The 144,179-nt window shown below is 40.1% G+C and overlaps 5 protein-coding genes across 9 annotated transcripts in view; 2 read left to right on the top strand and 3 right to left on the bottom strand.

Annotated features, from left to right (window-relative positions):
* Positions 1-34,546, bottom strand: part of napepld (N-acyl phosphatidylethanolamine phospholipase D) — a 36,357-nt gene extending 1,811 nt beyond the window's left edge. The window contains exons 1-4 of one of the 3 annotated variants that reach the window (XM_078420141.1): positions 34,377-34,546; positions 31,632-31,941; positions 25,107-25,753; positions 17,359-17,473 (exon numbers count right to left, since the gene is read on the bottom strand). In XM_078420141.1, coding sequence (XP_078276267.1) covers positions 17,359-17,473; positions 25,107-25,753; positions 31,632-31,941; positions 34,377-34,546 — 1,242 coding nt within the window. Of the gene's footprint in view, positions 1-17,358; positions 17,474-25,106; positions 25,754-31,631; positions 31,942-33,137; positions 33,224-33,736; positions 33,906-34,376 lie in introns of those variants that run through there. The other 2 variants (XM_078420142.1, XM_078420143.1) reach the window with 2 other exon arrangements.
* Positions 34,547-35,535: 989 nt separating this feature from the next.
* Positions 35,536-46,582, top strand: pmpcb (peptidase, mitochondrial processing subunit beta). 2 transcript variants are annotated; one of them, XM_078419705.1, is made up of 13 exons: positions 35,536-35,667; positions 36,958-37,101; positions 39,101-39,187; positions 40,551-40,680; positions 40,990-41,188; positions 41,267-41,346; positions 43,611-43,723; positions 44,273-44,416; positions 44,973-45,133; positions 45,667-45,752; positions 45,826-45,914; positions 46,330-46,405; positions 46,486-46,582. In XM_078419705.1, exons 1-13 carry the CDS (start codon positions 35,587-35,589, stop codon positions 46,545-46,547), a joined length of 1,452 nt encoding a protein of 483 aa, XP_078275831.1. In that variant the 5' UTR covers positions 35,536-35,586; the 3' UTR covers positions 46,548-46,582. The 2 variants fall into 2 exon arrangements, with proteins under 2 accessions (XP_078275831.1, XP_078275833.1); XM_078419707.1 differs by lacking the exon at positions 35,536-35,667 and adding an exon at positions 36,828-36,848.
* A 2-nt stretch (positions 46,583-46,584) lies between these two features.
* dnajc2 (DnaJ (Hsp40) homolog, subfamily C, member 2) lies at positions 46,585-72,658 on the bottom strand. Of its 2 annotated transcripts, XM_078419703.1 has the most exons (17): positions 72,430-72,651; positions 71,403-71,593; positions 69,857-69,932; positions 68,767-68,865; positions 68,425-68,566; positions 66,771-66,851; positions 60,765-60,830; positions 59,054-59,145; positions 57,754-57,875; positions 56,313-56,462; positions 54,243-54,331; positions 51,529-51,598; positions 49,580-49,755; positions 48,114-48,214; positions 47,744-47,854; positions 46,885-47,039; positions 46,585-46,719 (listed from the first exon to the last, which is right to left on the bottom strand). In XM_078419703.1, exons 1-17 carry the CDS (start codon positions 72,482-72,484, stop codon positions 46,648-46,650), a joined length of 1,848 nt encoding a protein of 615 aa, XP_078275829.1. In that variant the 5' UTR covers positions 72,485-72,651; the 3' UTR covers positions 46,585-46,647. The 2 variants fall into 2 exon arrangements, with proteins under 2 accessions (XP_078275829.1, XP_078275830.1); XM_078419704.1 differs by lacking the exon at positions 47,744-47,854 and having other exon boundaries at positions 72,430-72,658.
* Positions 72,659-75,608: 2,950 nt separating this feature from the next.
* psmc2 (proteasome 26S subunit, ATPase 2) lies at positions 75,609-93,889 on the top strand. The gene is made up of 12 exons (XM_078419702.1): positions 75,609-75,766; positions 77,556-77,593; positions 80,273-80,354; positions 82,074-82,173; positions 84,674-84,805; positions 85,043-85,115; positions 86,326-86,421; positions 87,809-87,973; positions 88,636-88,723; positions 90,160-90,362; positions 91,058-91,154; positions 93,574-93,889. The coding sequence occupies exons 1-12, from the start codon at positions 75,694-75,696 to the stop codon at positions 93,729-93,731; spliced, it is 1,305 nt and encodes a 434-aa protein (XP_078275828.1). The 5' UTR covers positions 75,609-75,693; the 3' UTR covers positions 93,732-93,889.
* A 4,465-nt stretch (positions 93,890-98,354) lies between these two features.
* Positions 98,355-143,719, bottom strand: slc26a5 (solute carrier family 26 member 5). Its single transcript, XM_078419700.1, has 19 exons — positions 143,610-143,719; positions 139,798-140,000; positions 136,928-137,067; positions 134,041-134,151; positions 128,945-129,117; positions 128,462-128,626; positions 127,710-127,862; positions 126,963-127,045; positions 126,180-126,327; positions 121,272-121,385; positions 119,410-119,487; positions 117,148-117,243; positions 113,578-113,684; positions 111,752-111,821; positions 111,546-111,638; positions 108,181-108,288; positions 104,585-104,839; positions 103,139-103,193; positions 98,355-101,061 (listed from the first exon to the last, which is right to left on the bottom strand). Exons 2-19 carry the CDS (start codon positions 139,935-139,937, stop codon positions 100,934-100,936), a joined length of 2,217 nt encoding a protein of 738 aa, XP_078275826.1. The 5' UTR covers positions 139,938-140,000; positions 143,610-143,719; the 3' UTR covers positions 98,355-100,933.
* Positions 143,720-144,179: the final 460 nt, after the last annotated feature.

Below are 144,179 nucleotides of genomic sequence, written 5' to 3'. Positions count from 1 at the left end.
TGTGTTCTTGTTTTGTTAGAATTATTTGATGTCACTAAATCCAACTTCCAAAAAATATTCAATCAAAACTGAGTGCGATTTTACAATACAAAGTATTTCACAATTTTAGCAACAAGTATAATTGGTGTTGCAAAACTTCTAGCTAGCTAGACCTCGGGAACTTGAAAATACATTTTCAGCATTTGATAATCTTAAATATAATAAAGAAAAACACTTATCTTTCTCTTGAATGATTAACGACGAACAAACAAGGACAACACAAACGCAATGCTCGCACTTATTTCGAGTGGGCTTGTATACAAAAACAGGGATGTAATGCTGAGGCTCTATAAGGTGCGAGTCAGGCTGCATTTGGAATATTGTGAGCAATTTTGGACACCATATCTGAGGAAGGATGTGCTGGCTCTGGAGAGGGTCCAGAGGTTTACAAGAAAGATCCCAAGAAGTTGTTCCATACCAGGACATCCGAGATGTCCTCGTTCTTTGGGGAACTCTGATTTCCCCTCTTCCATCATAGACGAGTCCCTCACAAGTGTCTCCTCGGTACCCCACAGCTCCGCTCTTGCTCCCCCTCCCCCTAGTCGCAACATGGACAGAGTCCCCCTTGTCCTTACCTTTCACCCCACCAGCTGTCGCATACAACACATAATCCTCCAACGTTTTCGCCACCTCCAACAGGATCTCGCCACGTCACATCTTCCTATCTCCACCCCTTTCTGCCTTCTGCAAAGACCGTTCCCTCCATAACACCCTGGTTAACTCATCCCTTCCCACCCAAACCACCCCAGGTACCTTCCCCTGCAACTGCTGGAAATGCAACATCTGTCCCTTTTCCTCCTCAACTCTGTGCAGGGATCCTAACAGTCCTTTCAGGTTAGACAGAGGTTCACTTGCGCCTCCTCCAACCTCACCTACTGTATCCATTGTTCAAGGTGTGGACTCTTATACATCGGCGAAACCAAACGTAGACTGGGTGATCGTTTAGCTAAACACCTTCACTCAGTCTGCCTGGACCTACCTGATCTCCCGGTTGCCAAATACTTTGATTCCCCTTCCCACACTGACCTTTCTGTCCGACGGTGTTTGGGCTCGCTCCATTGTCAGAGCGAGCTCAAAAGCAAATTGGAGGAATACCACCTCATATTTTGCTTGGTCAGCTTACAACCCAGTGATATGAATATTGATTTCTCTAGCTTTGCATTCTCCCTCTCTCCATCCCTCCCCCTCCCAAGTTGTCTGGTTGAATCTCATTGTCTGTACTTGTTCTCACCCAGCTAACAATAGACTTTTTCCTTTATCGTTGTACTTTCTGGCATATCTTTCATTCATCTTCTATCTACTAAAACGCTTGTTTGTTTGTTTGTTCCTGAACTACAGCCAAAACGGTACACGATAGTGTGACAATTGTAGGCCCACCTTACTCACCGTCGTCCTTTTGGTGCTAATGGAAGAAGTTTCATTGAAATCGGTGTTATATTTTTAAAGTTTAAATCTATCTCCTAGGGAGGGAGGGGGTGGAGGGAGGGGGGGGGGGGGCGAGGGAGGAGAAGGGGGTTAGAGGGGGATGGAGTGGGGGGAGGGGAGGGTGGGGGGTGGAGGGAGGATGGAGGGAAGGGAGGATGGAGGGGGGGGGGGGAGGGGGGGGGAGAGGGGAGAGTGCTGCACCAATGCAGCAGAGGTTTGGGCCCAACGGGTCCACTTATTGTTCTAAATCTCTCTACATCACCGTCTATATCTCTTGTTTCCTTTTCCCCTGACTCAGTCCGAAGAAGGTTCTCGACCCGAAACATCACCTATTCCTTTTCTACAGAGATGCTGTCTGACCTGCTGAGTTACTCCAGCTTTTTTGTGCGTAATAGTTTGGTTTCTTGGGTCTATGAAGTACTTGTACCTAATACACACATTACTGATTAGTTAAAAAGGTTCATATTTGAATTACTCAGAGGGACACTCAAATGCTTTAAAAAGAACATGGAAATTGTTGATGTTATTTACGTCAAATAATGGGTTAAAGGTCCAGAAGGAGAAAAAGAAGAAAAGGTGAAAATTGATAGCAAGTTTTGAAAATCCTAAAAGGCACAGGCGAGTATATTTTGCTTATGTCAAAGACACATTTCACCTGAGGGTTTTCAAAAGAATTCTGGATTACCACTCTGGTGCCTGGGTAAAAATGCTGTGCGTCACAGAATCAACAGCATGGAAACACCTCCTTCAGCCAACCAAGTCTTTACCAAACACTAAGCACCCATTTATACCAATCCTTTTTATTTTTCACAAATTCCGATCAACTTGCAGATCTTACTTACACTTTGAGGTCCATATACAGTGGCCAATTATCTACTAATCCACATCTTTTGGATGTGGCAGAAACCGTAGCACCAAATGTGAACAAAGGGAAAACATGCAGACCCCACTAAAACAGCACCAGGGGAGCGAAGCTGAAACAAACCTACTAGTTGTAGCATTGTGTTGTCCATACACGAGTGACCTTAGAGCTACCCTGAGGGACTTTAAACTAAAGTAATTAGCATTTATTATCTTATATGTAACTGTTCAAGAACCATTTATAGACTATGAACATCAGTAAAATTTATTGTGTATATAAACTTGCTAAGAAACTCCAAAATTCTGACTGAAACATAATGACAATCATCAGTCTCTGCAGGATGCCCAATGTAACTTACAACTTTGTAAGTGTCCACGGTTGTTACAAGGTCACCTTTGGAACTTCATTTAAGGCAATGATAGGTAACACTTTTTTTTTTTGCAGTAACTCTTCCAATGGCCACTCATCTGAAACAGAACTGCAACTCAGCAGTATGTTGTCGTATAAGCCTCTTGGAATTTCCAAAGCTTGCTGTCACTTTTTTTTGCGCCTATGATTAGGGTTAACATTGCCGTTAACTTTTAGTTTCATGCCAAAATAATCCCTCGATATATTCACATGTAGTTCATATTGCCTAATTACAACCTATTGAATATGAGTAAATTATAGACATCCAGAAGATTATTTTAAGGCATAAACCAGAGACGGCTTTAAATTGCTATTTATGAAGAAGTAATAACCATAAATTAGGTCCAGAGTCAAATTCCATAACATGCACATGCCTTAGTTTTTTTTTTAAACAGCATAGTTTCCATATGTATTCACTTACTGCACTACATCTATTCAGAACTATATTAAAAAATGTTATGGTGCATAATGTTTTGTAGAGCAATAGCCAAAGCCAAGTGATCCCACAATCAATGGATAAGATCAAAGGTCTGCAATCAGTCCTATCATAACTATTATGATGGACAATTTAACAATGACATGAGAAGAAAGAGCTTCCAAAAACATCCCATGCTCAATAATGGCAGGCTCCAGCATGTAAGTGTTACAGACGTGCATGCTGGACTACTGTAGCAATGATATGCTGCAGTTTCTGTTACTGCCACCAATCAGATAGCAGCCTCCATTTTTATCATCATCCCTTTCCCACCTCACCAGAAACTCAATTGCCCGTTTCTCTCCACAGCTGATGCCTGACCCGCTGAGTTTCTCCGGTAATTAGTTCTAGAGTCGAGAATCTGCAGTCTTTTGTGTCTTGGTCACTTCATCTGGACTTCCTCCTAAGATCCCCATTGGGGCATCACAGAGACGCAGCGGTAGAGTTGCTGCCTTACAGCGCCAGAGACGTGGGTTTAATCCTGACTACTGTTGCTGTACGTATTCTTCGTGACCACGTGGGTTTTCCCCGGGGACTCCGGTTTCCTTCCACATTCCAAAGACATACAGGTTTGTAAGTTAATTGGCCACTGTAAAAATTGTAAATTGGCCCTAGTGCATAGGAATCACTGGTTGGCGTGGACTCGGAAGGCTGAAGGGCCTGTTTCCACATTGTATCTCTAAATTAAACTAAAAAATCTCAGAAGCCAGTCTCTAGCCAATTCAATTTGTCCATGTGATTTAAGGAAATCACTGAGCACTGGGTACAGCAAAAGACTTAGCTGCAGACAAAATCCCAACTGAACTCCACATAGGCCCCGAATAAAGCTGTTCTAGAATCAATACAACACTGGTATCCATCTAACTGGGTAATTGCCTAGATATGTCCATTCAAAACAGGCTAAATCAAATCCAGCAAATTAATTACCCCATCACTCTACTCAATTGACAAAATGTAAAATGCCTAGTTTGTGTTTTACCAGAACCACGTGGCTCCAGATTTCATCCCAGCCCAGGGACCAGAGAGCTGAATTCCAGAGATAAGGTTGAGAGGCATCCTTTGACATCAATGTACCATTAGATGATGTGACATCAAGGAGATTAAGCTGAAGTTAATGGACAAGAAGGAAAAGATGCCAATGGCTAGTCATACTTCACACAATGAAAGCTGGTGGAGGTCGTTGGCACAGGAGTTCCTCAGGACAATTTCCCAAGCCCTGCTTTATCAATAACCTTCCTTCCATTAGTGGGAATATTCGCTGATGACTGCACAACATAATCATAATTCCTTAGAAAAATGAAGCCGTCCATACACCAAGACCTAGACAATACCAACACATGTGTCACCAAAGTGCCAGGCATTAACCATGTCCAACAAGAGAGTATCTGGTCTTCTGTCCATGATATTCAATGGCATTACTTTGTTCTAGTTTAACATTTTCAACAGCCCAGAGGTCAGCATTGTTCCGATCAGCCGAGAAAAAAGATCCAACCTATCCATTCTCTCCTTATAGTTAATTCCCTCTAGATGCGGTAACATCCGTGTGTTCTACATTGGTGCAGGAGACAGCACCAATGCAGGCATCAATTTAGCAAGGGGGCTATATGCGGCAGAATTGTGGCACATTACCAACGAAGATAGCCGCAGCTGAGGCCCACGCAAGAGACGGTGGCCACTCATTCGATCTGCAGAAAGTGGTAGGAAGTGAAAGAGAAGTTGTTGAGGATATGGACAGGTTCTGCCAAGCAGATATGAATGTTAATGGAGGGACTGGTTCTTCGTGTTAGCACTAATTCCAGTAAAAGAAAGTAGCCCTATTAACAAACCACCAAATTAGAACCACACAAATGTGTCCACAACAAGATGATTTGGCAAATTTGGCTCAAAGCCTTAGAGTTGCTGTGTAATGGATATACAGCCAGAGAAAAGGAAAATTAGTGTAGAAGGAGAATAATTGAAACTTGTTCAGTAATGTTGAGCCAAAAAATAACTCTATCCCAAACCAATTAAGTGCTCAAATTACCAAAAGATTGCCTGTAAATTTGATTCCTGGTCTCTTTATCAGTGAGCTTCTGTGATCGCTGTTTGAAGGATGTGTTAATAGACAGCTCAAACCACCCTGATCATTGATACTGGATAGCATAGTAATTCCTTGTTTTGCTCATTTCAGCACTCAATTTACTTCTTGGCATAACATCACCAAACATTTTATAATGATTTTCTCTTTGTATTTCACATGTTTACACTAATTGCTTGCCCAACTCTTCCCTGGAGGCGTACATTTAGCTCTACACAGCAATAAAAGTTAACACCAAAATCTCCAATAAACTATTGCTAAACTCGAATAAAGTCCAAAAGTTAGCAATATGCCCAAATATGTAATTCAAACAACACAAACAAAAAAATGCAATATTAAGCACTCAATAAAACTTTAGGATGGCCCCCATACGAATTGGTAAACATTCACCTTTCCCATCAGGAATACCTCAACCTTGCAATCCCCTCTCTGTCTGCCTTTAAGCATTTTGGGCCCGTAACAATACAAGACTCATCAGTCCTCCGCAAACTTAATTATTTAACCCATCGTAGATGTGCATAGGCATCATTTACACTGGCAGAATACTTGGAATGGTTAAACAAGTAAGAAACTGCTTGGGAAAACCTACAGACAAGAGGAGAGGAATTTAAGTTCTAATTAATTTCCAGGCCAACCTTTCAGTAGACAATAGGTGCAGGAATAGGCCATTCGGCCCTTCGAGCCAGCACCGCCATTCAATGTGATCATGGCTGATCATCCACAATCAGTACCCCGTTCCTGCCCACTCCCCCTAACTCCACTATCATTTTGATTACAGTAGTGGTGATGTTGTCAATGGCTTTCACTCATGCTATTGTGGTCAATACAGAAGAGCAACAGAGATCCATGAAAAATGATAAAGAACTGAAGCAGGTTGAAAACAGGGGCTTACAAAATAACTCAATATTTATATTAAGCATGGAAAGGATGTATGGTTAGAATACACTACATGCATTAAATATAGAATTTGTCAAGAGAAAAATAGTTAAACTGGATGGGTTTGGGGGAAATGGAAAGTTCCTGCAAGGAACAAAATCAATATTATCATGAAATACACTGAAATAATGAGGAAATATTACGAAATATTAGGCAAGCTTAATTAAAGGGATGACAAACAAGTTATTTGGTGGAATTGATTAATTAATTAAAACACAGCAATTGGTTTCATTGAAGTAGTTTTGAGTAAAGTGGAGTTGTTGAAATCCCAGCCAACGTATTCTCACTATTTCTTCTTACAAAATCAATCACTTCACTCTCCTAAAATATTTGATCTTGCAAATTGTAATAAAACTGAACTTAGGAAACCACAAATTACTTATTTTTTTAAATATACACATTCCCTATAGCTTTCTAAAGTTGGGGGTGTGGTATAGAGACAAGTCATAAGTATTAAATGGATGTCTCATAGCCAATTTTTGACTCCTTTGGGTGGGACAGAGTCAAAGTTGATTAAAATAAACCTACTACAATTACTGTGCTGAAAAGAAGCTTCATTTGAGGCTGAAAATGGCTTTAAATCCACGAGCTATCTATTTAAACAGAAACCTAAACATTTGCAAACAGGTAATTTTCCAAGCGTTAATTATTATGCTGGACATTCATAGACATGTTTCAAATAAGCAGGTAATGGATAAGAATATATCATGAACAAAACATGATTATGATTCCCTTATTACACAAACTGACAGACATGTGATTTTAAACTGCAGCCTGTAAGAAGGTGGAGTGTAAAGTCAATCTCACACAGATGGAGTCTACCAGCAGGTCACAACCTCTGTTGAAGCACACAGGGCTGGACTTGCACTTTCTACTAACTAAAAAAAATCACTTCCTGAGATTTCTGTTCCCTTTAGGTTGGCAAGTCCAAAGTCACATTTCTCCTCTCCAGAGCAACTACAATTTACATTTAAAACTATTTTCAAAAGCATTTCACGAAATTAGGATTAATCAAACAGAAGTGGATAATGGGTCAGATGACCAAAGAGTTACTTTTTAAGGATCACATTAAAGGAGAAAGGCAGTGAAATGAGGAAGTAATGCCAAAGTTGAGAGTGAAGGCACAGCTATCCATGGAAGGGTGATTCAAATCAGGGATGTGCAAGGCAACAGTACAGGTTTTGGAAGATTGTGGAGCTAGAGGATCCTACAGACATATGGAATGCAAAGATCATGGAGGAATAATCTTCAAAGGCGTCAGGCCTTTCCCAATCTCATTTGTCTATACAACCTTTTAGTCTAAAAGCAGAAAATACCAAAACTATTCAGCAGGTCAGGTAGCATTTGTGAAATGAGAAACCGAGTCAATGTGTTCTCCTCTGCAGTGGAGAAACCAAGTGAGGACCTGCATAAAGATGACTTTGAGTTCCCAGTTGCTCCCATTTTAATTCTTCATCTCACTCTCACTCTGACCTAAATGTCTGTGACCGCCTACATTGTTATACTAATGTCCAACATAAGTTTGAGGAATGAGGACCTCATCTTCCACCTAGGCATTTCGTAGCTTTCCAAATTCAATTTCCCAATTCTGAAAAAGTATCTTCAACCTGAAATGTTAGTTTTTTTTACTCTTTCCACAGATGTACCCAATCTACTGTATTCTTCCAGCATTTCCTGTATTTATTTCAGATTTCCAGAATCTAAAGTTTGTTTTCACTTTGGTTTCTGGTATCTGATATCTGTTTAAAGCTCAGTCTAGTTTGATCTTATCTGCAAATGTTAGAGAACTTTATCTCTATCCCCTCATGTAAGCAAAATGGATGCCACTGTCATTTACATTAACATCTGCTACAACTGAATTATGTAAGAGTTTGAAGCACACCCAAATGGAAGAAATTTAAAATAAAATATGAAGAGAATACAAATATGATGCACGATTGACTAGAAATGTATCATATACATCTGAAGCTGATGAACATTGGCTGTTGTGCAACTTGCTGTTCTCCCCACAATGGTTATTCTTTACCAAGCTAGTTTAAATAGTAAGAGTCTGAAATTATTTGGTTTTCCTGGCGATCTCATTCCATTTCTCCCAACGGATCCCCTAAGAAGCCCTCCACCTACAACCTATAAAGGGTCTGCACCGATAGGAAGCCGACCCAAGACCAGGACTCATACAGTCAAGAATTTGTACAATGCCTGGGCCTCACTGGGAACCTGTTATTGCAGTGGTGTCTGCTACACCCAATTACCTCAGGGCCACCAGATGCCAAAAGGGCCAAGAAAATAGTAGCCAGATTGGCTGATTTGATTGTAGGGATTAACAGCACCAGTGCCAAATAGGGGAACTATTACAGTCATATAGATGTGCCCTATAGAAGGCCCTTTGCCCCCTGAATCTATGCTGACCACCATGCCCATCTATACTACTCCCACTTGCCTGCATTAATTTCATATCCCTCTGTGCCCTGCTCATTCAAGTACCATTCCAGAAAGCCCTCAAGTGCTGTTACCTTTCTTGCTTTCACCAACTGCTCTGGCAGCTCGTTCCAGAAGCCATTACTCTATGTACGAAACATTTACCCCTCAGATTTCTTAAACCTTTCACCTTATACCAATGGTTTCTATTTTTAAGACACCCATACCATGAGAAACAGACCCCTCCACCCTATCTGCATCTCACACAATCTATCATGTCACCTCTCAGCATCCTTTGCCGCAGGGCAAACCATCCAAGCCGGTCCATACTGTCCTTTGCATTCAAACCCTGCATCTTCTCTAGCTTAATCACATCTTTTCTGTTGTGTTCTCTGCCCAAGACTAATTTCTGTCATTCTGTAATAAATGCACACCAGGCGTTCACCTGAAATGGCACTTTTGCCTACTTGGCATACTGTTATTGAGTTATCCTCCCAACAACCTCTGCAGACATAAATACATTTGGAGCTTAAAGCGACAATCTAGTTGTCTCTAATGCAATTACAGCTTAGCAGAATACAAGTCTTCATCATACAAATGCAGGACAGATCAAAAGGAGTTTGGCAATAAGAAGCCCCCTTTTCAAATGATTTTCAGCACAAGCAGATTTGCAACCAGTGCCTTTTATGTTAATGCACAATTTCCTCTCCTGCCCTGACACTTCTCCTTGACCTTCTTTTCTGGCTAATTCAATAACACACTAAAAGAAATTACAAGTATTTCCAAGTAATGCAAAGGTTTGCACCATAGCTGAAGAACAGAGGCAAAAGCTGCTGAGTAAGTGCAAGTTCTATCATTGCACCGCTGATCTGAAACTTGGCGTATGTTAAACGTATGGGTTTGCATTTTGATTTACTTTTCAACAGTGTTAGCTGATAAACATGTCCAATTTATTTTATTCTTATGCAAAAAAATAATATATTGAAAGTAATCTGCAGGATGGAGACGATAAAGAAAAAAAGTTAACTATTTCTATAATGGTTTCCTCTATCTCAGGAAGTCCCAATACAATTTACAGTCAGTTAAGTACTGTTGGTAATGTGTAAGTGTAAACATTTTAAAAATGTATTAGTCTTTTTAAATCTAAAAAACTTCCAGAGGTTTAGAAGCTATTGTCTTTAAATGTTTTTTAGTTCCAGATCAGGGCTGAAATTATGGAATTTCTATTACTGATCAAATGTAATTACAGAATGGATTACAGTACAAATTACAGGATGGATCAGAAATACATTATCTGGCACCACAAAACCTCTCAAATGAGCCTTTTCCTGGAAAACAAATAAATATTAGTAAAGTGGAGTGCATTAATTAAAAGTAAAGATTCATTAATAATACTCAATTTCCTCTAATCATGCACCATGTGACAATCTCATGCCAACATTCTCACGCCACTCCTCATTTTCAAACCACTGAATCGTGCACCACTGTTTGCAGTTTGTCCTGCCCTCTTACTAATGATGCAAGAGGCTGAGAAAATAAATTCTGTATAGTTTAGCTCCTGAAGATAAGAGTAAAGCCTATATCTTTATGGCTTTACCCATAGCTATTAACATCATTAGGTTTTTTTTTGTTGGAAGTCAGCTAATTTCCCCTTTGACTAAACAAACATTTAACTGACAAAAATGCCTTTAAACCCAGAGGATATATCAGTTATAATTACAAACATGTATGCTGACTTGAAAGTTACCGGAAATTGTCTGAAACCACGTGACTGCTTCAAGAACAATATTCCCTCTCGAATAAAAGCTCCGCTTGCCTTTGTATGTTTGAATGAGAGTGAGGCACCACACAGAAAGGTTGCACCACCTTTAGAGACCTGTTCACAGCATCATTCCTCACATAAATTGCTGCTGCTGCAGCTCTCAACAGTGCAGAATGTTCTGTTTTACTTGTAACCCCTTTCGTGTGGGCTCCATTTCCCCTTTCTCTCTCTGCCTTCTTCTATCTTTTATATATCTCTATCAAGAGAGGAGCTGGACAAGAGGAAATGAGACAAAGGGTGGTTTGATTAAAGTGAGCAGGAATGAAAGCACAATGGAGGCAGTTGAACAAGGAATGGAAGTGAAGACAGCAACACCATCTGGAAGAAAGAGTAACTGCTGACAACTGGAGCTGGACCAGAACTCATGGCAGACCAGGGAAAAGGATTAGAGTCCTTCTGGAACTCGGTAAAGGTTGGACATTTCAACAGGACACACCAACAGTTTGTGTTCTGTAAAGTTTTTAATTGCTCTGTGAACTTTACCACAAACATGCCAACTAACAGATATCTCTTTCTCAACTTAACCTTTACCGTTTCACATCATGGTGTAATTGTTTATCTGCCCTGTCATCCTTAACCCAATTTCAATTTCTGTTCACTCATGTCCTCAGTACCTCCCATGGCCTGATCACTTCTCAGATCCACTCTCATCACATCCTACACCACCTACACTATTGATGCACTTTAACCTCTCCCCCCTCCCCCCCAATTAGATTACTGCCTGGGGATAAGGTACGCAGTTCAGGAAATAAATAGGCAATCACCGCGCACAGTCAGAACAGAACCTTCGCAGGTTTTCACGTAACAAACATATTGTGGATGGGGTGGAGTTAATTATAACATCTGGTTGAAAACTTAGTTGTGTGTTTGATGGAGCAGATAGAGTCATAGAGCGGGGAAACAGACCCTTCGTCCAACTTGCCCATGCTGACCAACGTGCACCAACTACACTAGTCCTACCTGCCCATGTTTGGCCCATATCCTTCCAAACCTATCCTATCCACATACCCGTCTAAATGTTTCTTAAACATTGTGATAGTACCATGTCTCACCTACTTTCTCCGGCAGCTCGTTCCATATACGCATCACCCTTTGTATTAAACTTATCCCTCACCTTAAACCTATGTCCTCTGGTCCTTGATTCCCCGGCTCTGGGCAAAAGACACTGTGCATTTACCTGATCTATTCTTCTCATGATTTTGTACACCATTATAAGATCACCCTCATCCTCCTGTGCTCCACAGAATAAAGTCCTCGGCTGCTCAACCTCTCCCTGTAGCTCAGGACCTGGCAACATCCTCGTAAATTTTCTTTGCACCCTTTCCACTTTGACAACATCTTCCCTATAACGTGGTGACCAAAATTGAACACAATACTCTAAATGTAGCCTCGCCAACGTCTTATATAACTGCAACATGACGTCTCAACTTTAATAGTCAAGCTCCCAACCACTACTCTATGATCAATTTAAATTTCTTTATACCCTTTTCCCTCGCAATACCATTGGCTGTTGTTTTTACATGAAAGTTACACAAGAGAGATGAAACTCAGGTATGCAGGCTACTTATCCACAGTTACACTTTCTTGTCCATTCATGCCATACAGCTCTTCCAAAGGTACACAACTGAAAGAAGGTAATCAGATCCATGGCCTTTTATAAATGAAACTCAGTATTCCAGATGACTTGAACCGACCTGCACTACCCTAATCTTACCTCGGCAACAGAACACTAGACCACATATTGGATGAGCATAGATTTGTTTCACAATTATGTTTTACACTAATGTTGTCTTTTTGCACAGTATTTTTCCTTTCACTGCCTTGTAGAATTTATGCATAATTTACAACTTTGTGTTTGTCTGAGTCTACGTGCCTGTTTCTCCTGTGAGCAAGATTTCACTTGTGCACATGACAATAAACCCAACTTGACTTGACAGGACTGTACTTGTCTTTACTGACTCAAATCAGAAGAGGAGGAAGAAAATATCTTGGATCACTGTGCATTGTCACCATTTATTTGCCTGTAAAGGTAACCTGGTTATCGTCATCAGGATAATTTTACCTGGATAATTTTAAATAAATATATATGTGATAACAGTGACTTTGGGAAGAGCACGGTGACTAATATGTTCAGGAAAAACAGCTTTGCTAATACTTTTGGGAAACTTCAGAAAATACACCTGCTGAGTAGATTCAGCTGACTTTGCATAACATACCCCATCGAAAACCTTTGAAGAACACACCCGAGCTAAAACCCTCAGGACATACACACTAGCTATATTTTTAAGGAATTACACCATGGTTAATACATTCATGAAACACGTTCTGCCTGAAAACTTCGGTAACCGCACCCAATTTTTAGGAAATACAACCTAGATCATAGCTTCAGGAAATGCACCACAATTAATGCTATGAACAATCACATTCTGGCTCAAGCCTTCAGGAAGCATAATCTGGGCAATACTTTCGGAAAAGACACCCTAGCTAATATCTTTAACTTCTGATAATAAACTAAACTGAACTAAAACTTGACACCCTAAAGTGTGACAATAAACAAAACTAAAGTGTAATTTAGTGAGAAGCTTTTTTGTTTTTTACCTAATTTTCTTTGTAGAATTTCACCCTGATTAGTACCTGCAGGAACATCGTTTGCCTAATACCTTGAACCGCTATGTAGATACACATCACATCAATGTTATTAATTTCACGAAGCACATCTCATTAATACCTTGGAAACACACATGAGCAAATGCCTTCAGGAAATACCCCCAGAGCAATGCTTCAGGAAACAGACCACAGATAATATTTTCAGGAAAGGAACAGATAATATTTTAAGGAAATCCATCCCAAGTAATAATTTCAAAAAATGAAATATCTCACTGACATCTACATGAAGCACATCCTAGCAAATACCCAAAGCCACCTTCAGAACATGCATCCTGCCTAATATTTTTGTGGAGGTGCCTCCTGGTTAATAACTGCAGGAATATCGTTTGTCTGAAACCTTAACCCACCATGTAGATACACAGAGGAAGTGCAGCCGAGTCAATGCATTCAGACAACTTTGGGAAACAAACACATTCTGATTGAAACCACGAAAGAAAATCACACTGGTTAATATTTTTGGGTAGCACAACACAGCTAATAGCTTCAAACATCTTCTGCCCTGTCCAACATTTTCAGGAAACAAACCCGCGGTAATGTCTTCAGACACCTTAAGGAAGTTTATTCCTATATGTCCAATAGTATCAAGTTTGACTGGATACAATCTGGTTAATACTTTCAGCCACATCCAGGAAACTCACCTTGGTCAATGCATTCAGGAAGTACACCTTGGCTAATACCTTAAGGCAAACTGTTATGGTAAAGGTGTTCCTATACCCACAGGAAACACACCCTGGCTAATAGCTTAAGGAAAATTGTGAAGATAAAGGTATTCATGTACCTTCAGGGAACACACCTTGGCTAATAGGTTTAGGAAACACACCATGCCGGCTAATACTTTCAGGAGTTACATCTTTTGCATTACCTTCAAGAAGTGCATCCTATCAAACATATTTCAGGAAGTCGCCATTGCTAAAACCACTAGGAAACACAACTTTCAGAAATGCACTGCCTAACATCATCGACAAGGTACCGCATGGTAGGATGCTCTGAAAGGTTAGATCACATGGTCTAAGGAGAGGTAGCTGAATGGATAGCAAATTGGCTTCATGGAAGGAAGCAGAGAGTGATGGTGGAAGGTTGCTTCTCGGACTGGAGGCCTGTGACTTGTGGTGTGCCTCAGGGTTCGGTGCTGGGCCCGTTACTGTTTGTCATCTACATTAATGATTTGGATGAGAACATACAGGGCAAGATTAGCAAGTTTGCTGATGATACGAAAGTGAATGGTTTTGCAGATAGTGAAGATAGTTGTGAAAGATTGCAGCAGGATCTGGATCTATTGGCCAGGTGGGCTGAGGAATGGTTGATGGAATTTAATACAGAGAAGTGTGAGGTGTTGCACTTTGGGATTTCTAACAAGGGCAGGACATACACAGTGAATGGTAGGCCCCTGGGTAGTGTTGTGGTGCAGAGGGATCTAGGAGTGCAGGTGCATGGTTCCTTGAAGGTCAAGCTACAGGTAAATAAGGTGGTCAAAAAGGCTTTTGGCACATTGGCCTTCATCGGTCAGAGAATTGAGTATAGAAGTTGGGAGGTCATGTTGCAGTTGTATAAGACGTTGGTGAGACCGCATTTAGAGTATTGTGTTCAGTTCTGGGCACCATGTTACAGAAAAGATATTGTCAAGCTTGAAAGGGTTCACAGAAGATCTATGAGGATGTTGCCATGACTAGAGGATCTGAGTTATAGGGAGAGGTTGAGTAGGCTGTGTCTCTATTCCTTGGAGCATAGGAGGACGAGGGGTGGTCTTATAGAGGTGTATAAAATCATGAGAGGAATAGATCGGGTAGATGCACAGAATCTCATCCGGAGTAGGGGAATCGAGGACCAGAGGATATAGGTTCAAGCTGAAGGGGAAAAGATTTAATAGCAATCCAAAGGGTAACGTTTTCACACAAAGAGTGGTGGGTGTATTGGACAAGCTGCCAGAGAAGGTAGTTGAGGCTGGGACTATCCCTATGTTTAAGAAACAGTTAGACAGGTACATAGATAGGATAGGTTTGGAGGGATATGGACCAAGTGCAGGCAGGTGGGACTAGTGTAGCTGGAATATGTTGGCCAGTGTGTAAAAATGCACTCTGGCTAATAGATCAGGTGCGTTCAAGCAGCACATTTCTGATTAATATCTTCAGAAACAAATCCCAGCTAATACCTTCTTTGAAATTGAGCAGAAAAAAAACTGCAGAGTATGTTTTTAAACAAATTAGTATGTCATTTATTTTAATTTATCCTGAAGGATGAAGTTATACTTTTGATTCTATTTTTTGGGAAAGAATCTTGCAGACAATATTGAAGAAACAGAATATTTTTTTTAAAATTGGGCTAAAGTAGGGAAAGGAAAAGTCCTATTCAAACAGTAATATGATCCACCACAAATCAGTGAATAGGACAACTGGGACATCCAGTTTAAATAACCTTGTTGGTGGCAATGGAAATTTTGCCTGGACTTGTGGTTTATTTATAGGAATTACAAGAAATACACAGTGGCAGCATGACTCAGACAAGGTGCAAATTATGTTGATGTTTCCACATATGAGAAAGCATTTTTAATAATAATGTCTTTTATCTCTGAATTTAATTATAGACCCTAATAATGCTTTTTATTACCCTTGAGATGAAGAATCACATCAACAAGCAATTAAAAAACAAGAGGCGCGAATTAGTGCTGTAAAAGAACTGACTTTCTCAGCAAGTCTGTAACAGATCAAATTTTACGCACACATTACCGTCAATAATAAGGAGAATGTTAACTCACATGTACTTAGCTCACATACAGCATCTAAAAATACTATGGTATTGGAAGGGTTGATTGTGAGGGATGGCAACGGAACATACAGCCCTTTTGTCAATTTCAACACAAAGCCTATATTCCAGAATGGAGTCAACGTGCTTGGGGGAGAGTGGAGGAATGAAAAATTGCCGACAAAAGAGAGTGGTTGGTGATCTGAAATTAGAATTGGAGTAGATTTTTCCTTCCACCTGCCAGCTTAATAACAGTTGGAATTGGGGTTGACCCATTCCTTGTTCCAAACTATTTGGTTAGAAGCATAACCAAATATTCTCACTTATATTACTGTATTATGGGTCCACGTGTCCAAAACTTTTAATATGTCACAGTTATCAAATCTTAAAACTTTTGACTTTCCTTAAATGATGTTGGTAATTTTGTGAGCAACCTGCCATTCATAACGTACCAGACCAAATAGCAAGATTGTCCTGAAATAAGCTCAGTCAAGGCAATGTTTTTTTTTGTGTCAGTAGGCTTATGGGTGTCTCCTCATCTACAAGCAATTTTATATTCTTCAGCCGTAGAGTAGCGTTGAACACCTTGCCATCTTTCCCAGTGGCATTGAGAGAATCCGATGATTCCACTTCTTTAGTTAGGCAACCTCCCTTGTGGCGTGTTCCAGTTGCAGTTCATTTAACATTTTCCTGACCTAGGAAAATGGATTGGGGTGGGAGGGGTTAGGGACCTCTCTCATTCCAACAGTTACTGGATTTCCATCCAGGAGTTTGGACAATTGATCCAGGGAAATGAGTATGAATCATGTCATTGCAGTTGCAGTTGGAGGATTACAATTTATCCAGCATTAAAAAAGCTACTTTGAACGATGATGACCATGAAACTACGGATAGTAAAAATCCATCTATTTCATTTAGCTCATTCTGTTGAGGAAATGTGTTGTCTTTATGTAGTCTGACTAGATATCAATGTCATTGAATACTAACTGCCTCCATTGTTCAGAGGCATTTAGGGATAGATAATAAATAAACTATCAGTGATATTGACTTCCTGTGCATGAATATATAGATTTAAAACACTGCTTCCATTCTCATCCACTTGTATGCATATGCAGAAGTCGAGTCAAATTTCACTTTCCCTCATTGTCTTGTGCCTCGTGGCCAACATTTACCGACTTTCACCCCAATCCCAGCTGAAACTAGCTGTCATCCAATAGTACCCAATAAACCATGTAGTGAGTAATCCCTTTCCTAACGATAAGCACCAGGCAGGATTCAACTGTGATGCACTTCATGGCTATCAGTCCATTGATGTACAATGACCCAGGTTCACATTTAGTTGGTTGGACAAGACATCATAGGCTGCTAGTTATACTTTCCATCTGTGCAGGTAAAGAACATTAAAATCAAAGTACAGGAATACCAAATGTGAAAATTAAGTTTCAACTTTAGAAGCCTACAAAAGAAACTTTGAGCTGCAAACTACTTACCTCATTCGCTAAAGCAAATGTTCCCCAATGTATTCCTACAGACTTCTTTGCTTGAACATCTATGTGGATCCTCACAGCCTCTTCTGGATTCACATGGTTATACTTCATAAACCATCTAGAGTAGAGACCAAGACATGGACTGGTAAACCATGAGCCACAAGTCTAAGAGGAGCAGATGCTGCATGTTTCTCTGCTGAATGACACAATATGTTATGACCCTGCTTCCGCTAGACATACTCTTGATCAATTCAACAGGTATTGCAAAACAGAAACAGGAAGAGTGACTGAGAGATTCAGTATCAGCTTGGTCAGTGCGTACACAAATTATATTACTTTGCTCGGTCTACATTTTTTATTCCAAAAGCTCTATCATTGTAAATAGGCAAAAAGAGGACACCTGGAACATTCAATCAGACTCGTTCTTCCATGAACTGAAAACTGCAGTTAACGCAGTTAATACAAAATAATGATTAATAACAAAGCAAACACGAGAAATGCAATCCACAAAATAACATACATGGTGAATTGAAAAAATGTAGTTGTCATACCTGAAAATGGCACATTTCATACAATTCACTGTTTTTCAAGGGAAGTTGTTGCGAAAGAGGTAAATGGAGCAAGCTGCTATAAAAAACAATTAATTCCCTAAGAAACGGTGACGAAACAAGATTTTTGCCTGGAGTTGTGGTGGATTTCAGTACAATCAATTCTAGAACAGCCATGAAAGCGTTTTAGAACTGCAGAGGAATGACTCGCGCAAGAAGTATGTGGAAACAAGATAAAATGCTGTGAGTAGCTGAAATAGCGATGTGCATAAGGAGGCAGATCCAAGGTGTGACAAAATGACATCCAAGGTGTGACAAAATAACGAGTTGCTTGATTGTTAAGTTAAACCATACAGGAAGACAAGCCTGATCCAGACAAGTACTGGTGCCAGAAAGGATTAAGAGTATAAGTGCAGAGGAACATGTCCGGACATGTCCTAACACGAGGGGCTTTGTTTCAAGGATGCTGGTGATGCAAGAGGTATGGAATCTCCCCCCTAGTATAAGTAAGCACGGCTTTGAATCAAACCTTTGTGTGCGAACACGAGGGACAGTGAGTATGTAGTTCATACTCAGGTTTGCTCTTCCCACACCCACATGCGTGAATAAAAAGGCATTGTTTCAGTCTTAAGGTGTCTAATGTGGTTTGTTGTCTGATAGCGCGGAAAAGTGAACATTAGTGTAGTCGGCACGATCTCACTGGGACCATCTCCGACAACTGAGTAAGCGGCTGTGGTCTGGCCGGGACCTCGAAGGGAGTAATAATGCACTATCGGATCCGTTGAGTCTGAACTCCCGAGCAAGTTCCCAGGAACACCGTGGTCCCTCGTCTGAGGTAGATCTGGTTCCCTGCCGAGAGCCACATAGAAGACAACACCGGGTAAGAAAATTTTATGAATTGGAGAGTATAAATTGTGTAACCAGTCTCAGGGAGGCTGGGGTCTGTGTCTATTTGAGAAGTAAGTTTTATGAATTGGTCAGTTCAAATTGTGTAACTAGTCCCAGGGAGGCTGGGGTCTGTGGTAAATTAGTAGTAATAAGAGGGCTGAAAATGGGATAAGCTCAGTATAAGAGTGACGGTGGAGCTTCAAAACAGCTCCTGTGTTACTTAGACCAGAAAAACGTTAAAGATTAACATAAAAGAGAATAAGGTTCTCAGAATTGACCAACAGAATTGTAAACAATTGGTAATGCAAAAACGGAAACCTAAGCGAAATAACCACGGGGACCCCTTGTCTGGCATATAAAACAGGAGGTTGAGGAACAAAGTCGGGAATGGTGTAGGCTACCTCCCCCATATGCCCCTGGCCACCAGTCCCTAGGAGTATTTTTCATATTTATTTTATTTCATATTTCAGATACAGCGCGGAAACAGGCCTTTTCGGCCCACCAAGTCCGCACGGCCCAGCGATCCCCGCACACTAACACTATCCTACTCACACTAGGGACAATTTTTACATTTACCCAGTCAATTAACCTACATACCTGTACGTCTTTGGAGTGTGGGAGGAAACCGAAGATCTCGGAGAAAACCCACGCAGGTCACGGGGAGAACGTACAAACTCCTTACAGTGCAGCACCCGTAGTCAGGATCGAACCCGAGTCTCCGACGCTGCATTCGCTGTAAAGCAGCAACTCTACCGCTGCGCTACCGCTACTCCTCCACTCAGATCCCATCGGGGGGCTACGGCACCCTCACAGGAAAGGGCACCTCCAGAAGAAGATGATACCGATAGCGACTGGGACGCTGAAACGGAGGACGAAAACGAGTGGAAAGGGCTGAGGCAGAAGAGGAAGGAGGAGCAGTAATTGAATCCATCAGTGGGAGAGTGAAAAAAAAAGGACAAAGGAAATCTGAGGCCGAGACCCAACAGAAAACTAAAAAGACTAAAAAGATAATACAAATGAGAGCAATGCCAAATCCATTGGCCGGAACATATACACTGACTCCCGCTGTGCTTTTGGAGTCGCTCACGATTTCCGCGCCCTCTGGCAACATCGAGGATTTCTTACCTCTTCTAGAACACGGGTCAAGAATGCAACTTATGTGACGCCCTATGTACTGCAAGCCCTAGCCCGCCCGGCCCATCTGGCCATTATTAAGTGCAATGCCCATACGGGCAGTTGCGACTAAGTTTCCCAGGGAAATGCGCTTGCAGACATCATTGCCCGCACAGATATTCCTGAATCTGGTGGTACATGCTTTCAAGCTTATATATCTTCTGCCCAATGGAGAGGAAAGAAGAGGGAATGAATGGTGTGAAAATGTTCCTTGATTTTGTTGGCTGCTTCCCCAAGGCAACATAAAGTGAAGATGGATTCAATGACGGAGGAAGCTCATTTGGATGATGGACTGGAGTGATCCACGATTCTTTGCAATTTCCTGTGGCCTTGGGCAGAGCTGTTTTGCCAAACCAAGCTGTGATGCATCCTGATAGGATGCTTCCACAGTGCATCTAAATATGCCTGTTAGAGACATGCTAAACATCTGAGAATGTAGAGGTATTGGTGTGTGTTCTTGTCCATAGTGGTTGTTCCAGGACAGATTGTTAGTGATATTTGTTAGAGATAGACTGGTGCTCTACTTAATAAAAACATGTACAGTATTTAAAATTACTATATCAGATAATGGTTAAATAAGAGAGGTGGTTTTGGTTTGTTCCTACATTTATCAACATCACTAACAAACTATACATGTTAACGTTGTACCAACATGTTTCTAGTATTTATCATTTCAAATTGCAATCAACATTGCCACTGTTTGTGGCAGATAGTACCAGCAGCACTTTCACTGGCATTGCAGAACACAAATGTTCTCTCCAGATGCAACTCACATTTCTGATAAATCTATTAAAGAGACGGCTGTTTTCACAGTTGAAGTGGCTGCAGGGAAGATCATATATTGTGCTGGATATCTTATCAGTAAAGCAGATTGTAATAGCTTTTCTGATTTATTAAATCCTGTGGGCAACTCCATTAAAAGGAATTTACTGTCACAACTGTTCTGTACTTAGACAGAAAATACATCTGGTTAAGTTTCAACAGTGATGTAGGAATCAGAAACAAAACATATTATGCAACCTGATATGAATACTCGAGCAAGAAAGTGTTGATGTGTAAAACAATAATTCAGCCACAACTGGCAAATTAAGCACAGCTTTTGAAAGAATAGAAGAGCTAAAAACAAATGAGTGCGGGTGACTCACTCGGATAATCCGCAAGATAAGGGAAATATTGTAATGACAGAATTGTAGAGCAGACCTAAATTCACAGCAGTGATGATTTAAGATTATAAACATGGAAAAATTGTTTCCATTGGCTGGCAAATTTGAATCAAGATTAATATTGAAGGGGATGATGAAAGATATTTTTACGCATGCAGTATTAGTATGTGAAAAGCATTTTGGCGAGCAAATAAAATGGATTTATGTGGTGAAAAGCAAAAAAACTGCAGATGCTGAAAAACTGAAATAAAATCAGGAAATGCTCAAAATATTGAGCAGGTCAAACAGTATCCATGGAAAGAAAAACAGCGTTAAAGTTTCAGTTCAACGATCCTTCATCTGAACTGTAAAAGTAAGAAAGCAAGTATATTTTCAGTTGCAGAGAGGTTGAGAATTGGAGAGGACAGAGATTCATTTGATATGGTTGCAGTCAAGGTCATCCACATTTACAAATGCTTTCAGTTCTGTTGAAAATAGGGATATGAATGCTTATTAATCACACTTGATCTGGAGGAGTGTAAATAGAGGAAGATGAATAAGTATAGGAGATAACCTGTCTTTCCTGTTCATGTTATAACTGGCCAATTCTGATGCAAGATTGCCCGCCAATAGCTTTTCTCTCACCACACATCCCATCTGAACTACTGAATATTTACTGAATACAGAGCATTTGCTAATTTGCTAATTTCTGATTTCCAGCAACAACTGTGTTCTAAATCTCACAGCTCCAGTGAGTTTTCTTTTTCCAACTTTCTTTGTCTGAAGGTCCTGACCTGAAACGTTGCCTGTTCATTTCCTCCACAGATGCTGCCTGACCCTTTGAGTAACTCCAGCACTTAGTGTTTTGCTCAAGACTCCAGCATCTGCAGGAAAAACTGAATGAATATTCCTTTCTCTGGGAAAGAGAAGATGAGAAGACACTCCATTGCAAGGGAATCTAACATTAGCAGCCATGTAGAAAATAAATTCAATAAGAACTCAGGAGAAATGTCTTCAATCAAAATCTTGGTCAAATAAGAAACTTTCTTGGCCTGGAGTAGTGGAATTAAAACTGCAGGTAGATCTCAGGGAAGCAAGGAGAGGCTGGTGTGAGTCAGAAACATCAGCTTCGAACTGTTGGACCGACTGGGTTGTTGTTTCTTTAAATTTTACATGAAAACCAAGAGTGATGACAGGAAAACTGATGAAGAATGGAGCACTAAGGGGATCGTAAAGATATCTATTCCATCCTGATGAGCCTCTCGGCCCCTTTAATCCTCCGGTGATATCAACAATAACCTTTTTTGAAAGAAACGTAATTTAAAAAAAAAATTGTTCATTAAAGAAATAAAGAGGAAGGCTGTATTTTGTTGAGTCTATCTCTTTTCTCTCTGTTTTGGCTACATGCAGCACACCCTCTCCCGAGAGAATGGAACTAACATTCCATAATCCAGGCTGGGGCAATCTCAGAAACATGGAATGTAGCACCAGGCCGATGGGACATGCTGTGATTTGTCTCCCTTGTGATGAAGGGAGTTGCCCACATTTGTGACTGGTAGCTTGATGAGTCATGGCTAGCAACTGATTCTAATGTTCTGCTGCTGCATGGTGCAGCCACTCAAATTGTTCAAAAATATTAAAGCTAATGATATTTCCTTGTAATGGCTTGCTTTTTTACAGTCCGTGGTAATGACGGATGTTGAATTTTAAATTATCCAATGTAATGAGAGATTTTGTTGAAAATAATGAATTACTAAAGTGAAATACTTGCATTCCTCAGTACCTAATCACTACCTCCAAGTGCTCTAAAAGTCTTTATAATTTATGATTGCTGTTGTACAGCAAGGAAGATACCAGCCAAATTTCACAGAGCAAGCTCTTACAATCAGCAAGGAGATAAATCAGTTAGTCTCGTCAGCTGGTCAGGGACACTGGACATTTCCCTTGCTCTTCAAGATTACATTAGGTCAGCCCAGTGGCGCAGCAGTAGACTTGCACCCTCACAGCACCGGAGACCCAGGTTCAACCTGACCTTGGGTGCTGTCTGTGTTGAGTTTGCACATTCTCCCTGTGACCACGTGGGTTTCCACTGGGAGCTCCATCTGGTTTCATCCCACATCCCAAAGATATATGGATCTGTTGGTTAATTGACCCCTGTAAATTATCTCTAGTGTGCAGGAAGTGGATGCAAAAGTGGGGATCGATGGTCGGCGTACTCAGAGGGCCGAAGGGCCTGTTTCCATACTATATCTCTAAACGCAACTAAATTAAAATAATGTCAAGGGATTTTTTATGTATAGTTGAGAGGGCAGAGCCAGGAGATAATGTCTGATCTAAAACCGATCATTGCCCGTTATGGACCTCTGCATAACTTGACACTGAGTGAGTGAGTGAGACAGGTTTGCTCCAACAATTCAAAACATCTCCACCTCCATCTCTCAATATTTGAAGTAAGCATCCAAGCAAGGTGTCAGAAGGTCTGCAACACCAGTCTTACTATAAATGCACAGTAGCTCCTCTGGTATATGGGAAGAGAAAAATATTAAAAAGGATGCTCTCAGTACTGTATTCAGCTGCTCAGGTCTCTGCAGTAAGACTATCACAGACCGCAGTGGTATTCAGAGCCTGGATTTTCTGGATTTCATCACATTTACCAAACATCTTAACTTAAAATTACGACCAAACAGTCGTGACTACTCAATGAAGTCTTCAATCTTCTAATGATCCAGGTGTAGACCATTTATCTCCCTCCTAACTCCGACTGACGTGACTCAGGTAGCACTTCTATCAGTTTGATGAGTTTCTCTTCCCGAATACCAGAGCAGCTGTTGTGTATTTATCATTCTACTTCCTACAGACTTTCTGATACATTGGCCCAATGCTCACTCCAAAACGTTAGGTAATCTGCAGTAAGCACTAACAGGGAACTGAATTGTTGTTAAGAGCTCAATTCTGTTTTCATTCCATGTCAATGCATGCAGAGGTCCACATTTACCAACCGACAGTTAATTCTAACCACTAAATCCAAGGGCTACATTTAACTATCTGTCTATCACTTGTGATCATTAAATTGCATTATGTGAATCAACCCAGGGTGTCCAGCTCAGAACGTATCAATTACTTTCAGCCGTATCAACTAAACCATGTAATTTAAAGGTTGGTAACTCCCAGAGTTACCTTCACCCAATGTGGCATCTCATGTATCCCAGGCAGTTGTGGAGATGACAGTGGTGAGGTTTCTCTCATGTATGCTCTTGTGTTCTTTTGTAAAACCCAGGCCATAATGCATGGAGGTTTTCTCTCTCTGGCAAATGCTTCCTGCAAATGATCTACTCACCCTACATGATCAGTCCTGTAGAAAGGAAAGGAATGCTACTGTACTTAGTGAAAACTATTGCCACATTTTGACGTTAATATAGATTTGAGGCAATTTTCCCTTGAAGTAATTTCATAAGTTATTGGGCTGAATCAAATTAATCTACAATTGGAAATTATGGACTCTGCTACAAAAGGAGAATATTATTCTATCCCCCCCACCCCTCCTCCCCCATTAAAGGCCAAAACACACCCAATACATAAATTACAACAAATAAAAAAATCAGACACAAAAGGGTGGAGTAATTCAGCAGGTAAGGCAGCATCTGTGGAGAAAAGGAATAGGTGACATATCGGGTCAAGACCCTTCTTCAGACAGAGTCACCATATCACCTAACCAACAACGGCCCATTGTGTACCACACATTTCCTTGATTATTGTTGTTTTTTGCATATCTTCCATTAATTTCTCCCAAGTACCATCTATATATCTTGTTCCCCTTTCCCCTGACTCTCAGTCTGAAGAAGGGTCCCGACCTGAAATGTCACCTATTCCTTTTCTCCAGAGATACTGCCTGACCCGCTGAATTACTCCACCCTTTTGTGTCTGTCTTCAGTTTAAACCAGCATCTGCAGATCCTCCCTAACATAAACTAAAAGTCAGAAATAGCTGAAGTTGTACTTACCTTGGCTCATAGGCACCAATAGGAAGAGCAGCAAGGTCAAATGGTCCGTATCGTTTCCCTATTTGTTCAAAGGCCACACAATAACCGGTATCTCCAGCAAAAAAAAATCTGTTCCAGGGTCCAAGGACACACCAACTGCCCCACAGTGCTTTGTTGTCATCTGTCACAGTTCGTTTGCTCCAGTGCTGCACAGGTGTAAAAACAAATGTAACCTCATCGTGCCCAGGGACACAGTTTTCTTCCCACCAGTCTAACTCGATAACATTCTCACAGCCGCAATTCTGCATCCAGCCTAAGAGACCCAATGGTACAAACCACCTCAAGTCACTGCCAAATCGCACATTAAGACTAAGCACAGTATTGTAATCCAAATGATCATAATGGTTGTGACTAATAACCACAGCATCTATTTTGGGCAACTGAGCCACTGTACAGGGTGGGTTTCGGAACCGCTTTGGTCCAAAGAACTGCACCGGTGAGGCTCGTTGGCTGAACATGGGATCCGTCAGAAAAGTGAGCCCTTCCATTTCCACCATCAGCGACGCATGTCCCAACCATGTCACTCGGATTCCATTGCCCACATCACCTACCAGTTCTGGGTTTTTGACAAAGTATGGTTCTTTTATTGGCAATCCTACATCAAGTTCCTGGAAGCAAAGAAAATATATTAAAAAAAACAAAATAACCTGTTCTTTCCTGACAAATTGTTGTCATCTGTTCCTGAACAACAGCCAAAATGGTACACGATAGCGCGACAATTTTAGGCCCACCTTGCTCATCGTCGTCCCTTTGGTGCTAATGGAAGAAGTTTCATTGAAATCGGTGTTATATTTTAAAAGTTATTCACATTTTAAAGTTTAAATCTATCTCCTAGGGAGGGAGGGGGGAGGGGGAGAGGGAGGATAATGGGGGTTGAGGGGGGAAGGGGAAGGGGGAAGAGGGGAGCGGGGGAGGGGGGACTTGGTCTAGGGTTTAACTAAACCTTTTATGGAAGAGCAATGCTTTGAAGGCCAACTAAATGGGCCACCTTTACAAAGAGGTAGAACCTTACTTCAGGCCAATGAGGTGCTCATTTTTACCCAATAGTCTTTATGGAAGTTTTATTTTGGTTGGAATTTAGATTTTCCTACTTTCTTATTAAATTAGCAGTTAAATCTAGTTGAAAGAGATATTGGAAGGTAACCAGTGCCCATGAATGGTGCCCAAATAAGGATTAAACAACTTCAAAAGAGAAGTAAATTCTAGAATATTGACATAACTAAAACACAGGAATAGAATGTGTGTGAATTGTGACTTGGGTCAAACCTGGAGATGATGGTCCTCCTTTGATCTTGCTGGTAAAGGAAGCTGGTGGAGGGTGTGGGGGCAGGGTGGATGCGGGAGAAATACTGGACATGTTGCATAATGTATTCTTGTGCCAGAGCCAGAGAGGTCAGATAAACGGGTCCTTTTCAGAATGACAGGCAATGGCGAGTGGAGTGCCGCAAGGCTCGGTGCTGGGGCTGCAACTATTTACAATATATGTTAATGATTTGGATGATGGAATTAGAAGTAACACTAGCAAGTTTGCAGATGACCCAACGCTGGGTGGCAGTGTGAACTGCAAAGAGGATGTTAGGAGGTTGCAGGATGACTTGGACAGGTTGAGTGATTGGGCAGATGCATGGCAGATACACTATAATGTAGATAAATGTGAGGTTATCCACTTCGGCAGCAAAAACAAGGAGGCAGATTATTATCTCAATGGTGTCAGATTAGGTAAAGGGGAAGTGCAACGAGACCTGGGTGTCCTTGTACACCAGTCACCGAAAGTAAGTGTGCTGGTACAGCAGGCAGTGAAGAAAGCTAATGGCATGTTGGCTTTCATAACGAGAGGATTTGAGTATAGGAGAAAAGAGGTCCTTCTGCAGTTGTATAGGGCCCTGGTGAGACCACATTTGAAGAATTGTGTGCAGTTTCGATCTCCTAACTTGAGGAAGGACGTCCTTGCTATTGAGGCAGTGCAGCGTAGGTTCACAAGGTTAATCCCTGGGATGGTGGGACTGTCATATGAGGAAAGATTGGGAAGACTGGGATTGTATTCACTGGAGTTTAGAAGGATGAGAGGGGATCTTATAGAGACGTATAAAATTATAAAAGGACTGGAGAAACTAGATGCAGGAAAAATGTTCCCAATGTTGGGGGTGTCCAGAACCAGGGGCCACAGTCTAAGATTAAAGTAGAGGCATTTAAAACAGAGGTGAGAAGAAACTTTTTCACCCAGAGAGTTGTGAATTTGTGGAATTCTCTGCCACAGGAGGCAGTGGAGGGCAATTCACTGGATGAATTTAAAAGAGAGTTAGATAGAGCTCTAGGAGCTAGTGGAATCAGGGGATATGGGGAGAAGGCAGGCACAGGTTACTGATTGTGGATGATCAGCCATGATCACGATGAATGGTAGTGCTGGTTCGAAGGGCCAAATGGCCTCCACCTGCACTTATTTTCCATGTTTCTATATGGGTCAGTGAGGTAGGTTCTAAACAGAGTCTTAAAGAAAGGAAAGGGAAGTGAAGAGGCAAGGAAGTTTAGACAGAGTAGCTGGAGGCACTGCCAAGAAAATTGATTGCATTTAAATTCTACACAAGTGGATTAGTGTATGTGATTATTGTTTTTAATAACTTTTAAGTATTAGCTATCATTTTTAAACAACAAATTAGCTTCATGTGTAACACAGGGATAGATTTTTCTATTGGATTTGGTGTGAGCTGGCCCCGACATTGTGTACCAGCCAACAGTTCACTGTACTGTTCCGAAGTTGGAGTTATTTATATTAAATGCTTTTTCCAAGAATTTCTGTCAGTGAAGGTATCTAAAGTTTGATATCCTGAGCAGTGGAGGTTTCCCACCATTAAATTAAACTCTCACAGCTCTTTTAAACAACCTGTCATAAACAGAGTTTTTTTTTTTTGCATAAAAATGTTAACTTTCAAAAATTCCCAAGTTTGTCTGAAGTTGGATTATAATTCACTTATCGGTGGTAACTCTTTTAAGATTTTGCTTGCTTTCCTGCACAGAACACACAGAGCTCGTCACCTAATCTTTGGTCTCCGATCTCTCCGTTGTAACTTAATGTGTTCTGGGCAATTTTATCGCTGTCCTGTGCGTTATATTCTAAATTTTCCTCTCTTGTTCCATATTTTCCTTTTCTGTGGTGATGTAGAAGGATATAATGACAAAACAAAGCCAGCATTTTTGCACAGCTTCATGAGAACTAGCTCCCACAAACAGCAACATGATAATAACAAGATAATCTGCTTTTGCAAAAGGTTAAATATTGGCTAAGACAACTGGAGTAACTGGAGTGCCACACGTTTTACGTGTTTACATGCGCGAGGGAGCAGACAGGTCATCTCTTCTGAAAGACAGCACATCTGATCATACTGCAATCCCTCGACACTGTACTAGAGCCTGGGGTTTTACACTCAAATTGCTGGGACAGTATCTGAAACCTTGTGATCCAGAAGCCAGGCAATTGTGCTGTATTTGACAATCTCAAAACAACGGAATTCCTCAGCATTTTGTAATCTCCATTCTTTTTATATTCTACACATTTTTCAAACAGCATTTGCAAAAGCTGGTTGTTACTTTTTTATTTATCTGACATCCCTTTGTCCAGGCGGCATTTTACATTACAAGGCTTCTTAATGAATAAAAATTCGACAATCCCACTTTAACAAATAACATTATGCAGTCTGTCAAGCCAAGCAGCAAGCATTTCTTTACTATTGATCCTTTGGCCTGACGAGTGAAATCGATGAATCATGTTTTAATGATATGGGTGGTGTGTGGTACCTCAAGCTGCAAGGCTTCAATTTAAGAACTAAATGCAGAATGCAGTGGTTACTGGGAAAATACTCATTACTTTCTCCTACTTGTATATTTTAAGCCCAAAATAATCTACATTTAGACACCGGGGCTGCGAAATCAGCAAGAGGCACTTTAATGATCTCAGAAGGCTGTTTACTTTTATGAAAACCATCAGTCTAAACTTATCACAAAATACTGGAGTAACTCAACAGGTCAGGCAGCATCTAGGAGAGAGGGAATGGGTGACGTTTCGGGTCGAGTCCCTTCTTCAGACTGATGTCAATAGACAATAGGTGCAGGAGTAGGCCATTCGGCCCTTCGAGCCAGCACCACCATTCAATGTGATCATGGCTGATCATTCTCAATCAGTACCACGTTCCTGCCTTCTCCCCATACCCCCTGACTCCGCTATCCTTAAGAGCTCTATCTAGCTCTCTCTTGAATGCATTCAGAGAATTGGCCTCCACTGCCTTCTGAGGCAGAGAATTCCACAGATTTACAACTCTCTGACTGAAAAAGTATTTCCTCATCCCCGTTCCAAATGGCCTACCCCTTATTCTTAAACTGTGGCCCCTGGTTCTGGACGCCCCAAACATTGGGAACATGTTTCCTGCCTCTAACATGTCCAACCCCTTAATAATCTTATAGGTTTCGATAAGATCCCCTCTCATCCTTCAAAATTCCAGTGTGTACAAGCCTGGTCACTCCAGTCTTTCAACATATGACAGTCCCGCCATTCCGGTAATTAACCTAGTAAACCTACGCTGCATGCCCTCAATAGCAAGAATATCCTTCATCAAATTTGGAGACCAAAACTGCACACAGTACTCCAGGTGCGGTCTCACTAGGGCCCTGTAAAAGGGCCATGTCAGGGGGTCGGGACAAAGAAAGGATATAGGTGGAGACAGGAAGACAGTGGGAGAACTGGGAAGGGGGAGGGGAAGAGAGGGACAGAGGAACTATCTAAAGTTGGTCGTAGAGTAGGAGGGCAGGAGAAATCACAGAGGGGGAGCAGCGAGAGAGCATGTTGCTAAACTCTCATCGAAGAGAGGAGGAGAACTTCTTCAAAGTAGAAATATCTTGAGGAGAAATTGCAGTGGAGCGGCAAGTAGTGTAGGAAAATAACTGCAGATGCTGGTACAAATCGAAGGTATCACAAAATGCTGGAGTACCTCAGCAGGTCAGGCAACATCTTGGAGAGAGGGAATGGGTGACGTTTAGGGTCGAGACCTTCAGACTGATGTCTGTCGTAGAGTAGGAGGGCAGGAGAAATCACAGAGGGGGATGTCGTAGAGCAGGAGAAATCACAGATGGGGAGTCGTAGAGTAGGAGGGCAGGAGAAATCACAGAGGGGGAGTCGTAAAGTAGGAGGGCAGAAATCACAGAGGGGGATCGTAGAGTAGGAGGGCAGGAGAAATCACAGAGGGGGATCGTTGAGTAGGAGGGCAGGAAAAATCACAGAGGGGGACGTAGAGACATCAGTCTGAAGAAGGGTCTCGACCCGAAATGTCACCCATTCCCTCTCTCCTAGATGCTGCCTGACCTGCTGAGTTACTCCAGCATTTTGTGATACCTTCGATTTGTACCAGCATCTGCAGTTATTTTCCTACAGTCTAAAGTTATGATTTATATATTGTAGGCTTCACATTATTTAGATGAAAAAGTCATTTGCCATTTTACAGCTGTTCACTTACTGAATAAGGAAAGTGTACAGCATGATACAAATCTAAATAGTTATAGTCATAAGGCAACATCTCTGGATAGAAGGAATAGTTCTCCGACCAGTCTGACTGTTCCTCTGATTACATTGTATCTGTCTGCTTTGTTGTCACCTTCTCCTAGCCAACAATGGTCTATTCTACATTTCCTTGATCTGCATCTCTTTTGAAATCTTACACTTCCTTACCTCTGTAACTCCCTGACGCTCAGTCAGAAGAAGAGTCTCGACCCGAAACATCACCCATTCCTTCTATCCAGAGATGCTGCTTGTCCTGCTGAGTTACTCCAGAATTTTGTGTCTATCTTCGGTGTAAACAAGCATCTGCAGTTACTTCCTCTTCTTATCTCCTCCCATGATTAATATTCTCCTTTTCTTTTTATTATCTGTTTAGCAATATTCCTTTAAACTTTCTTCCCTCCTAAACTCAGTTATGTTTACATGTGCATACTTCCTTCTCCAAACATTTCTACTTTATTGAACTCAGACCTCATTTCTATTATGTTCAACTAAAACTCATTTTTCTAGCAACTGTAGAACTGCCTTACTCATTCTTTCCTCCCATGAGCAGTAGGTCTTTAGAACACAACTGATACATCTAATAATCACTGATTGTGAGTTTATGGGAACTGTACTGAAAAAGCAATAACAGTACCACCTCCCACTCTGGGGCACTGTTCTAATCAGACTACTGGACAATCGTGCAGAAAGACAAATATTTTCAAACATATGGTTGGTGATTCACTTATTAAATCAGAAATTATCATGGATAAGTATGCATAGATTTTGTACATTATTAAAGTGCTCTTATTGGCATGGATTGGATGGAGTGCCTGTTTCTGTGTTGTATCTACTTGTTACAAATAATCTCTCATAGAGAATACAATTGTGCTTTCGACTTCAAAGGATTTGTTAAATCCAACAGTTGAAAGCTTATGATTTTCTCCGACTCACTCACTCACCATTTTTGAATTTGGGATGTTTGTGTGGTCCTTTTCCATCACAACAAATTTCAACACTTTGCTGAAAGCAGGAGCATTCCATGTTGGCCACGGATTGATAAATCTGCCATCTTTGCCTTTCTTGGATTTTGTAACATCCTCTTCCAAACGGTAATCCAATCTGAAGCTTTTCCTGGAGGATCGGGATGAAGTGCTCCCTCTCGACTCTCGACTCACATTTCCTGGCCTTTTCTTCACAACTTCCTTGGGATAATGACTCCTGGAATTAGAAACTTGTTCTTCAGTGTTCACTTCCATGCTCCCCTCAGCTCTATAGTCCAGGGTAAATAAGGCAAAGTATATATTAAAAATGGAGTTCATGATCTCGGAGGTTTCTGATAAAAAATATCTGCAAAGGCAAAGCACAAATCCCAGCTTCACACCACTCTCATTATGTTCGCTGATGAATTAATGTTAATTTGTCACTTAGAGATCAGAAAGAGACTTTTACTTTCAGTTAATGACCTTATAATTCCCAATTTTGAGTTCACCATCAATCCACATGGGTTCACGGTTCAAAGAGAACTCTACTCATCCCTCTTGTTACCCCTGCGCTTTCCATTATGTAATCGGCACTTCACGGCCGCAAACTTGTAACTGGTGCTCCACAAACAGCCATACTAAAAGTCATATTTCAACGTTGCCCAAATCATCGCCTTGACGTGAAGGAAGCTTTCTAAATGTGTTATTTTTGGTGGGTGATTACTCCATGTTCTAATTACCCCCTGTTTTTTTGCACCCCGACCCTCAGTGTGACCCGCACCAAGGCAGCCGATGGCACGAGTGGTCTGTCGGCCGTGTATCTATCGCACGTCGCCAATATCAATACTAATCTACGGCCAAAACTGCGGTGTAGATGGCATTGAGGTAACCTTGTTGAACAAACTCTGGCCGTCTTTAAAACAAAACGACGCTCAGAAGCCGAACGATCAATATATGTCTGAAAACCCCCCGGAAAATTCTAGATTTGTTTTCAACAAAGACAAATAATACACTTTAAATTGTCAGCGGCAACATATTCCAAAGCCCGGTGTTCCTTCTTGTGGGGGTCTTCACACCATCCAGTCCCCTAACGAAGCAGTGCCCACGACACTACGCGGTGTACAACGTGAAGCAAAAACAAACATACACATACATATACACACACACACAAACAAACTTTCCAATTGTTCAATCTTAACGTAAGATGATACGCGTCTCCCGGGTCAATTATCGCAGTAAGCGGGTGATCAACAACAATAACATAAAAGTTCACCCCAGAGCCTGGGTGCAGTTTCTGATCTTACGTCGTTGTATCTACGCTACATGGAACTGTTAGCTCCACAAGCAGCAGGACGGAGCACTGGAGGGAAAGGGGAAACATTGTGGATGTTACCGATGTGTTTGTGTTTTGGTACAGACTCTGAGAGGTGGAGGTGGGTGTTGGGGGAGGGGTCAGCCCGGTGTTCTCGCACTTGATCAACTTACTTGCTGCATAGTTTACCTCGCGTGGTTGCAGCCCGCCCGCCCGCGGATGAGGTGACAGAGGAACAAGGCGAAGCTGGGGGGGAGGTTAACCCCTGCCCCGACACGTGATGCGGCGCTGATATCAGCCAGCCAGTCCCACGGGCACATTACTCAAAGATGCTCTGTCGGGGGCACAAAGAGAGATTTCTCCTCCTAAATCCAGCACCCTCCACTAAAATAAACAACCGAGTAGCCCAAATTTAATCGCTGGAATTCGCCGCCGGCCTTTACACCATTGCAGCACCAAGCCATTCGGAGGTTTATTTGAGCTGTGAGGTTCCGCATTTTAACAACTGCATTCAGATGGAATGGGGAAACAAGATTAAAGTTTGCGTTAAGAAAAGCTGTCCGTGTGGAAACTTATACAGGGGTTAATTTTGTTTTGCGATATATTCCTGAAAACGCTCGCGAATATCGAGCTGGATAAAAGCAACAACCTTTCACTTCACTGTACAGACACGGTTACTGTTGAGCATGTTTGATTTGTAGGCAGTTAGCAGCAACCGATTACATGGGAAATGTTAAAAATATAAACAGAGAAAGCCCGGGAGTTTCGTTACCCTGAGTCTCCTGGGGACGCCGGAGCTCCTCCACTCTCTCTGTGCATCGCCTCTATGTTTGGTGAAGTTGGAGAATGGTGACAAGCTGCGCCGCTGCCGTAAAACCAATGGAAATCGAGAGGCTTCGGTTTAGGTAACCAATTTCGGTTCCAATTTGGTAAACAAAATATTCTCTTCAATGATCCCGGTGGCTAGAGCTGTGGTCGGAGGGGGTTCGCTGCCGATTACTTTACTCGGGACAAACCTATATTACAATAATTTCCTTTGTTGAAACTCCGCCCAGACCCGGCACCCAGTGTCAAACCGCAGGGATTAGCACCGGATCCTAGCCTGACGGGGCATAAAAAACAAAGGCCATTGTAGTTTGGATTAACACCAAAAATGTATCCAAAAAGTTCGAACCGTTAAAAAATATATTAAAAACTCTAATTATTCAAGGTTCTGGATCTCCGTTTAACTTCTTGTTCTCCTTAATGATTTTAAGTCCATGCTACTCGATTGCAAAAAGATTGGATAAGGCCGCATGACTAACAAAAAGAATGAGATCATTTATTGAATTAAAAGGCGCCAAACGTATGTTCGGGGCGAGGTTTGGTGCCAACATGAATCAGGGGAATGAGATGAAAGGTTAGAAATTCACCTGGGATAGCAATGGGCGTTTGCCTCCCCCATGCTGGCTCTTGGGTCTGTCTCGCCACACTTCCAGTATCTATGGATCAGCCTCAGCAAATGAACCGCTGCTGCAATGCAAACCGCCGAGAGAGGCCGACAGACCGCCAGAGACGTGGGTCTGGTGCTCTCCGTCACCATTGCTTCTCAGATCCCCAGCATCGATGCGTTAATCCCGTTCCGTCTGGGGTCGAAAGGCAGAATAAACGATGGCAGTTCGCGAAGTTCTCAGAAATAAGTCCCCACGTTACGTGCTTTTGTAGCCATCCGGTAACTGCTGCAAAGAATAAAGACAACCAGCTCCAAACCCGATCACCCCGCCCGGGATTTATATTTTATAAATTACATTGTTAACTTTGCCCAGAGATAAGATTAAAATAATAGACCTGGCTAACTTCCGTGATGTGCTTTTGAGATTCTCCGAAAGTCTACTGGTTAGGAAGAGGTCTTTAAAATAAGATATATAAAAACCTCAAGATTTGCACCATGTCTCTGCTAAAAAAAACTGTTTTCAAAATCTCCTTCAGAAAATTATTTTCTTGAATGTGATACTACACGATTCTATTCCGATACATTTTTGTTGATAATCTAGTTTCTACATAAAATATAATTTATATTGAGAATGATTTAATTTGGAATTTGCAAAGTACTTGCGTTTAAATGAATGCTATCAATACTATAATTTTATTTTTGGCACTTCCAAAATGATTAAAGCCAAATTATTAATTAAGGAAATGTTAATATTTTCATAATGTGTCATTTATATGTGCGTCTGAAAACTAATCCAAATAGATTCAAAATATTGGGCACTTACGATTATTCAAGTCTCACATTTAGTGCGATTATTTTGAGTGTATTAAACTTTAAAAAATGTAACCAGAACAACATACAATTGCCATAGAAGACAGACACAAAATGCTGGAGAAACTCAACGGGTCAGGCTGTATCTCTGAAGAGAAGGAATGGGTGAGGCTTTTCTCAAAAGATGCTGCCTGTCCCGCTGAGTTAGTTACTCCAGCATTTTGTGTGTCTGTCTTCGGTGTAAACCAGCGCCTGCAGGCAGATCCGCCCCACGCGTGCAATGGGCAGAGTTGCGAGCGGAGCGTCCGAGCGCTTGGTCGATGCATCGATTGGAGCCGCCTGTTGTGCGTGACGCCGCCTGAACGCGGTGCGTCGGTAAGATGGCGGCGTGCTTGCGGCGGGCCGCTCGCCTCGCCGGCCGCTCGCTGTTGCGGACTGACTGGCCCGGCGCCCGGCGGCAGGTGGGTCCGGAGTCCTTGACGTGGCCCGGTGGCGGTGGGGGTTTGGGCCGTGCGTGGTGTCACAGCTCCAGATTGATGCCATTGTTGCGCCGTCTGTGGCCCGGGCCCGGCGGGGGTTTACTTTTGCCGAGTGATTTTTGTTTGTTTGTCCAGAAACAACCGAACCGGAGACGCCAGGAGCTGAAATGGCCAAACTAAGCTTCATTCGTGTGAGATGACCAGTTCACAAGGAGTGAGACAGTCATGGTTTAGTCTCTGTGTTAAAAGATTGTGTAATATTGATGTGTAGGAAGGTACTACAAATGCTGGTTTACACCGAAGATGTATTCATGCTCCAGCAAGATTTGGTCGCAAACTAGGCTAATCTTCCAGAAGGGATTTATTCACAAAATGCTGGAGTAACTCAGCAGGTCAGGCAGCACCTCGGGAGAGAAGGAATGGGTGACGTTATTTCGCCTGGGCAGTTTGCGGCCCGGTGGTATGAACGTCGACTTCTCCAACTTCAGATAGCTCCTCTGTCCCTCCCTTCCCCTCCTCCTTCCCAGATCTCCCTCTATCTTCCTGTCTCCACCTATATCCTTCCTTTGTCCCACCCCCGACATCAGTCTGAAGAAGGGTCTCGACCCGAAACGTCACCCATTCCTTCTCTCCCGAGATGCTGCCTGACCTGCTGAGTTACTCCAGCATTTTGTGAATAAATCAATTTGTACCAGCATCTGCAGTTATTTTCTTATACGTTTCGGGTCGAGACCCTTCTTCAGACGGGAGCTGTGAGGTTAGATGTCACATGTGGCAGGACCTGTTATTTCAGCTTGGATCAAACCCTTAGCCTAGTTTCCCATGAAGCATTTTGCTCCAGAGATATCAGGAGGCTCTTACAATTGAAATGTTAGACTTACGTTTTCTCTAAGATTAACATTTCATTAAAATATTTAGCTTTGAGACATATTGTGATTGCTATAAGTCTCAGGTGTAAGGTGGTCGCAAATCTTGCCTCTGAGTTAGTCTATTGAGTTAGAAAACATCGAATTCCTGATCCTCTAGGATAGTGCCATGACATCAGATGTGCATTTTTAATGCATAATTAATTTTGTCATCCAGTGAAAGGAGGTGGAAAGTTTTTCTGGAGTTTTGGTATTGTACATTTCTGAGACATCAGGGTTTGTCAGCAATGTCACATGGTGAGCCAGTTGGATAGTGGATTATCAGAGTTTTTCCTTTAATTATATTTCTTCAAATGATCTTGATTTTCTGCAGATTAATATTGATGATTAAACCTTATTATTTCAGGCCATCTTAAACAGCTGCAAAAGGTTCCAGGCTACTCGAGCTGCTGCTGCACATGTCATTCTGAATGTTCCAGAAACTAAAGTTACTGTTCTAGAAAATGGGCTCCGGGTGACATCTGAAGATTCTGGCCTCCCAACATGTACAGTGAGTACTAAACTGATCTGTGGACATTGTTTATCATGAATATATCCTTTGTATCCTGTATAAAGCGCCGGAGACCTGGGTTTAACCCTGACAATGGGTGCTGTCTGTACAGAGTTTGTACATTCTCCCTGTGACCACGTGAGTTTTTGCCAGATGTTCCGGTTTCCCCCCATTTCCAGAGACGCGCAGGTTAATTGGCTTCTAATAAATTGCCCCTCGTGTGTAGGATGGAACTAGTGTATGGATGATCACTGGTCAGAACAGTGGGCCGAAGAGCCGTTTTCCACGCTATATCACTAAACTAAATTAAATTCAAACTAAACTAAAGCTTGAATGCTTTTGAACGGTTCTTCGTAGACTAGGTTGCTATGTGCATCACCCTCTATCCCATTGAGGACATTGGACTTTGCCTCTGGAACTATTGCACAACAATGCTGAGAACTATATTCTGCACGATATTCCCCATGCTCTACCTATTTTATTTGAGTTTGGCTTGAATGTATTTATGCATGATATCTGATTTGATTGGACAGCATGCAAAACAAAGCTTGCACACTATACATGTGACACTAATACACCTAAACTGGAATCTAAGGGTATCTAAACATGATCTCAGTGATCATTTAGTAGGTTACTTAGGATCAGGGATGGTAGTCAAATGTGTAAATGATGTAGAATCAAGCGCCAAATAATCACAAACTTTACAAAAACAAATGCCGGTGACTAAAACATTAAAATCAAAACTGAGTTTCACTTATCGTCAATGAAGATCAGTCTTTTAAAATTTAGTTCTGTCATTTTAAAGTGTCATATTAAAGAAAAATGGATTAAAAATATACCCTTCTTCCCAGGTGGTTAACGTATAAAACCTTGTTCCTCGCTGTGTGCATAATGTGGATGGCAGTAGAATAGCCTCACACCTATTTCAAAATAACCCAACAGAGAATTGTATTCAGTGAGGTATCCTGGAAATCTCAAGGGATGACCAATGAGATCAGTAACATCAGTAACATCTTCGCCATGCACTGATGATCGATGATGAGTTTGTTTTCAGAGTTTGGAATGCTTGTTCGTAAATGGGTCAGCTCGTGGCTGGAAAAAACATCTGCGAGTCATGGGTGTCCAATCGGATGATCTGGCCCAAAACATCTCAATGCTGATCTCTTCCTAATGAATCTGTTGTAGCTGAGACCTACTTGTATTTGTGCGTGTGGTCTGGCTTTTAAAGAGCTGGGCACCTGTTCTTTTTCCTTGTGCTATTTCTAAATTCATTTATTATCAGAATATTTGTCCATTCTAATTATTTATCAAAACACACACCTTCACATTTTGCTTTGTGTCTGCTTTAACCTGATTTTTCCTATAATCTCATATTTGCCATGTTCCCAATTTGTTTCTCCAACAAAATTTGATTTTCTGTGCATGGACTCAAATTTTTCATCGAAATGTTGAACGAGAGAGACAGACTGCTCTATCATGCCAATGTGGGAAGTGTTAATTAACTATTTTCTTGCCAACCCACCAATACAGATAATCTGTTATACATTTCTAATTATCCTGTACATTTGATCTCCAGTGATTTAACACTTTACCCAGTCAAGTCCTCCCCAGGTTATGGTAGGGTTCGTTTCTGCAAACTTTGTAATGCAAGCAATTTGCAAGTTGGAATGTGGCTGCGATTTATGTTCTCAATGGCAGAAGATGCCCACAGCCCTCCAAGAGCCAACAAATTCATCTCGCAGGTCTCCAAAATGCTTGTTCGTATCAGATGTACATAAATAGCTGAGGGAGGACCTCTGGGCATACATAACACTGGATTTTAAAAAAATCAAATAAAAAAAACCCCAGTCTGTTGCATCAGCATAAAATAACATGCCAAATTTGAGAACATTCCTCTTTGTAATTTTGCATTGTATTCTTGCCATTGTTTGCTTTTAAGTATTGGTATGAGGAAATTGTTTGGCTTAAATTTAAATTAAATTTATGTTACTTTCTCTAGGTTGGATTGTGGATTGATGCAGGGAGTCGCTATGAGAATGAAAAGAACAATGGAACAGCTCATTTTTTGGAGCACATGGCCTTCAAGGTAAGGGCGGCAGCAATTACCATCAGAATTTTCAATGTTAATAAATTCCAGGAGCAGAATTAGGCCAGTCGGCCCATCAAGTCTACTCCGCCATTCAATCATGGCTGATTTATCTTTCCTTCTCAACCCCTTTCTCCTACCTTTGCCCCATAACCCCTGACACCCTTACTAATCACGAATCTGTCAATCGCTGCCTTAAAAATATTCATTGTTTTGGCCACCACAGCCATCTGTGGTAATGAATTCCACAGATTCACCACCTTCTTACTCAAGAAATTCCTCCTCATCTCCTTTCTACAGGTACGTCCTTTTATTCTGAGGTTAATAATATATTCCTTTATTTGTCCCACACTGGGGAAATTTACAATGTTACAGCAGCAAAGTGGATAGCAAGAGATCATTCATTATAAATAAAAGTAAAGACAAGGATAAATTGTCATCAGTTTTCTGTGTGTTCTTAATTGTTACTGTTGACTCATCTGCTGGGAGCAGTGCTGGTTGTGCAGTCTCACAGCAGCGGGAAGGAAGGACCTCCTATATCTCTCCTTCACGCACTTCGGGTGGAGTCTGACACTGAAGGAGCTACTCAGTGCAGTGACAGTGTCCTGCATGGGGTGGGAGTCGTTGTCCAGCAGCGATGTTAACTTTGCCATCATCCTCTCTCCCACCACCTGCACTGAGTCGAGGGGGCAACCCAGGACAGAGCTGGGCTTCCTGACCTCTGGTCCTAGATTCTCCCACTCGTGGAAACGTCGTCTCCACATTTACTCTATCCAGGCCTGATAAATGCAGTGATGAAATTATTTAGTAACCACAGCTTTTATTTGTACATTGCGTTAAATGAAGTGAAGTGTCCAAGCACTTTAACGATTTATAGATGGAATTGGATAGGAGTAAGGAGAAGAATTTAGGCTTTAGATTCAAGGGGTAGGTTTTAAGGAGGAGGAAAATTGTACTGTAGAGACAGGATGGTGCTGTTAATATTTTAGCCTGTGAACTTGGGTAGAAAGTTGGAAGGAAGTATCAGCGAACAAAAATGGCTTTAAAAATGGAGGGAGGAAGGGGTGAGATTATGGAATAATTTATACTCGGGACTACAGGGAAGTTCAGTGATGTTGAGAGTGTATAGAATAGTTGGAAACATTATGCATGGGCCTGTTGTGCAAAACACTGGAAAAGATGGTTGAGAACTAAACTATAATTTTTGGAAGTTGAACTAGGCATGTCATGCTAAGACTACTTATGATATGGATTAATGGTCTGCTCGGTGTCATATGTAAATTTGGTGTCATAAAAAATACCAGTTCTTTCATCATAATTCAATAAATTATTAGTAAGCTTTTTTCTTTTCCTTCTTCCACAGGGCACAAAGAAACGCTCTCAGCTTGATTTGGAACTTGAAATTGAGAACATGGGAGCCCATTTAAATGCATACACTTCCAGAGAACAAACGGTGTATTATGCTAAAGCATTTTCCAAAGATTTGCCCAGAGGTGATTCCCTTGATGTCTAATTAGCTTTTGAACTTGGATGCCAGGAACATAAAGGTTCTTTTGATTTGAAAAGAGCTGTCGTTTTGTAAATTAAGTTTGAGACTCCTTCCATTTAGCAGAGAAATTAATTAATTTTCACAACTCACAGATCTATTTCATTGTGAATGCAACTAGCATTATGTTTTCCGATGTTATAATCATTTATTTGCTGTCAAAGCTGTACAGTATAGGACGCAGTGAAGAGATTTGGGTCATAAAAGTCTGATTAAAATAATACATCTTCATTTGTATGCCATGTTTTGCGTACAGCTGTTGAAATACTCGCAGACATCATCCAGAACAGCACCTTGGGAGCAGCTGAGATTGAGCGTGAACGTGGTGTTATCCTGAGAGAAATGCAAGAAGTTGAAACCAACCTTCAGGAAGTTGTCTTTGATTATCTACACGCAACAGCCTATCAGTGCACAGCATTAGGCCGCACCATCTTGGGCCCTACAGAAAACATCAAGTATGCCTCTGGATTTTGTTTATAGTTGCTATTATTGACTTTCTCATTTTAATCTTACTGTAACAATTTTTGTAATAGATCTATAACTCGTAATGATCTCGTGGAATACATCACAACACATTACAAAGGACCAAGAATAGTCCTGGCTGCTGCTGGAGGTAATTTCATTTTACTTTCAATATATCATAAGCCGCATTCTAATAAAATTTAGTCACAGCTCTTTCCTTCGACAGGGGTTTGGAGTATTAAATGATATTTGTTTCTTAGTTACCAATTTGATTATTTTCATGGGTAATGTCATCGGATGTAACTGCCATTTTAGAGGAAATTCACTAAAACTATAAATTAAGAATCGTAACTTGAAGCTTACATTATATCTCATTAAAATTTGTGATAAATTGTTTAGAACAGCATAATTAAATAAAACATAATTCCATACAAGGGCATCAGAGATGTCCTCATTCTTTAGGAAACGGGGGTTCCCCTCTTCCATTATAGATGAAGCTCTCACTAGGGTCTCCTCAATATACCGCAGTTCCGCTCTTGCTCCCCCTCCCCCTATTCGTAACAAGAATAGAGTCCCCCTTGTCCTCACCTTCCACCCCATCAGCCATCGCATACAACATATTATCCTCCAACATTTCTGCCACCTTCAACGCAATCCCACTACTGGCCACATCCCATCTCCACCCCGTTCCCCCCGAAACTCCCTGGTCCACTTGTTCCTTCCCACCCAAACCACCCCCTCCCCAAGTACCTTCCCCAGCAACCGCAGGAGATGGAACACCTGTCCCTTTACCTCCCCCCCCTCGACTCTATCCAGGGACCCAAACAGTCTTTCCAGGTGAGGCAGAGGTTCACCTGCACCTCCTCCAACCTCATCTACTGTATCCGTTGTTCTAGATGTCAACTTCTCTACATCGGCGAGACCAAGCACAGGCTTGGCGATCGTTTCGCTGAACACCTCCGCTCAGTCCGTCATAACAAACCTGATCTCCCGGTGGTTCTGCACTTCAACTCCCCCTCCCATTCCCAATCTGACCTTTGTGTCCTGGGTCTCCATTGTCAGTGAGGCCCAATGTAAATTGGAGGAACAGCACCTCATATTTTGCTTGGGTAGTTTACACCCCAGCGGTATGACATTGACTTCTCTAACTTCAGATAGTCCCTGCTTTCCCTCTTTATCCCCTCCCCTTCCCAGTTCTCTCTCGTCTTCTTGTTTCCCCACTACATTCTATCTTTGTCCCGCCCCCTCCCCTGACATTACCTTCTTTATATTTTCCATTTATTTTAAGATTGATCTGAAGGATTTTACACACATCATAGTATAGTTTGGAGACTTGCAGCAAAATCCAATTCATAGTCATGCAGATAAGATAGCGAAGAATGATACAGGCCCTTCGGCCCAACTCGTCCATGCCAACCAAGTTGCTTACCCGAGCTCGTTCCATTTGCCTGCACCTGGCCAATCCTGTCCTATCCATGTTCCTATCCGAGTTTCATCTAAATGCCGGCATTGTACCTGTCCCCCACATGTTCCTTGTAGAATCCATCCTCTGTGAAAACATTGCCCCTTGGGTCCCTTTTAAATCTTTCCACTATCCTCTAAAACCTATGTCCATTAGGTTTGACTCCCCTACCATGGGGAAAAGACTGGCTGGTCATTTTATCTACCTCATTATTTTATATACCTCTATAAAGTCACCCCTCAGCCTCTTATGCTCATGGGGAAATAAGATCCAGTTATCCAGCTGCTCCTTATAACTCAGACCCTCAAAAACCCAGTACCATCCTCCTAAATACAGTTCAATTACATTCCTCCTAAAACAGGGTGACCAGAACTGTACACAGTACTTTTAATGTGGCCTTAATAACACTTTGTATAGCTGTACATAATGTTCCAATTCCTCTACTCAATACCTGACCGATGAAGGGAAGCAGGCCAAATGCTGCCTTTGCCACTTCGCTGGATTTATTGTGCGTTATGTCATATAGATGAGGGAAGTCTCATATTCAATCCTTCACTTGAAGTACAAGGTCACTGTGAATCATACTCTAGATCTGAGTGAGGAAACGTCAGGGTTTGCTTGCATTTCGGTTATGAAAGGACTCAGCAATAAATACAGATGTCAGTGGAGAACAAAATTCAGCATTACTAGTGCTCTGTTTTGTTCCTTAGCTCATTCACGTTAAGACTCAAGGTGGTTGGGCAGGATACTGGAAGACAAAACCAGTTAAGCAATGAGGGAAGAATAAATAATTGGCACTGTGTGTGCACAACATGTTTCATCTTTGTCCTAATGATAGGATTTAGATTGTGCAGAAATTAACTGGAATTTTGGATGACTGATTCCTTGTGTCTATTTGCCAAGGTTGATGTACCCTTTCTACAGCAATATAACGTCTAAATGCCTTCTTGCAGGTGTGGGGCACGATGAATTGGTTGACTTAGCAAAGCATCACTTTGGTAATTTAACAACCTATGATGGTAACATCATACCAGATCAGCCTCCATGTAAATTCACAGGAAGTGAGGTATGTGCATAAAAATCTCATTTCAGTAGTTTAAAGCAATTGCTGAACTGAGCATGTTGAGGCAGTCCTAAATCCATCTGTACATGGCTATTTTGTTTCTTGTCTCTGCATAGCTTTTAATTTGAGTAAAATTTTTAATCATGTTGAATGAACAAAATTTTCTTTGATTGGACAGTTCCGAAAATGTTTTTGCTGTTTGCAAATCAATGAGGCAGGAGGAAGAGGGCAAAGAAAATGTGTACTGCCCAAGTTACATAATAATCGTTTAATATTTAGAGTATGCATCACCCTATGGGAAGTGGAATCAAGTTGCTCCAAGAGTCTTAATTGAGTTTGTGTGATGTCCGAGGACTAATTCCTTTATCTGTGAATTTCCTGATTGTTGGACTATTATACTTTACAACATAATAGAGATTGTGTTATAACATAATAGTCTGTTAAGATTAGTACTTTATACAGGTATTAGTTCAGAATCTAATGGTTTCTTGCTAAAAGCTATAGGAAGTAAGTGCTGTAACAAGGATTGCATTAATGATAATTGTTCCACAGATTCGTGTAAGAGATGATAAGATGCCGTTGGCACATATTGCCATTGCTATTGAAGCAGCTGGTTGGTCACATGCAGACACTATTCCTCTAATGGTTGCAAACACCTTGATAGGTAACTGGGACCGTTCTTTTGGTGGTGGTGTGGTAAGTAAGCAAGCATGAAAACCTCAACAGAAAATAGTTTTGTTTCAGAGCTTAAAGACAAACTGTACCCCTTTATAGTAGGTTCCATGGTTATATTTTCAGTAAAGTTGCAATAGAAACAGAAATCAATGGAATAGTCAATGTGAGAAACACAATCATGGCAGGAAAAATTGTAGCTGATCATATGCCTTGTCTTTTGTGTCCAAAATTTCTGTCGATCTATCTTGAATATACTCAAAAAATCTGCATCTACAAAACTCTCCATAAGGAATTTTATTTTCACTAGTCTTAAGTGGCCTGTCTTTTACCCTATGATTCTAGCATTAGGACACAGTATATTAACAAATTTTAATCCTGGAGAAGGCAATTAAAATGACTTCTAGTATGTTTAAAATGTATCTACAAATTACATGTAATCAAGACCATAACCCACCCCAACCTGGGTGTTACATATTGAATCTGCAATGTCTTGTTTCATCCAAACTAAGTAAAAGTATTTTTACCCTATTCCATTACCATCCTTTAATATTGTGCAAAACATTTTTCTTACAAACAGAACTTGTCCAGTAAATTGGCACAGATTGCATGCCAGGGTAACCTCTGCCACAGTTTCCAATCATTCAACACCTGTTATACAGACACTGGGCTTTGGGGGCTCTACATGGTCTGCGAGTCCAACACAATGGATGAGATGTTGCATTTTGTACAAAGAGAGTGGTAAGTATACAATGTACATACTGTTTTTTACAGATTAAAGATTGCTATATTTTAGTTTGTGTAAGCTATCTTTAAAAGGTATGGGGGGAAATACTACTGGCATGCCTTGTGGCAGCACAGCAAATGGTTAAAAGTAGGGGAAACTAAATTCCAGCTTAATTTTGAATTAAGGATATGCTCAACGAAACACTTTAGACATATCATTTACAAAGTGAGGATTCAATTAAGATAACAGCAGTGATCATATCACTTAATCACGTAATGGTTTGAACATTTTAAAAAACGTGACTATTTTGATCTTCGTGCACTTTACTGCGGTAGAGTAAACGAGGCAGTTGATTTCAAGTCACCATGATACAAACCCAAATGCACTGAGCGAGATGCTTTCACTTTAAGCCTTGGGCTGTATAATTTCCTACCTGAACCTTTCTGCCTCATTTCAAGATCTTCTATTGATATTTTATATTGGAAATAATGTTGAGGTCAGTGAGCCTTTCAAAAAAACACTAAGGCAGATTTTTTTTCTATTTCAGGATACGATTGTGTACTAGTGTTACTGACAGTGAGATTGCGAGAGCCAAAAATCTGCTAAAAACAAACATGCTGCTGCAGCTTGATGGTAAGAACAGGGTTTTTTTTTTTGGTTTTGTTATTCACTTTCAAGTATTCATTTGGAATTTCATTGTTTCCAGGTTCAACACCAATCTGTGAGGATATTGGCAGACAGATGTTGTGTTACAATCGAAGGATTCCTCTCCCAGAACTTGAAGCTAGGATTGAAGTGAGTGAATATTGCGTGGATTGTAGGTGATTTTCAAAAAGAGGCTGAAGTTTGAATGACATACTTTTCCACCCTGCCATCTATACCAGTACCTCCACTTATTACAACAGTTTGGGTAATGGAAATTTGCCCTTCCAGAATTCACAAAAACGACCAAAAATTGAGGTGCAGATTAAATATTTGCATTTGCAAAAATTATACATACTGTTTCCACATTTCTAATGTCCAGCTTTGCATTACAGTAAATTGTGGTCATACAAATTTTTAGAACTGCAAACCCACCATATAGTGAGGGTCACCTGTTTAAAACATAGCATCCAAGTTAAATATCTATTATCACATTCATTTAATTGTATCCCAAGATGATTTGTGTAAATAAATTAATCTGCCTAAATCTGTCTTGCTTTTGAACTAGGCTGTTGATGCCAAAACAGTAAGAGAAGTATGTAACAGATACATCTATGACAAGGCCCCTGTCATTGCTGCTGTTGGTAAGTGCATGTCATAAATCATGTAACTTCTGCAAGCATTCAAAATTTGATATGCAATCATTCCAAAACTTCTTTTGCAGGTCCTGTTGAACAGCTTCCAGACTATAACAAAATTTGCAGTGCAATGTACTGGTTGAGATAAATGTTATACTCTTATGAAATAAAACAAGACATTTATACTTGGTTTTATCATTTTATTATCAAATAATCACGTGCACACTGATAAAAGGGATTTAGGATCATCATTTCTTCAGTCGAGTGGTATTAACTTGGTCCTGTGCAGCTTTTTTTGCTTTAACCATTTCAACAAGTTCCTGTGAAGAAGGAACAAAGGATTCACAATGCTAGACAGGCAAAGTACAAGATACAGTAGCTATAAGTGTGTTCTAAAGTAGTTTGTCCATATTAGCTGAATAGCATTTCATTAAACAATATAAGCGACAATACAACTTTCTTCAAGACTTGTCTTATATATTTACCTTGTATCTCTTCATGCAATCTTTCTTAGTTCTTCCTGGAATAGTAGCCGCTATTTTTTCCCATCGTTCAGGTGTGTTAACTGGATACGTCTTTAGTGCTTGTTCCAAAAGCTTCTGCTCTTCGGCTGTCCAAAGGTTAATTTCATAACCAGGCACTAACAAAAAAAAGTCTTCAAGCATCAGTAAATTGTTATAACGTTTTGGTCAATTATGAACACAACTATAAAGCACCATGAAATAACCTTAATATCTGCTGTAAACAAAAAGCAAACATCTGAGAATCATTAAGTTTACTTTCCACCCATCATACTTTCTTTTTGTGAAATCCTTATTTGATATATCAAGTTATGTCACATGCATCACATTCCAGCACAATCAGTTAGACTTTGACGGGTGTAGCCATTGCCCAATAAGGAGCGGCGGTAAACGTCTCATTTTTCTACTACACTCCACCTGTTTACTGTGCTCAAAGTTTTTACCATTTTGGAAAACCCAGAAAAATCCATTAGGATGGAAAGCAGTTAAGTGATAGTGATGTCCAGAAGTACGATCACCAGGGTGGAATGAGGGGCAATGGATTCAGCGTTACAGAAATTTATTAGTTTTTCAAACCTTGTTTAAAAAATAATAATCTGCAAGAAAGAGGGCAGCAGATTGTGAAACATCTGCTATGGGAGGTTAAAACAATTTTGATTAGTGCTAAGGATTCATGACAGTGCTTTTGCCTGCCTGCAAAAATAACTAAATTCAATCTGTGTACTTTCCTCTTTCTCTTGAATATTTGTTAATGAGAGTAGATTTGGATGAGTGCTCAGAAGTCATAGGTCAGTTTTAAAGAATCAGCAGTTCACACTTTTACCCTCAAATCTCTCTGAAGGAATCACTTTATCCACTGTTGCAGCTGCTGTACTGTGTTCCTTATTAAATTTTTCAAATGCTTTCTTATTTATTTCATCTTTTTGTTGAGGATCTGCAGGGCAAACAGAATAATTAAAACTAACCATTTTTAAGATCCTATGAATCACGTGGTATATGTAAGCCAAGCTCAAAGAATCAAGATATTCTGGAGAATATTAACAGGTGTTTCTAAGTTACACATTATAGATCTTCATGCTCTACCATTTCCTCTATAATTGATAAACATGAATTGAAATAACATCTACCCGTATACTTAAATTTTTTACTCAACCCATTTTAAGGGAGGATTTAGTAAAAGGCTCAGCACCTACCAAGTTTTTGTAAATTCTTAGCCTTGTGGATTACATCCTTGGCTGTCCTTTTAATTCCACTTGTTGAATGTGAATTGATAAAATTCGCAATTACTTCCCATCTGAAAAGAAAGCACATGCCTGCGATCATGAATACATTAACCACATCTGAATATAAAAACTTTGGTTAAATTGGATATTAAAGCATTACAATTCAATGCTGTATAAATCTAATTTAATGGGGTTTTGAACTAAGTACACGATAAAAGTATTTACACATCCACTTAACCAAATGCAACATTTTTTTTTTAAAAGAAGTGATCCACCCTGAACATTGAAACTTTGCTTTCACATATAATACCAGAAACCTGACTAAATTCTGGAAACATTTAGGTCAAAGATACTCGAATGGAACTTAAACATGAAACATTAAATGATGCTCCTTCTACTGTTTACAAAACATTGTTGCAGTCTGACTTTTACTCACTAAAGCAAATACACATATATTGAATGAATGAACAAATACTTTATTGTCACGTGACAAGTCACAGTGAAATTCTTTGCTTGCATTCCCAAGGCATGCAAATCAAGGGCGCTTACAAACTATCCGCGCCAGGTCCTCCTCCCTGCAGTCCCCCCACGCCGGGTCCTCCTTGGTTCTTTCCCCCACCGCAGGTCCTCCATTGTTCCTTCCCCTGGCAGCAGGGTCCTTACTTTCGCATTGTCTATCCTCGTCAGTCAGCCAGCGCCATCATCGACTGCCGCAATGACCTCTCCACTATCACTGCCAGGTCCTCTGGGGTGCCAACCCGCCTTGGCTTCTCCACGGGCTCCGACTCACAGGGTCCGTTGACTCTGTTGGCTGCGGGCTCCGACCTGCAAGGCTCCAGCCATGGCCATGCCCTTGCATGACAGGATTAGATGAAGCTGACAGGACAATGCCCACTAACTCTTTTTTGAGATGGACACATGATTAAGTCCCTGGTGAAATACTACTTCCTTTGCAAAAATGGCTATCTTAAGTAGGTGAAAGTGGAAGAGAAAATAGAGTTCAAAAACAGCCAGAATTATAGATCTCTCGACCAGGAATAGAGCTGCTTTGCTTTTAATATTACTGTTCAGAACAGAAACTGAGAATTACAGAGGTGGAAAAGGAAAATTAAAAGGTTCAATGAATCAACCTACTTGCATTCCACATTTTTTGTAAATCTGTTAATCTTATACTGCTGCCAAAGGAGAATTTGTGGTCACCACCCAACAAGTAGCACCCCCAAGGACTCGACCCACATGTAAGAAATGTGAAAAAAATGCATCGCTTAAGATTCTTTCCTTAAACTTGCAATATTACAACCAGAAATTATTACCACTAGCAGAAATGTGCCATATTTTCAATTCTGCCGGTGTTTCACAAGACACATAAGTGCTGCACATAATAAGACACATTATTTCAGAAGTTACTCATTCGATTAATGTTGCCATGACATTACCTGGCATTAGTTCCAGCAGGAAAGATATTTACACCCTTTATCAGGAGCTGCAAGTCCTCCTCATTCCAGGCTTTGCTTCCTCCTCCATAACCTGCAACGTGATCTGAGCTTTTTGTAGCCTGCCGCATCCGTGCCTCCTCCTTCTCTTTTGCTAACTGTGCATTCACTTCTTGGATCTTCCAAAAAAAAAATAATGTAGACTTGAGGAACTGTAGATGCTGGTTTACAAAAAACAAAGTGCTTGAGTAACTCAGCGTGTGAAGAAGCGTCTCTGGAGAACGTGGATAAATGACATTTCAGGTCAGGACCCTTCCCTGGATCATTGCTTAATTGCTTTGGACCAACATTTCCACATCTATCCACCATTTTTGTATCATCAACTAGCATCTGGTTTTTTTTACCACTTGACTAATTTGCTGGACAGCAGGAATGAGAGAGGTTATAAAACTTCATCAAAGCAGCAAGTGGGAGAAATGTGAGGAATAGTGCAAGAGGACCATTCATGGCTCTCAAAGAGATTTAAAGATATTAGATTAAAGGGGAAAGCTTAAAATGATGGCAAGAAAGAAAAAAACAAGCATAGGAAAGTTTAGGATTTCATAAAAGGATCAAGATATTGGTAAGGGAAGAGAAAGAAGAATGACTATTGGCGAAATAATAAACACAAAAACGGACGAGCTTATCAGCGAGCCTTGCGTAGTGGGGGTATCCCAGTGAGCCACGGCCAGAAAGGTCCAGCTCACCTGCTGGACACTGGGGACTCACTCGGTATGCCCGACTCACCCGCCGCAGATGGAAGACCCGCACCACTGACAGGGAATCCACCTGGAAGGCCAAGCTTGCCCGTTCAGAGTGGAGGGAGTCGAACGGAGGGCAGGTAAGCAGACCGGCAGCGGGAGGGAGTACAATGCCTCGACAGTAAACCGGGTGCCACTCAGAGGCCGAGCCCATGGATCACATATGGCCAACAGCAGCACGGAGCGGTGGAGGGCACCGTGGCAATTCTTGGCCAGGCCGACTCTGCAACACTGTCAGGACAATGGGCCTTCATGGTCAGGTCAAAAACCCTGCACTTACAACAACTGGGACTTGAAAATAGCTGGTGACTCTGTATACTGCCTCAAAGTGCTATACACTTGTACTGTATCTGAGATGCTTATCTAATATGTATCTAAGTGCTTATGTATAGTGATACTCGTACTGAACTGTATACAAAAATGAATTTCATGGTAAATGTAACAAATAAAGTACCATACCATAAAAAGGACTCCTGAATTTAATGTGTAGGGGGAAAAAAAACTGCAGATGCTGGTTTAAATCAAAGGTAGACACAAAATGCTGGAGTAACTCAGCGGGTCAGGCTGCATGTTGGGAGAGAAGGAATGGATGATGTTTCGGGTCGAGACCCTTCTTCAGACTGTCATCAGTCTGAAGAAGGATCTCGGCCCAAAATGTCACCCATTCCTTCTCTCCCAAGATGCTGCCTGACCTGCTGAGTTACTCCAGCATTTTGTCTACCTGAATTTAATGTGATTTATTTTCTGACTGAAGCAAGACAAACTACAATGGGGGCTATGGAAATGGTAGAAAATAATCAGATATTTTATTTATGTCTTCCTGGAAGGAGATCAAGGAAGCTCCAGAAAATAATCGACGACTAAAGATGAAATGTGAATGAGACCTCAAAGAAATTAGTATTAATAAAAAAGACTAGAATTAGAGAAATTATAGGCTTATAGGCAGCTGAAAGGCAATGAATCTCCAGGTTACAATGACCTGCATTAGCTAGTGACAGCAGAGGCACTAAAATGAGGAAATAAACTCACCAAAATGAGTTCTTACTTGATGTGGCATAAACCTAACAATTTTGGTCCCAAGAGCACTCAAGCAACCAATGCCATAAAATCAAATTTTGCAGACTTCTTGTGCCAGCTCAACAAACATTGTACCTGTTTCTGGATTTCAGCTTGACCTTCATCCCTTGTACTTGATGCAAGTACTTCATTTAAGGTTTGTAGGCTAAGAAAAAGAAAAACAAACATTGAAATCCATAGTTTTTATGTCTTGTTTTAATTATGTGCATGTACATTTAGGCAGAAATAATCCAGTAATTGAATGGACATGGATATTACAAGTCAAAGATAGTACCTACTTACAAATTTTGATCTACAATTTAAAAATGTTGCTCATGTTTATAAACAATGTATAAAAAAAAGTAGATTTGCATTTATGTGACATTTAAGATGAAACTTTATTCTCCCTAGAGAGATGGAATTAAATTTGACTCCAGCCCAAAGAGACTTAAAAGCTGGGATAATGACATGGATTTCAAAGAGGATGTTAAAGGAGGAAATGATTATATAGATGCAGGCAAAATATCTATAATGGGCACAGCAGAGGAAATGCAAACAATATAGATCAGGTAGCATCAGATGAAGAGAGGGAAAGAGGGTGGTAAGTGATCCTCGAACCTCCATAATAGACAAAATATTGCATTGATTTTAAATAAAGCACAGAATCATTTGGCCCAACCAGTTAATGATGGTACTGCACACAGTTTCTACACAAACCTCTTGTAATCCTAAATTACAAAATCCGGTCGAAATTTTGTTATTCTTTTCTATTTATTTAGCTTTCCTTTAAATGTTTTGCAGCTACCTGCTCACAAGTCATAATCTCCACATTCTAATCGCTCTGTGAATAAAGGCAACACAAGTTCTTTGTTGAATTTATTGCTGCATCTCTCATAGCAGTAGTCCTATTCTTTGATATTCCCATGTGTTCACCACATCAATGTCCCTTTCACTATTTTTCAATAGACCCCTACAGGTAAACATTCTTAATACAATTTGTTAAAACATTTGGATTCATATTTTATACAGAAAAATCCAGTTCATCTCATTCACTAGTGGTATCAAGTTCCATGTTCTCATCTTTGTCTGAATTACATACTTTATTTTTGGTAGCAATCTTGCATTAATGGCTTACGGTTTTTCTATTCACCAAAAGTAAAAATAGTATTTTTATGTACATTATGAAAATCTTACAATCTTAAAGATCTCTATAGGTCATTCCTCAGCTTTCTCTGTCAAAGAGACTCAGTCTGTTCATCCTTTCACATATATTTCTGGTAACACTGAAGTAAATCCATTTAACAACCTCTCCAGTACCATTTTTTAATAAAATGGTAGTGGATTCCCGTGCAATACACCTAGTGCAGTCTAATCAAAATTCAATACTAGATTAGAATAAATAATCACAGAACTGTGCAGCACGGAAACAGGCCATTCTGACCAGCCTGTCCACGTCAATCTGTAGACATTCTTCTGTATTAATTCCATTGCCCAACACTATGCCGAGGCAATTCATCACAGCTCAGCTAGATACTTTATAAATGCTGTCAGCTTTAACCACTCTGTGTGGCTGTGCACGCTAGGTACTTGCAACACTCTGGGGGAAGGTAGTTCTCCTCGCATCTCTAACTCTTTCCCCTTTCCCTAAATCCATGTCCTCTTGTTTTACTTACCTCCAATATGAGGAATATTTCCTGCGGTCTACCCAGTTATACCTCTCATTATTTTATATACTTCAATCATGTTCTCTCAATCTTCTCCATTCCCAGGAATATAGACCCAGCTTCTCTAGTCTCTCCCCGTAACAGAACTGCTGCACCCAAGGCAACTGTGGTGAATCCCTCCATATCTTCTCCAGCACTAACACATCCTTTCTATACGTTGGCTACCAGAATTGCACCCAGTAAGTACTTCAGCTGAGGTCTGGTCAACATTAAAAAAATTGTAGAATAAGCTCACAACTTCTAATTTTAGTCTCCTGACTAATCAAGGCCAGTATCTCATATGCCTCCCCTAACTGTGTTGCCACCTTCAAGAATCTATGTAACTTGACCCCCAAGAGCCCTCTATTTCTCAATACCCCCAAAGACACTACCATTCTGGATGTCCAAGCCTTATAAATGCTCCCAAAATGCTTCACCTTGCACTTGGCTGTATTAAATTCCATCTGCCACTTATTTTTAGCCAATTTCACAACACATCCAGAGTACTCTGCAGTGAAAGACTATTTTCTGCTTATCAACAACTCTGCCAATCTTTGGGTCATTTGTGAACTTAATGTTACCTCGTACCTCTTAGTCATTCATGAATATTACAAATACCATTTTTTTCAATCATGTCTTTCTCAAAATCTTTGTCGTGGATTTGCTTCTTTCTCTTTTAAAATTAGTGCTTGGTTTTTATTTTAATGACTTCATTAACCAGACAACAATTATTTTGTGATTTGTGTATCTGGGTCAAGGGGCCCAGCTCAGATTGATTAAACCAGATGCAGAAAGGGGTTCAATAAGTTAAGCCAGGGAAGAGCTTCAAATCATGGTTATGTATGGAGCTTGTGAAAGAAGCAGAGTAATGAAAAGATTCATATCACTGCTTGCATTATTTTTCTTCTATATGTAGCTTATATTCCATTTAGAGATAATGGTGGTAGGGTGTTTGGAAAAAGAAGTGGAAGGAATTCCTGAATATCATTTATATCAAAGATTCTCCATTGAGGCCCAGAGCATCACTAAGAACACAATTATTAAAAATAAATAGCATGTCATTCATCTTGTAAATAAGGCAGATAAGCAACATTAAAATATATTTACCTCACTAATTCAAGTCGATCACAGAGTTTCTCCACATCCTCCATCATTTTCACATTTTCAGTTTGATTATCAGTAAAGTAGTTCCAATTCTTGTAAAGTACAAAAATAAGAGTGAATCACTCATACAGTAAACAGACCAGAAAGCAGCAATGACTGACTTCAGAATCTACTGGCATTGATGCAATTCTCATTTCCACTTATACAGTGATGGCAGCACCATAGAGAACACAGCCGAACATCATTTCATACGGAGACATGAGGTCGACTGATTACCTTCTTAAAGGGAAAATCCAAATTTTAGTTTTTAGTTACTAGCTGAGGGACGACGCTGTACTGATCTGATGATGCTATTGTTGTTCTTAAACACGTCATTCTTAAAAGGACAGGTCAAAGAAAATTAAATATAATTTCCTTTTCCGATTGTGTAACCCACAAATAATAATATAGGTTCAGGTAGACAAATATTGCACCAAACTGACGAGGTGACATTTATAAGCTGCCAATACAGAGTGATCATTTGGATGGTCAGCTAGTTCAATTTACACTTGAACTTTGCTTTCTGTTTTGAAGATGTTGCCATGAACTAAGGTAATGATGAAAGGACTTGTAGGTCAAAGGCACTGCCTTCTTTGTACTACATCCCAGTCAGGCTTACATATGTCAACTCAATTTTAGGCTTTATATTGTTTATGATCAGCCCTTTATGTTGCAGATGTGTAATGTCAAAAGTTCACTTTTTAATGGTTATAGTCAAGAAAAAATATTTCTTACAAAGGCAAAGAAAAGATAGGTGAGGCATGAACCGAGTCAGTGTGCTCGTGACTTTGATTTGTTGTTACCCATTGCAATAATTTTGTTGTAAATTTGGAAACTGGGATCTAGGTGTAAAAGTGAGTGAAGAGCAGAAAAAGATTAAGTCACTGGAAAGTGAAAGAATAAATGTTATGGTATAGTTAAGTAACCCATTATAGTGTACCACACAGAGCTCACTGTTCAGACCTGGTCAGCTAATTATAGAAAGCCAATCACCCATTTGGAATTGGTATATAGAAAAGTGAAACAAAGAATTCAAAGTTTGAGAGTAATTTCATAACATTAGCTGATTAAGGTGTTGATTCTCCAGCATGTACTGAGTTAGTATTGCTGGAGGTGCATTTTCCAATGAGTTATTAAATCTTATTTTAATGTAAAATGTCCCATGATATAATTCTGAAAAGCAGGGGAATTGTCGCTTAAATACCACTGATGGAGTCATTGTTACATTGTTATTGTGTGATCCATGCATGTGAAAATAGACTTTCACCTTTGGAGGCAGTGATGAGCAACCCCACGTGCAAGAAGCATCACAAACACTTGATGGTAATTGATTCACCTTTGTGCAACTGACGCCAACATCAGGGGAATAGAAACCATACAACTTGCAAGGAAAAAGATGGAGAAATTACCAATACTCTAGGGCCTAATTATGTGCAGATGCCATTTACAGCCTAAGAAAGATGCTAAAATTAAAAATGATCATTAGAATTAGAATGCCTGTTGAAGCAATTAACGATGGTTAAATCAACATGAACAAACAGAAGGGAAGTTAATAGATCAATATGAAACAGAAAGGCTAATAATTTGTTCATTGTTCTCCTGATGACAGAGAGCAAGGAAGTTAACAGATAAGGTCCAGCTAAATTAAATGTATTTTGTTTTTCATCTCTACAACAAACTGAACATTTTTAGATGAGGATGTCTGGAGCTGAAGAAATAGATTTGCTGTAAGCTCAGTGTTGTTATCCTTGCTTACACTTCAAAGGGCATTTAGTAAAGTGCATGCCAGTTTTAAGTCCTGTTAACTGCCTGAATGCTGGTTATATATATATATATAAATAAAAGTTTCCATCATCATCAGTTAGAAAACGGTGGTTACTTCTAGCACAGAACTGCTAAAATTTATGCCAGGAAAATTTGCACCCTCTCCATAAATTTATATTCATTAATATACAGATACAAATCTTTGTTTTATATTCACGGTGAAATTCCGAGAAATGACCATCCCTCCACTAAAACAACATTTCATCGCACCTTACAAACTGTTCGTAGCTTTTGCCTTTCTTTCTTAATTGCTTTCTTCTGTATTTCCTTTTCCTTCTTTGATTGCAGTGCTTGTTGTCTGGCTTCTTCCTCCTCTTTTTCTTTGGCCAATCGGGCAACTTCCAATTCAGCTTGTTTTATCTATTTAAAACAAAATATATTTTGAATTTCTTTGTAGAACACGTTAAAATTAGCACTCTTGTTTGTGCAATTAAAATATAACACTGAATGCCAAACTAAACTGCACACAAATATAGAAATTACACCTTACTTATAATATTCCAACATTAATTGCCCAAAATTAATTGTCTGAAGGGTCTCAACCCGAAACGTCACCCATTCCTTCTCTCCTGAGATGCTGCCTGACCAGATGAATTACTTTAGCATTTTGTGTCTACCTTTAATTGCCCAAAAGGTTTTTTTGTAAAAAGAAAACTGCTTAAATTTTGCAGAGCACCAAAGAAAATGTCTGGGCAATTTGCGCATTTCTTTGGTGACCCTTTCCACCAATGAACCAAAGACATGCAGGTTGGGAGCGACCTGGGCAGAGTCAAGGCAGGGCCGAAGATGTAAACTATATGGACTTCATCAAAACCTCTGATAAAGTTTGCACGTTAACTACTTTGTACGGTCAGATTGCATGGGATTCAGAGCTACTTGGACACAAAAAAAAATTCATGGTAGGAAGCAGAGGGTGATGGTGGAAGGGTGTTTTTAAGATTGAAAGCCCGTGACAAATGTGCCTCAGAGATCGGTGCTGGGACCATTGTCATTTATCATCTATATCAATGAATTGGACAATAATGTACTAGGTATGTTCAATAAATTTGTAGATTATACTAAAATATCACAGTGGCATCGTAGACAGTGGTTATCATAACAATGGGATCTTGGTCAGCGGGGACGAAGAATGGCTAATGGAATTTCATTCAGATAAGTGAAAGGTGTTGCACATTGGAATCTCAAACCAGGACTTTTAGTGAACGGTGGGGCCTTGGGAAGTATTGTAGAGCAGCGGGATCTAGGAGGTTAACTGAAAGTGACGTGGTTTCCTGTAAGTAGTGTCGCAGGAAGCTAAGGTGGTGCAGAAGGCATTTGGCACAGTGGCCTTCATCAGTCAAGGAAGAGAGTATAGAAGTTGGGACGTTATGTTACAGTTGTACAAGATGCTGGTGAGGCTGCACTTGGGAGTATTGTGTCCAGTTTGTTCACCCTGTTATAGTAAAGATGCCATTAAACTGGAAAGAGGGCAGAGAAAATGTTAACCATTTATTACATCATGGCCTATAAGATAATTTTGGGAAAGGAAATGTTTTCTCGCAGTTGACAGTTAAAGCATGGCATTCCCAAGTTAACCTTTCAATTTAATACCAGAAATCAAATTGTAGCATATTTAAAATGCAACCATACTTCCTCAATTTTTAATCCTTACTTTTTCTTTTTCATCTTCCTCTTTTCTTTTTGCCTCAGCTTTTGCCTTCTTCTCTGCTTCTTTTCTTGCTTTTTCTTCTTCTTTAAATTTTTTTATTCTAGGATCACAATTGTATGCAGTGTCTGTAAAAAAATCATCACAATAATGTCTTCGGTCTTGAGATTTTACATTGCTGTACATTGACAGACCTTTGATAGATATTCAGACCAACAATCAAAATTAAATGCATCAAAGTCAAGAGTTAGGTCAACTCTGCAAATTAATATATATAGCTTAGATGGTCAAATAGATATGCACTCAATTAATTCAATCAGCCTATATTGTAACAATCAATGATTCTAAATTGGACAAAAATATTAGAAACATAGAAAAATAGGTGGAATAGGTCATTCAGCCCTTCATGCCAGCACCACCATTCAATATGATCATGGCTGATCATCTAAAATCAGTACTAATTTCCTACTTTTTCCCCATATCCCTCGTTTCCTTTAGCCCCAAGAGCTAAATCTAACTCTCTCTTGAAAACATCCAGTGAATTGGCCTCCACTGCTTCTGTGGCAGAGAATTCCACAGATTCACAACTCTCTGGGTGAAAGTTTTTCCTCATCTCAGTCCTAAGTGGACATAGTAAATTACATAGCTTCATCAGTCTTTTAATCATCAGAAGCAAAAGACTTTGTTATATGACTATCAATTGCACAGTCATCACTGAGTGGCTGACAATAGAAATAATGACAATACTGAATATGCAAAGTTACCAAGGAACTTGTGAACAGTAAATTAGCATATTCCAACTTGTGAACAGTAAATTAGCATGTCTTTTTTTTAAAAGACATAGTATAAAGACAACAGTCAAGATTCAATGATCAACTCAATCTTTTGGGCCAGCACTGGTTGGAAAGTTGTTACAGGATTATAGGAGAATTCCCAGTTCTTTGTTGAGCGATTCATTTGCCCAATTTAGAATGCCTCACAGAAAAGAAAGCCTCAACAACAAGAGTAGGTTCTTCATCTTGCATGGAGGTATCAGGCGAGTAGTGCTAAAATCCCAATGTTCTAGACCCACAAGAAATAAGACTCTCATAGTCAGCCACTACTGTTCAAACATTTCCTGAAATGCACCATTCCCTAACATAGGACAAAGCAATATAGCTTTAGAATTAGCTCATTTTACTATACAATAGATGTTTATAATATCCAATTTATTTCAAGAGCTAGAAAATTAACTGACTCAGTAGAGAACTACTTGGCTATCCTATATACTAAATCATGGATTTATTTGTTCAAATACAAGACTTACCGACTAGTGTCCTTATTCTATTCATTTCTTCTTTTTTCCTTTGTGCACGAGCTGCTCTGTTCTGCTTCTCGATCCACTTTCTCTCATCTCGGCTGCAGAGGAAAAAAATCATTAGAAAAATTAAGACTACATTCCTGATCACTTTGATCCTCGAGTGAATTAGGGTGGTGTTCCAGGTTATGCTGAAATTGTACTGAAATGGTCCAATCTCTGAACTCCCCTTATGTGTAGCTCTCAGTAGTGCAGATTTGCAAAGCTGAACTAAAAAAAAATTATTTTTTTAAAAATCACAAATAGAGCAAATGCAGCACCTATTAATCTGAAAGCATTTAGTACACAAGTGTTTCAAGGTAAGAAAATGAAGCAAGGAAAACAATATTTGATGGTCGGCACAAGAAAAGACACAAAATATTGGAGTAACTCAGCGGGTCAGGCAGCATGTCTAAAAAACATGTATAGATCGGGACCCTTCTTCAGTCTGAAATGTCACATATCCATGTTCTCCAGGGATGCTGCCTGACATGCTGAGTTACTCCAACATTTTGCATTGTTCCTTGGTAAACCAGCATCTGCAGTTCCTGGTTTCTAATATTTAATGGTCTGTTTTTCATTGAGGCACAGAGCTGTGCAGCGTGGCAACAGTCCATTCGGCCCAGCTTGTCCATGCTGACAAGTCATCATTCTGGGCTAGTTCCATTTGCTCCATATTCCTCTAAACCGTTCCTACCCATATATCTATCCAAATATCCTAAAACAAATGTAAAAGTTATCTTGCAACTTTAGAAAATTATTGTCAATTAGATTGGCAAGTGGAGGCGAGGTTTGGAACAGTGAGAATAGGTTATAACTGATTAATGATGGTGAGGCAGGAAGAATGAAAAACAATTGTAACTGATTAGTGAGCCATGCAAGATCAGAAAATTATATTCGATTAGTGATGGTGTGCGAGAGCAGAAGCGATTAGAATAATTTGAAAGTGGGGAAGTGAAATCATTATAATCAATTAAAGTGGAGACAGATGGGAAGAACAGACTAAATTCGATTAGTGATGGTGAAGGGGGATGGGGGTGAGCAGGTTGTAATTGATTACTGATGAAAAGAGGGTAGGACAATGAGAACCATATATGATTAGTGGTAGAGAGGTATTGTAGGAGGTCAATGCGATCAATTAATGATGGGACAGTCTGGAATTTAATTGGAATCAATTAATGGAAATGTGGGTGAAGTAATAAGAACACAGGCAATTGAAATCAATTAGCAATGGAGAGAGGGATGTGCATGAGATTACAATTGCTGGGACATGAGAACATAAGAAATTATAAATGATTAGTGTTGGAAGAGGGGGATAAGTGCTAATGCAGATGTTATGAGAACTGATTATAATTTAATACTGATGGAGGGAGAAATGTGTAAGAACAGAGGCAATTATTGGTAAATTATACCGAGAGGGAAGGATTGCAACCAGCAAAAGAGGCTGTGAGAACAGATCCAACCAGCAGGTTGTTACCAGGACTCGAGGCATTGAGTATAAAGAGAGGCTGGTACAAATTTTCCTGGAGCGTATGAGGCTAAGGATGACCTTATAAACAAAGCTCAAGAAAGTTAGTTTGGATAAACAATTATCTGCTTAACAGATTTGTATACATATTTCTTAAAACAGACTAAAGACTTTGAAAAATATTAGCTAAAGAATGAATGAAATATTACATACCACTCCGCTTTTTCTTTCTCTTCTTCGTCTAAGTAAGAAAATTCCCGCCAGGAGTCATTGTTATACCTAAAGAATTTTAAATATTGACAATAAAGCACACAAAATATAAACCAAACCTGTATGCCAAAAACTATTTGTAAAGTGTCAAAATAAAATTGAAATTTAACTCAACAACACAGATTTTTAAAGCTCTCAACTACACATCCAGTTTACAATGATTACTTTCGGAATTTCAACTGGAATGCTTGTGGTCAGAAAAATATTCCAGGATTTGTCATGGGAAGAGATCGCCAAGCGAACAAGAAAAAGATTCAAGGATATGTTCAAAGCCTCCTTGAAAAAATACATCCGCAAAGAACTCCCAACAAATGTAGCCAACATGATTTCCCCCCCAATAAAACTACATTAACTTGGTTTGATTGCATTAGCTTCTCTAACAGACTAATTATTTCTTCCTTGATTAGAGACTCCAGTATCTTATCAATAGGTGTTAAGCTAACTAGCCTAAAAAAATTAGTTCACATCCCCTCCCTCCCCCTTCTTGAGCTAGGGGAATCCATTTGTTGCTTTCCAATCTATCAGTACTCTCTTGAAATTCAGTTCTGATAAACCAACCAATGACTTTAATATCTCTGCAGCTTCTTATTTTATTACCCATGGATGCAGGCCGTAAGTTTTCCCAATTCAAGCCCCTTGTGATAGAGATCATTACAAGTTCTTCCGTGCTATTTGAAATTTCTGTTACCTTTAAGATATTTGTAGTCTCCTTCATGAAGACTATTGCAAAATATTGGTTTAAATTATCAGTTATTTTCCAATATTAATTCCCTATTCTCTCCCTCCAGGGGCCCCAAACATTGTAGCCACCTTTTTAAATAACCAAACGCTTTTGCTATTAATATTTGCCACTTTTCCTTCAATCAACTCTCTGCCTCCTTATTAGCTTTTTAGTTTCTTGCTGCTAGTTCTTGATAAATTCCCAATCTTCTCGTCTACCACCAGCTTTTGCCTTTCTGTATGCTTTTTTTTAAATTTCCGGGTTTCTTTCACCTCATAAATCATGGCTCATCTTTCTTATCAAGTCCCTCTTTAGTGGCAACTAATCAGCAGAGGACCTCGTCTAACACCAGGTTTAAATAACAGGACCACAGTCCCCCAGTGTTACACAGAATCATCAGCTATATTACATGCAGGAGTGTCGCTTGAAAATCATGAAATGTTTTGAGAGGCTAGTTATGGAACGCATTAAATCCAGCCTATCCAGCGGCTTTGACACACTGCAGTTCGGCTACCGCCATAACAGGTCCACAGTCTACGCCAATGCTCTAGCCCTACAGTCATTCCTAGATCGCCTGGAGAAGAGAGACACGTATGCCAGACTCCTATTCATAGACTACAGTTCTGCCTTTAATACCATTATACCATCCAAGATTATCATTAAACTTGCGGGACTTGGTGTCAGCACTCATCTCTGCAACTGGATCCTCGACTTCCTGACCAACAGACACCAATCAGTGAAGATAGGTGACGAATCATCCTTCACGATAATCTTCACCTCGCGGGATCCGCAAGGATGCATTCTCACCCCCCTTCCTTACTCCTTGTACACCCATGTACAAATCTAATTCAATTTTCAAATTTGCAGACAACACCACTATTGTGGGCTGGATATCAAATAATGATGAGGCGGAGTACAGGAAGGAGAATGGGAACCTTGTGTCCCAGTGTCGAGACAACCTTTCTCTCAATGCCAGCAAGACAAAGGAAATAGTGATTGACTTCAGAAAACAAACTCATACCCCAGTTTGCATTGATGGTGCCAGAATAGTTGGTTGAAAACTTCAAATTCCTAGGAGTCAATATCACCAACAATTTCTCCTGGACCACTCACATTGAAGCAACGACCAAGAAGGCACACCAACGCCTCTACTTCCTTAGAAGGCTTAGGAAGTTTGGCATGTCCCCTACAACTCTCACCAACGTCTACAGATGCACCATAGAAAGCATTTTATCAGGAGGTAGACACAAAATGCTGGAGTAACTCAGCGGGTCAGGCAGCATCTCTGGAGAGAAGGGATGGGTGACGTTTCGGGTCGAGACCCTTCTTCAGACTGATGTCAGGGGAGGGGGCGGGACAAAGAAAGGATATAGTAGGAAACAGGAAGACTAGTGGGAGAACTGGGAAGGGGGAGGGGAAAGAGTAGGACAGAGGAACTATCTGAAGTTAGAGAAGTTAATGTTCATACTGCTGGGGTGTAAACTGCTCAAGCGAAATATGAGATGTTGTTCCTCCAATTTGCGCTGGGCCTCTCCCTGACAATTGAGGCTCAGGACAGAAAGGTCAGATTGGGAATGGGAGGGGGAGCCACCGGGAGATCAGGTTGGTTAAGGCGGACTGAGCAGAGGTGTTGAGTGAAAAGATCGCCAAGCCTGCGCTTGGTCTCAACGATGTAGAGGTGGTGCAGGTGAACCTCTGCCTCACCTGGAAAGACTGTTTGGGTCCTTGGATGGAGTCGAGAGGGGAGGTAAAGGGACAGGTGCTGCATCTCCTGCGGTTGCAGAGGAAAGTATCTGGGGAGGGGGTGGTTTGGGTGGGAAGGGACGATCAGGAGGCATCACAGCTTGGTTTAGTAACAGCTCTATCCAGAACCACAAGAAATTGCAGCGAATTGTGGACACAGCCCAGGTCATCACACAAACCAACCTCCCTTCTATTGACTCCATTTATATCTCACTCTGCCTTGGCAAGGCCAGCAGCATAATCAAGGACGAGTCACACCCTGGCCACTCCCGGTTCTCCCCTCTCCCATCAGGCAAAAGGTTTAGAACACTACCAGGTTCAGACAGTTTTTTCCCAGCTGTTATCAGGCAACCGAATCATCATACCACAACCAGAGAGCAGTGCTGAACTACTATCTAACTCTTTGATGACCCTCGGATTATCCTTGATCAGACTTTGCTGGCTTTACCCTTAACATTATTCCCTTATCGTATATCTATACACTGTAAATGGATCAATTGTAATCACGTATTGTCTTTCTACTGACTGGTTAGCATGTAACAAAAGCTTTTCATTTTATCCTGGCAGTCATGATAATAAACTAAACCTGATTTCTTAATGGAAGACAAATATTCCAGTATTTGTCATATATGACATTTTATATGTGATATATAAAATGTCATATTATATATAACAAATAATATATATTATTCATATATCATAAATAAATTTCTATAATACTAGACCAAGTTGACCCATTGGAACCAAACCTCTCCTGCATTGGTGCAGCACCCACCCCCCCTACCCCTCACCTTCTCCCCCCACCCCCTCCCTCCCTAGGAGATAGATTTAAACTTTAGAATGTGAAGAACTTTAAAAATATAACACCAATTTCAATGAAACTTCTTCCATTAGCACAAAGGGACGACGGTGAGTAAGGTGGGCCTAAAATTGTCACGCTATCGTATACCGTTTTGGCTGTAGTTCAGGAACAAACAAACGAGAGTTTTAGTATGTAGATATATAAATATCATATATGTATATAATATATATAAATATGTATTTTTATATATATAGGCCATATTGACTAATGTGTTAAGTAAAAAATATATCTTCTGAATGGCACGAGGAAGGGAAATGCAATTATTTGAAATCTTAAATCTACAATAAGCACTGTTCAAACCACCAGAAACAAGGTTTCAGAATCTGAAAAAAATACTCATGTAAAAATAGAGCAGTGAAGTAAATTTCTACAAAGGAAAAATCTGAATTTTTTAGTGAATCAATTTTTCTTTACACAATCATAATTTAGGGGAAAAGTTGCCTATTCCTTGTTTTTTTCCTGACCACAGAGTCAGCTTATTATATTTACAACTGTTAAATCCATGGTGTTTAAAAGAATAAGCTTTACGCCAAAATGCAATAGTATCTCATATCGGTACTAAACATAAGCATACGGGTCACATCTAAAACAGAATCAGTGGAACAGTAGGATTTTTTATATTTTCAATTTCTGCAAATTGCAAAGAAATAAATTAGCTTGGTGTGTCCATAAAAATAAAATCATGGATCAAACTTACTAATTTGAGGTCACTTTTGATTTTGCCCATTTCCACATTAGGCGACAAAATGTAAAAATGTCATCCTTTGAACACTTTTGCAACAGCATGATGTCACACGACGTTAATGCTGTAATTGTGTGATTAGCATATGATGATCATGTGAACTCATTTCTCAAATAGCTGCCACCATTTAGAAAACATTACATAGAAGCATCTGCAATGTTGTCAATATTTAAGAAACAAGTGAACACTGGAGCGGAATCTCCAGCAGGGATTTGATATAATGGTTCTGAAGAGTTTCGGAGTTTTAATTGAAATTGATTAAATCTTGAAGAGTTCAGATTGAGAAAATAAAGAGCAATTGTTTCCTGGGCCTTAATGTCAGCAATGAAAAGGCAGAGATTTAAGATTATTGGCAAAAGAGCCAGAGGCAACATTAAAAAGACTATTTTTAATCAGAACATTCTTTGACATTGCCAATGCTGGCTACAGATTCAAATTGAATCTTTCAAAAAATTAAATAGGCGAATGAAACCATTGCTGGCTGTGGAGAAAGAACTAGGGAGACGCACCAAAGTGATTTAAAATTCAGAGCAGCTGGCATATATTGAAAAGGCTTCGTAGCCTCTTTAAATTGTGCTATGAAAAAATAAATAAGAACATAAGTTAAATGCGTATAGTGTTTTAACTGGAAAAATGCAGCAGCCAGATTGTACGCAAGAGCAGCCACCAACTGCACTGAAGAGTACAGGCCACAGAGCAAAACATGTGCACCTGGATACAACAGAAAATTTAAGGCTCCAATTTGTTCTTGCGCAAATATTGTCTGAATAATATCAAAAATTGGGTCTACCAACCAGCAGATAAATAAATTAGGCTGGTGTTTGCATTAAAGAAAATCATGGGTCAAACTTACTAATTTGGGGTGACTTTTGATTTTGCCTGCTTCAAAGTTCAAGTTGGAATATTGATGACAGTACAAAATGTAATCTCATACCATATTACAGGATGGGAGAGAGAGACCAGTGCAGTCTGTGGACAGATTAATGAAAGTCTAATTAAGTGGTTCAATTGCAAGGTGGCCTCCTGCAGATTACATGCCAAAATGGTCAGGTTACTGATCTTGTAATCATGAAAGCTCAACCAATGATCAGGGGATACAAGTTCAATTTTCATCATGATAGTTGTTGACTTTATACAAATGTCATAAAAAGCAAACATTAGCAAGTAAGAAATTACTGTCTGTCATTATAAATCCATCCTTTGCAGAAAGCCTATATTTCGTGCCATCGGTAAAGTTCAATACTGAACTCCCTATTCCATAATTAAAATATGAACTGATGAGACCACAGATTTGACATCTGATGCACATGTGCCCACTAACAATACTTTATTAACCCATCCAGGAAATTGGCTGAGTAAGCAATTAACTTATCCTTTGAGCTTCAAGTTCATTAAATGGTTGAGCACAAAACAAACTGCTAGAGGAACTCAGCAGATCGGGCAACATCTAACGAGGGAAATAGGCAGGCTATATATTGGATCAGAAATGTTTCAGGTTTGGTCTCTTCTTTCATATACGTCACCTTACCTACCTCCAGCAGTTTGTTTTTTTTGCTCAAGTTTACTGCATAAAGTCTCCAGTCTTTAAGAAATAGTTGACTCTTAATTGCTCACTAAAATGTTCCTGCAAGCCACACAATTCAAGGCCAATTATTTAGGATAATAAAATTTTAGGCTTGTGAATGAATTAAAATCTACCCAACCCCTCGGCATCCAATTTCTCATCATTGATGGTGAATCTTTCAGTCATTTGGAGTTTATACCGTTGGATCCACGTGAAATCTTTCTCTCAAAATCCCTTTGCTTTGATAAAATAATTTTAAGAGAGACATTCTGTGAAGCCATATGAAACACAAGGCATTGGGAAACAAGGAAACTTACCAGAATGAATAAAATGCATCTATTTCTTCAATGGAAGAATTCAAATCACCCAGCTTTGGAACATGTTTATTTTTGGACCACCTATGAATAATATTTGCATTTTTCATAATTAGCTGTTAAACACACAAAATCTTATGCACTACATAGGAATTTTTTTTAAAAACAGCTTTCCATAATGTCCAATTGAACAAGCCAAATAAAAAATGCGAAAGATGAAAACTGAGTGAAGTGTACAGGAATCAATAGATTTAAAGAAACGTCTTGTATAATACATGAACAGAGTTTAGAAAACGTGATGTAAAATTTGAAATGACAAATAAATGTCATGGCCACATGGCAAAATTATACAGAGTTTATTATGGTTCATGAGCCATTTAACAAAATTCAGTGAACCTATTCAAATGTGTTTTTACATTTTAAAAAAATAGATCAACACAGGCATAAGCATGACAAAATACACTGAATAGATGGAAGGAAAAATAACAGCAGATGCTGGTACAAATCGAAGGTGTCACAAAATGCTGGAGTAACTCAGCGGGTCAGGCAGCATCTCAGGAGAGAAGGAATGGGTGACGTTTCGGGTCGAGACCCTTCTTCAGGTTGATGTCAGGGGAGGGGGCAGGACAAAGAAAGGATATAGTTGGAGATAGGAAGACAGAGGGAGAACTGGGAAGGGGAAAGAGAGGGACAGAGGAGCTATCTAAAGTTAGAGAAATCAATGTTCATACCGCTGTTCCTCCAATTTGCAGTGGGCCTCACTATGACAATGGGGGAGGCCCATGACAGAAAGGTCAGACTGGGAGTAGGAGCGGGAGTTGAAGTGCTGAGACACTGAGATGGAAAACCTTTTATAGACCAGCTTTATCAATTGTCTGGCGTTTTTTTAATTCGCTCCATACAGACAGTCCTGTAGTTTGATTGGCTTGTTATAATTGTAAATTGTGTGTGTAGGATAATGTTAGTGTGCGGGGATCGCTGGTCAGTGCGGACTCAGTGGGCCAAACGGCCTGATTCCGCGCTGTATCATCATTAAACTAAAACTAAGCCAAATTAGATCCAACCCAAGACATGTAAAACTGCCACAAAATGCCAGAGTAACTCAGCCGGACAGGCAGCATCTGTGGAGAGAAGGAATTGTTGACGTTTTGGGTCAAGATCCGTCTTCAGTCTGAAGAAGGGTTCGACCCAAAATGTTACCCATTCCTTCTCTTCAGAGATGCTGCCTGTCTCGCTGAGTTACTCTGGCATTTTGTGTCCATCTTCGTTGTACACCAGCATCTGCAGATCCTTCCTTCAAATGTATAATTGCAACAGCGCAGTCTTTGCTATAAATTAATAAATGTTTTGGATATTGTGAAAAGGGATTACTAACATGTTAACATGCCATTACAAACACAAACTACAACTCCTGACAATCTGTACCAATGTAACAACAGCACAATCTCCCAACAGCAGAACTCCAAGCCTTCGAAAATGAAACTGCTGTTTTTGACTAGGTAGAACTACTTTAATTTTTCATTCCAAATTTTGAAAGGAAACTCTTGCAGAGGTGACCGTTTTGAATTGTGATTATAGCACTATAGCCAACTGATTCTTTAGATTTAAAGTAGTTTAAAATTGTCCACAATTGAATATACAGATATTTTCTCCTCACCTGGCATTCCGTTCAAAGGCTGCTTGAAACACCTCAATGAAGTTCTCTTTTGCTTCACTTTTAGAAGGTATTGAATTGTCGAAAGTGGGATCTACACTGTCGAATGCTCGATGTTTCAATGGATCAGACAATATTTCGTTGGCTAAAAATAGGAAAACGCTATTAATGAAATAGTGCACGTGTCTTCCATCCGCAATTAAACCTCCCAATGGATGAATTATCTCATCTCTTCCCATCACAATTGTACTTTAAATGTTGACCTTCCTCCACTCCACCCCCCACAATTTGATTTTCTTTGCTTTACAGCACCACGTAGGATCCACACGCCAATATAATTCTTACCTTTTGTAATACATGTAAAATAATCATTGTCCCCTTCCCCTATTTGTTCTCCTGCTGCTTTCCTTTTATCAGGGTGATGTTTCAATACCATGGTTTTATCTAAAAGAAAACACAGTGGCTTAAGCTTGATTACTTATGTCTAATACATTTCTGGGAAGTTTTCATTTTAAGGATTCAGCTTGGAGACTGCATTTAGAATCCTTAAATGATCAAGTTGTGGCAGCTTGACTACTTGTGTTTCATCAACTTTAGATGAAGTCAGGATGCCATACAAATGACAATGATATAAAATTACTCCCAAAAAGCCATCAAATAATTTTATTTTCACTCAGTAAGGAAAGCGTGAACAGCTATCATGTTCACAAAACCTGGAGAAACACTGCAATTTCTGTGTTATGTAAAAGTAATTCTGAGATTAACAGTGCTGCCGTTATATATGTGCAATTGCTACAGAAACTGTAGGGCGGGAGCGGACATGTAATTTTTTTTAGAAACCTGTGTCCAAAGTGTATCATACCATCTTTAACTTTATGAAAATAGCAATACAATGTCTGTCCATCCACTCTTTCAGATCCAATTAGCCCAACAAAGGGCACCAAGGTATTTCTTCTCACCTTTCCAGCAATTTGCAATGCAGAATAAAAATCAGCATATCAAACCAAAAAGAGAAAGTTTGAGTGCCTGCATAACTGAATCCTGGGCACAATTTCAGGACAATAACATCAAGATATAAAAATATTTAATTGAATCACCTCCACATTATTCAATCAAATAGCACCATGACCGAGCAGGAAATGGCTGTTTAGCCCCTCAAACATGTGCTACCATTCAACTAGAACATGGCTGACCAAATACCATCGTCCAACTCCAACATATACTCACTTTAATATGCAAAAATCTAACGCTTTCCGTTTCAATCACTATCAAACAATAAATACAGCATCAAGAACACAGGTCAAGTCATTTCCCTCAAGATTAACTATCTAAAAACTTTTCAGATTACATTTAAATTCCATGAAGCACATCAAATAGTACCATAACAAAAGGGATTCAAAAACAACGAATCCTCAGCTCATGGAAAAATACTTACGTGCAGACTTGATTTGTCTCTGTGTTGCTTTGTACCTCAAATGTCCTAGCCCAAGAACAGCATAATGATCTTGATTCTGGAAAAGGAACAGAAAAATTTAGCCAAAGAAATAGAGATCTGTGATCAAATCCTTGATAAATTCAAGTATTTGATCACTCAAGCATTTAATACTTGGAGTGTTTTCCTAATGCTCTATTGGTATACAAAAACCTTTGTTAATTAAAAATAGAAAATCTGATAAAGGATAGATGCCAAAAGATATTTGGGTCTCTTTTCTCAGACGCTGTCTGACTGCTGAATTTTTGTGTTTTCAATTTTCAGCATTGGTAATTTTTATTTTCGTAAACTTTCTGCAGCACAGAAATTATTCCCACCAGAAATCCTACATTTCAAGTGTTTTAATCGTGCAGAAATAATTTACCAACATCTGCAATTCCTTCCTACACTTTTTATCCACTCTTGGTCACCACAATTCCCCTTCTCAATGCACAAAATGTGACTGATTTCTAACTTTTCCTTGTTCCTATGAAGGTTAACGACCTGAAACATTAACTGTTTCTCTCTCCAAAGGCAGATGTCTTCAGATTTTCTAGTACTCAATATTTCATTTAAAATTTCCAGCATCTCCTGTTTGTAATTTCCTTTTCTCGTATTCTGGCGAGTCTGCTCATTTCTCATTTCAAAGCCTACATAAGCTCTTTAAGAAAATTACCTTAGTACTCCAGATAGGTTCCAAAGGGGGCTGAATTTAGATGTACTTAACAAAACATTATTCCCATTTTATTGTAGGATTAAAAGTTGAAATTCCCGTGAACATTGAGAAAAAACATACTTCACCCACATTTCAATGATCTGCTTTCATGTATCCCTAAATATGAGTTGGTACCCAGTCAGTCATAGAGATGGACAGCACAGACACAGCCTTTCGACCCATCACATCCAAGCCGACCGTTTTGCCTAACTGCACTAATCCTGCATTCTTGCATTTGTTTTTGTATTCCGTGCCTATTTAAATGTCTCTTAAATAGAATAATATACTTCACAACTACCTCTGGCAGCAAGTTCCAGATATCAACTACTCTATGCACAAAACTTTCCCCTCAAATCCCTTTAAATTCTTATTTTTGTTTCCAACTTTTCACCATCTAGAAAATACTTAAAATTTTATTTTTAGCTGAGAACAGGCCTTCCACTTGGACAGCTTGTCTCACCAGATGATGTTACCATACCACTTCCAACATTTTCTATTTCTGAAATAATGGATTCAGTTATGGTCAATAACCTGACACACCAAAGATATAATATAAATCTACATTAATTCTCGATGACAAAGATTTTGGCCAAGACAAAAAAGACTACCCTGACATTTTTTTAATTAAAAAGATTAATGAGGCGGTACCTTTTGAGAGAAAACAAAAATCAACCAAATCTAACTAAAGCTAAAAAGGCCAAAATGAGTTAAGAAAAAAAAGTGCATCCCTATGCTTACATTGGTCCGATTTGACTTTGGTGGACAGAAATTTTAAGAACGTAAATCAATACATACTTTCCAGTCCTTTGGTTCAAGTGTTTTCAGCAATGGATATTCCTCGATTTGCAATTCTTCATCTTCTGATTCGGAAGATGATTCTTTCTCATCTTCCAACTCATGAAAAGAAGCTGACACATTCCTAGCCCGTCTCTTTACAAGTGCCTCAAACCATCTTCCAACTGGTTCCACTGGGCAAAGTACTGAAGCTGCATGCAAAGAGAAACTTTGTCAAAGAGCTAACATACAAATGTTCTTACAGAAATGACTAAAGACATCACAAATGTATTTTAATGAAGAGACCAACAGCCTATGGAAATAACTAAAGTTCTGAGTGCAGACGCTACACAGAGATGAGTTTTCTGAGAGGAATTGCTCCCGCTTTCAAAGCTTTAAGCCTTCACATCATTATTTTCTGATTTTAACCTATTATTGTATAAAGATTACAATCAGAAAATTATGAAAAGGCTTAAAGCTTGGATTTTAAATGCCTTTAAAGCAGGGAGCTTTGTATTAGAATACAATAATAGAGACTAAAATCAGAAATTAAAGCTTGGATTTCAAATACAATGGGGGGCAATATATTCAACTGAACATACCCAACATCCCTCCAAAGTAGAGAATTTGAAACAACCAGTGTGAAAAGAAACATTGCTCAATTCAATCTTAAATGAGAGATCGATACACATGGTACCCTTCTCCTACACATCACAAATAGTCCTCAGTTGGAGCCTCTCGGTATCCACCCCATTCCTCTCAGAACTCGAAACTTCGCTAAGTATACTCCCCAAACCTCACGAAAGGCAGGGAAAACTCGGCCACAAGTGTTGTTCAAGATCTGAAAAGTGAAGATGCTGCGAGTGCAGAGTAACAATGGTCGAGAGTAGGAGTGCCCTGGTATCGCACCCAAATAAACGTATCTCAGATCTCTTACCCAGGCAACTGTGTCTCAGATCCCCCTGGATGAACAAGGGTTAGCGGGCCCGGTGGGGTGGGGGTGCGGCCCGAGGCCGAGCAGACGGAGAGGGGCTTCGCAAACACTTACCTCCCAGCGGCTTTAGCACGGCGGAGGCCAGGCCCTCCGGCGCCTCGCACAACATGGCTGCCCGACTGGCCGCTCACCGTCCACCCTCGCTCCGCTCCGCGACCGGTCCCCGCCGCCGCCACATGAACCGGCCGGCTCCCCCAGCACTTCCGGGGCCTTCCCGTGCAACGGCTTCGTCGGTCCGCGGAACTCGGTGGCTGCACAGAGCATTCCGGCCTGTAATCCCTGCGAGAAAAGGGGGGCTGGTTACCCGTTGCACACCACACCAGCTTGCATCTGTACAATGCTCCGAGGCACTGCTACCCCGCAAGCAAAAATATGGTTAGGAAAGAAAACTGCAGATGCTGGTTTAAATGGAAGGTAAACACAAAATGCTGGAGTAACGCAGCATCTCTGGAGAGAAGGGTGAGTGACGTTTCGGGTCGAGTCCCTTCTAACGTCACCCATTCCTTCTCTCCAGAGATGCTGCCTGACCCGCTGAGTTACTTCAGCATTTTGTGCCTACCTTCGAGCAAAAAGATGGTGTCGGACGAGGAGACAGAGCGTTTGTTCAGAAGCTATCAGGGATGATGGTGGTAGTGGATTTTCTGCCGAGTTGAGGGAATTCAGGGTCTTTAATAGCCGATGGGACAAAGGGGAAAATAACTATCAAATAACAGAAGTCTGTGAGAGGAGTGGTGCAGCTGAACTTGGGATGATCTGCGATATGGAATGATGGATATGGAGGCTTTGGAGAGGGCGCAGAACGCTGCCTGAATGTAGCTGCAGGGAGAGGTTGTTCATTAGTTCTGGGAGCTAATTAGTTCTAGGAGCCATTTGGCCCATCAAATCAGGGGATACGTCCTCCACAGTTGTACCCAGCCAAATCATCTAGGTATGCTATTTGTTTTACTGAGGTCATGTCCCATTGATATAAACTCCAGAGAATGGAGACTTAGCGACTCAGTCTCTCCCCATATGACTTTCTATCCCAGAAACCTGTCTGATGCTGCACTCCCTCTTTCGCAAATGCATCCGTGTTGACTGCTCAATCATGTTATTTTCTAGATGTCCTTATTATCACATCCTTTGAGGTTTTTTGCAGACGTCACTTTGGTGGTATCTCTCTAGTGTTTCAAGCTGCCAGCGGTGGGTAGTCCTTGTCTCCAAGATGTACAGGAGGGAGGGGGTCACTGCTTTCCAAGAATGCCAAGACTAGTTAGGGGCTTGATTTACAAACATTTCTCCTCAGGTGGCCAAAGGCTGTGCTGACACACAGAAAGCATTGATGAATTTCATCAACGACGTCAGGCTTCATTGAAAATTGATTCATGAGATATGGGAAGTGGTCCACATTTTCCATAGCCTCATCTAGAAATTTTGTTATTAGGGTCAGTGTTATCGTGCAGGTTAGTAGAGTTTTGTACACATGTATGACCCATTCATCACATATTTTAGGGAAAGTGTCAATGATGGTTGGAGCTCAGCTTCTGAATGTGTACATATCCAAACATCATTTGACGTGAACATCTGGCCAGATTCTGTTTACCAGTCCTAAAACTAAGCTAATATATTACCCCCAATGCCAGGATTTATCATGCAGCATTTTAATTAATTCCTCTTGGATATCCAGGTACACTGGTTACCATTTATTCACTCTGCCTTTACACCCTCAAAACACTGTTTCTATGTTCTGGTGCTTGAATGTATAATGAATTTCTAATTCTCCACTTCTGCCTCCTTAATGGAACATTTTCCAACTAACAAATATAAGGCTGACCAGCAATTAGCTTGGAGCAGATTTTCAATCCAATCTAGGAATTTATGAAGGCATGAGGTTGGCCTGCTTTTTGTCTCCCTCATTTGGGAAATTTAGAGGATCACAATTATTGTATTCACTTTCCCTGCAGCCGCTTTTAAGACTTTAGGAGAAGATGCAGGGAACTTGTCAGTGTCTAGCCTTATCAGTTTCTCATACTGAGGACACAAAGTTAAAAAGACATTAAGTGGTGGAGGCAGGCTCGATTTTATTATTTAAGAGTAAATTGGATAGGTATATGGATGGGAGGGGATTGGAGGGTTATGGTCTGAGAGCAGGTAGATGAGACTAGGTCAGAGAAAGTGGTCGGCGTGGACTGGTAGGGCCGAACGGGCCTGTTTCCGTGCTGTAATTGTTATATATGGTTATATGGTTATTAAAGGCAATATAATCATTGTAAAATTGTGGACAAATGGAGAATAGCTTGTGGCATGTTAAAAGTTCATAGTTTGGTTCACTGTAGTGTTAAACTATAAGAGTTTCATGTACAACTCATCTAAAATCGGATATTGGATAAGTAGTCTGACAATGCTATAAATACACAAGTGAAATGGCAAATGCATACACTGAAGGCAAGGAATCACGATTGGGTTTCGAAAACACCAGGGAAGCTAAGGTGAGAATTTATATTTGTAATTGCATTAGGTAAGACACTAAGTGTAAAGCCCAGCAGTAATAATGCACAGCACATTAATTAAATGGAATAGTGAATGAAAATTTAAAGAATCTTCCCCTAAAGATAAATATATTGCAATAACCAAGCTTAATGTAGCATCAATTCGTGCTCAGATATGAAACGCTCATGTATGTTTTCCTGAATGCAGAAGCAGAATGTGGACAATTCGAGAAATAAACAAAAATTCAGGATACTTAGCAGCTCAGGCTGTAAAGTGAGGAAAATGATTAATGACGGAAGGTCAATGACCCACAGATGCTACCTCCCTGAATAACACGTTGCTCTTGACAAAAATAGCGACCCTGGAGTCAGACTATAGCCGGACCACGGCTTGGGGAAAGAGAGAGATACTTATCGGTGCGATGGGTGCTGGGAGGTGGGTCTGATTGTGGCGCGGGGGATACTGGGAGGTGGGTCTGATTGTGGCTCGGGGGATACTGGGAGGTGGGTCTGATTGTGGCGCGGGGGATACTGGGAGGTGGGTCTGATTGTGGCGCGGGGGGTACTGGGAGGTGGGTCTGATTGTGGCGCGGGGGGTACTGGGAGGTGGGTCTGATTGTGGCGCGGGGGATACTGGGAGGTGGGTCTGATTGCGGCGCGGGGGTACTGGGAGGTGGGTCTGATTGTGGCGCGGGGGGTACTGGGAGGTGGGTCTGATTGCGGCGCGGGGGGTACTGGGAGGTGGGTCTGATTGGTGGCGCGGTGGGTGCTGGGAGGTGGCGCGGGATGATTTCCGGTCGGCAAGGCCTGCTGAAGTGCTGTGTAACGCCGGGTGATTTTTGCCGCTGTCATGCCGGATTACCTGGGAAATGATAAGCGGAAAGCAAAAGAGGAGCCCAAAGAAGAAGACAAGCCGATTCGAGGTGAGGGATAGATTCCCGGAGATTTTATGGTGGGAGATCCGCGACTGCGGAAGGATTGGGCCCACTGCTTGTTGGTGGGAGGCTGAAGGCTCCGAAAGGTTGCCCGTCCCTGTCCCCCAGATGCTGCCTGGCCCTCTGAGTTACTCCAGCACTTTGTTTTGGAGACACACAAAGAACTGCCGATGTTGGAATCTTGCGCGAAAACCAAAGTGCTGGAGTGAATCAGACAGCATCCATAGAAAGAAATGGACTGACGACGTTGTGCATTAGCACCGTTTGATGAAGGGTTCCGACATGAAATGTTGGAATATTTACCTTCACAAATGCTGCCTGTCCTGCTGAGTTCCTCCATCTTTCAACTTAAATGTCTTATTTTACAATAAAAACGATCTGGTCAACTGTTTTTGCTAATTCCCTCCTTGACCCTCACTTAAGAAGATGCACATTCATTAGATTCTTCCCCTCTTCTCACAAACATTCTCATTTGTTCTCTAACGTCTCTATTTTGATCTGCACGCTCTTGGAACCGCACCTAATCTAATTGTTCTCCGCACCATTATCCTTCCAATTTACACAGTTCAAGGGGTATACTGCAGATGTTGGAAATATGAAATGGAGATGAAAATCCTGGAAGTTTGCAACAGATCAGATAACAGCTGAAGAGAAAGAAATAGTTAATGTTTGTGTTGATCTTTTATCAGAACTGATATAGGCTGTCACTGGTCCAGTGCCTTTCATTATTAATCTGGCGATCTGGAGATGTGAGCCCAGATCTCACCACCCAGCAATGCCCATGTTCTCTGATTTAAAATAAATATTCCCTCCTTAGTCCCTATATTGGTTGTTTTTATTAATGGTTCTTCCTCAAACTCCGAGAAGCTGTTGTAGCTTCCCAATATGCACATTTTTCCTGAATATCGTTATTTTGGTTTCTGATGAAGTTTCCTTTCATGCTGCAGTATTAACACCTTTCGAAGTTATTATCATGATCCTTTATGATTGTGACAATGACGATAGACCCTCCTTGACTTAGCTACAGTCCATGAAGATCATGAAGCCAGTTATTCATAATTTTACTCCAATGATTCTCTGCTTGTCAAATTGTGGACCATGAGTTCTATTCTGATCAATCCAGTTAAAGAAGAAACATTACAATGGCTATTCTTCCTGTGCTTGCACCTTTGCCTGTAGTGGTCCTCAGTGAATGACCTGCACCCCATCTTATTTGAAGTGCTGGATGATGTCACATAAAAACATGGGATTCATTTTCATAAACACCTTAATGACATCAAATTCATTGAAATTCATTTTTGCTCAATTGGTATTGGAAGTCAACAAATATCAGCCTGAGAATTACCGTTTCCACTTTCTCTCCTAAGATCTTTATCAAAGCCTTTTCAGCCACCCAGCACCTCCATGATTCGTACTCATCATTATCTCCTGGTTAGGAAAGGCCTGATTTCCTTTTTAAATGGAACTCTTTTTGCATGTATCCCTTTGATTTGCCCCACCGTATCTCTACATTGTTCTCGACCTCTCCCTGTCCCATTTAGGCCAGAACCTCTCTCTTTCATTTATTTTCTCTCCTGTTTCCACTTTAGTTTCCCAAGTTACTGACCTGAACTAAGTTTAAATGCTGAGTTATTTTGGGGGGGTTTTATCTTTAAAATTAGAGTTGCATATAAGCCTCATCATTATTTGTTAATATAGCGACTAATTTAAAGATTTTCTTTAATTGATAGAAATGTATTTTCATTTCTAATTATATTTTTCCTTGGTTGAACTGTAGCACTTGATGAAGGGGATATTGCCCTCCTCAAGACCTATGTAAGTACTGTACCAACATTCTGTGGCCTGTTTTATTTTTGATCTTATTGCATTTGCATCCATTCTCTAATGTACATGCACAATGTTTATTGTTTGGTTAGTTTTCTGAATGAATTTCTGCTAAAAAATATCCTAATGGATCGACATTCACACAGTTACAAATGAACCAGAAAGTTTCATCTTTCTGTGCTCTCAATTATTTGAAAGTGGATTATAGTCAGCCTCTCAAAAAATGATGTAAATGAAAGCATGGATATCAATCCTGCCAAAGAATACCTTAACAGGTACAGCATGGTTGTGAATATTGGGTAAGGATAAGATCAGGTTTAACTGGTATATTACAAGGCTTAATAAATTGTCCATGGTCAGTGTGTAAGTGCACACATGAGTAATTTAGTTAACATTCTTCAAGTAATATAGGCTGTGGATCTGAACTGTAGCAAGGTATCAATGGGCCGTAGAGTTTGCTCACCAACACGAACCTGACACAGCACGCCAAATACTCTGATCTTCTGTTTCGTAGTATCCACATGTGCAAATGCGTGTATAGTGAATGGTGAATAAAGTGGCAGATCCGGCGGTACTCTCCCCAGAATGTCTTGCTAGCCCTTTAGTTGCAGCCAGAAGTCTTTGAACAGTTTGGCGACGTTTCTGTTACTCACACATTTAAAAAAAAATCTGAGTCTTTATTTTTTACTTTCTAAATATTAAAAAAAAAATCAAGGAAAGCAATTAACTAAAATATAAATTAACATAACTTAGTTAATTTATGACAAAGAAAAATAAGGAATCCACTTGCCCACACATTTTACTTGCATCAGTCATAGCTGAGGTAAAGCTGCCTCGTTCGTCTGGCTTTTGCCTTTCTAGTCAGATGGATCGATCCTCAAGGACAATCATTTTGCAGTTGTTGGCCAGATGTGAGCATGAACCAGTAATGCAATTTCAGAGGAGACAATGGGAAAACATAAAATCCAGTTTAAAAAGCCAAAGTCAGAGTGAAATGACTGCTAGTAGGAATGTTCTTTTCTCTTTAACCCTTTTTACCCCCCTCCATTAGAAATGCAGCTTGCAGTATGAAAGAGATTGTTTCATCGAACTGGCCTATTTCCCTCAAATTTACAGAGCTTTTTCCAATGATGTTGTGCGGGATTTGTCATGTCAAAGAAGTAACACGGATTTTGTGTAACCTGACAGTAACTCGAAGGCTCCAATGACATAAAGACAATCATGTGTGGTTAAGGATATCAATTGCCTAAACACCCAAGTGCTCACACCACTGAGCGCTAAGAATGTGGGAGAACTTATCAATAGCAAAGAGACAGTCAGCACAGGATTGAAGGAACTTTTCAAACATTTATCTACAATGATTAGGTCTTTGTTGTGAGCTTCCATAGTCCCATTTTGCAGTAAACTGTCTGGTCCAGTTTCATTTCCACATCTGCATGACAAGAACTTGAAAGCGTCACATGCCAGCTAAAAAAACAACAAATCTTGTGAGCACAATGAAGTATGAAGTATAAAAATATAGAGGAGAGGAGCCAAAATCATAAATCCCAAACCTCATCTCCCACGCCCGGGAAGAAGAGGATTTGCCCGGCAATCTTGGAATCATGAGACTGTAAGGTGACAAATCTGTTTGAGAAACTACAGAGGATTCACCTTGTCTGCTTCCGGAAGGTCATTACTAATGCCAGCCGCCTCTTCAGTTGCTGAAGAGTTGCTTCCCAAATTGCACTTAAGATTTTCACCTTATTACAAATCAGAGGTTTAGCAAACAGCATTAACCACTACAAATGGCTTTTTTTTAATGGCAGAGAAGTCTACTGCCAATTAAAAATAATCTTGAACAATCTTCCCAAATTTATTAGCCTGATAGTATGTCACCATTTTTATATCTGCTTCCCAATGGCATTCAAGCCGTGATCTTACAGTCTATATTATCTCGTTGCAGAATCAGGTCTCGCATGAGTGTTATTAACACCTTCTCAAACTTTCTTCCCCTAATGTTGCCCTTCACCTCCAACAAGTTTCCTGTTGGAGCAGATTTAACGTATAGGACAAATGGGAATCTGAACAATATATGTCACATTCGTTTCAGACCACGGTTACTTCAAATTCAGTCAGTGAGCTGTATTACATGGTGCATGCCCGCCTGTGCACTTATTCAGTGGCTGAGGTCGAAGTTATCATTCGCTGATGCATACTTGAGACCTGGTCTTGTAGTCGACACCACTTTTGTTCTGTTGTGGAACACCAGACTCCGACAGTAAACGTACTTGACCAGACCCCAGAAAACCTGGGTCAATTGCAATTGTTCAGGAGCAACCTCTCAACAAAGGCAGGCATAATTGAAGGAATCCACCATCTTTCTCAATGTGCAGGACAACCTTCCACTACCTGAGACTAAACAGGTTTTCAGGCTCGTGGTTCTTCATAAAATTCTTGTTCTTCACCATGTTTCTACATCTAGCATTTCAAGGTGTTGGAGTGACAGTTCCAATGTGATGCGGCAGAACCCACTTGTTTTCTTAAAAATGAGCAGAGGGCTATTGTGTTCCCACATCATTAGAAGTTTTTACTTATCTGATTGTCTAACAGATTGAATGGTATATTACACCAGGGTGCCTTTGCACAGTATGATGAGACCACTGTACTTTACATTGTCTTCTCTTGTAGGGTCAGAGTACCTATTCCAGGCAGATCAAGCAAGTGGAGGATGACATCCAACAGCTTCTCAAGAAAATTAACGAATTGACTGGTACGAATAAATAAAGTCTCTGTTGCTGTCGAATATAGTCAAGGCATTTGGCGCAAGATACCTGCATGTGCAAACATATAATTAATCTTCATGTTGTGATTTGGAACAATTTGAATGACAAATTTTCACACAAAGGGTGGTGGGTGTATGGAATAAGCTGCCAAAGGAGGTAGCTGAGGCTGGGACTATCCCATCGTTTAAGAAACAGTTTAGCAGGTACATGGATAGGACAGGTTTGGAGCTATATGAACCAAGTACAGGTAGGTGGGACTAGTGTAGCTGGAACAAGTTGGGCCGAATGGCCTGTTTTCCACACTGTGTCACTATATGACAAATCACAGACATTTCACTGAAATTAGACCAATTAGCAACTGGTCAGCACGGACTCGGTGGGCCAAAGGATCTGGTTCCATGCTGTATCTCTAAACTAAACTAAACTTGAGAAACCTTGTGAACTACCAAACTGCCTATGATCGATCAACTTTTCTCTTGTACGAGATTTGTCAAGCTTTTAATATTTTCTTGTGCCACTTAATAGTTAATAACGGTCAGCAAAAAAGGACACTAAGTGCTGGAGTAACTCAAGGGGTCAGGCAGCATCTCTGGAGAACATGGATCGGTGAAGTATTGGGTTGTATCAGTATTCTTAAGTCTGAAGAAGGATCCCGACCCGAAACCTCACCCATCCATGTTCTCCAGAGATGCTGTCTGACCTGGTGAGTTACTCTGGCACTTTGTGTCTTCTTTTGTAAACCATCATCTGCTGTTCCTTGTATCTCCGGTAATGGTCATTTGCTGTGCAAACAAGCTGGTCTGACCTCTCAGTGCGGAACTATCATATCATATCATATCATATCATATATCTACAGCCGGAAACAGGCCTTTTCGGCCCTCCAAGTCCGTGCCGCCCAGTGATCCCCGTACATTAACACTATCCTACACCCACTAGGGACAATTTTTACATTTACCCAGCCAATTAACCTACATACCTGTACGTCTTTGGAGTGTGGGAGGAAACCGAAGATCTCGGAGAAAACCCACGCAGGTCACGGGGAGAACGTACAAACTCCTTACAGTGCAGCACCCGTAGTCAGGATCGAACCTGAGTCTCCGGCGCTGCATTCGCTGTAAAGCAGCAACTCTACCGCTGCGCTACCGTGCCGCCCTGAGAGAACTGAGAGAATTGCACTGAGATACTGATGGATGGATGACATGTTAAATCAAGGCTGCATTTGTTCTCTTGGTTGGGCATAAAAGATCTCACAGCACTATTGCAATAAAAAAAACAAGCAAGTTTATACTGGTGAACTGATTCATGCTGATCCGACAATCTAAATCTCTGAAATGTATTGGTTTGCCATTAGCACATGGCTTTTTGTGAGAATTTGTTACATGCAAATGTATAACAAATTCCACAGAGACCACAGTTCAGAGTACTTCATTGACGATAAAATTGCTTTGATCTGACCTAAGGACAAAATGTAGAATACAAATTCATACTGCTCCTTCATAGGTGGTGTTCAGTCAATAACAGAAGTTATACAAAGAATTTCCTCCTTAGGTTTCCAATTTATATATCTGAATTGAAATCATGCATGAAAAGTAATATAATTTGAAGTCACATTCTAAGAATTGGTTTAATATCACCTTGCTGTGTAGTTTTACTTTGTTTATTGTGGCAATTTGACACACTTTTAAGGATTGCCTTCTTTTGTGTAGGTATCAAAGAATCTGACACTGGTTTGGCTCCTCCAGCATTGTGGGACTTGGCAGCAGACAAACAGACTCTCCAGAGTGAGCAGCCTTTACAAGTTGCAAGGTAAGAATTCTGAAAGATTCCAGCTCACACTGAAGAAGGAGCTTATGTCTTATATTTATGCTATCCTTTTTCCCCTTGTCATACTGAGCCTCTAATTCGTGTACATCCTTAATTTAACTGGTACACACGTTGAGCAATTTAATTGGGAGATGTAAAATACTTCGATCCAAAGCAGGGTCAATAAGCTATAAGGAATAAGCTATTCCCCTTAACAGAGAGATTTGTAAATAGGAAACAAATTTAAATTAATGTGAATAGTAGAGGAATGTTAAGGAGAAAATATTAATCAGGATCTATAGTTAATTCTCTGAAAGATTAGTGAAAGGAAATCCTCACCACGTTGTAATTAGTATCTGGATAAGCACTTGAAAAATCATAATGTGCAGAATTGTGGATTGAGGACTGGGAAATTAATTAAATTAAAGCGCATTTTGGCTAACATGGATACGAGGGGCAATGTGCTAGAAATTTCCATGATTCTTTGAACTGCTGTCCATTTCTTGAGAATAGAGAGGGTTGCAATATTTTTGGAAGACATTTAAAGTTATGAAGGACATTGTGAGGATGAGTCAGGAGTATTATCTCGAATGGAGGGAATATATTTGTATTAAAGTTTTGATTCTTTTTTTAACAGAACTATTTGGAAATTGAATAATTTATGGTGGAGAATAGTTGAACCAGTCAATTGCATTTTAAGGGAGAGCAGACAAGCCTTTGAAATGAAGGTAAAAGCAATTTGACTGTTCAGGGCAGTTCTGGATAATGACCTTTAGCCAACTAATTTGTGTACTAATTTGTATATAACTAATTAGCCAACAAGGCTTATCCTGCAGCTGGACGTAAAATAAATCGTAATACCCATTGAAACAAGTAGAATAGCGAAACCTAACCATGATTCCAAATGAGTCATTTTCATTCACAATTTTCACAGAACAATTAATTGCCTGAGGATTGTTACATAACAGACAAATCTGTGTATTGGGCAGAGTTAAGAATGAGAAGACATGTTTGATACAATTTTTAGAGCTTTCTGTAATACAGAATAGATCCGAGTGAACAAATGATCAATTAGTTGTTAAAATGCATCTGGTATCATTCTCCTCCTAACAAAAATTTTGAACCAAAGCAGATATCCGGGTTTGAGAATCATGTTCCAAGCCGCATCTTGGAAAATGATAGAAAAAGTAATTAGTTTGCTTCTGTTCAAGATTTTCATTTTTTGAAGTCGGGTGCTATGTGTGTTTCAACACCTTCCTATCAATTGTTCCACCAGATTTGTGAAGTTTCCTACTTTCATCAAAGAAGATTAATTACGTTAAGTTGTCTTCAAATGAAAAGGAGTATAATGGGACTGACTGGATATCTTGACAAAGTGCTAGTTCAAATTTGATGGGCTGAATGACTCCATTCTTTCCAATGTAACCTTCCAAGTCAATAGACAATAGACAATAGATGCAGGAGTAGGCCATTCAGCCCTTCGAGCCAGCACCGCCATTCAATGCGATCATGGCTGATCACTCTCAATCAGTACCCCGTTCCTGCCTTCTCCCCATACCCCCTCACTCCGCTATCCTTAAGAGCTCTATCCAGCTCTCTCTTGAAAGTCTTTTTCAGTATATTCCAAAACAATCTATAGCTTCTTCTTCTTCTTCTTCTTGCATTTGAGGCTGCTTATGAAGCTGCTTCTGCTTCTGCTGTCTCTGTTTGTTGTCGTTTGCCTGACTGAGGTCAGTTGACAGGGCTCACCACGGGGAGGTCGACAACGTGAGCCCCAATTTATAGCTAATGAAGTGATTTTGGAATGTAGCCAGTGTTGTAGTAAGAGAAGATAGCCAATTTTCAAGCTCCCTGCTTTTTTACTGTTGCTAACGTAGATAGAAAACCGGGATGGAAACACGTTTATGAAATGGAGGCGACTTTGTTACATTGAAAAATCACTCTTCCATTCACATGAATACATAAATCTGTGTATTCGAGGGTTAAGTTGCAAAATTACGAGGTATTTTGGCATTTCATGAAGCTTTTGCCTTCTAAAGATGTGAGTTTTGCTGATTCAAATCTAATGCATAATGTACTTGTCCAGAGAATAGAAGAACCATCCTATCACCAACTAGAGAACGGCCCTGGCCTACCATCTACCTCTGGAGGCCCTTGGACTATCTGTACACAGTGGACGGTTTGATTGGTTATCTTTCCGCTGACTGGATAGCTAGCACGCAACAAAAAAAAACTTCACTGTACCTCGGTGCATGTGACAATAAACTAAACTATAAACTATTCTAATGTTGACTTTTATTTTAATAACCTTAATTTTACTTGATCTGCCTTCCAATGGGGACATGATTTTTCATATTGCTGCATTTCTAAAATAGTATTTTGACATTGGTTACCTGGCCCAGTGAAGTCTTGCGTTGGCACTAATACAAATGCAAGCTCATGATTACAGATTGACACTGAAGCATATTGACGAGATGACTAAGAACATTTTTTCTTTTTACAGATGTACAAAGATCATTAATGCAGATTCTGAAGATCCCAAGTACATCATTAATGTAAAGCAATTTGCAAAATTTGTGGTTGATCTAAGTGACCAAGTGGCTCCCACTGATATTGAGGAAGGAATGAGAGTTGGGTAGGAACCAAACTTTTAATTTTCATGCTGGCATGTATTTCTGTGTTTTTTTTGGTAAATTGCATAATACAAATCATTATAACTACTGAAACATAAGGCAATCTTAGACACATCAACATTTAAGAATTACAACAAGAGTTGATTGACATTCATTCTATTAATATTTTATACAATTAGATATCTGATATTTTATTGCAAACTGTGCCATATTTTAAAATATTACTTTAAACATTACAGTGTGGATCGAAACAAGTACCAGATACATATTCCACTGCCACCAAAGATCGATCCCACTGTTACCATGATGCAGGTAAATTCAGTAGCACAACTTGCATTTATATAGTGCATTTATCATAGTTAAACATCCAAAGGGCATCTCAGGCGTATAATTTGGCTGATGTCTACATCATCCAGAGAGAAGATATCAGGTTAGATGAGGTAAACTAAGGTTGGTCAAAAGATAATAGAGAAATGCAAAGTTTGAGAAAATTCCAGTAATTGTTTATACGATAATATCATGTAAGAGCAGGTTCTTGGATTGTTGGAAGCGAATGTTGGATAGAGGCAAGACTTAAAGGAACACCGAGTTTACAGTGACTTGTAGAACTGAAGATGGTTAGAGGGGTGAGGTTGAGGTCAAGTTGGCGTTGAACACAAGATTTTAAATTAAGCAAATTGGAAATTGACAGAACATGGGATGAGTGAACAGACTTATGTGAAAACTCGGCTGTGGAGGGGAGAAGTGAAGAGGCCATCTGGGAGAGCATTGGAGTACTTGCACCTGGAGATAGTGGAAACAGGTGAGGATTTGAGCAGCAGCTGTGTTCCTTATGGAGCAAATAAGGGTAGAAAATTCATTTTGTGGCCACATAGGAAACGAATGACTGGTTTGATACGAGACGGATTAGCAAATGTAATTTGATGGCCGAAGGTATTGATTTTTGACGTTTAATTAGAGCAAATTTTGTCTTATTCGGGGTTAAGCTCAAAAATATGTTACATTTATTTTTTTTTTAAATGTATCATTAGATTATTTTTTAAGTGTATCATTAGATTCCATGTTCTTTCCTTTTTAGTGTTGTACCTTTGATTCTGTAATTAACATTAAATAACGAGGTTTGCCATCATAATTTGGAATCAAACTTAAAATGCTACGTGGTGGATTTTATGACAAAATTGCTAATAAAAATAACATTCTATTTGGTTACTGTCTGAAGAAGGGTCTAGACACGAAACGTCATCCATTCCTTCTCTCCTGAGATGCTGCCTGACCCACTGAGTTACTCAGCATTTTGTGATACCTTCGTTTTAATTAAACAAGTAATTTGGCTTATGGCTGGACGATGATAATTTTTAAGCTGCCTTCAGTGTATTGAAAGTGCTTCATTAATTCTATTTTAGAGCTATGTGGAGTAATAATTTGACTTGTGCCTGGCATTGAGGAGGAGCATTTTTTAAGTTTGTTTTTATGCTCTAGGTTTTAATCCTCTTATGTAACTAATTCTGCAATGGCCTTTCAGGTGGAAGAAAAGCCAGATGTTACCTACAGTGATGTGGGTGGCTGCAAAGAACAGATTGCAAAATTGCAAGAGGTTGTGGAAACTCCTTTGCTACATGTAAGCATAATTTTTAGTTTAATACTTCATTGTATGAATTGCATGTGATTGGGATATGAATTTTTGCTTATTGATTTAAACAAAACTGAAAAATTCCCCCAAGACTTTCATTTAAACCATGTAAAACTTCATGTCAGCCATAGAAAAACTTGCATCTTCATTTTGCTTTAAGAATCCCATGTGTGGCTTTCAAATTAAATACATAAACTACAGGCCAGTCCCCTTTGTGACAATGTGGTGGTGACCTCATGGTTTTGGATATCAGTATGACTTTGACTAAGAGCCTATTGGTATTATTATACATTTCAATTTATATTCTTTGTAGAAATAACGTTTATGCGTTTCTTGAACTTTTTGTTATATAATCTTTGCCAAAAATGAAAAAGGCACAAAAAACCGCAAAATGAACTAAAAATAATCGTGTACAATTCAAGCTTTTTAAATGATGTCGGTTTGGTTGAATTGTGCAGTGGCATCTTTGGTTTGGTTCCATGAACAATGCAGCCATGAAAAGATCAAGAAAGTCTAAAATCTAAAAGTCTAACTGGGAAAATATATATTCTACGAGACCAAGTGGACCCATTGGGCCCAAACCTCTCCTGCATTGGTGCAGCACCCACTCCTCCCCCACTCCCCATCTCCCTCCCTCCCCCCCCTCACTCCATCCCCCTCAATCCCCCTTATCCTCCCCCTCCCTCGTCATTCCTCCACCTCCCTCCCTTCCCCCCTCCCTCCCAAAGAGATAGATTTAAACTTTAAAATATGAATAACTTTAAAAATATAACACCGATTTCAATTAAACCTTCCATTAGCACCAAAGAGACGATGGTGAGTACGGTGAGCCTAAAATTGTCGCGCTATCGTGTACCGTTTTGGCTGTAGTTCAGGAACAAACAAACAAACAAATGATAGTAATTTTTACCGCGGCACGGTAGCGCAGCGGTAGAGTTGCTGCTTTACAGCGAATGCAGCGCCGGAGACTCAGGTTCGATCCTGACTACGGGTGCTGCACTGTAAGGAGTTTGTACGTTCTCCCCGTGACCTGCGTGGGTTTTCTCCGAGATCTTCGGTTTCCTCCCACACTCCAAAGACGTACAGGTATGTAGGTTAATTGACTGGGTAAATGTAAAAATTGTCCCTAGTGGGTGTAGGATAGTGTTAATGTACGGGGATCACTGGGCGGCACGGACTTGGAGGGCCGAAAAGGCCTGTTTCCGGCTGTATATATATGATATGATGATATGATAGTTTTAGTATACAGATGAAATGTGCTTGTTTTTTTTCGTAAATGTCAAAACTACTGCAGTATTAATGTGCAGTTGCACTGAGTGGAATATTCACACTGAACAAGAAAGCATGAGAGCTCACTCGTTGATTTGATTTTCAGCCAGAGCTTTTTGTAAACCTTGGTATTGAACCACCAAAAGGAGTGCTGCTATTTGGACCACCTGGAACAGGCAAGACTCTCTGTGCACGAGCTGTGGCTAATAGGACCGATGCTTGCTTCATTAGAGTGATAGGATCGGAACTGGTGCAGAAGTACGTCGGAGAGGTAAACAATGCTATCTTTTTATTCTTGTGACCGAACTCATTTCTAAAAGTTCATGACACAACCCCATCTATAGGATTATTATCTCTGACGATCAGTCTTTTTCCTGAGATAGTGAGATAATTCTAAAAATGTTGATCTAAAAATAAAAATGACTGGAAATACCCAGCGAGTTCATTGACATTTCTGACATTTAATTGAAATTTCCCCCTCTTTCCAGAAAAACTAATGAAGTATTACAGTTAAACAGTCAGAACTGACCAGTTCTGATATAAAATGGTGAAATCAATGTTGAGGTCTGAGGACTATAATTGGAAGATGAGGTGTTATTTTTGAGTGTTTCCAGCATTTTCTGTTTATGTTGGAAGGAAACCACAGTTCGGGAAGAAAGAAGAAAGGCATCTTGGAAACACTGGTGTGGGAAGTTATCCGAATAGATGTGGTGAAGTTGTAGAAACTGAAAACGGAATTGGATACTCATTTCAGCTCCTCTTTAATAGAACCTTTGTAGGATGCTGGATAACTGAAATGGTGAAAGGTCTTCATAGTACTAAATAACTTGAATCATTTTTGTTTTCTGTATGGTTAAAGTTGGCTTTCACCAAATTAATACATAGCAATGTTTATCTATATTTGGATAAAGAAAACTTTTTTTTATTTTTTAGGGTGCTCGAATGGTTCGTGAACTTTTTGAGATGGCCAGAACAAAAAAGGCGTGCTTGATTTTCTTTGATGAGATTGATGCAATTGGAGGTATTGTACCTGTCTTCAACATTGCTTTACTGCTAACTGACAGTTTGATTTATTTTTTCTGAAGATTGTGTTGGTACATCCTTTGTGATATTAAAACATTATTATACACTATACCACCAATATGTAACAGTAATTTGGATTCATTATCTACTTCAACAAATTTGCTAAGTTAATTTGCTTCCTTACTGAAATCTCAAACAATATTTCAAATGAGAAAACAAAATTTAATACAGTAAGTAGTATTAATGAATTATTTAATGTTGTAAGAGAGCATATATTGATGTGTGTATTCCCCATGTCTACAAGGTTAACTATTGAATTGTGTAGACAAAGAATGATTCCCTTTTATTAATAGCTAGCTACATTTTCTGTTTCTCAATTTTTGTATTCTGAACTCAGTATTCATGGAATTCAGATTGTACACAATTAGTGTATCAGGTCAGTTGGGTTTTGGTAGTTATTGGACAAGATGGCATAAACCTTAAACCTGAACTCAATTCCAGCCCCTGGGTTTAACTGTGGCAAATTGGGGACGTAATTTGGAGGTTTCCAGCCTTGTATTTCAAGAGTAAAGAGTGTTTAATTGTCATATGTACTGTCAAGGGAACAATTAAATTCTTATTTGCTGCAGCTTTACAGACCCATTCATTCAATAACCCTTTAACACAAATAAATATACAATGAATTAATTGGTAGTACTGTATAACCAGATCATTGTAGTGCAAAATCAAAGTCTGTGGTGCATGCAAAACAAAATCCATAGAAGATCATAGTTGCCGAGTTAGGGTTACGGTTAGTGTTGTGCAGTGTTCAAGTGCATGATGGTGGCTGGGAAGAAGCTATTCTTGAAACTGGAGGTCGTGGTTTTCAAGCTCGTGTAAATTCTTCCGGATGCTAATAGTGAGATGAGAGTGTGGCCAGGATGGTGTGGGTCTTTGATTTTAGCAGCCTTTTTGAGGCTTTTAATGCATACAATTAAATGGCTTTCTATGTACCCTGACGTACAAAGTTTCCCCTGTCTTGGGAGACTCAATAGCTGAAGGTAGGCAAGAACAACTATGTGGTAAAGATAAGTATTCCTAAGTATTCCATGTTGATACGTCTACAGTTTCCTACCAGACGTGCACACGCGGATACACTCGGACACAGACACGCGCACACACACACACACCTTAACAAATGCACTGTGGCCAATATCAGGGCTTAAATTTCTCTGATTAAATAGTTTCATTAGTGTGTTGCATCTTGGAGACATACAGCATGGAAACTGGCCCTTTGGCACAACTGGTCCATGCCAGGGTGGAAGGGCCTGTTTCTGTACTGTTTGACTCTACGCAATTATCATTACAATTATATTGTTTTATATCAATATTAATATTCTGTTTTAGATATTTTGAGCATGCAATTGCATTTGACAAGTCTCTCTTTTCTCCAAGGTGCTCGGTTTGATGATGGTGCTGGTGGTGACAATGAAGTTCAGCGCACAATGCTGGAGCTCATTAACCAACTTGATGGTTTTGATCCAAGGGGTAACATTAAAGTACTGATGGCCACAAACAGGCCTGACACCTTAGACCCAGCTCTGATGAGACCTGGGCGTTTAGACCGAAAAATTGAATTTAGTTTGCCAGATCTTGAGGTATGGCAATGTTTTGAAAATATATTCTGCATTTCGCATAATTATAAAAGCTAACTGGAGAATTGCATTAATGCTGGGTTTTTTGTTGGTTGTTAATACAGTTTATGTTAATTTGTCATTTGATTTCTAGCACTGCGAATTTTATGATGCAATTATTTCTGCCATGAATGTTAGTTCAAAATGCATAGTTAAAGTAACAAATTTATTGGCCTATATTTTGTGCTGATGATTTAGCAGTTTCTGGACAACTGCCACTTCAGGATTACTGTGCAAGCATAGAATCGCAAAGTTGCTTTTGTGGGACCTCTGCCATCTGCTCTCCAATGTTGAACCCCTTATGGATGATATTTTTTGAATGTATTTATTTTGATATTAATTTTTGTTTTTAATTTTAATTAGAAACATTCAGTACTTTACACCTATCTAATTCATGGGATTTTGTGGATGGTGGCTTGTTCTGAATCTCTAATATAAGTTAGGGGTTCACCATTGTTCAAGGGTGTTGAAGCCTCTCCACATGTGATTGTAGGGTGAGAGGTGTTGGAGTAAGAAAGATCTGTCTTTGGAAGTCATCGGCAACTACTCCAAATTGTGAACCAATACTGCTTCTGTCCTGAAAAGTATAGACTCTGAAATTTTACTCTGAATATAAAAATCATGGTTTGCATGAAATAATTGGTATTTGACTATTTCAGGGTCGAACTCACATTTTCAAAATCCATGCACGGAGCATGAGTGTGGAAAGAGACACGAGGTTTGAACTGCTTGCCCGATTGTGTCCAAATAGTACAGGTGGGTGAAACTGTCTTTTAATATCAGTTTAAGGATCATCCTTAATCTACATTGTTTTATGCAGGGAAGCATCACGTTCAATCCACATCCACAGGTTCCTCTCTTCTGGTAGTTATGTGTACTCTTGATTTGTTAAAAGTCTCCCCTTTTGTATTTCTGTGTTGTCTCTGTCTAATAGTAGTCATATTTTCTAAGTACTCTGCTCCCACTTCCTTAACACATTTTATCATTTTGCCTGCTACTGATATCAGATGTGTAGCTTATTATTTCCTCCTTTCTATCTTTTTTTGATATTGGGTTTGTTTGCTATCCAAACCATGGGAACTGTGCTAGAAGTTATGGAATTTTGGAAGATGATGCCCATTCATTCACTGCATTCCTACTTCTTACCAAACTTAATAATGTGGGCCAGTGTGTCTTGCGGATTTATTGATCAATCATAGGTTCTAATAACTGCTTGCACAATTTTATTTATGAATGCTAATGCAGCGGGCAAGTCCTAAATGGGACTTGTACGGGAGTTGGACGACCCCGCCTCCACGATGTCTCCACTGTCTTGTGTGCATGCCACATGTACAGTCGGCAAGTCGTTGGTTCCAGCGGCTTTAGGGCTTGTCCACCTAGCATGTGAAGCCTGGGTTCGGCGGATTGCGCGGAGGAAACCACCAGAAGGTTCAACGGGCAGAAAGACGATCCCAGCAATGCGTCGTGGAGCGCAAACAGGGCAGAGTGAGATACGTAGGACACTTCTGACCACCCACTCCATCCTGACCTGTCCCCAGCCGTCCCGACTATGTCTTGCTCCTGGATCCCGATAGGCCAGGACGAGAGAGTGAGGCCGACGATCTGCGCAACTCCCCCTCACTTAAATCCAAGTCAAGCGCAAGTTATGACTTCAACCCCATACCGTGCAACCTCAAGTCCTGTGGCGATGGGAGAGTGGCGAAGCAGCAGGTGTGGATACACTGGAAGCTGTAGTCACGAACCTGCACACAGGCGGCCCAGGGCATAGGGTCACTCTCCACTGGACCAAAGCAGCAGTGGAGTTCGGCAGCCCCCGGGTGTCTGAGCAGCCCTCTTTAGGATTTGCTCTGCTCACCTCCATGGAGGAAGGGGCTAGAAAAGGTGCCTCAAACATAGCCTGCTTCACTTCACCTTGGCCAGCATACCTCGGCTGGCAGGGATCCCAATCAGCGGTCGAAATAATAATAAAAAACAAGTTGAAGGTGCTCGGCACGTGGAACGTGCGAACCCTGCTGGATAACATCAAAGCAGATAGAAGCACTGCAGAGGCCACGCACCGCGCGATAAAGGTCCGGGCTACCTCCACTGTAGCACCCATCCACTTGTGTCCTATGTGTGGGCGTGCCTTCTGGGCCCGGATTGGCCTCACCAGTCACTTCCGGACCCACAGTCATCAATCCTCCAACTGAAAGTGAAGTCATGGTCATCTTCGAACCCGAAGGACCAACAACAACAACAGCAGCAATTTTTGAACAAATTAATTATTTTCTTCTATCTATTAATATCTTTTACTTTTCCAGTTTTCCTAGACCAATTTTCCCAGTTGGATTTTGTATCCTGAGTGGATAAATGTTTGTTGTAACCGGTGTGTTAGTTCTTCAAAAATTAGTCGAGGCATGCCTACAGTTTTACCTTTATTTCCAATTTACCATTGCAAACTTCTGTCCCATTCTTTTATATGGTATTTTGAGAGATTTAAGTCCTTTGTGTTGATCTAAGTCATTTTTATTCTTAATGATGTATCTTAAAGCTTGTTAGCAACAGATATTAATTAATCATTTCTCACTGCCCAAATGCTAGATATTTAATGGCTTATACATCCTTGGAACATCAGCATATTACAAGTCCCATTATTGTTTTCCGCCCTTTGCAGCATGGCAACTAGGAACACACATTCATGTAGCTTGGGAATTAACTGATACTAATGATAGCAACCATGAGGATAAGATGTGTATTATTATAGAAACCCACCTGGTTCCCATGCATTCTTTAGAGAGGAAAAACTACCACTGCCTCAAGTAGCCCAGCACGCCATTCAGTTAAAGGTGCAAGTTAGTGGTCAAGTAATGCACAATAACTGTTGACATCACATGAGTAATGAAACAAAAGCTAATGAGCAACAGGAATCTATTTCTTTGGTTGGTTTAAAATACCATTGGCTGTAAAATACATAATGAAAAATAATTGTAATGGTTACTGGGATGATTTGCAGTCCTTTTGGCTTGGGGATTATTTTCCTCTGAAACAAGTATAAAATATTGCCAGATTTATATATGTTTGGACTTTTATAATGTGAACTTGGGTCATCCCTCAAAGGTGAATGTGTAGCACCTATATCTTAAAAACATAATAATAAACTAAAGTAATTTTATATTGTGCCAAATTTGTTTTGCAGGAGCTGAGATCCGTAGTGTTTGTACTGAAGCTGGAATGTTTGCAATCAGAGCTCGCAGAAAAATTGCCACAGAGAAAGATTTCTTGGAAGCTGTGAATAAAGTTATTAAGTCATATGCCAAGTTCAGTGCTACCCCAAGATACATGACCTATAACTAATTTAGCTTTGAACTTTACCTCTGTGACTGTAATATTTACATTGTTGGCCAATTGTGCTTTTGACTAGTTATAAAAAGTGATTTTGATGATCCTTAAGTGTGTTTAATAACTTGGTTTTCATTCAGTCCTAATAGAAATAAAGAATTAATTAACTAGTGTGACAGGCCTTTTTTGCAATCTGATTTGCATGAGAATTTTGTACAAGGTGTGCAGGTTTGATATTCTGGTATCCTGGGTCATTTAGTAATACACATACCTTTAAATGGTAAGGTTTATACTCTATACTGTGTCTTGAACATTATTGGAAAAGTAATGTAATGCCACCTTTTGAACGAGGCACCAAATAGGGCTTCCATTTCAGGTTGCTGTGAAAACAAAACCTATTCAAAGAAGAGCTGAGATTTCTTGTGTTCGAGGCATAATTCCCCTTTGTCAAGTCAGATTAATTGATTACATTTGTTTGGGGGGCCTGGTTGCAAGGAAATTGATATCTGCCTTGGATGATAGTATAAAGTTATTGGTATAGAAAACCCTTTAGCCTAGAACCTCACTACATATTCTAAACCTGCAACAGCATATCAAATCAATTGTATTGTAGTTTGGAAATTTTGCATTCATGGTTAAATTCAGAATTTACTTATATGAGGGGACAATCTATGTTTTGCATAGCATTCTGATATCCTTGGTAAACTAAAAATCACATCTGAGGCTTTGCAAATGAGATGAGTGTTTAGTTGTAGACAAAAAGAGAGAGCAAAAGGACCTTTGGTAATGTGAAAGAAACAAAAGCCCCATTGGAAAGAGGAGCAGAGCTTTTTCAAGACGGGTATCCTTGGAAAATTAAAACAAAATGATGATGCTCAGTGCATCAGGTATCATCGGTGGAAAGAGAAACAAAATGATGCTTTTGGTGGATGTTCTTGCATCAATTGCAAAACTGATATATTACAAAGACATAATTAAGGTATTAAAAAATATATATTGGGCCCAATACTGTTCAGATGAATGTTGCTACAGCCTCTTGCTGCTTTAGAGGGAATTGCCAGCAGATGTCGCTGCTGATTAACATACTTGATACATGCAATTTTCCAGACTTAGCTGCTTGTCCTATACATTTATGCAGATTACAGAATTTGTTTGTGTAATGTTAATAAATATCAAAATTTACAAGAGTTGCCTTCATGCCATGAGATCTGGGATGGAAAGACAGTTACAACTACTAAATTTGCAACTGAGTGGAGGTTACAATCAGAACAGCTGTGCTTCATTGACAGTACAGTAAGTCCAAGGAAGAGGTTAGGGGTGTACTTGATGTCACTTGTAGAAATGGGGTTAATGCCTGTTCCTGTTACTAAGGGTATTATGGAATTCAGAAAGAGACAGGGCTGGATGGCACTATGATAAGTCCAAAGAGGGCAGTTGCAAGAGAAGAGTGGTTGAAGATAACAATTTTAAATGGTTTCAAGGAAAGTGGAAGTTATTACCACTGTCAGCTGGTATAGGAACCAGGAAAAGAATTGAATTGGGAGTGGCTCATTAGAGAGGGATGAATGTTGAGGATAGGTTAACTGAGGGCTATGAAAAATCATGGAGATTGCTGGGCCAGGTCAGTAAGGATGAGACGTAAAGGTGTATTTTAATCTGGGAGATAAGAGTTCTGTCCTGTGAAGAGAGTGTGGAATAGGTTCTCATATTTAAAAATGATTGCACAAAGAAATTATGTACATTTTAAATGAGGTTTTCCACATTGGGTCAAATTGGTTATTTGTAAAAACCTTTGAGTTTATTTAACCCGTGTCAATTAATGCGTTATCTTAGTTTAGGGAGCCTAGAAAACTAAATGCTTAATCATGCAGTTTTTCAGGAAACTGCTAACAAGCAATGCTAGCTTGGAAAACTCATGTAAGATAGGGGAAGAATTTTCAGATTTCTAATTTACTTTGACAATATTGTTCCAATTATGATGTTATTAATATTCAAGATTTTTTTCAGCTTTTTAAAATTCCTTAATTGTGCCTTACCAATGCATTTGAGTTTATCAAGGGGCTGCTATTAAAGACGCCATTTGAGACCTAGAAGCTATTTAATCTGAAACGAGGGTAGTTTTCCTCTTTAGCCGATGAATATCCAATTGTAATTGATTGTTAGGAAAAGGGGACGCACAACGAGATCTGGGTGTCCTAGTGCATCAGTCACTGAAAGGAAGCATGCAGGTACAGCAGGCAGCGAAGAAAGCCAATAGAATGTTGGCCTTCATAACAAGGGGAGTTGAGTATAGGAGCAAAAAAGAGGTCCTTCTGCAGTTGCCTAGTGAGACCACACCTGGAGTACTGTGCAGTTTTTGTCTCCAAATTTGAGGAAGGATATTCTTGCTATTGAGGGCGTGCAGCGTAGGTTTACTACGTGGGTTAATTCCCGGAATGGCGGGACTGTCATATGTTGAAAGACTGGAGCGACTAGGCTTGTATACACTGGAATTTAGAAGGATGAGAGGGGATCTTATCGAAACTTATAAGATTATTAAGGGGTTGGACACGTTAGAGGCAGGAAACATGTTCCCAATGTTGGGGGAGTCCAGAACAAGGGGCCACAGTTTAAGAATAAGGGGTAGGTCATTTAGAACTGAGATGAGGAAAAACTTTTTCAGTCAGAGTTGTGAATCTGGAATTCTCTGCCTCAGAAGGCGGTGGAGGCCAATTCTCTGAATGCATTCAAGAGAGAGCTCTTAAGGATAGCGGAGTCAGGGGTATGGGGAGAAGGCAGGAAAGGGGTACTGATTGAGAATGATTAGCCATGATCACATTGAATGGCGGTGCTGGCTTGAAGGGCCGAATGGCCTCCTCCTGTACCTATTGTCTATTGGTTGCATCACACTAGGGTACATACAGACATTGGATACTGAACATGAACACCTTGATGCCTCGATTCCTGATCTTGGGTAAATTAATTATTTCCATCATAAAGAATTAGCACTGCAAAAGTTAAAGGGATGTGGTAAAATGAATAGGATGACAAGACATAAATTCACTTTAAAAGATTTGCTGAAGGCTGAAATTATAACATCTTAGTTGCATTAATACAGGCTTGAGAATTTTTCAGTCAAAATCCTTCAAATCTACATTCTACTGTGCTTTGCTGTGACAGGAAATAAAGGATAAAACAGATTTACTCAAAGACAAGTCATCAGGGAATATGGGTGCAGTACAGAAATATGGTAGAGATCAGTCATGAATGTATTGAACAGCTAGCAGGCTCAAAATGCACATTGGCCTGTTCCTGCTATCTTTCTGTTGTTACTATCAATGAGGTGTTTGACAAGGGAGGAGAATATCTAATTTTAAAACCGAAAAATAATTACAATTTTGCCACTTTAAAAGTATAAGATCTGATTTCATTGTAATCCAAAGGTTTTAAAATCAGGAACAAAATTTTCTTCAAAATCCAATTGCTTTGGACATTATCTGATAAGTCAGTCATAGTGTCTTGGTGTTGATTCATTCTTCATAGAAACAATGATCATAATATTTATGGTATAAAACCTAAATTCACCAGCGGATAAAGTCATAGGCAAGAATTGAATATTTAATTCTTTTTCTTCTATCTACACTATAAAACTTTCTTTGTTGGTCTGGTCATTTATTTACTATTGGATAGAACAAATCTGAGTAATTGTCTTGTCTGAAAATAGCTAAGCTGAAAGTACTGTACAAACTGTTCTGTGGTATACAAACTGCTTGACAAATTTTATCATGGCTTAAGCCAAGATTGTAGAAAAATTTTGATCAGAAATGACAAACAAAAAAACTGCTTCATAGGTGAAATCTGAGGGCAAGCAGCAAGCTTTGTGACAGAGCGTAGTGGTTCATGGGGGGGGGGGGGCAAGAATGTCTCAATTATTGACTAACAATTGAAAGACGCATTTACTGAATTATCCCACCATTTTGTCCAAAGCTGAGCACATTTTATTTAATTATTATGTATCCATCTTCCCCTTAACTTTCCATTGTGCAAGAGAGTTTAAGAATCCCACTGCTTGGGTAAAATAAAATCTGAATTCTCCATCTGCTTTCATGGTGCCATTCTTATTGTCAACGTTTAGTTCAACACTGCCAAAGCAAAACCACTTATATCAATGCGATAAAAATCAAAAGGATATACGAAGGGAAACAGTACATTGGTCAACATTATGGGAGGATTTTCATGAGAATAAAGACTTCTTGCCAAAATTCTATGGAACCCTGGGGAGAATGACATGTAGAAGTCTGGTGTCCCCATTTCAGGAAGAATATACTGCACCAGAGGTTCACCACATTGATTCATTTAAGGGGAGATTAAGCAGACTAGACTTACACTTCCTATAGTTGAAAACAATGTGGGGCAATCTTATTGAAACATACACAATTCTCAGAACTTGAGAGGGTAGATGCAGTAATAACATTTCCCATGGTTGAACCTAGATCCAAGGATCTCCATCTCAAAATAAAGAATCGGCACTTAACAACTGTTTATGAACAGTAAATTCAAACAAGATAATAACCTTTCACTGAAGAGGTCACAGAAATAACTTGCAATAGTTTCTTTATTGTATAAAAATACATTACAAATAATAAATTGCATTTTCAAATCAAGAAATTTACATTTCAATTCACAAGAATAAATTGATACAAAATTCCAAATAGCAGCTTTGGAGTTCAACATATGCTCTTTTATCAGCAATTTGTTCTATATTTTATATACTGTCATATGTTCAGATATCAGAGTACAACATAAAACAGAACAGTTCTCGAACTGGTAAAATGGAGTGATTACCATTAGAACAATTGGAAAGTAATAAACCTCCAAAACTAGTAAAGAGCAATGTCTTCGTTGTGAATTTTTAATACCTACTTAAGGCAAATTACGATTATACCTGATATACAGATCCAGGTGGATTCTGATGGCCACTGTATCAAAACGCCACAAGAGCTAACCATGTTAAACCTGATAATTTGAGTGCAAGGCTATCTAGGATGCTAAAAAAAATTGCCAGAAATATTATTTTTGAAAGATAATGCTTATTTACAATGATAGGTAAATAAATTTAAAGTCAAGACAGCTGGTTTTGTTGGACCTTAGGAACAAAGAAAAACAAAATACTTGTTCTGCCATGCAACAAAATTGGAAATGTGCAAAACCTTCAAGATTATAAATTATTTTAAGGATTTCTCTCTTGGTGATCCTTCAACATTGTTTCGATATCCCCAGGAAAAAGATTCCTTCATTTTGAGAAGCTAAATCTGCCAGTCATATGTGGATATCTTGTCAAATCCCTGACTTATCTGAGGCTTTAGCTTGGATATCACAAAATGCTTGAGTAACTCAGCAGATCAGGCAGCATCTAGGACAGAGGGAATGGGTGACGTTTCGGTTCGAGACCCTTCTTCTGAAGAAGGGTCTCGACCCGAAACGTCACCCATTCCCTCTCTCCTCGATGCTGCCTGACCTGCTGAGTTACTCCAGCATTTTGTGATACCTTCGATTTGTACCAGCATGTGCAGTTATTTTCCTACACAGTGACAAAACCTTAATGATTTATTTAAAATTTACAGGTTTCAAAGACTCAACATTGAACAATGAGATTTTTATATTTACTTAAGAAATCACTGGTATAAACAAAAGTACTTTTTTTGAGTAACAGATTTATCGTTGTGCCAACAATGCAGTGCAATAACCTCTCAAAGAACAAAGCCATTCCAAGCTTCAGAGTAATTATGATCAGGTGAATATATGCATTATTCGCACAGGGAAGTTTTGCTCCCTTCATTCAATGTGCAATAGAACAGAACTGGGAACAAACAGTAGTTTACTTAGGATATGTTAGTACAATGAATAAATATAGAAAGTAAACCAGCTTTAACAAAACAAAATTAACAATATTTGTGCTTTGGCCACCTGACACCATACAGAACACCCATACTTTTCCAGCACCATCCTTTAATTCTTCATTGCACTGTATCCAAATCAGTCTAACAGATAGTTTTGTTATATTTATATTGCTCGTTTGTGGAAAGTTAATAAAATATTAAAAATGACCTTCAAACACCATCAAAAAATAATGGTCACTTCTGAGTAATGAAAAACAGGTTTGATGATTAAACTATCAAAATTCAGAGATTTTGCTAAAGTTCATCATTTAAAAAAATACTATTTATATCACAATAATACATTCAGTGCCACCTGTGAGCAGTTTTTGAAAATTGCAATTGGCAGAGTGACATTGGAAAACAATGTCCACCTTTAAAGCATCATGTGAATTATCTGATGTAAATTGAGATAGAGTTGTAATATAACTAATTTCAACCTCACCTGAATTATAAGACTAGGTCTTGTGCCTCTTGCCCAAAAATAAATTAAATGAAACAGCACTTCCAAATAAAAAGGGATTCAAAGAAATGGGAAATTCAGTAGAACACAAACAAGGAAAGCAGGATAGACAGAAGCCAGGGGTCAAACTCACAGCATGATATGACAGTTGATGAGTGATAGACAAATGAGTGAGGAAAAAAATCTTCCAGATTTAGATTAGTAACATAATTCCACAAAAACACTTCTATTAAATATATTTTACATTCACAGGACTGGTTAGAATTATATTAAGAATTATTTTGCAGAATGCACTGTTCTTGATTAAGATGAATGTTTCAAAGAAAAACTACAGCAATAATGGCTAAATACTCAATATATGCATGGTTGTAAACATTAAAAAGGCCGCTCTCTGGCATGGTGTGCACCATTGAGAATGCTGGTTCTACTCGACTCTCCACATGATGACAGAGGCATGGATGAAGATGAGTGCAGATCTTTTCTACGAGGAGGTTATTTATTCTGCTCGGCTCAGCTAGAATGAAAGCACGTCTCATGAAGGTTGAGCAATGAACAATGCATGAGCAAAGTTCAGGAAGAATAGAGAAACAAGTGAGAAACTCATTAAACTGGTTTAAAGTTCCAAAATGGATGAACGCAGCTTCAGAAAATTAGTTACCAGTATAGAAATTTCTCCATCTCAAAACTACAACATATTGAAGTTGAAACTCAAATTGGTCACAAATGCTTAAGCTAGTCTTAATAGGGTAATATTCCTGTCATTATATTTGAATGGTGATTTCTCAAGTGACGAGATGTCTGCTCCAAGTAATGATGGCAAGCTGCAACAAAGGACTCTTCTAAAGAGACTCAGAAGCAGCTTTATGTTGGCAATACAGTACAGCATCATGTACAGTATGAAACAGAAGACCTCTTGTAATTGAGCTCTCAAAGAATTCCAGCCTATCCAGATCTGCAATTACGGACCCTGTCAGTAAAACAAGACATTATATAATTATACGTTTCAGATTTAGAAAAAAACCCACATAATCATAAAGAGAAATAAGACCATTTGTAAGAAGGGGTTTGAAGATAAAGATTTCTATACAACTTCTATTATTTTAAAGCCTTTAATTCAAATTTCATTTAAGTTGTTTGCCATGCTCGTTGAATAACTGTTTTTCCCTTGAAAGGCACCAAATTCCAGTGATATCGGCTACCTTTTTCTCAAATGTTAATAAATTCTGAATTGAAACTAATTTGTTGTTTGTTGAATTGAGAATAAGCAGTTGTCAGGCTAGGTGAATGTGCAGCAACACAGGAGATGGAATGTAGTGTAGAAAAATATGAGGCCATCCACTTTGGCCGATAAAACAAAAACAGAGGATTCTATTTGAAATGGTGAGCGATTGAAAGGTATTGGCATTGGGAGAGATCTGGGTGTCCTTGTATAAACATCAGTGAAAGTTAATATGCTACCAGTCTGCTAGTCCTCTTGGATGAAAAATTCAAAAGGTTCACTACTGCCTCTGAAGATATTTTTTTTCTTGGTTCAGTCCTCAATGGTTGATCCGTTGGATTGAAACTGTGATTCTCCATGACAGGGAAAATCTCTCCCCGGCATCTATCCTATCAAGCCCTATTTGAGATCATAAATCATTTTCAGAGAGACCAGCAATTCTACTTCAAAGTAGAAAGAGATTCAGCACATCACTGTATATTCTAATAAATTTCTACAGAAGCACTACAGAAAGTGTCCTGATTGGTTGCATTCTGGCCTGGTACGGCAATTCCAATACACAGGAACACAATAGGCTGCGGAGTGGAGGACTGAACAATGTCGATCACATAGTGCTCCCTCCCATCGAAAACATCCACGAGATGCTGTGTTAAGGTGATACTCATTAAGGATCTATCATCAAGGATCTCTACTATCCAGGCATGACCTATTTTCACTGCTACAATCACGCTAGAGATAGACATATCTGAAGTCGTGCACCACCAAATTAAGAAACAACTATTTTCATACAACTATCAGGTTCTTGAACCATCCTGCACAACCTTAATTCTACCTCAACAATAGAACACTACCAGCCATCTATTGCATTGCCATTTACTTTTTTTTTTCTAACTTTTGTTTTGCAGTTTTTCCTCATCTTACAAGGAGCAGAATTAGACCAATCATGCCCATTCAATCATGGCTGATCTATCTCTCCCTCTCAACCCCATTCTCCTGCCTTCTCCCCACAACCCAACACTTGTACTAATCTGTCAATCTCCACCTTAAAATATCCATTGACTTGGCCTCCACGGCCTCCTGTGGCAATGAATTCTGAGGCTCGGCCTCTGGTCCTAGACTCTCCCATTAGTGGAAAAACATCCTCTTCACATCCACTCTATCCAGGCCTTTAACCATTTTGTAAGTTTCTGTATGTTGTCTGAGACTGTGCCGCAATGCTGCTACAAGCAGGATTTTCTTGTACTTGTACCTCACTCACCCTGTTTGTGCATATTACAATAAACTACTTGATTTACTCAGCTAATTCTATGATTAGCAGAACCCTATTTTCCTAATGGCTTCCTTATGTTTAAACTGCACTTTGCCGTTCATTACAAGGGGATTTGAGCACATGAACGGTGACATCCTTCTTCATTTGTACAGAATCCTAATGAGGCAAAATCTGGAGTATTGTGTGCAGGTCAGATCGTCTTACTTAAAGAATATATTTGTGATAAAAAAAACTGTAAAGCAGGTCAACAGATTGAAACCTGATATTTTGGAAATTAAACAGATTTGGCCAATGTTCCCTAAATGATGAGAATGTGTCATGACCTCCATGAAATAGTTTTTTAATGGAGCTCAACAGTATAGATGCAAGCATTAAGTTTCTCCTGACAAAGAGTCTAAAAACAGGAATCACCATTTCAATTTAAGGGGTTTACCATTTAAGAGTGAAACGAGAAATTTCTCTTTTGAATTCTCTCAGTCATCGAGTATATTCAAGATAGAACTCAATAGATAGGAAAACCCAGATACTCTTGCATGAAGATGTATTTATACCTACCATTACATCCAGCTATGAAGACATTAATTCCAATTTCTGCATATTTCTTTAGCATCTGAAAATATCATATTAAAAGGAAACATAATGTCAATTAGGGACAAATAAGCCTGAGTTTTATCATCCAATCTGTTATAGAATTTTAAAAAGCTCCACATTTTAGACTCTGCCAAAGGCTTGCCAAGATTATCCAAGTATCTTATCAGATAGATCAAGGTCACTGGTGAAGTCAGTTGACTCGCCTAGTGATTCCCAAGTGTGAGGTAGATGCAAAGACCACAGTACAGTCAACGGTATCACAAAAAGCTGGTGCAACTCAGTGGGTCAGGCAGCATCTCAATAGAGAAGGAATGGGTGACGTTTCGGGTCGAGACCCTTCTTCACAGCGTGTGGTCTGACTCCGCTGGGTCCTACTGCCCACCCCCTCCTGCAGGGAACCTCAGCAGGGGTTCCATTGGGTCTCCCCCTTCCCCCTCTAGCCAAGCAGCCCAAGCTACTCCCCACCCATAGGTCCTCATGCCTCCCTCCGCCCTGTTAACCTACCACCCCCCCACCAAATATCGCCTCCACCTCCATCCGCTCCCCTGCCTTCATCCAACCCCCACACCTGCCGGGTGTTCACCATCCCCCCTGACCTCCCCCTTTCAGATACTGAATGGAAATAAATTTAAATATTTTCCTACACAGTATAGTCAAAAATCACAGTGGTCCTCAAAATGTGGATTTTTGTTTTATTTTCCGAGCTAAAATCTTTTCTCTCTAATACCTTTATCTTATTCTTTAAAATTAATGGCCCAACTCATTTCGCATTAACGTTTTCTCTTCTGGAGTTAAATATCCTAGAATATCCATGTCAAAGGCTATGCAGCAACCAGTAGATGGTATTCATTTATTTCTATTAACTTGCCATGTTACAGGTAATTTATGCAATTAGAAAAGGAGCCTTTTGTTTTGCCATTGCCATTTCATTTATTCTGATTGCAATTAGAGATATCCTTTTACACTAGTGAGATAGTAAGCACTATCCCTTCCTGAGTCACCCTGATTATCTTTACTTATTTGGTAATGTGTTTGTGGCTTTGTCCCCTAAATATTCTAAATTTCCTCTAAAATGGACAGTACTGACTCACAGAACAATCTTATGGACAGTCCTTGGGAATAAAACCCTCACATAACCAGGGGACTGCTTGTACATTGCATTGTTAATTAGGATTGCAATATATTTCTCTACTGTTATTTAGACAAGAAGCACTAAACTCTTCATATACCAAAAAACATAATGTGTTTCCACTCGATTTGAATATTGACAGTTTAAGACATGTACAATTGTGGGTCAACTAATAAATGAAATTTAAAATTACATTGCAACATTAGTTGATCACAGGGAGCTATCAAATTCCCCTATGCCAACGAATATTAGCACGTTCAGTCAAAATTATTAATACTTACCATTTTAAGTCCATTTATTCCAACAGAATCTACAAAATTGACTGGACTAAAGTCCAGAATTAATGAATGGATGTCAGTTGTTGGTTTGACAAATGTTGTTTGTTCTTCATCTAGGCTTTCCCCTGGCATGTTTGCTCCAGTGCTTGCAAGGTATATCTCAGCATTCCGCATATTTGAAACTCCTTTTACAGCCTCTTCATTTTGATTGTCTTCAGCCACGATCTCATGAGTTACATGCTCCTCTTTACTTTTTCTCTGCAAAAGTAATTTTGAGAAACCGCCATTGTATGGAGTTTTATACAAAGTACTGTCTCAACTAATGACCTGATTAATCTAATAGTGTAGGAAAATAACTGCAGATGCCGGTACAAATCGAAGGTATCACAAAATGCTGGAGTAACTCAGCAGGTCAGGCATCATCTAGGAGAGAGGGAATGGGTGACGTTTCTGGTCGAGACCATTCTTCAAATGGGTCTCAGACGAAGAAGGGTCTCGACCCGAAACGCCACCCATGATGCAGTTTAGAGATACAGTGCGGAAACAAGCGTTTCAGCTCACCGATTCAGCACCAACCTGCAATCCCCGCACACTAACACTATTCTAAAAGTCACATTATCAACCTTATTTGCTTTCAACGAACTACGTATATACATCTCGGATGTTCTTGTCCTCGTATCTCTTTTATAGTTGTTCTTTGACGTATTGCCTCCTCATTCTTTCTACGAAAATGTAATATTATACCTTTTGAGTATTAAATTTCATTCATCATCTATCCACACATTTTACCAGCCTGTGTCTCCTTGAAGTCTATTACTACCTCTTCACAGTTTACCATGTCACAAGTTTTAATGTCATTTAGAAATTGTGCCCTACACACTCAAAACCAATTCATGAATAAATAAAGAAAACGATTATCAATCCCCAAGGAATTCCACAATATGCTTTGTTCCAGTCAATTTTCTAACCGCACTGTTATACCTCCTTTTATTCCCAATAATCTTGTAGGCAAGTCAATTACTTTGCCTCTTCACAGAATAAATAAATGTTCCTACAACCATAGCTTTACGCAGCTTTATCAAATAACTATTAAGCAACTAGACAAAATGTCATGAAGGAAGATAGAGCAACAATAATCATTAAATCCATATCACATTATATTGGGTGGAGGACAATTGCTGTCAGCTGATTGGATTGCTATCAATGCTAATCTTGTTGGCAAGAAAAACTATTACACAAGTGGGGAGAGATGGCAGAACTCCGATATGCAAGTACAATCAGAGTGCTCCAGTGCATGGTTTTGGAAGACTAGTATATCACCTAATTAGAAAAGCAAACTGACTATTATTGTGTTCATTTTTTCACCAATAAGCAAAAGTAAAAATGCAATGCTTCAGTCAAATAGTACATATGGGAATCTGTAAAATATTACATAAAGGAAGGATGTTGAAGTGTGGAAGCTGTTCACACAAGGTTTACAAACCAAATTTCTGTGATAGGCAGTTGTCTTTTGAGAAAGGTTTTGGGAGGCTAGGTTTATATCCATCAGTTTTGAAGACCAGAAGTGCCTTTATCTTGAAGCATCTTGACAAGGTGGACATAGAAAGGACATGGGAGAAAAATAGAACTAATGGGGTTTAGGAGAGGGAGAGGGACGAGAAGCACAGCTTTGAAATAAGGCAGTGGCCAATTAAGATTGACAAAGTAAATTTTTTTTTTTAAGGGTCTTCAGGTGATTTTAAGGCGACTGCCGGCGACTAGTCTGTCGCCGACAGTTCACCGGGTGTCGCAGGCATGATCGTGAGGAGTCTTCCAAGAATCGTAGTGGATCTCAACGCGTCGCTGAGAAATCATCCGGAGAGAAATTTCTCGGCGACAGCTGGCTTGTCGCCAGGTATCGTTGCTTATTGTGGGCGCTGTCGCATGCTTTCCCCAGGTTTGCTAGGTTCTGTTAGATGCATTTAGAATCACATAATATTAAAATAAGTGAAGTCATTTCAAAATACCATAAAATGCTTGTGTTTAACCAATTTATTTACCGTCAGGACATTTGACAGGTAGATTGGAGACGACAGTTTGACGGTCAGGTAAGCATGGGAATTTTCGCGATGTTTATGGCCATCAGTCATTACATTTAAAGTAGGCTCCCAACCCAGATATGCAACCCAGAAACCAGATATGCATCTCCCGTACATTTTCAAAGAATGCCCACACACTTTTCACAAAAATCCACTTAACCACTTTTGAAATTAATTTTTTTAATACAGCTATTAGTAAGCATGCAGGTACAGCAGGCAGTGAAGAAAGCCAATGGAATGTTGGCCTTCCTATCAAGAGGAGTTGAGTATAGGAGCAAAGAGGTCCTTCTACAGTTGTACCGGGCCCTGGTGAGACCGCACCTGGAGTACTGTGTGCAGTTTTGGTCTCCAAATTTGAGGAAGGATATTCTTGCTATTGAGAGCGTGCAGCGTAGGTTCACTAGGTTAATTCCCGGAATGGCAGGACTGTCGTATGTTGAAAGGCTGGAGCAATTAGGCTTGTATACACTGGAATTTAGAAGGATGAGGGGGGATCTTATTGAAACATATAAGATAATTAGGGGATTGGACACATTAGAGGCAGGAAACATGTTCCCAATGTTGGGGGAGTCCAGAACAAGGGGCCACAGTTTAAGAATAAGGGGTAGGCCATTTAGAACGGAGATGAGGAAGAACTTTTTCAGTCAGAGAGTAAAGGTGTGGAATTCTCTGCCTCAGAAGGCAGTGGAGGCCAGTTCGTTGGATGCTTTCAAGAGAGAGCTGGATAGAGCTCTTAAGGATAGCGGAGTGAGGGGGTATGGGGAGAAGGCAGGAACGGGGTACTGATTGAGAGTGATCAGCCATGATCGCATTGAATGGCGGTGCTGGCTCGAAGGGCTGAATGGCCTACTCCTGCACCTATTGTCTATTGTCTATTAAACTGGAAGTAAATTCAGTTTATGCCTTGTTACAGTGAAGCTTGGTTTTTAAGTAACTCATACAAGATGTTATAGTTCAAAACTCTCAAGTACTTACCGACTTGTCAGTGATTTCAGCGAAAATTAGGACGCCGGAGAAGCATTGACAGCTTGGGAATTTTGCGATGTTTCCGAAGATGCTGTAATCTCGACCTGACTCGGCATTGTCGTCGGGTAAAAGAAAATTTCGGCGATCTGCTACGTCTTTGACAGTCGCCGGCAGTTGCCAAAAAAAAATAAATGGCCTAGTGGGACAGGCCCTTTACGTGTCAAGAGTCTTTAATTCTATCTCTGAGATTCAGGATTTTGGAATTATGAAGTCAAAAGGTAGATTGATGCTCGATAAAAGGGCAAAAGGTGACTGCCAGTAGCCTCGAGTCAGGAGTTTAGGTTACAGTCAGGTCAGCCACAATCTCATTAAATAGGGTAACAGATGTGTGGCCAAGTACCCTACTGCTACACATAATTCAAATTTTCATGTGACCAGGCCATGTTTGGAGCAGATCAAGACAATACAGCCATAATACATTTAATGCTCTGCAAATTAGCTTCTACCTTGACAAAGTTACACATTTGAAACAAAGCTTGCCATTCTTATATTTACCAATTTTAGGAAAGCATTCTTCTTTCCCTCTGACAACTTTGCCCTTTGTTTCATTTTCTTTTCAAGAGTTTTCTTTGCCAATAATATTGCAGTTGGATTTATTTCAATCTGAAAGTTTAAGAATTTAGAGATATTAGCCACTTAAAAATGCAGCAAATCATAGAATTGTATAGGACAGAAATATGCTTCACAGCTCTACTCATCCATGCCAATGAAGCTGCCTTTCTACCTTAATACCAGTTTTCCACAGGAGGTCTCTATCCTTCTACTCCCTTCCTATCCAAGCAACTGTCAACATCCCTGTTAAACTTTGCAATTATAGCTTCCTCTGTCACTTGTTCTATGCAGCCATCAATTCATTTTTTTGTGGAGTCAGCAAGCTAATCAGTTCACCTGCATGTTCATCCAAGTCATTTTGAGAAACAATGGTCCCAGCATTGTTCCCTGTGGTATATCCCTCAGCGGTTGGCAGAATGGCAGAAGGCAAAGGGTGGGAATAAAGGAGGCTTTTCCTAGTTGGCTGCCAGTGCCTTTTGGTGTTCCACAGGGGTCGGTGCTGGGGCCGCTACTCTTCGTGTTGCATATCAATGATATGGATGAGGGAATTGAAGGCTTTGTGGCCAAGTTTGCAGCTAAGAAGATAGGTGGAAGGGCAAGTAATGTAAAGAAAGCAGAGACTCTGCAGAAGGACTTGGACAGGTTGAGAGTGGTGCCAAAGAAGTGGCGGATGCAAAGTGTGCAGTTATGCATTTTGGCAGTAGATATAAAAGCGTTTTCTAAATGGGGAAAAAAAATCCAGAAATTGTAGGTGCAAAGGTACTTGGGAATGCAGGATTCCCAAAAAGTTAATTTGCAAGTTGAATCAGTAGTAAGGAAGGCAAATGCAATGTCAGTATTCATTTCAAAAGGACTAGAATATAAAGACAGGAATGTAATGATGAGGATTTATAAGGCACTGGTCAGATCGCATTTCAAGCATTGAAAGCAGTTTTAGGCCCCATATCTGAGGAAAGATGTGCTGGCGTTGGACTGTGTCCAGAGGAGGTTTACAAGAATGATCCTGGGGATGATTTGGTTTACGTATGATGAGCATTCAACAGCACTGGGCCTGCACTTGCTGGAGTTTAGAAAGATGAAGGGGACCTCATTGAAACTAATCAAATAGTGAAAGGCCTGGATAGAGTGGATATGGAGAGGATATTTCCACTAGTGGGAGAGTCTAGGACCAGAGGGTATGGCCTCAGAATAAAAGTACATACCTTTAGAAAGGAGATGAAGAATTTCTTTAGTCAGAGGGTGGTGAATCTGTGGAATTCATTGCCCCAGACAAATCATGTGGGTATTTTTAAGGCAGAGATTGACAGTTTCTTGATTAGTAAGGGTGTCACTAAGATTATGGGGAAAGGGCTGGAGAATGGGGTGGAGAGAGAAAGATAGATCAGTCATGACTGAATGATGGAGTAGACGATGGTCAGAATAGCCTAACTGTGCTCCTATGACATATGACACCCTCTGTTCCCCATCATACAAAACCTGCCCCTCAGATTTCCTTTTAATTTCTTCCTTGCTTGAAACCAATGCCCTTTAGGTCTAGATTCCCCCACCCTAGAAAAAGGCTATCTACCCTATCCATGCCACTCGTAATTTCATAAACATCTAGTTTCACCCCTCAGCCTTCCAAAGTTCCAGTGAGAATGAACCCAACCTTTCCAATCTTTACTTTTAACTGCAGTCATTCACTCCAGGCAACATCGTAGTGAATCTCTTTTGCACTCTTTCTAACACTACCGCATCCTTCTTATAACATGACAGCCAAAACCAGACAAAATATTGCAAGTGCAACCTGACCAATGTTTAAGAAAACAACTGCAGATGCTGGTACAAATCGAAGGCATTTATTTCACAAAATGCTGGAGTAAGTCAGCAGGTCAGGCAGCATCTCAGGAGAGAAGGAATGGGTGACATTTCAGGTTGAGACCCTTCTTCAGACCAATGTTTTGTACATTCGCAAATGCCTTCTGCACTACCCTAGCCAATAGTGAGGCAATTTATAGGGAGCGGTTGAGCAGCCTAAGATTTTATTCCTTGGAGCACAGGAGGATGAGGGGTGATTGTAGAGGAATAAATAAGGTAAATGCACTTTTACCCAGAGAAGGGGAACCAAGAACCATAGATTTAAGGTGAGGGGGGGGGGAAAGATATTCTAGGAACCAGAGGGGCTTTTTTTTGGGGTGATAAAGTATGATAGCTATATGGAACGAACTGCCAGAGGAGGTAGTGGAGGCAAGTACTATCATACATTTAAGAAACATTTAGATAGGCATATGAATAGGATGGGTATAGAGGGATATGGGCCAAGCACAGGCAGGTGGACTAGTGTAGATGGGCATGTTGGTTGGGGTGGGTAAGTTGGGCCAAAGGGCCTGTTACCTCGCAGTCGGACTCTATGAACACAAAACCCATCCCCAAGATTTTTTTCGCACAGCTATTGATGTAATGATCACTGGCCTACCCGTCACTCTTTTGAATAAGTGAACATTGGCTATCTTCCAGTACCTCACCAATGCTAATGAAGATGCAAGTCTAAATGTAATGCATTATTATTAGAGCCCAAGCAATCTCCTCTCTTGCTTCCTAGAGCATCCTGGGACAGATCAGGTCAGGCCTTGGAGATTTATCCACTACTGTACACATCAACATCTCTACACTTCCTCCTTCGTGACACTGGTGTGTTTGAGAATATAAGAGTACCCTGTGCTAACTCTCCACCCTCCACATGCGTCCCCTGGTGCATACTGACAAGAAGTTTTATTTTGGATCCCACTCATAGCTCCACACGCAGATTTCTCTTTTGGCCTCTGAAAGGAACAAGTTTTTCCGAAAGCTAGCCTCTTTCTTTTAATAAGGGCGGCACGGTAGCGTAGCGGTAGAGTTGCTGCTTTACAGCGAATGCAGCGCCGGAGACTCAGGTTCGATCCTGACTACGGGTGCTGCACTGTAAGGAGTTTGTACGTTCTCCCCGTGACCTGCGTGGGTTTTCTCCGAGATCTTCGGTTTCCTCCCACACTCCAAAGAAGTACAGGTATGTAGGTTAATTGGCTGGGTAAATGTAAAAATTGTCCCTAGTGGGTGTAGGATAGTGTTAATGTACGGGGATCGCTGGGCGGCACGGACTTGGAGGGCTTACAGCTGTTTCCGGCTGTATATATATGATATGATATGATAATATAGTTAATGGCTTTGGGACTTTGCTTATAAAAATATTTAATATCCTCATTTGCCTAATTTCTTCAAGTTATCTTTATTCTCATGTTTTATGAATAGCAGAAACAAAAAACTCATTGTAAAAATCATTCATTACTTACCTTTTCCTGCAAGGCAATGACATACAAGTCAATATTTCCAAAGTACAGAGGGGAATTTGATTGAAATATCTTTATCCCAGGGATTTCTTGCACCTAGAATACAAATATTTTTCACCCCAATCAATATTATGGAAGTATTAAGCAAATCAGCAACTTGAACCTATGGTTCATGCAGAGAAATAATTAGAAAGACATATGGTTCTCACCTCCTCATAAGCTTCTACATCCCAGTAGATATCTGTATTAGGTATCTGACCAAGAACCCTGTATTTAGGACTGCAAAAGGAAATTGGTTTTACTGCTATATCAACTGAAAAAAAAATTAAATATTTTATTGTGATTCTTCTACAAAAATACAATGTTCAAGTGCATAATTCCCAAATCAAAAATTGCAGGGTTGGCTATCCGAAATGATTGTGTAGTTGGTACACAGTACAGCCGGACTATGAATAAATTAATTTTAAAGTGACGAATGGTGTGCTAATCAATCAGAATGCTTGATCTGCATTCAACCAGGCATGTGGAGAGTATTCCATAACACTCGTGACATGTTCTGTGAAAATGAAAAGGCTTTGGTATCACAGAAGAAACTACAGATGATGGAATCTTGAGCCAAAAAAAGTTTTGGAGGAACTCAGTGGGGCAGGCAGCATTGTGGAGGGAATGGACAGATGATATTTCAGACCCTTCTTCAGACTGGGAGTAGGGGAAGAGAGCTGGAAAAGATAGGAGGGGTGGCATGAGGTGAAAAGGAGACAGAAGAGTGTCACCAGGAATGAAGAGGAGCAAAATATAAAGCTGGTACAGAGGGAAATATGGAGCTCCTGGATTGAAGGGGAAAGGGAATGTATGTGCCGGGGGGGGGGGGGGGGGGGGGGGGGGGGGGAGTAGTATACTTGAAATTGGAGAATTCAACGTTTATATTGTTGGGTTGTAGGTTACCAAACAGATGAGGTGCTGTTCTTCCAGTTTGTTTGTGGCCTCACTATGGCAGTGGAGGCTTTGGGGTGTCAAGTGGTCAGTCTTTTGCTACAGGTTACAAAGCCCTGAACTACTCATTTAGCCATGGGTTTTACATGGCTGGTGCAGAATATCAATCCTGGATGTCGCAGTGCCAATAATGTCATTGAACATCAATGGTGAATGATTTATATCTCTCAATTTGAATTTAAGCAGAAAGTAATATTGATGCCACATATCAGCTGAAGTCTTTTAAACTGATACACAAAGAAATATACCTGTCTGAAACAGGATACATTAAACTATGCCCTTTTCTTATTTTAAAAGTACTGTAAGGGCTCAAATTCAGCGTAGCCATGTGGGTTTTATTGCAGGGGTGTAAAAAAGGTGTAAAAGCTCCAGCTCGATTATGTTGCCAGGACATCCTGTTGTCAGCATGGAAGCGCGGTTTATGGCTAAGGGTATCCTTTGATATGGGCAACTGGCTTTAAGGCTTTGATGGTTAGCCATCCTTTGAAGTGTTAAGAAGAACAACTTGCCATATGGACTGCCCTTTGTTCCCAAGAAAGAAGAGGTCACGATGGACACAACGGACACGGAGGTCCCGAAAGACACATAAAGATTTATAGGACATTGTAAAACTTGCCATATAAGGTAGCAACAGGAAATGTACTGGCACATGTATTTCGGGTATAAATATGTGTAATTGTTAGCATTCGGTGAGAGAGACTACACTAGCTTCCTAAGAGTTTCTAAACGCTTCGGTTTCTAGACTCTCTCCCACCTGGGTGAGTAGAATAAAGAGGTTAAACGAATTCGGTTGTCTGCCTGTTTTTTCTAATAGGCCACAGACTACAACAGTACTCTGAATGGACATTCAAGCCAGCAATGAGGAATATGTCCACCGCAAAAGCACTGCTTAATAGTACTGCATAATAACACAAAGCTGTGTTTGAAGCAGATGACCAGGAACTGTTACCAAAAGAAAAATTACACCAAAGGTTGCATTAAAATACACACTTTTAAAAAGTAAACTGTTCAGCAATCAAGCAATAAGATCTTTGTATCTAACCTTTGTGTTCTAAAAACAACTCCAAAAATGGCAAATCCCACTGCAACCATGAGTCCATAGTCCAATCCCAAAAGAAGAGAGGCCAGAAATGATACAGACCACAAAGTCTAGACAAGAAAGGATTATGATCAGTACAAAAATGACACCATACTTTATACATGAAAATTAATGCCAGGAAGATATTTTACACCAGGGACAAGAGGAAACAGGGATGCAGATCTCCACACGACTCGACATGTAGCCAGTGAGGAGTTGTACATCAGGGGTTGAATATTTCTGTGCAGAAAGGGAGTGGAACAAACTGCTTCTACACCTCCCTTGCAGTCAACACTCGGGGCAGGATTGCAATGAGCATGTGGGTGCTCTACAGGGCTGGGAGTAGCACATGGCATTAAAAAAGGAATACATTTAAATATTTTGAAATTAAGAATCTATATTACTATGTTAGAATATTTGGGTCTGTTGTTTTAATAATTACTTTGGCAAGCTACCTTGTACACAAAATATACTTACTGTTTACACAATATCAGACATCCGTTCTATTCAAACATTCTACCTTACAATATGACGTCTCATGGGGGGAATGCCAAAATTTCATGATATACATTTTCATTCAAAACACAAAAGTCTGTTGCAACTCTACCCAGTTAATTGAATTAATTTGTTATGCCTACACAGAGCTGCAGTTTTTGCAGTTACTACTTCAGTCAGATCATCAACAATACTTGCGGTGAGCTGCAAGTATATTGTAGATGTGTATTGTTAGGGTGCACATTTCAAATGATTTGAAAGTAGCCAAAACAGTTAATGAATTTATTTGGCCGATAAATTTATTCAGAACCTCTTTGAACCTGATTAGCAATGCGATCCTTTAAAAAAAATCCCATTTATATAACAGCCCCAGGAAACGTCCATTTGGTCCCATAAGCCACCTCTGCCATTCAACAAGATCACAGCTCATCTACTACCTCAACAACATTTCCCTACCCCATTTCCAAAAACCTAATTTCTTTAATATCCAGAAATGTATCCATTTGCTTTAAGTGCATTTAATGACCAAGTTCCACAACTCCAGGGTAGAGAATTCCAAACATTCACCATCCTCTGAGGAATGACATTTCTCCCCTTAAATGGAATATCCCTTATTTTGAAAGTTTGACCAAGTTCTAGATTCCATGTGTAGGGAATATTCTCCCCTTCTGCCCTGCCCTCAGAATTTTGCATTGCTCAAAGATCCTCTCACTCTACTGAATAGCAGTCATCTATCAAATCTCCATCTAAAAGATAGACCTGTCATTCTGAATGATCCTCACTATACTCCCCTATAGCACAAATATCCTTCTGATCAGAATTCTACACAGTACTTCAGGTGTAGTCCAAACAAGGCACTATACAATTGTACCAAGACATCCTCCCCATGTACTCAAATCCTCTTATTTGATCCCCTCGGCCTTGTTTGTCTAGTTTTTGATATGGTTGGCACAATTTCCCTAAAAAATTCATAATGAGAATTATGACCCAAAGACCCGAAAGTATTTTTGGGTACATTGTAGTCAAATGCAGAAAATTGCTTAAAAACAGAAGAAATCATAGGGTTATCTTTATAAGCAAAGTTATAGAGTCCAGAATCAAATTGGAATTAGTTTGAGGGGACTATTAGAACAGAGCCCGACAGCACAGGAGGATTTTAAAAGACTCAATATGTTCATGCATGGTTAGAAATATCCATCCACACTCATTCATTTTCCTTGATCTTGGTCTGTATATCTTATTGATTCATCAAATGTCATCCGTACTTTTAGAGACACTGAGGGCTTTTGCCTCCATCATCCTTTCAGGCTGATTAGATCAAAATCCTAATTACTTTCAGCTTGCAAACAAATTCTGAACCCTAATTATTAATTTGTTATGCCTACACAGAGCTATGGTTTTAAAACTATGCAACCCCCCCCTGCGCGTGTGAGGTCTCTGCTAAGGGCATTAGATTCTTACTGGTACCGCCCACCCCAAGAGTTGTAGCCCCAGAACTGTAATGGAAATTGGATATTTAAAAGTGAGTGAAATGGGGATTACAGTGCATTATTATATTTGCAAAGCTTATACCAGCATGTACTAAATTTACCGACAACTTATATGTGAAGACAACTACAAAGCATTGTCAAAGAGATGTTGATGCCAGAACTAAGATTGTCAAATATACAAATGATGTATACTAATCTTTCATCACTGGAATACACTTACTGAGCACTAAATTAAGCAGCTGAAACAAAGAACTGCAGATGCTGGTTTACAAAATTTAAAATGTGCTGGATTAACTCAGCAGGTCAGGCAACATCTCTGGAGAACATAGATGGGTGACATTTCAGGTCGGGACACTTCATCAGACTGATTGCGGAGGTGGAGGGGGAGGATGAAATCTGGAAGGGGGAGTGGTCATGTCAAAGCCTGGCAAGTAATAGGTTAGATATGAGGCCAGATATGAAAAGCAGAAAGTGTGACATACAAGGATGGAAGAGTTGTGAAATGTGAAGCTTGAGGAATGTATTGGGAGGGGAGAAAAAGGTGCCAGGTGTAACTGCGAACCCTCTGCCACCCCCCCCCCCCTCCTTTTTCTCCCCCTCTCTTCCCTGTGCCCTAACTGAACTCGTACCAATTCCTCTCCTCCCCTTCTACCACATCCCCACTGCAATCAGTCTAAAGAATGGTTTTGACCCAAAATTTCACCTGACCAAATTAAGCTGGTTGACGCAAATCAGTAAAACATTAACCGTTGCTAGAATATGCTGTAGAATGGCTGATATTGAAGCATTGAATGTCTAATATTGAAGCATCCATTTGTTTCTCCGGCACTTTATAGGCATTTATTTTGTCTTTTCTTCGGGTCAACTGTTACTAGAGAAAATACAGCTACAGCTGAAATAAAGTACTGCCTGTCACTTAATATTACACATCATCCCTAATTCAATCAATGCTTTTAGAGAAACAAGGAACTGCAGATGCAGGTTTACAACAACAACAAAAAAGAGTGCTTGAGCAATTCAGTGGGTCAGGCAGCATCAGTACATGGATAAATGATATTTTGGGTCAGGACCCATCTTCAGACTGATTGTGGGGGGGATGGTGGGGAAGAAAACCTGAAGAGAGAAGAGACAGGACAAAGTGTGACAAATAATTGTGAACACAGGCACAGGGAAGAGGGTGGTTGTTAGACATGGGACAAAGGCCAGAGATGAAAAAAATCCCTCTGGCACATACATTGTGAGACAAAAGGACTGAAGAGTGTGAATTGTGAAGACAGAGGAAACAATGTAGGTGAAGGGAAAAGGAGGAGGGGAGAAATAGGTGTAAGTCCAGGTGGAGCACAGGGCTTTGGTTTGCTTTGCCAAAATACAAAATGCTCTTGGATTTATTTGATTATCATTACTATTTTCAGATTTGATTTGCCCTGCAGTATGGTTTATGCTCAGATGATGCATTCCCTAGCATCCAAAAAAAATACTGAAAGCCTTCATCTTGATCATGACAACATTTCTCAAGTTTTTAGAGATAGCAAATATTATGAATACTTACAAGTTCATGTTTGCTGGTTCGCCAGAGTAATGGTATATCCATAACCTGTTTAAATATTCCTTTCAGGTTCACCATCACAATTGCAGCCAACACAGTCTACAATAAATCATTTTATATTTTAAAACAGGAAATTTGAGTGCTGCATGTTGGTTTTACATTAAAGAAAGAAATTATGAATTACAACAATGTTTCAGTGACCTGTCAGACAACAATTTAAATTATAAAATAGACATTAACATGTTTAGACAAAATTTAACAAGTATTACACCAACAATTTAGACAAAAATAAGCAGAGCATGTTTAGTAAGTTTGCAGATGGCACTACTTTATCTTGCACTAAACGTTATTCCCTTTATAATGTATCTGTACTATGTAGATGGCTCAATGTAATCATGTATAGTTTTTTTACTGAATGGTTAGCACACAAAAGCCTTTCACTGTACCTCTGTACACGTGACAATTAGACTAAAGAAACTAAAGATTTCAATGACATCATGGCAAGCTGCCGTATCAACCTTGTATGTTAACCCTGTGGTAATAATCAAGGACAAAAGAGAAAAGTAAGTTTGTGAAACAAAGAATGGTCGTCTTGGCTCCACAAGAGATATTCAGATATTACAGCTATTAGAGCTCATTTTAAAATCACGCACGAATGTGATTTAACCTGGGTGGATAACTCTAGTAAATATTTCCAGGTACAATTATGCCCGCTGGAAATTTGGCCCAGCAACCCTGGAGTGTAATATGTATCTTGTGATTTCCTGGCTTCAGTCCTGCACCAAATAAGATCATGAGCCACACACTGTACATTTCCCCCCTTAACAGTGTAAACTGGAACTTTTGGATGCAGCCTGCAATCTTTGAAAACCTGCAAGTAAGGCGGCATCAACAATGAGACATAGTTGAGAAATCTGATGTTGATATCTTGCAGTATCTGCCAGCCAAAATTCAACATCAAGGTATTTGAAACTTCCACACTGGTTGTTCAATCTGTCATTGCCACCTAAGAACATCAGACAATCCTGGCCCTTGGAATGGTAGGCTACTTTTGACATGGGTCTCATTCAGAGCAGGCCATCACACTGAGAGGTGGGGAATTGTGCACAAACATTTCCCCCCTCCTCTCACACATCTTTCCCATGCAGCCTTTTTATAGCTGGCATGGGAAAGGTTCCTTGTATGATACTGCAGCAGCCGTGATATCATTGAAACCTTTAGTTTCTTTAGTCTAATTGTCACGTGCACAGAGGTACAGAAAAAAACTTTTGTTGCGTGCTAACTATTCAGCGGAAAGACTATACATGATTACATCGAACCATCTACATTGTACAGATACATTATAAGGGAAATAACATTTAGTGCAAGAAAAAGTCCAGTGAAGTCAAATTAAATATAGTCTGAGGGTCTCCAGTGAGGTCGATAGTAGCTCAGGACCGCCCTCTAGTTTTGATAGGATGGTTCAGTTGCCTGATAACAGCTGGGTAGAAACTGTCCCCAAATCTCGAAATGTGCGTTTTCACATTTCTGCACCTCTCTCCTGATGGGAGGGGTGAAGTGGGAGTGACCAGGGTGAGACTCTTCCTTAATTGTGCTGGTGGCTTGACTGAGACAGCGTGAAGTGTAAATAGAGTCAATGGAACAGGGATTGAATTGTGTGATGGTATGGGCTGCATCCACAATTCTCTGCAATTTCTTGCAGTCGTGTTGGAGCCATTCCCAAACTATGCTGTGATGCTTCCCTGGTCTGGTTATATGTAAAACCACCCCACCAGTTTAGTCTAGTGATCTTCCTGCCTATAAATATAAAACTGTGATTGACTAGCAGGTCAGAGGGGAAGTTTGCTGTTCTCCTTGTAGTTTGCGTTAGGTGGTGGCACTTTAAATTGTCCTTCTTCAGTCAAGTAGATGATCATAAAATTATTCCCCCAGCTCACTGTTAACCCTGATAACAGCTGCATGAACCATTCCCTAGAAAAGGATGGTGTTAGACTTGACTGCTATGTGTCAGTTAACGTTCATTACCAAGGTTTGCACATGAAAAGTGAAAATACACAAAGGATATTTTAAAGCTTACTCATATATATTGGTAACATATTAAGACATAAAAGCACTAGAGTGTAATTGATGTTTGGAGAACCAAAGCATACAGTACAGTAGATGGGAAGAAAATTTGCCAAGTTGTGAAAGAAAAATGAAGTAAAATATATTTTAGCAAAGTTACTATAGAGAGATAAATTGATAACCCTGTTATATCAGACATACCTGAGGTAAAGGTTCAAACAGATAACCAAGAGCAACAATGACCAGCAGCACAACGCAGGCAGATATTCCTCCAGCAATCTATGACAGATAAAACACATTTACTAAACACTAAAGGAATCTTAAAGGCATTTACTTTTTCTCTTTTATTTCCTCCTCCAAAGTCACTAATCAGATAACTCAGTGCATTGAAGTGTAAGAAAATAACTGCAGATGCTGGTACAAATGCATTGAAGTGATCAACTTACAGCAAGGTCGACAACTGCAATTGCATAATTTAAAAAACACACATACACAAACATTCTCAAGGAGCAGCCCTTAACAAAGAATTTAGAAAATAAATTAAAAAAATTGATTGAAACGTACAAGGTCAGATTCACACCGCTAATACAGACTTCTGAGAATTAAAAATAAAAGTACTAGAACCATTAATTAAAAGAAAAAAATTAACATTTTAGCTCACGTTAAAACTTGGCTTCAGCTGGTCTGAGAACTAAATCTTATTAATAAACTTTCAGTATACAAAAAAACATAATAAAGCTGATGCTTAGACAGAATCAGTCACAGGTTAAAAATAGAGTGAGTTTTCAAGGGTGTTAGATTTAGCTCTTAGGGCTAAAGGAATCAAGGGATATGGGGGAAATTTTAGATGATTAGGCATGATCATATTGAATGGTGGTGCTGGCTTGAAGGGCAGAATGGCCTCCTCCTGCACCTATTTTTCTCTGTTTCTATGTTCTAAAGGAGGAAGGTTACAAATGAAGAGTAATAGACCATGGAAAATAACAGTACAATAACTTTTTTTGTTAGTTCAGACCTATATCATTGTTTAATTGTCATAATAGACTGGGATTAAATACACCTAGTTAATACAAATGCAGATTTTTAAAATGTATTCTCCTGTTGAGTGTCCAGAAAAAAAGTTAAATGGGTCAGATTGCTTTCTAGGAAACAAACATTAAAAGACAGGTTTTTAAATAACATTCCAAATATTATTATTAATATCAATTGATTTTTCACAAAAAAACAGATTATTAAATCAAACTGAAATTTCAATTTCATAGTAGCCATGGTGAGACTGGAACTTGGGAATGGCCTTTAGGGTACTAAACTGGGAACAATTTTACCTACGACATACAGTATCGCAGCAGTTCTAGTGAAACCCAATGGAAAAATGATTAAAAGGGAAATAATATTTTAATAAGATTAATAAGCAATCCGATTGTGATATTGCAAGGGAAGGAGGGTAAGCCCAGAGTGGAGAACATGGAAAAAGCACGAGTTGATTTTGGCACGCAATGGAGGCATGGGAGGAAAGTATCGACGACAAGTCACTGAAAAGTTAGAGGAGTCACTTGACTCCATGGCTGCAGTCCAGACGGGATCAAACGCTTTAATTAAGTCGGAAGAAGGGTCTCGACCCGAAACGTCAGCCATTCCTTCTCTCCTGAGATACTGCCTGACCTGCTGAGTTACTCCAGCATTTTGTGAATAAATACCTTTAATTAACAAAGTCAGGCCTTAACTCCAATGAACACAGAGGATTCATATTTGACACACGCCATTCATGAAACCTGCATGTATTGAAATGAGTATTACACCATTTGACTCAGATGCACCCACGTCATGATTCAGGATGTTGTCAGTGAATTATCCATAGCCACCCATTATCATAAACCACTGCATTATATAGATTGTTTTGACCCTAGGAGGACAAACACATTGTCACCTGTGAAACTTTTTTTTTAAAAGTGAATTCTACCACCATTTTAATCATTCCCTGCAAGGATTGAAGTAAATTACCCAGTGCGAAAATTACTTAATGTTTGCTAATGGCTGGGATAAAATAATCTACAAATTTATACCTGAGTGTTGCCTCCTGAACTCTCTTGTACAAGGCTTCGGGACATTGAGGTGCTGACAGGAAATGTTTGGAAAAAGGATCCAATAAAATTGCAGATTCCCAGTGCAATAAGTTCCTGGTAAAAAGCGAAAAATAAGTTAAATTCTGTTCTGGTTGGCATAAAGGAGCGGTTATGCAACACATACAGATTTATAATGAAACAAACACATCGGAAATTTTGTAATTTTGCTACAGCTGTAACATGACTTAGGATAGTGCTGATGTATTTGACCACACAAATACAACTGGTTTATTTTGGGCAAGGAGCTGACATGGCAAAAGTGCTTCAAAGGCAATCCAATCAGTAGTTTTGCATGTAATAGCACTAATCCCGAGGATCTTGTACAATTGGATTGGATAAAGCCTCATTGACAGCATTTGACAATAGTTTAAAATAAGATCATCATCAGGTTACATGTCGGAATTACATTACATTACATGTAGAATCGGTATGGGTAGAACTGCGAAATAGCCAAGGGCAGAAACTGCTTGTTGGCATTGTATTCAGACCACCAAACAGCAGTAGGGAGGTTGGGGATAGCATTAAGCAGGAAATTAGGGATGCATGTGGCAAATGTACAGCAGTTATCATGGGTGACTTCAATCTACATATAGATTGGGCCAACCAAATGGTAACAGCGCTGAGGAGGAGGAGTTCCTGGAATGTATATGGGATGGTTTTTTAAGCCAATATGTAGAGGAGCCGATTAGAGGGTAGGCCATCCTAGACTGGGTATTGTGTAATGAGGAAGGATTAGTTAGCGATCTTGTTGTGCAACGCCCCATGGGCAACAGTGACCATAATATGGTGAAATTCTGTATTAGGATGGAGAGTGACACGGTTAATTCAGAGACTAGGGTCCTGAACTTAATGAAAGGAGACTTAAGGTATGAGATGGGAATTGGCTAGGATAGACTGGCAAATTATACTTAAAGAGTTGACGGTGGAGATGCATTGTCAAAGATTTAAAAATCGCATGGATGAACTCCATGTGATAAGTTTTACTCCACAAATTGAGAGGGAGAAGGGAAAATCGGAGGTGTCAGTATTACAGTATAGCAAAGGGGATTACAGAGGCATGAGGCAGGAGATGGCCAAAATTGATTGGAAGGAGGCCCTAGCAGGGAAGACTGTGGAACAGCAATGGCAGGTATTCCTGGGAATAATGCAGAAGTTGCAGGATCAATTTATCCCAAAGAGGAGGAAAGATTCTAAGGAGAGTAAGAGGCACCCGTGGCTGACAAGGGAAGTCAAGGACAGCATAAAAATAAAAGGGAAGAAGTATAACATAGCAAAGAAGAGTGGGAAGCCAGAGGATTGGGACTCTTTTAAAGAGCAACAGAAGATAACTAAAAAGGCAATACGGGGAGAAAAGATGAGGTACGAGGGTAAACTAGCCAATAATATAAAGGAGGATAGTAAAAGCTTTTTTAGGTATGTGAAGAGGAAAAAAATAGTCAAGGCAAATGTGGGTCCCTTGAAGACAGAAGCAGGGGAATTTATTATGGGGAACAAGGAAATGGCAGACGAGTTGAACCGGTACTTTGGATCTGTCTTCACTGAGGAGGATACAAACAATCTCCCAGATGTTCTAGTGGCCAGAGATCCTAGGGTGACAGAGGAACTGGAGGAAATCCACATTAGGCAGGAAAAAGTTTTGGGTAGACTGATGGGACTCAAGGCTGATAATTCCCCAGGGCCTGATGGTCTGCATCCCAGGGTGCTTAAGGAGGTGGCTCTAGAAATTGTGGACGCATTAGTGATTATTTTCCAATGTTCTATAGATTCCGTGTCAGTTCCTGTGGATTGGAGGGTAGCTAATGTTATTCCACTTTTCAAGAAAGGAGGGAGAGAGAAAACAGGAAATTATAGACCAGTTAGTCTGACATCAGTGGTGGGGAAGATGCTGGAGTCAATTATAAAAGACGAAATTGCGGAGCATTTGGATCGCAGTAACAGGATCGTTCCGAGTCAGCATGGATTTACGAAGGGGAAATCGTGCTTGACTAATCTACTGGAATTTTTTGAGGATGTAACTAGGAAAATTGACAGGGGAGAGCCGGTGGATGTGGTGTACCTCGACTTTCAGAAAGCCTTCGACAAGGTCCCACATAGGAGATTGGTGGGCAAAATTAGAGCACATGGTATTGGAGGTAGGGTACTGACATGGATAGAAAGTTGGTTGACAGACAGAAAGCAAAGAGTGGGGATAAATGGGTCCCTTTCAGAATGGCAGGCAGTGACTAGTGGGGTACCGCAAGGCTCGGTGTTGGGACCGCAGCTATTTACAATATACATCAATGACTTGGATGAAGGGATTAAAAGTACCATTAGCAAATTTGCCGATGATACAAAGCTAGGTGGCAGTGTGAACTGTGAGGAAGATGCTATAAGGTTGCAGGGTGACTTGGACAGGTTGTGTGAGTGGGCGGATGCATGGCAGATGCAGTTTAATGTAGATAAGTGTGAGGTTATCCACTTTGGTGGTAAGAATAGGAAGGCAGATTATTATTTGAATGGTGTCAAGTTAGGAAAAGGGGACGTACAACGTAATCTGGGTGTCTTAGTGCATCAGTCACTGAAAGGAAGCATGCAGGTACAGCAGGCAGTGAAGAAAGCCAATGGAATGTTGGCCTTCATAACAAGAGGAGTTGAGTATAGGAGCAAAGAGGTCCTTCTGCAGTTGTACAGGGCCCTAGTGAGACCGCACCTGGAGTACTGTGTGCAGTTTTGGTCTCCAAATTTGAGGAAGGATATTCTTGCTATTGAGGGCGTGCAGCGTAGGTTTACTAGGTTAATTCCCGGAATGGCGGGACTGTCATATGTTGAAAGACTGGAGCGACTAGGTTTGTATACACTGGAATTTAGAAGGATGAGAGGGGATCTTATCGAAACGTATAAGATTATTAAGGGGTTGGACATTTTGGAGGCAGGAAACATGTTCCCAATGTTGGGGGAGTCCAGAACCAGGGGCCACAGTTTAAGAATAAGGGGTAGGCCATTTAGAACAGAGATGAGGAAAAAATTTTTTAGTCAGAGAGTTGTGAATCTGTGGAATTCTCTGCCTCAGAGGGCAGTGGAGGCCAATTCTCTGAATACATTCAAGAGAGAGCTAGATAGAGCTCTTAAGGATAGCGGAGTCAGGGAGTATGGGGAGAAAGCAGGAACGGGGTACTGATTGAGAATGATCAGCCATGATCACATTGAATGGCGGTGCTGGCTCGAAGGGCCGAATGGCCTACTCCTGCACCTATTGTCTATTGTCTAACTCCAAAAATTGTTCATCCCTGTCTGGTGAAAAAATAAAACAGGGAAGGCGGCTCAACCGTGGCCTACGAAGGAAATCAAGGATAGTGTTAAATCCAAGGAAGAAGCATATAAATTGTCCAGAGGAAGCAGCAAACTGCAGGACTGGGAGAAATTTAGAATTCAACAGAGGAGGACAAAGGGGTTAATTAAAGGGGGAAAAAGAGCATGAAAGAAAGCATGCGGGGAATATAAAAACTGACTGTATAAGCGTCTTTAGATATATAAAAAGGAAAAGATTAGTGAAGACAAATGTAGGTCCCTTACAATCAGAGACAAGGAAATGGCAGAACAGTTAAACGAGTACCTTGGATCTGTCTTCACTAAAGAAGACACAAACAATCTCCCAGAAATACTAGGGGACTGAGGATCTAATAATGGAGGGAGGAACTGAAGGGAATCCACATTAGTCAGAAAATGGTGTTAGATAAACTGTTGGGACTGAAGGCAGATAAATCCACCGGGCCTGATAGTCTGCATCCCAGAGTACTGAAGGAGGTGGCCCTAGAAATCATGGATGCATTCATTGGTGATCATTTTCGAATGTTCTGTCGACTCTGGATCAGTTCCTGTGGACTGGACGGTAGCCAATGTAGCCTCACTTTTTAAGAAAGGAGGGAGAGAGAAAACACGGAATTATATACCAGTTAGCCTTACATCGGTAGTGGGGGAAATGCTTGAGCCAATTATTAAAGATGTATTAGCAGCGCATTTGGAAATCAGTGACAGGATTGGTCAAAGTCAGCAAAGATTTATGAAGAAAAAAACATGCTTGACTAATCTTCTGGAATTTTTTTGAGGATTATAACAAGTAGAAAGGATAAGGGAGAGCCAGTGGATGTGGTGTATCTGGACTTTCAAACTGCCTTTGACAAGGTTCCATGCAAGAGATTAGTGTGCAAAATTAGAGCACATAGTATTGGGGGTAGGGTATTGACATGGATAGAGAACTGGTTGGCAGACAAGAAGCAAAGAGTAGGAATTAACAGGTCCCTTTCAGAATGGCAGGCAGTGACTAGTGGGGTGCAGCAAGACTCGGTGGTCCTACTGCAATTGTACAGGGCCCTGGTGAGACTGCATCTGGAGTATTGTGTGCAACAAGGATCGTGTGGCCACAAATAAGCTTTGCAACGTCAGAAGTAATATATTGGGAATAATTTGCCATCAGTTGATTCATGATAATCCAAGCAGAATGTGCAAAACTTAAATTTATGCAAATTTCCACATCAATACCTAAATTAATACTTTATGTACAACATTTGACTTTTTCTGCAATACTGGAAGAACAGGTATGTAGGTTAATTGGCTGGGTAAAATGTAAAAATTGTCCCTAGTGGGTGTAGGATAGTGTTAATGTACGGGGATCGCTGGGCGGCACGGACTTGGTGGGCCGAAAAGGCCTGTTTCCGGCTGTATATATATGATATGATATGATATGTCCTAGCAATAGCTTCATAGAGGATTCAAATATCATTATTGATGATTATTTTCTAGTTAACATTGCCCGAACATTGATCACAGAAATAGCAAGATCTACACAAGTGTGAAGAGTGAACATATTACCTGATTCCCATTCACAGTATAACCATGTTTCAGAGCAAATATCTTCCCCATTGATACAGTCATAGAAAATCCAACTAACGCAATTGCAATAGAATCAGGAAGTATTTTAGAAAGTAGACTGATGTCAGGTAGAACAGGGGTCCTCAATCTGAAAGAGTAAAGTGTGCAAGGATATTAGCTGCTCAGCATTTAAAAGCTTGAGGTAATAATGCTCTTGTAATAACATTAACATTTATCACTTGGACAAGATTGTCAAATATCCCAGTGTTTCATACTGTACAATATCAAAACTAGGACAGCAATAGTAAGGCAGAAGTTAATGATATATCCTATTCCTTTATTTTGTCTACGAGTTTGAACAGTGCTACCGAGGATCAATATTTAGTAGGCTCGCGTTATACTGTGTTTATACTGATTTATTGATCAATTGTTCAACAATTAATTCTGTTTTTTTCCCCCTCATTTTACCATGCAGCCAACTGCCTGTACTCGTATCATAGGGAGACATACATGCAGGAACAAAGTACATGCACCAAAGAGAGTGCTGAGAAAACTACTCCCTAATGTCAAATGAAGGAAAACTGGGGAAACATAGCTTATTTTTGCAATAAAGCATCCCCTTAATGGGACGGATAGTAAGAATTCCATCCCATTCTTACTATCTATCAATCCAAGTAGTAGACATGGTCTTGATTTTTCATACACAATCCAACACTATTAGCTTATTTTATGAATTTTGAAACCGATGAATGGTTTGTAATTATTCCAACATGCATCTCGTACCCGTTAGGTATATATCCAACAACATCCACTTGATAATTCCCATTGAGGTTTATTCCAGCAGAAACACCAGTGCCAATAACAACCTACAAATTAAAAAAAAGTTACAATCACTATTTAAAATATTTTTTGTGCCATTGTTGCGGAATCCATCCCACTGTGAATTACTTCAGTGGCTTCCTATGTCATCTTTTAATAGGGGTATAACCATTGCTTTCACAGGTAAAAGGCAGGACTTGGGGAATTAAAACCAAGATCAAAGTTTCTGTTGGTCTGTTTTTATACACTGTTGACTTGGAAAATCAAAGTGTCATTATGCATTAGCTGGAACTCAAAGTTTTTGTTCAAGTTCCATTGCAGGTACTTCAAAGAATTATAGAACATGACAGCATAGAAAGGCTTAATGGCTCCTTATACCCATATCAAATCTTATGAAAGAGCCACCCAATCATTCTCACACCCACCACCACCCTCTGCATTCTCCTGAAGCCCTGCACTTATGATGTAAACTCACCAATCCAAAACATTGCCAATTCACCCTCCTCAGCTGTAGCCCGACCTGCCGAATACTTCCAGCATTTTAGTTTTCCATCCCCACACATTATTCCTTAAAGTATTTATTTCCTTTCCAACTAAATTTGCTTGCACTACTCTTTCAGTCACTACCTTCAAATCACAACATCTTATGGCATTAAAAAATACCCTTTCTCAGTCCCAAGTGTGAAGTTTAAAAAGAATCAATCCATTTACCACAATAAGCTCCACAGGAATGGGAACAACAAATCTATCTTTGCAGCGGGCATTCACTTCTTTCACTCCAAATAAGACGACAGCGCAAATTGCTCCAACAATTATTGTTGCTATATTGGCTTCTTTAATATTCTTACACACAGCAAGAAAGGTCTGAAAATACAAAATAAAATCATCAATAAAGCACTCTTGAAAATCCAAACTCTGACATTTTAATTAGCTTAATTTGGTTTAGAAATACAGCTTGGAAACAGACCCTTCAGCCCACAGAGTCCACATTGACCACAAACACTTGTGCACACTAGTTCTATCCTACACACTGGGCGGCAATTTTATAGAGGCCAATTAGCCTACAAACCTGCACGTCTTTGGAATGTGAGAGGAAACTGGAGCACCTGGAGGAAATCCACGCAGTCACAGGGAGAATGTGCAAACTCCAGACAGAACCCAGTCAGGATCGAATCCGGGTCTCTGGTGCTGTGAGGCAGCAACTCTACTGCCCTAAATGAATTCTAATGATTTTGGCCCTAGAATGTGACGTGTTTCAGAGGAGAAATTAAATGCTGAGGGGGAATTAGATTCATGTTTGGCATAAAGGAAGCGACAATATTAAACAGAAAGAGTGGATTAAACAGCATGATAGCTTGATCTTTCACTTGGTTAAACTTGTATTTAAAGTTAAACCATGAAAACTTTGCGACAGTGAACAAAATGTCTTTATTTAACAGAATACATCCAACGAGGATACTTACATAAATTACTGACAGCGTTCCACTATATCGTTTAGTTTTGATGCCCAGAAAATACTTTAACTGAGACGTAACGACGTGTACAGCTGCAGCAGTGGTGAAACCTCGTACTAAAGGTTTTGAGAGGTAAACAATGACAAATCCAAAATGTAAGAGTCCAAGGCAAAGCTGCTCAAGAAGAAAATAAATAATGACTGGATGGAAATAAACCAAGCACTATTTAAATAGAATAGATGTTACCTTGAATTATTAATTTCCCTACACAGGTGATTTACACTGACAATTAGTCTTTAACCAGGGGAATGGGACAAATCAGAATAATTGAATCCTATAATTTCATCCCCTGAAGTCAAAGTTCTAATTTTTGTCAATGTTCACTGGTCATCAGTAAGATTTCCAATACAATATCAATGGCTTACAATAAAGCATAATAATAATAAAGTTTACATCGTATTTCTCATCTAAGTTTTTTTTCTTATTTGTTACCTGCACAATTCCCGATAAGAAAGCTGTGGCTGTTGCTACTTTAACTCTCATTGCATCTCTTTCTGCGATTGGGTCGGAGTCATTAGTTGCATTCAAGGAATGCACAAACATATCATCTGGAACAAGTTTTACTGCCACTGCACTAATCATTAAACTTATAACTGCAAACGTGCCTAGGATAGAAGAAAATATTAAAACAAGGTTGGTAGTCATGAACACCATCAGCAACAGTTTATATTTTTGTATGCGAGTCAAAATAATGCAGCACAGAAACAGCCCCTTCGGCACAATGCATCATTGTTGACCAAGATGCCCCATTCAAGCTTGTCCCATTTGCTCACAACGGCCCATACCCCACTAAACCTTTCCTAAGCAGGTTTTTGGCCAGATGTCTTTTAGATATCTTGTTGTTAGTATACCTGCCTCAGTCACTTTCTATGAGCTCATTCCAAATATGCACTACCCTCTGGGTGAAATTGCCCTGGGGTCCCTTTAAAATCTTTCTCCTCTCATCTTAAGTTTTTGATACCCCATCCCTGGGGGAAAAAAAAAAGAATTTGTGCATTCACCTTATCTATGCCCCTCATGATTTTATACACCTTATAGACCTGTAAGGTCACCGCTCAGCCCCCTATGCTCCTAGTAATAAAGTCCCAAGCTGCCTAACTTGTCCCTATAAGATCAACTCTTGGGTCCTGACAACATTCCTGTAAATATTCTTTACACTTTTTCCAGCTTAATTACATCTTCCTTAGAGCACAATAACCATACAGAATACTCCAAGGACAGTCTCACTTAATATCTTGCACAATGACAACACGAGATCCTAACTCCCACACTATATATCCAGACAGAAAGCAGCCCACATGTCAAACACCCACTTCACCATTTGGTCTAGCTATGACATTTCTTTCAGAGAATCATGTACTTGTATTCTAAGGTGCCTCTATTGTATAAGAAAGCCCAGTACCCTAACGTTCACCGAGAGAGTACTACCTTTGGTGGATTTTCCAAAATGCAATGGTAAAGAGTCTATTGACTGATTGCATCAAAGCCCGTTCAGCAACTTCAAAGCCCAGGAACAGAAGAAATGACAAAAAGTGGTGGACTGACCGGTCACACATACAATAGTCCTCACACACCCCCCCCCCCCCCCTCTCTGAACACCCACCATACCCCATCAGATCTCGCCTCAGCCTTTGTCCACTCCCTGGCACTCCTCTGACCCCCAACCCTCCCCCCATGTCGTGTCTTCATCATCCCTCCCGACCTTCCCCTTTCTGATATGGAGAGGTCTGTCCTCAACAGAGGCCTCACCTTCGTTCCCCACCAACCCCATCTCAACGTGTTCCAGGTCTGCCACAATGTAGAGCTTTTCTTCTGTCGCCTCCGTGCCTTCTTCTATGGGAAGCAGTCCTTGCCACCCAGTGATAACCCCTTCTCTCGTCTCCACCAAACCCCCCTCCTCTTGGACTCCCCAGAACGGCCTTCTACCCCCTCTAGACCTTTTTTATTTCTAACTACCGGCGTGACATCAACCATCTCAACTTTTCCACTCCTTACCTACAAACTCACGCCCTCTGAACGTACAGCTCTCTGCTCACTCTACAGCAACCCTGACATAATCAAACCCGCTGACAAGGGAGGTGCCGTGGTAGTCTGGCGCGCTGACCTCGACCGGCCAAAAATAACTCTAAGACGACACCTCCTACTTATCCTTGGACCATGATCCCACAGATGAGCACCAGGCCTAAATCTCAAACACCATTACTGATTTCATCACTTCCACAGCCTCCAACCTTATCTTTTCCCAGCCCCACAGCCCGTTTTTACCTTCTCCCCAAAATCTACAAACACAACTGCCCTGGCAGATCCATTGTTTCTGCCTGCTCCTGTCCCACAGAAATGATTTCCACGTACCTTGACACAATCCTATCCCCCCGGTCCAATCTCTCCCGACCTATGTCCAAGATACCTCACATGCCCTTCGTCTCTTTAATAACCTCCGCTTTCCGAGCCCCCACTCCTTCATCTTTACTATGGACGTTCAGTCACTCTGCACCTCCATCCCCCACCAGAAAAGGCCTTAAAGCCCTCCATTCCTCGACCGCAGAAACATCCAATCTCCCTCTACTAACACTCTACTCTGCCTAGCGGAGCTGGTCCTCACCCTCAACAACTCCTTTGACTCCTCCCACATCACCATCTATGTCTCTCGTTTCCCTTATCCCTAACCAGTCTGAAGGGTCTCGACCCAAAACATCACCCATTCCTCTCCAGAGATGCTGCCTGTCCCGCTGAGTTACTCCAGCTTTTTGTGTCTATCTTTGGTTTAAATCTGCATCTGCAGTTCCTTCTTACATATGGGTACCTGCCTCCCCATCTTTGAAGGGATCTAGAGGAGGTGCTACCTCACAAAAGGCTGCCAGTATCAAATATCAACACCACCCTGGTCATGCTCTCATTTCATTCCTTCCATTGGATAGAAGGGAAAAGGAGTCCAAAAATGCTGACCACCAGTTTCAAGAATAATTTCTTCCCAACAACCATCAGGCTCTTAAACACTACACAACGATAACCTCAAATATGAACTATGGACTGTCTTTGGTTGCACGAAGGACTTTGGGCTTTTTTGCGCTAGTACTAGGGTTATTAATTTACCTTGTTTTTATTTATTATATATCGATATTATAGGCCTGTTAGGCTGCAGCAAGAATTTCATTTTTCCATTGTCGGTATGTATGACAATGAATCACTTTTGATTCATCTCACACTCATCTGAATTGAAAGTAATTTTCTATTCATCGGCCATTTAGATTTAAGATCCCGCTGTAATTTAACAATATTTTCACTATCTGCCACACCTCCTATTGTCTCTTCTGCAAACTTACTAACCTTGTACATTCTCATCCAGCTTATTTAAATAGATGAGCAACAAAGGACCCAGACCATAAATATAACTGCATTAGGATAATTATAAAATGTGATAAAGTTGGCTACCTATCCTTGCCTTGCAGAGGTTGATGGGATGTTTGACTAAAGAAAATGTGGCTAAAAAATATGTGTACTCCAGAAGTCAAGCCCACTATTGTGTATATGGTCAGTTGCATGGAAGATGTTAATGGCCGAAACTGCCTTCATGTCTGGTTACCCCAATGTGATAATGGCCTCTATTGTGTATATGGTTGGATGTCCGAATGTAACAAGGACCTAAACTGCCTTCATGTCTGGTTACACCAATGTGATAAATTGCCTCTATTGTGTACCTCTATTATGTACCTTGAGCATTGGAACTTGTGCAGAAAGTTTAGCTCACTTGGAACAGATTTATTCCATATATGGTAAAGCCATCTGTTTGTGGATTTTGCATGTCACCTCCATAATAAAAAGAAGCTGTATCCTGCTATTGCTGAAGTGGGTGCTCAGATCTGGCAAGTATAGCTACATACTTGTAGCGGCTCTGCCACTTTCCGCCTGGGCGTTAGTGGGTAAGCTTTTTGTGTTTTAAATTGATTAGCGTGGTTGTCTATTTGTTACAAGGTCAAGAACTTTAACATGTTCCCCAGTTTGTATGTTCATGCATGTACTTTTCCTTGGAAAATATAACAAATTAAAAACTATTTCTGCAGACAAAATAAGTCATTATATACACTCAGAATTAAAATGATAAGCTCGGGGTCATGCTTGCAGACCAGACAGATGTGTGCAATAAACGTCAACCAATCTGTTTTTGGTCTCTTCAATGTGAAAGGTGGGAACGGAATGCTGGAAATTTGCTGTACATTGTGGGGGAAAGGGAGAATAAAAAAAAAAAAATAACATATAACATATATAACATATAACAACTACAGCATGGAAACAGGCCTGTCCGGCCCTACCAGTCCACGCCGACCATTCTCCCTGACCTAGTCTCATCTACCTGCACTCAGACCATAACCCTCTAATCCCCTCTTATCCATATACCTATCCAATTTACTCTTAAATAATAAAATCGAGCCAGCCTCCACCACTTCCACCGGAAGCCCATTCCATACAGCCACAACCCTCTGAGTAAAGAAGTTCCCCCTCATGTTACCCCTAAACCTTTGTCCCTCAATTCTGAAGCTATGTCCCCTTGTTGGAATCTTCCCCACTCTCAAAGGGAAAAGCCTACCCACGTCAACTCTGTCCGTCCCTCTCAAAATTTTAAAAACCTCTATCAAGTCCCCCCTCAACCTTCTACGCTCCAAAGAATAAAGACCCAACCTGTTCAACCTCTCTCTGTAGCCTAAGTGCTGAAACCCAGGCAACATTCTAGTAAATCTCCTCTGTACCCTCTCCATTTTGTCGACATCCTTCCTATAATTTGGCGTCCAGAAGTGCACACCATACTCCAGATTCGGCCTCACCAATGCCCTGTACAATTTCAACATTACATCCCAACTTCTATACTCGATGCTCTGATTTATAAAGGCAAGCATACCAAACGCCTTCTTCACCACCCTATCCACATGAGATTCCACCTTCAGGGAACAATGCACAGTTATTCCCAGATCCCTCTGTTCCACTGCATTCCTCAATTCCCTACCATTTACCCTGTACGTCCTATTTTGATTTGTCCTACCAAAATGCAGCACCTCACACTTATCAGCATTAAACTCCATCTGCCATCTTTCAGCCCACCCTTCCAAAAGGCCCAAGTCTCTCTGTAGACTTTGAAAATCTACCTCACTATCAACTACTCCACCTATCTTAGTATCATCTGCATATTTACTAATCCAATTTGCCACACCATCATCCAGATCATTAATGTAAATGACAAACAACAGTGGACCCAACACAGATCCTTGGGGCACTCCACTAGACACAATCTCAGAAGAGACAAGAAAGTAATCGATGAAGGTACCAATAAGATCCTCAGATGCTGGGATACACTACACTCATTTTTGTGCTGTCTTTGATACACAGTATTCCTCAACTTACAAAAGGTTTACATTCTTGGAAGTTTACCAATGACTTGCTTTCAGTGTTAAAGACTTGATATAATGTAAATTATACATGTTGAAAGATTGCCTTTTGGCACACCAAAGAAGTAGTTAAAGATAAATGAAATGTACCTATTGACACATGCCTTGATGACCCAAATACCATGTATAACAGAACTGGAAAAAATGAAGAATAGAGTCCAAACACAGGGGGAACACTTGCCAAAATGGCATATGCTAAACCTAGAAGAAAGGAAAAAGTTATTTAATCATAACTTAATCACCAGCAAGGAAACTTAGGACATAATATGAATAAAATACTAAATTTACCAAATATACCAAATTAATTACACAACTAAATTGTTTCTTAGTCTACCTTAAGGTGTCAAATGATATTACTTCAATCCTTCCTAATAAAAAGTTAAAATTTGGCCATGTCTCAGTTAATTTTTTTAAATGCAGTTGAAATAAAAATGTACAAATTACGTGATGGGGTTTGCCCAGAATATAGTGTCAGGACATATAATTGGCAAGATTTATCGAATACAATTTCTCCAATACACTTCTTTGAAATGATTGACAAGAAATGCTGCTTCATTAGTGCTGCATGAGACAAATAGCTTAGTATTGGTCTGTTGGGAATATCCTTAGCTGTGCTGATAAATTGTTTTATTAGCAAACTTACGGTGTCAATAAAAAGTTGTGATAGCTCTAAATGAAACCAATAATCTTATGCCACAAAAAGTAAGAGGGATGTTGATGGGACAGTTATCCAGCCATTTTTTAAAAACCCACAAGAAACAAAAGCAGTAATTTAAAAAAAAGTATTTGGCATATCACATCTGCTCCATCATTCACTGAGCTTATGGGTGACATTTAGCTTTATTACCAAGCATATTCCTGTATCTATTACTTCAGTCCTTAAAAACGTGGACAAAATCTTCACTAATCAAAGCTTTTCACTGTATATCAGTACACTTGACAATAAACTAAACTCACTGTTCAACAAAAAAAAGTATTAAAAGATATTTTCATATATCATATCATATATATACAGCCGGAAACAGGCCTTTTCGGCCCTCCAAGTCCGTGCCGCCCAGCAATCCCCGTACATTAACACTATCCTACACCCACTGGGGACAATTTTTACATTTACCCAGCCAATTAACCTACATACCTGTACGTCTTTGGAGTGTGGGAGGAAACCGAAGATCTCGGAGAAAACCCACGCAGGTCACGGGGAGAACGTACAAACTCCTTACAGTGCAGCACCCTTTCCTCAATAAGTCACAGGTGAAGCACGGTTGCTGGCATGGGAAGCTGATGTATTGAGAAACATTGCTCAACTAGGCTCATATTCATTAACGTTTAGAACAATGATAGGATCTCAGAAACCTAAAATAGCATTATAAAAGTATGCAGCACACAAACAATCCTTGGGACCACCTTGATCATAACAAATAAGTTAGCATAATGAGCTAGTCCCATTTGCCTGCATATTGCCCATAGCCCAAAAAACCCTTTCTATCCATATATCTGCCCAAATGGTGTTTAAATGTCGTAATTGCATGCGTTTCTAAAGGTTCCTCTGGCAGCTCATTCCAGTTATTGACTACCCGTTGAGAAAAAAAGTTGCCCCTCTTAAATCTCTCTCTTCTCACCATAACCTATACCCTCCAGTTTTAGAATACTCTACCCATGGAAAATCACTGAGTGTTTACTTATCCACACCCCTCATGATCTTGTACACTTCAAAAAGGTCACTCCTATGCTCCAAATAAAAAAGTCCCACCTTATCTATCTTCTACCAATACCTCCAGCTCAAACTTCCAGGTAACACCCAGATGAATCTCTTCTGCAACCTTTCCCTCCTATAGCTCGGTGACCAGAACTGCACATTGTGTGGTCTCACCAACTTCATCATGTGCCACCTTTTGTACTCAATATGCTACTCAATGAAGGCAAGCATGCATGCCAAAGGGCTTCTTCACCATACTATCCATAAGGACTTGCCATTTTCAGAGAACTCCCAGTTCTCTGTTCTGCATCACTTTCCAGGGCTCTCCATCTACTGCGCAAGTCTTGCCCTGGTTTGACAAAACAATGTGTAATACCTTTCACTTCAGTTAAATTCCATTCCCTATTCCTTAGCCCATCTTCCCAACTGATCTAGAATCTGGTTTCAATGTGCTTCCCCACTAACACTTTAGTCAATTGCCCTACCTTGTCTGCTCTTCAAATGTATACTGACTATTGGGAGGTCTATAATGCAGTCTCAAAGTGATCATTCTTTCCCTGTTTAGTTCTACTCAAAACCTCACTACACGGTTGCCCAAAAATATCCTCTCTAGTTGTGACCTCCCTAACCAAAAAGGCAAATCCCCCTCCTATCTTACCTGGATCTTTATCATGCCTGTAGCATCTATACTCTAGAACATTGAGCTGCCAGTTACACCTTCCTTCCCCCAAAATATGTGAACATATGAAATTCCCTATCACAGAATTGAAGCTAAATTGTCAAATATATTCAAGCTGATGGATATTTTTCTTTTGGGTTGAGGGATCAAGGTGTTTGTGGAGAAAGTTGAACAGGGTATTGAATTTGGATGATTAGTCATGATAACATCAAATGGCTGAGCAGTCTTATAGGATTTAATGACCTACTCTTGCTCTTAGTCTCTATTGCCTACTTTTCTTCTCATGTTTCAGAGATGTACCAAAGGTTCTGGAATTTTCTTTTTGAAATGAAATCTTGGGTGTCAATGGAAGCAAGGGAATAACTGAGCAAATTAGTTGTTGACATCAAAATGGTTAAGCCTGGAGAATTAAGATTATGACCATACTCAGCGCATTCAAATATTCCTCCCTTTGAACCCAGATACCCCCTCACTCCCTTCAATAGATGCAGGAGGAGGCCATTCAGCCCTTCAAGCCACCACCAATGTGATCATGGCTGATAATTCACAATCAGTACCCCGTTCCTGCCTTCCATCACAATATATGCAGTGTTCATATTTACTTTGAGGTAGGTGCATCACTCCAGTGCTCACACCAGATACTATGTCTCCTAATATATACTCCTTCACTTGGTAGTTGGGTAGCCATTGCAGAATGGGAACACAGCTGAAGAGTGTTGACTTGGCTTTCACGGTTGAACAACTGCAGAAAACAAAATGAATAAGCAGCAATCTGGTCACTTGTAAATTGGTAGAGGTTGTTGGTGTGCCATGTCACACAATCCCCAAACCTTAAATGACACAGACATCATTTCTGTTTTATAATATAGGCAATGGGAGCCAAGTTAGAACGTTATAGGTTTAAGATTTGGCAATTAATAAATGAAAACAAGGAAGTGATAAAGACTTTGAACAAATATTTTGTTTCATCATCACAGTAGAAAATGCTACAAACATTCCAATAGTCAAAAATGGAAACCGAGGAGGGGAACTTACAGTAAATCATTTTCAATAGAGAAAATCTGCTGGACAAACCACAATGGCTGGCAAATTATTTAAACCTAATTGCCTGCATCCAAGGGTCATAAAGTAAGTGGGTGCAGTGTAGTCAATGTCATACAGCACAGAAACAGGCCCTTCAGCCCAACTTGCCCATGAAGACCAAGATGCCCTATCTGCACTAATCCCACCATTAGTTTTAGAGAAACAGCACGGTAACAGGCTCTTCGGCTCGCCAGGTCCACACTGACCATTGATTACCCATTCACACTAGTTCTATTGTATCCTACTTTCACCCACTCCCTACACACTGGGGCAATTTACAGCAGCCAATTAACCAATAAACCCACACGATTTTGGGATGTGGGAAGTAACTGGAGGAAACCCGTGAGGACACAGGGAGAACTTGCAAACTCCACACAGACAGCACCCAAGGTGAAGATCTAACTGGGGTCTCTGGCACTGCGAGGTCGCAGCGCTATCAGCTGTGGCACTGTGCCACCTAACCGCATTTGGCCTAAATCCCTGTGAACCCTTCCTGTTCATGTACCTGTCTAAATGTCTTTTAAATGTTGTTATAGCACCTGCCACAACTACCGCCTCTGGCAGCTTGTTTCATGTACTCAATACCCTCTGAGAAAAAGTTGCCCCTCAGGATCCTATTAAATTTTTATCTCTCACCTTTAACCCATGTCCTACGGTTCTTGATTCCCCTATCTGGCACAGATATGCAATTACCCTATCTATTTCCCCTCACGATTTGATAAACCTCTACAAGATTACCCTCAGCATCATAAGCTCCAAGGAATAATGTCCTAGCCTGCCTAACCTCTCCCTAGAGCTCAGGCACTCATGTCCTGGCAACATCTTGGTGAATCTTCTCTGCACTCTTTCCAACTTAATAGCATTCATCCTATAGCAGCATGGCGAAAACTGAATATGGTACTCTAAATGTAGCCTAACAAACATCTTGTACAATATAACATAATATTCCAACTTCCTTAATACCCTGACTGATGAAGGCCAATGTCCCCAAAAGCCTTCTTGACCATCCCATCTACCTGTGACTCCACTTTCAGGGAACTATGTACCTGCACACCTGGATCCCTCTACTCTACAACACCTCAAGGCCCTGCTATTCACTGTAAAGGTCTTGCCCAGGTTCGACTTTCCAAAACGTAACACCTCTCACTTATTTGTATTAAAGGGCATAAACCATTCCTCAGCTCATTTCCCTGCTGTAATTTTTGATATTCATGTTTGTTTTCTATGATACCATCCACTTTGGTGTCATCTGCAAAAATTACTAATCATGGCATGTATGTTCTTATCCAAATTATTCCTATAAACCATAAATAGCAATAGGCCTTGCATTGAACCCTGAGGCACACCATTAGTCACAGGCCTACAATCCAAATAACAACATTCTACCGTCACCCTGCTTTCTTCCATGAAGCCAATTCTTTTTCAGGACAGCTAGCTTTCCCTGGATCCAGAGCAGCCTAACGTATGGAACCTTATCAAATGCCTTAAGGTCCATATAGATAATGTCTACAGCTTTCCCCTCGTCAAACATTTTGGTTACTTCTATCTAATTAATCATGGGGATTTATCTACCTTTATAAACCTTAGAACTTCCAGCACCTCCTCAACTGTAATACAGGCTGTCCCCAGTCTTCAAGTCTTTCTCCACAGTAAAAACCAAAGGGGAAATACTCATTGTGGATCTTACCCATCTCCTGCGACTCCACAGAGAGATAACCACTTTGGTTCTGAGGGGCCCTATTCTCTCCCTAGTTACCCTCTTTTCTTTAATGTACTTATAAAATCTCTTTGGATTTTTCTTAATCTGCCAGATCTATCTCCTACTCCCTTTTTTACCCTCCTCGTTTCCTTCTTACGTATACTCCTCAGATCCCAAAACTCCTCCAAGGGTATACTTGATCCCAGCTGCCTATGCCTGAAGTGTCCCGAATCTGAAATGTCACCTATACATTTTCTCCAGAGGTGCTGTCTAACCCACTGAGTTACTCCAGCTCCGGGTGCCCATCGTTGGTATAAATCAGCATCTCCAGTTCCTTGATATTACCTCCCTACACCCACCTGCCATGCCCTTCACTCTAACAGGATCAGTCATGCCCTGAACTCTAGTCATCACATTTTTAAAAGTATTCCACTTTCTAGATGCTCCTTTGCCCACCAAACTACTTTAATCAACTTTAGTAAGTTCCTGTCTAATACCATCAAAGTTGGCCTTGCCCCAATTCAGAATTTTAACTTGTGAGCCCGCCCTGTCCTTATCCATAACTATTTTAAAGCTAAGTGAACTGTGGTAATTTGCATTCGGAATCTCATGTCTTCAAGTAATCTTTGGTTCACTTCAGTTCATTACAGTTTATAAACCTCTTCACAAAATAGTAACTGAAAGACTTACCGAAAATACCGTAGAAACCTCTCTCTTTTTGATAACTTCTGCTTTTTTTTCTTATGTAGATAAGCTTGGAAAGATTCTTCATTAAAAACTTTGCGACTGACATTATAGCTCAGTTCACTGCTCAATTCAGTATTGTTCATTTTGGAGTTGATATTCCAATCAAATTGCAAAAACAGTTTTTAATGTAGTCTTAAATTAATGCACTGCAATGAAAACAGGTAATATTAGATTTATTTATATATATGTATATATATTTCAGTCATTGTTGAAAAAAATTGCATTAAGCATATAACATTTGAAAATAAAAAGGTATAACAATATTTTAACTGGCTTCAAGATCATTTCAAGGTCAGTTCAAATGCTACAGTCGAAAGCTTCAATTAGTGTTTTTCCAACTATTAGATATTACGCTTAACATTTAAAAATTAGCAGGGTTCCCAAAAGAATAGAAAACACCGACCTATGTGATGACTTTCTTTTACTCAAAATAATATTGAATACAGCAGGAAAACTACATCAAGCCAAGAATCTTCTAAACAATTATGGCTAGTTTAGGCAAGCCAAAAACCAACAACCAGGCCACTTACTCAATTGGGCAGTGGGCAGCCTAGATGGACAAATATTCCATACACACAACTGCATTCAAACAAGTACATTCTTTGCATGGTGTATTCAATATGAAGTCATCCACCAACCAGGATAGGTTCAGTGTTGAGAATAAATTATTGGAGCAAACTCAAAGGAGGATGGAAACCAGTATGAAATGCTTGTGGGATTAGCTGCTGCCAGATAAATCTGGCTAGAAAAAAATGCAGAGCATTCCTTTAGAGCCCAGTGATTCTGTTATTTAAGCTCACAGTCAGCCACAGTTTTGTCCCAGAGAAAAACCTTGAAGCCTGCAACTGTTTTGTTTCTCTCAAGCTGAATGCATGGGAGGGCAACCTCTCCCAAAAGAATCAAATTTCATGTACGGTAAACACTTATTTAGGAGAGTATTCCAGTTCCAGGATGTTGTATTTCAGCTCTTTGCTACAATGTTCTGCCACAATCAGCATATAATGTCTCAACAGCTTGTTTGAACGGTCCTTGAAACCACTTCCTGAGGGGCAACCTTGGATTGAAATAATACTTTCAGGAAATCTATCTACCCTCCCTCAACTCTGGCACCAGGGAGGCAATATTCCATCCTGAAATCCCATTTGCTGCCACAGAATCTCCTGTCTGTCCCCCTAATGCTCCTGTCTGTTTTCACTGTACTCTCCTCTGCCTCAGAAGACCTGACTGTTGCCGTTGCTCTCCTCCAAATGGTCACCCCATCCCAACTTCTACAGATGTACTATACAAATTATTCTGACAGGATGCATCTCAGCCTGGTATGATGTCTGCTCTCCTCTTGACTGCCTGAACCTGCAGAAAAAGATGAACACAGAGCTATTCCTTCCTTCCATCCAGTTCATCTTCAGTGCTTTGCATCAGGAAGGCTGGAAGTATCATCAAGGATGCCTGCAACCTTGGCCATTTCCTTTTCTCTCTCTCTTCTACCTTCCAGAAGATACTGTATTTTGAAAGCCCAGACATCCAGACTCAAGAATAGCTTCTTCCCAACTTTTTTCAGACTCTTAACTAATCATCTTGTTCATGCCACCTACTCTCAAGTCTACCTCATTTGGCTATTCCTTTATTGGACTTTCCTTTTTTGCACTACTTCAGATTGCATTACAATCTTTGCATGATTGTGCTGTTTGGCACTCATCGTTATATTTATTGTTGTAAATATCATTACAAAGTATACTGTATAGCCTGAGCTTCATGCAAACATGGAATTTAATTACATCCTGATGTGGATGTCAAACTAATTTGAATCAGCATCTGATAACTTTCTGCAAAGATTTAATCCAATATCCAATTCACAATCTATTTTTGTAAAGATTCATTTAATAAAAACCCATGCTAATAAAATCATAAATAATGCAGGTAATGCACGTGGAACAAAGGTACCTAGAAAACTAAATATAGCAATTAATGGATACTTTTCAGATTGCAGAAATGGAAATGGTGATGTACTTAGTGTTAGTATCACCAGGAAAAAGAAAACACAGACATAGAATACTGCACAAATTATCTGATAAATTGTAAAAAAGACTTCAAAGAACTGTTAGACAGAAATGTCTATAGACAGACAAAGTTTAATACAGAAAAATAAGAAACTATTCAATTGGAAGGAAGAAGAGTTGAATAAATAACTTAACTTTTAAATGATCAACTAAAAGTCGACTATCACCTGACAAATCTGCATACATTTTACAAACAGAAAGAATATAAATGCAAAAGGATCATATGAAACTTATACATGGATGTCAAGTCACAGATTCGCCTAAATATCAGAGGGCTGAAACTTTAGTAAAAGGAGAGTCTAAAGAAACTGGAGATCTTCACAACCATTTCATTTATATTATTTCAATAGACTACTGACCTGAAACTAATTATTTTGCTTGCTACTGTTGCTCCTTGATCTAATAAGTATTTCCAGGATCACATCACTTCCAGAAATCACGGTACGTTATTTTAAATAACAGTTGTATCAGCGTTATATACACGGATTAAACACTGCAAAACTACACGTGTAGTGTACTTCACAATGCCTCTACTCTTAGACGGCCAACATCACATGCTGATGATGACCATTTTCTCTCTCGAGTCATATGCTTCTCTTTCAATTACATTAAGGAAGTGTAGTATTGCGACATGTGCGTACAGGGCAGCGATTGCACATTTCCTTGCCTTTGATGCACAAATAAAATCAATTAAAGTCAAACTTTCATTTTAATAATCTCGAACAAACCGAGTAGTTTAAACTTAATTCACGAATTCAAAACTAAAATACACTCACAACCGTATAAAACCTTTTGAAAATATATTAAAAACCTTTTCAATCACATTCCAAATATGTGGTTAGAATAGACTGCTTGTAGTTGCCATTACAAATTGACAACTTTGATCCCCAACAACAATCAGTCTGAAGAAGGGTCTCGACCCGAAACGTCACCCATTCCTTCTCTCCCGAGATGCTGCCTGACCTGCTGAGTTACTCCAGCATTTTGTGAATAAAACAATCACGTACCTCATGTTGGCTTCAACAGCTAGTTAGTAGGCTCTCCTGAATGGTGACTCAATATTTCAAAGAACCTCTCCCCTCGCCTCCACTAAAAAGTCAAAGGACCTTATCCTGCTCTATCTCTACTATTTTTTTGTTGGTACTTGGAGGGAATGAACACTGCTCTCATCAACAATACGGTATAGAATGAGGCAATGCATTTCATTCCTCATCGCAAATCACAGACAAATAAGATTAAGTACAAAAACCAATGCAGATAGTGAAAGTTCATTGTTTTACTCCCAGATAGCAGAATACAAACAATGCGGGTTTGTCTGATGTTAAATGTCTGTCTGTATAAACCTGAGATTGAACAAAGCAGCACCACTTTCGCTCCACTCAGGCACTGAACAGGTGGCAGTCAGTGTCTTTAAAGCATCAAAGCCTGGGGCTCGTCTTAGTTTAATCACCTCGTTGCTTTGAGCTGACACGGGAGGGATGATGATGATGATGATGGAACCGGAGCCAAAGAAATGACTGTGAGTTATGAGAGGTGCATAACCCTTGTTGACAGCGGCTCGGTGCAGGGAGAGGGAAGATACCCGACAGCCCGGCTACATGGATGTCAACGCTCCCCTGCCTGGGGACCCGGGACCCGGGACCCAGCCGCCCCCCCCCCCCCGCCCCAACTCCAGCGGTCGGTGGGTGGGTCACTCACCCTTCGTCCTTTCTTGCCCTCCAGCCTCTCCGTGTACTGCACGGTCAGAGCGTCCTGCCGACGCCGTCCCTGAAACATACCATCTTCACGCCGCCGCTCCAGCCCGTCGGCCGCGCCAGACTCTCATTGGTCGGACGACCCCCGAATTAGCAACACGTGACCGCGGGCCCGCCATCTTGGGAAAGGCCCGCGGATTCCTGCTGCTGAGTGCGCCTGCGCCAACCTTACCCCCCACCGTGCTTGGGTTGATCCTTGGGCATGTCTAAATGGCCGTGGGTGGAGAGTATTTTTGAAACGTGTGTTTCTGTTGCTCACTGACACTGCGAAGGACTTGTTAATGCAAGTTGCAAGAAGGAACTGCAGGTGCTGGTTTACACCGAAGATGACACAAAATGCTGGAGTAACTCAGCGAGACAGCATCTCTGGAGAAAAAGAATGGGTTAGGAATGGCTGACAGTCTGAAAAAGGTTCTCGACCCAAACGACACCCATTACTTCATTTTGGGTAAAGCTTTTTCCGTTAGCAGTTGCTTCTAAGGTTTAAGGCACACGGAGTTAAAATTTGGGGCAA

Source organism: Rhinoraja longicauda, chromosome 23 (genome assembly GCF_053455715.1).
Source record: "Rhinoraja longicauda isolate Sanriku21f chromosome 23, sRhiLon1.1, whole genome shotgun sequence".
Lineage (NCBI taxonomy): Eukaryota > Metazoa > Chordata > Chondrichthyes > Rajiformes > Arhynchobatidae > Rhinoraja > Rhinoraja longicauda.
Note: the sequence above shows the minus strand (reverse complement) of the source record. Positions and strands in the feature narration are given on the sequence as shown.

Bases quoted from the DNA above. Each gene is read 5' to 3' on its own strand.
- pmpcb (XM_078419705.1), top strand. From the start codon at position 35,587: ATGGCGGCGTGCTTGCGGCGGGCCGCTCGCCTCGCCGGCCGCTCGCTG. The intron at 45,753-45,825 runs GTAAGAACAGGG...CATTGTTTCCAG, and splicing joins CATGCTGCTGCAGCTTGATG to GTTCAACACCAATCTGTGAG. The intron at 45,915-46,329 runs GTGAGTGAATAT...CTTTTGAACTAG, and splicing joins AACTTGAAGCTAGGATTGAA to GCTGTTGATGCCAAAACAGT.
- dnajc2 (XM_078419703.1), bottom strand. From the start codon at position 72,484: ATGTTGTGCGAGGCGCCGGAGGGCCTGGCCTCCGCCGTGCTAAAGCCG. The intron at 60,831-66,770 runs GTAAGTTTCCTT...AAAATTCTTTAG, and splicing joins GATGCATTTTATTCATTCTG to GTATAACAATGACTCCTGGC. The intron at 48,215-49,579 runs GTAATGTCATGG...CTTTCTTTTCAG, and splicing joins CCTGCTGGAACTAATGCCAG to ATGGGAAGTAATTGCGAATT.
- slc26a5 (XM_078419700.1), bottom strand. From the start codon at position 139,937: ATGAACAATACTGAATTGAGCAGTGAACTGAGCTATAATGTCAGTCGC. The intron at 128,627-128,944 runs GTAACAAATAAG...CTTCTTGAGCAG, and splicing joins TCTTATCGGGAATTGTGCAG to CTTTGCCTTGGACTCTTACA. The intron at 126,328-126,962 runs GTACGAGATGCA...TTACTCTTTCAG, and splicing joins GTTGGATATATACCTAACGG to ATTGAGGACCCCTGTTCTAC.
- psmc2 (XM_078419702.1), top strand. From the start codon at position 75,694: ATGCCGGATTACCTGGGAAATGATAAGCGGAAAGCAAAAGAGGAGCCC. The intron at 86,422-87,808 runs GTAAGCATAATT...TTTGATTTTCAG, and splicing joins TGGAAACTCCTTTGCTACAT to CCAGAGCTTTTTGTAAACCT. The intron at 90,363-91,057 runs GTATGGCAATGT...TGACTATTTCAG, and splicing joins TTAGTTTGCCAGATCTTGAG to GGTCGAACTCACATTTTCAA.